Here is a 144179-nt window from a genome sequence, read left to right as displayed (position 1 = left end):
TACCGCACTGTACTGTGTCTGCTGCTAATATATAGACTGGTTGATAAAGAGATAGTATACTCGTAACTAGTATGTATGTATAAAGAAAGAAAGAAAAACCACGGTTAGGTGGTATATACAATTATGGACGGGCTGCCAAGTGCCGACACAGAGGTAGCCACAGCCGTGAACTACCGCACTGTACTGTGTCTGCTGCTAATATATAGACTGGTTGATAAAGAGATAGTATACTCGTAACTAGTATGTATGTATAAAGAAAGAAAAAAAAACCACGGTTAGGTGGTATATACAATTATGGACGGGCTGCCGAGTGCCGACACAGAGGTAGCCACAGCCGTGAACTACCGCACTGTACTGTGTCTGCTGCTAATATAGACTGGTTGATAAAGAGATAGTATACTACTAATATTATATATACTGGTGGTCAGGTCACTGGTCACTAGTCACACTGGCAGTGGCACTCCTGCAGCAAAAGTGTGCACTGTTTAATTTTAATATAATATTATGTACTCCTGGCTCCTGCTATAACCTATAACTGGCACTGCAGTAGTGCTCCCCAGTCTCCCCCACAATTATAAGCTGTGTGAGCTGAGCAGTCAGACAGATATATAATATATATAGATGATGCAGCACACTGGCCTGAGCCTGAGCAGTGCACACAGATATGGTATGTGACTGACTGAGTCACTGTGTGTATCGCTTTTTTCAGGCAGAGAACGGATATATTAAATAAACTGCACTGTGTGTCTGGTGGTCACTCACTATATAATATATTATGTACTCCTGGCTCCTGCTATAACCTATAACTGGCACTGCAGTAGTGCTCCCCAGTCTCCCCCACAATTATAAGCTGTGTGAGCTGAGCAGTCAGACAGATATATATAATATTATTTATATATAGATAATAGATGATGCAGCACACTGGCCTGAGCCTGAGCAGTGCACACAGATATGGTATGTGACTGAGTCACTGTGTGCTGTGTATCGCTTTTTTCAGGCAGAGAACGGATTATAAATAAAACTGGTGGTCACTGGTCACTATCAGCAAAACTCTGCACTGTACTGAGTACTCCTAATGCTCCCCAAAATTAGTAAATCAAGTGTCTCTCTAATCTATTCTAAACGGAGAGGACGCCAGCCACGTCCTCTCCCTATCAATCTCAATGCACGTGTGAAAATGGCGGCGACGCGCGGCTCCTTATATAGAATCCGAGTCTCGCGATAGAATCCGAGCCTCGCGAGAATCCGACAGCGTCATGATGACGTTCGGGCGCGCTCGGGTTAACCGAGCAAGGCGGGAAGATCCGAGTCGCTCGGACCCGTGAAAAAAAACATGAAGTTCTGGCGGGTTCGGATTCAGAGAAACCGAACCCGCTCATCTCTAGTATTTATATGGTTGCGCACAGACACTCCTACCATCTGAAACACAACCAATCACGAACGGGGATGAAAATCGAAACTGAAAGTGAAAATGCGGCCACGGGGAAAAAAAAACCTTGCCGCGTTTAACTTAGGAAAAAAACCCGCAAATACAACAAAAACACGTACGCAAACGACAATGACGGCCGTAAATGTGCCAAAAAAACACGACTGCCATCGACATCGGAAAACACGACAACCATAAAGTCGACTGCTTCATAACTTTGCGTATATGGATTCAAAAAGTTGCATGAAAATGCACCCGATACAAAACGAGTTTAAACACTACACAAACCGACTCAAACACGAATATTAGTAAATATTGCCCTTGGTGTGGCAAGAAGCCCCGCATGTGCATCCGAAAAAGTGGGCATGACCTCAAAGGAAAGGTTGTGACCTTGTGGGAGGCCTCATTTATATATATATATATATCTTTGGGCATGGCCGGCGGGGAGGGGGCATGGCCTCATGTGAAGACCCCCATTTTCATCACTCTAGCTGCCCCCAGAGACTGTGCCTGAACTGACATCTACTCCTCAGTGATAAGAGTTGGGCATTGCACGATAGTGTCACATTGCAGCACCCAGCACCCGACTACCTGTCACTGCAGAGGAGCCGACATTTTGGTATTACCCCTTGGAAGGGTGACACTCAGGTGCACTGTGCAACCCCCTTGTTATGCCTCTGACTCTATACATATTCATTAAACTACTCTATATTTATTATGTGAATCACAAAATATCTGAACAAATCCATACTGACTCTTCCCCTCAATACACCTGTTTATACCCTGCAGCTGTACCACATCTCATGTATATTGCCCTAGCTTATCATCCAGTTTCACACAAAAAAACAAGAAATGTTATTTATTTTTTATATTTCATATAATATGGACAATGATTTCAAGAAACCAATAATCAATTCCTGTACAACACTAAAAGTGTTAAGCCCTTTACACCATAGGTCTGCAAACTCATCTTGGTCCTCATTACCCCACACAGTGCATGTTTTGCAGGTAACCCAGCAGGTGTACAGGTGTATTAATTACTCACAGACACATTTTAAAAGGTCCGCAGGTGGAGCTAATTATTTCACTTGTGATTCTGTGAGGAGACCTGCAAAACATGCACTGTTTGCAGACCTATGCTCTACACATTTGCCGAGGTGCCTGGAGAGTGACGGGGGAGTGAAGTTTCTTCACTCCCTGATGCCCCCGTCCCCATAGCACTGCATGCTAATATGGACGATGTTGTCCATATTGGCTTGCAGGTATAAACGATCCGGCACCAACAATGAATGACCGCGGGGCCACGCATTGTTGGTGACTACACACCAAAAGATATGAAAATTTCTTGTTCATTACTGAATGAGATTGTTCATATCGACCGCACACATCGGCGAGTGTGTAGGGCCCTTTAGTGACCCATTCACAATTTAGTTTAGCCAATATACTGTAGTTTACATAACTTCAAAACCACAAGCATGGTTATACAGCCATGTTTCTACAAACATATACAGTAGTTGTATATGTCTGACATATATAAGCATCCCAACAATACATTACATGTAAAAATCTTGAAAAAGCTCCCATAGGAGCAAAACATGTTAGAGGACAAATACCGAATGTTTTGATTGTTTACAGATTATTTTTGATCACCTTGATACCTTTGCGAAGATACTCATAAATGTGGACACAGGTGTGGGAACTTCATTGCAGCTACAGGCTGTTCCCTCTCTCCAGCACAACATACAAGAGGTACACCATAGTCATGGGAAATAGCTTTAAGTGCACCCTGGTCCATTAGTGAAGCCGACAGGACACTGATGTACCGGATGGCTCCACTTCCTACATGCAACATCTGAGAGGGCAACCTATTGCCACAGGTAGCAGCTATCGGTAGGTGCTTCACGGTAACAGCAGCTTCATTCTATACATGTCTAGTGCAACCAGCACTTATGACCTTCAAAGTGAACAGTGTATTTAGCACCATTTGCAGGTGATCACCACTTATTTGATTTCTTACTGCTTATTGAGGGTTATATACAAAATTGCATCATTCAAAGTGTAATACACAGTTACAGACTTTTACAGGACTGTATGGTGTTCAGTATCAACAAGTTACTAATCTACTAATGTGAATCTTTTTGTATCAAGTTACCTAGCGAGCTTGATACATTATATTAAATAGTCTAAAGAATCCTGGTGGATTCCTTTGTAACACTGAAATTGATACATTTAACAAGGCAGCCTTGAACTTTATTATCATGCTTTCCTCCGTGAAGGTCATAATATTTTAAATTGGTATATTTTAGTCATATGTTTAATTATACCTCCCAACATGACCCTCTACAGGAGGTGCAGAATGCTTTGCTCCTGGACTTCCCTCTTAATATGCCATCACCTGTGCTGAAACACCTTTCTTATACCTTAACCTGTTCAACACAGGTGCCATCATAAATTAAGAGAAAAGTCCAGACACAGAGCATTTTGTACCTCCTGGAGAGGGTCATGTTGGGAGATATGGTTTAATATACAAATGCAATTGATTGCTTAGATAATTATTGCATATTAATAAATCATATAATTGTTCTCCTACATATGTTGATTTTGTTTCCTGGTGTACATTAAGCCATATCATTCTGCCCAGCACCTACATTTTTATATTATAAAAGGTTAGCAGGTTGCCTTTAACTGGAATTATATTTATATATATATATATATATATATATATATATATATATAGTGTGTGTGTGTGTGTGTGTGTGTGTGTGTGTGTGTGTGTGTGTGTGTGTGTGTGTGTTTGCACATTTGGCCTGTTTGAATTAGCATGTTTTCCTGAAAAAATCTTGGTCTGTTGATGTGCTATATTGCTGTCGTGATTATATGTGTCATATGTGTCTGACCTATACAACTGCATGTTTGTAGTACCATATATAAAGGTCATAAATATGACTGACATATACATAACTTTGATATCTAAGCACGCCCATATATGTAAGCTGTATATGTAATGCTGATGGAGATATTTATTACAAAACTACAAAGTTCAACTACTCTACACGACAGAAACATAACAAATGTAGCTGCATCATTTTTCTATCCACACTACTTTCATTACCGGAATGTTATCTATAGATTGTAAGCTTGCGAGCAGGGCCTTCCTACCTCTGTCTGTCTGTCTTTGCCCAATTTTGTTCTATAATTGTTGTTCTAATTGTAAAGCGCAACGGAATATGCTGCGCTATATAAGAAACTGCTAATAAATAAATACAATAATAGATGGTTGTATTGCTTGTTTCGGCATTTCTCCTTCAGAACTTTCAGCTGAAATTACTATGACATCTATATGGAAAACTATCTTAATTATCATGGATAAACATACTATTGTATATATACCTGTATACATTACCTCCCAATGGAATGGCAACATACATGTGCATTCCTTAAACTGTTACATTGTTTACTGTGCATGTGCTCTCTGTATACATTTATACAGTAATGTCAACATTTACTATGTCAACATACATAATGTTGACATCAAAATGGTGGATAAAATGTCTGAAAATGTCAACATGTACAAATTTAACACATAGTAAAAATGTCGACATTAACTTTAGCTTTAGATGTTTTGTGCAAGACCTCAGTGGTGGATGAATATGTGTTAAATACCAGCACTATCTCACTCGCTATTCCTGCAAAAAGGTTGTGTTTTAGCCCAGAAAAAAATAGGTATTAATAGGTATTAATAAATGTACTATTGTACTAAGTAGGTATTAATATATAGTGCTATTGACTGTCATGATTTACTCCCACAATAAGTATACCACAGAGATTTATCAGGACACTTCCACTCTCCATATAGTTCCACAGCAGTGCTATGCTGCATGGATACCACTTGGTCTGCTATACTTTATGTTACTCATACGCTTATACAACCAACAAAGAAATACTATTTAGTAAGGCTATATTTTAATATTTTAATATTGTCTTTTTTATTTTTATAAAACTAGTAAATACTACTAAGCTGTCATATTACTTGTTGTATATATATTGACACATGCATATTATACATTTACACTGTATGAGTATGAATCTTGTGATTTTTCACTTTTCACAATTCAAACATCATCTGAGGAAATAAAATTCCCACAAGTGTAGAGTCATACACAATGGCTATTATCATTGCATTGTACAGCAATGTGCACACCAACACACATTGGCTAGACCTCTACTGCCATTCTTTTACTCTGTTCACTATGTAGTAGGACTGTAGTTTTCTATCTTTTGGCATAAACGTAGCCAAAGGATCTCAATACAAATATGAATTTGCAAGTATAATATAACATTAACACAAACACAAACACATATATATATATATCGGGATCCGGGCGCACTAAATAGCAGGAGTCAGATTCTGACGGGACTTGGATTCTATAAAAAAGCGCTGCGGCTGGGACTCTGCACCATTTGCTGCCGGAGAATGCACGCTGCTGTGTGCTGCGCAAAACTCTGCTTGTGTTTACTTACTGTTTAGTTTGGACTGGAGTGACATACTGAGAGTGGACTTAATAGTCTCCACATTGGCTATAGTATTAGTAGCTGTTAGTAGCTACTATGTTATACATTTCTCAAGGAAACAGTCTTCTATAGAGAGGGATATATCCCACAATTATAGTGTTTATTTCTCATTTGATATTTCACCATTAGCATACCATTGTGGTTACTATTTAAATATTTGATGTCTGTGATTTCTCCATAATTAATAGGATTTTATTAAACTTGGTATTTCGCTGTTAGCAAGCTGGAGTCTGACAAGTGGCTGTGCTGAATAGCCAGTGTGTATAGGGGGCACAGTACTGTTTGCTGCGTTATACACTGTATTTACTAGCTGACTCACAAGGAGCTGTGCTCTATAGCCACAGTGTATAAGGACGTGCTGCTGTATGCTGTGCTATACTCTGCTGTAATTGTACTGTTTGGTGTTCACGTATATCTATAAGTCCTGTGATTCCCTGCAGTGATCTGCAAACTAATAATGATACAGGTTGAGTATCCCATATCCAAATATTCCGAAATACGGAATATTCCGAAATACGGACTTTTTTGAGTGAGAGTGAGATAGTGAAACCTTTGTTTTTTGATGGCTCAATGTACACAAACTTTGTTTAATACACAAAGTTATTAAAAATATTGTATTAAATAACCTTCAGGCTGTGTGTATAAGGTGTATATAAAACATAAATTCATTGTGTGAATGTAGATACACTTTGTTCAATGCACAAAGTTACAAAAAATATTGGCTAAAATTACCTTCCGGCTGTGTTTATAAGGTGTATATGTAACATAAATGCATTCTGAGCTTAGACTTGGGTCCCATTACCATGATATCTCATAATGGTATGCAATTATTCCAAAATACGGAAAAATCCGATATCCAGAATACCTCTGGTCCCAAGCATTTTGGATAAGGGATACTCAACCTGTAATAATAATAATAATAATAATAATAATAAAATATACATTTAAGTTCTATTGTTTATTTTTTTTGTACTGTTTGCAGCGCTTTATCCTATTGCAAACTGCAAGTAAAAGAAAACCAGAAAAATAAAAATATAGTGAATAAAAATATAGGGGGTAATTCTGAGTTGATCGCAGCAGGAACTTAGGAGGTCATTCCGAGTTGTTCGCTCGGTAAATTTCTTCGCATCGCAGCGATTTTCCGCTTAGTGCGCATGCGCAATGTTCGCACTGCGACTGCGCCAAGTAAATTTGCTATGCAGTTAGGAATTTTACTCACGGTTTTTTCTTCGTTCTGGTGATCGTAATGTGATTGACAGGAAGTGGGTGTTTCTGGGCAGAAACTGGCCGTTTTATGGGTGTGTGTGAAAAAACGCTACCGTTTCTGGGAAAAACGCGGGAGTGGCTGGAGAAACTGAGGAGTGTCTGGGCGAACGCTGGGTGTGTTTATGACGTCAAACCAGGAACGACAAGCACTGAACTGATCGCAGATGCCGAGTAAGGTTGAAGCTACTCAGAAACTGCTAAGAGGTGTGTAATCGCAATTTTGAGAATCTTTCGTTCGCAATTTTAAGATGCTAAGATTCACTCCCAGTAGGCGGCGGCTTAGCGTGTGTAAAGCTGCTAAAAACAGCTTGCGAGCGAACAACTCGGAATGAGGGCCTTTGTTAACAGTTGGGCAAAACCATGTGCACTGCAGGGGATGCAGATATAACATGTGCAGAGAGAGTTAGATTTGGGTGTGGTGTGTTCAATCTGTAATCTAAATTGCAGTGTAAAAATAAAGCAGCCAGTATTTACCCTGCACATAAACAAAATAACCCACCAAAGTCTAACTCTGTCTGCACATGTTATATCTGCCTCCCCTGCAGTGCACATGGTTTTGCCCAACTGCTAACAAATTTGATGCTGCGATCAACTCAGAATTAGGCCCATAGTCAAGTTCTATTGGGGGTAATTCCAAGTTGATCGCAGCAGGACATTTTTTAGCAATTGGGCAAAACCATGTGCACTGCAGGGGGGGCAGATATAACATTTACAGAGAGAGTTAGATTTGGGTGGGTTATTTTGTTTCTGTGCAGGGTAAATACTGGCTGCTTTATTTTTACACTGCAATTTAGATTGCAGATTGAACTCACCACACCCAAATCTAACTCTCTCTGCAAATGTTATATCTGCCTCCCCTGCAGTGCACATGGTTTTGCCCAATTGCTAACAAAGTTCCTACTGCGATCAACTCAGAATTACCCCCATTGTTTGTACTACTTTGTGCACTGTATTCTAGTGCAGTTTCTTCAAGTGCATCTATAAACCCTGTGATTTACGCAGTTTGAAAGGAGCTGCAAGTTATAATTTTTATATATATATATATATGTATATATATATATATATATATGTATATATATATAATACAGAGTACATCCACCAAAGTGGATGACAGATAGCACTCTCCAGACTTGCTTAATTTCTCAAAAAAAAATGTATTCAAAAATAATAATGGTTCCTTAGTCCATAATATACAGAGATGGAAAGGGCTCACCAACGTTTCGGTCCTCGGCTGGGACCTTCTTCAAGGTAATTGCACATTAGCAGATAATCCAACAAAGTCACAATATCAGCAAAGTTAATCAAGGAACCAGGAGCACTGCAATATGCCTCCCAGGTCCCCTATAAATGCCCATATGCAATGCCCATATGCAAATTAGTCAATTCCATACACCGGACGCGTCAGATTACGTCACTTCCGGTCCGCACCGGAAGTGACGTCGCGTCGGCGTCCGATCGGTAAACCGGATGTGACGTAGCGGTCTCTAACATTTGGCCACGATATCCCTATGTAACTGCCATTTGTTTTCAACATCACCGTGACCATGTTAACCACATTGCACCCACTGATTTACTATGGTTGTTTATGTTTTGTATATTCACGATCGGACGCCGACGCGACGTCACTTCCAGTGCGGACCGGAAGTGACGTAATCTGACGCGTCCGGTGTATGGAATTGACTAATTTGCATATGGGCATTTATAGGGGACCTGGGAGGCATATTGCAGTGCTCCTGGTTCCTTGATTAACTTTGCTGATATTGTGACTTTGTTGGATTATCTGCTAATGTGCAATTACCTTGAAGAAGGTCCCAGCCGAGGACCGAAACGTTGGTGAGCCCTTTCCATCTCTGTATATTATGGACTAAGGAACCATTATTATTTTTGAATAATTTTTTTTTGAGAAATTAAGCAAGTCTGGAGAGTGCTATCTGTCATCCACTTTGGTGGATGTACTCTGTATTGTACTATTAGTCTGACCCCGTATGGGCCAGGCTTTCATTGGCACCCCAGCAACTACCTGTGTTGGGTGAGAGTGCGGGACTCCCCTGCTTTTTGTATATATATATATATATATATATATATATATATCAAGTATCAAAAAAGCTGCGCATTCAAACCCACTTCACTTTAGGGTATTAGTCCAATATTTAGATATCCTTGTCCCGTTTCTTGATGTATGATGCTGCCTCCTCCGCTATAAAACCAGAACCACTGGTTTCCATGCACATGTAATAGAAGAAGAATGGAGGGCGCAAATGAGTAAAAAAATCACAATTCCATTTATTATAAAGACATGCTCACATACATCTCAGTTTTAGTAGATGAACTCGTGGCCTGTGGAGCGAGAGACAGATGGTCTTTGATGTGTCCGGTCCCAGGGAAATAACAGGAGCTTTTGCGGCCAGCAGCACGAGCCGTGTGCGGAGGACATTTCCGGAGGCTCGGTTGTTGCCATATGGAGAACCGAGTTCATCTACTAAAACTGAGATGTATGTGAGCATGTTTTTATAATAAATAGAATTGTGATTTTTTACTCATTTGCGCCCTCCATTCTTCTTCTATTACATGTATATATATATATATATATATATATATATATATATAGTAAAGTTTTATTGTTTGCACTATTTGGTGCGCTGTTCACCCTAGTGCGCTTTCTTCACGTGCAACTAACTCTGTAATTCACGCAGTTAAAATGGATAACAATCAGTTTATAGAACACCAACCTGCAACCACCAGTCATAATGATGACGATAGTTCGGCATCTGCAAAAGTCGGTGCTCAAGGGCACAGCGGATCTAAGTCAGGGCATATAAAACCAAAAACCCAATAGATTAGCTGAGGGCTGACTAAGCATGAGGCCATATAAGAGCCCCATTTCTGTGATTGGTTTGTTCATGACTAAGCAGTTGATAGGTAGTTTGCAAGGGTCCTGGTAATTTTTTAATAGGCCTGGTTGCCTGTCAGTCAAGGATTGTAGGTGTGGGCTTAGGCTAGTAGATAATCTCAGTCATGTGCCTCAGACTTCCTCTTGCCATTTTGGAATACTGGAAAGCTTTTGATATTGTTCCTCCCCCCCTTTTCTCCTGCCTTCCTGACTGTTTCACTGTCCCTTGCTCTGTTTCATTTAGTGTTTTTGCGTCCGGGTGTCCCCTGCTTTATTATCTCCTCCCTACTTTTTTTCACTGCAGCCATGCCGCATCCCCACAGGTCCACTCCCCCCTCCCAGCATCTAGCTTATGCCGCTGGCTTTCAGCATCCTCGTTACCGCATGGTGACCTCTCCTGCCCCCGCTCCTGCTGTTACCTCTGGGTCACGGCGTGGACGCTCTGCTGTGGTCTGCTCTCCTCCTCTGTCTCTCCGGTCTGGAGGAGGGTGCGATACCCCTGCTGTGGCTGCTGCGGGCACTGGACAGCTGCGTGCGCGGGTGTGTGCCCTGGTGGCCATGGCACTGCAGGCTGCGGTCTCCTCCCACCCAGCGTCTCCTGTCGCATCCCGCTCCTCCTCCCCGTTTGGTGACTGGCATCCCAGGGATGGCTGCGGGGCGGCGTGCAACGTCTAGTGGGTGCTGGGCCGGAGCATGGGTGGCAGCTGGTCCCTTCCTCCCCTATGTACACTGTGCAGGGTGCCAGGTGCTGAGCCTCCCCGTGCGGGCGGGGGGGGGGGCGTCCCTGGCATCCCTGCTCCAAGTCGACCTGCTTCCCCCTCAGGCCGTGGGTGGGGGTAGTGCACCTGCCATATCTGTATCTGGGAGCATGGGTTTACTTGTTCACCCTGGGGCCCCTGTGGTGCAAGCTGCCTTGCTGGTGGGGTTGCCTGCGCCACTGCACCCACTGGGGGCGCTCCTGAATACATCCGCTGCTCCATTGGGGCTGATGCATTCCACGGCCCCCCTTTTTAGTGTTTCATATGCGCCCCCAGCTGGCCAGTCTGGGGTGTTGCAGGTGGTATCTGCACAGTCTTCCCTGGTGCCTCTTTCCACTTTCCTGGCCCTCTTTTCCTGCTGTTGTCACCAGTTAGGTATGCCGGGAGTAATTTTCTGCTGGTTTCCCCGGGGCGCAGCCTCTTGCTGTCACTCAGTCGTTACCCATCTCATCCGTTGTGCGTCAACAAAGTATGTCCGTTGCCTCTACCCCCCAATTTTCTCCCTATTTTGTGGTTTTGTTGTCGGGGTCCAGCCCACGTGGTCCTTCAGCGGTCCTCGGGTTTCCCTCCCCTCCCCGGCCTTTTCGGGTTCATTTCTTGGGGGTTCCCCCACAACTACGGGCCCACATCCCCCATTTTGGCAGCTGCCATTTGCTCAAATGCAAGTCCCTACTGTTCCTCTGCCATTTCCCTGGGCCTCAGTTTACGTTCCCCCCTCCTCGTGGCCGCCGGCCTACAGCATTGGGGATGTCCCATTGGTCAGGGCTGCTCTTTCTGCCACGGTGTCCTCCCTCCTGTCCATGTCCCCTGCCCCACCTCTGCCCGCTGGCCCCCCTCCGGGTCCCAGTGATGAGTTGCCCCCCTGCCACCTGTGCCTCCTGTTTCTGTTTCTTGTTGTCCTTTCTGTGTCATCTGCCCAGGTGTCGGCGAGTCCAGTGGAGTCAGTGTCTTCACCACGGAGGAATCAGAGGTCGAAGAGGGAGGCGGCTGCGGTGCCGGCTGAAGATGCGCCGCCAGGTTTGGTGGTGGTTGAGATGGCTGATGGTGTTTCGGTCCTTCAGGAACGGGTGAGCATGCTGTTGTTTCTCCTTGTTCCTCTTGCACTTCTTCTAGCTCTTCTAGTAGTGTTTCCTCTGGTTCTCCGAGGCGCCCGCGTAAGTTGGCTAGGCTTATCACGTGTTGTGTGGCAAAGGAATCTAGAAAAGACTGGGTGCTGGCAGTTTCAGTTCCCTACGATCCCTTGCCTTTCACGGAGATGGTGCATTGCGCCAATAGAGCTGTTACCCGGGGCATTCAAAAAAGGATGAGGGAGAAGATTATGAAGGGCAAGTACATTGACATGTTCACCCTTACAGATGACATGCGTCAAGGTTTTGATGCAGATAAGAAAGCAGGTGGAATTGGGGAAAATGCCTTCCATAATTTCCATCAGTGGTTACGTTTTTTTTTTTTTTTTTTGCGACCTGTTATACGGAGTCCCGGCCTGCAGAGTATCCCAACATGGTGAAGTATCTTTTTAGTTCATGAGATGTATTTGAAATCCAAGGGTAACGCTTGGAGGGATTATGATTAAAAATGTTGTTGTAATCAAGATGGCAACTCTGTTTTGCCTATGGGTTTAAAAGATGTAGAACTGTGGTTAGAGGTTACCCAACAGGCCAAGCGCCCCCAGGGATGCACCGAGCAAGAAGCCTCATGCGTCCGGCGCTTCTGGTTTGCGCTCATTGGCAAAAGGCAAGTGTTTTGCATATAATGAGGGCAAGTGCACCAGGGGCCTTAACTGCCATTTTCGCCACTAGTGCAAGGTGTGCAGAGCCAGTCACCGATCCAAGGACTGCACCTCGACCGTGAGCGGAAAGCCATCCTCTCCATCCAAGGCCAGCAGAAGTAACAAAAAAGGCCCATTCCCCAATTAGGGTGCCCAATTTTTGTTAGACGGTTTCAGTCACGGCTTCCGTCTGCCCATTTCGGATTCCGTACAAGTGTTGCCCACTACCTGGATGATTTCTTTTTGTGGGCCTGAGGGGCAGTTCAGTTTGTAAGGATATATTGTCTTCCACCAGGTCATTGTTTGGGGTCCTGGGGGTTCCCGTTGCCCCTGACAAAACTGAGGACCCAACCAGTTGCCTTAGTTATTTGGGGATTGAAATAGATACGATGGCTGCTTGCTTTTGCCTCCCCGCTGACAAGGTTCAGAGACTTCTGGGGTTGATTGACAAATACTAAAGCAAGCGCAAGATATGGCTTAAACAGGTTCAGTCTTTGCTGGGCTTCTTCAATTTTGCATGCAGGATCATCCCCATGGGGAGGGTTTTTTGCCGGAAACTTGAACGGGCCACGGCGGGGACGGTCAGGCAACATCACACCATTTACCTCTCCCACGAGATCAGAGATGATTTGCGTGTTTGGTCTTCATTATTGGTTTCTTTCAACCGGGAGGTTTTGTGGCCTTGTCCATATTGTTCCAACCGCTGCATCCAGCTGTTAAGTGATGCCTTGGGCAGTTTTGGTTTTGGGGCCTTTTTTGCTGGTGAATGGTGTTCTGCTCCTTGGCCTCCCTCTTGGGTCTCCCGTGGTTTTAATAGGAACAAGCATACAAGGAACAGATGCCGCAAAAGGTGCAAGGCTTGTGGGGATGAAGAACGCTGAATGTTAATAGCGTGAACCACTCCCATGTTGTCGCAGCAGAAAGAAATTTCCAGATCCGAAAACTTGGAAGCCCACAACTCCAAAGCAACAATTATAGGAAACAATTCCAACAACAGGAGCACGTCCCCGGCATTGACAACCGGATAGCAGATGCTTTGTCTCGTTTTCATTTTGATAAGTTCCGTGAGTTGGTGCCGGTGGCGGATGCTGAGGGTTTACCGTGCCTGCATTATGTCTGGCAGATTATCGAGACGGGTTAGCTGCTTTGGCCAGGAATGCTTTAGCTCCTTCCACGCTTAGGGCGTATGATGCAGCCTGGTGTGATTGGATGGCATTTTCCAGTAGGTATGGTACAGTGGGTAAGTCCTCCATAGACTGTTTGATGGCCTTTGTGTGGGAACATTTATAGGAGGGGTAGGTTTAATGCGGCCATGTCTTCTGCCCTTGCGGGCATTTCCTTCCATTCTAGAGTGCGCAGGCAGGCAGACCCCACCAGATCTTTCGTTCTTTCCAAGGCACTTTAGGATTGGGCTAAGGAGCGCCCTGTGCCTGCAGATTATCGTAGGCCCATTACTTTGAAGTTGTTGACTGAATTGCTGAGTGTGCTACCTCGTGTAGCTGAGTCCAGTTTTGAGGTGGCTCTCTTTAGATTATCCTTTGCGCTGGCTTTCTTTGGGGTTTTTAGGATCAGTGAGCTGGTGGCGAGTAGTAAGTCGTCACGGGGCTCCGGCCTCCTTTTTTGTAATGTGCGGTTGCAGGATGACCTGTTGCTCTGCAAGATTGCACATTCTAAGATGGATCAGGCTGGCCGGGGTTGCTGGGTGTCCCTTGGGGCTCAAGTGGATGTGGATGTTTGCCTTTTGCACCTGGCGCAGTAGTATATCCAGTTGTGGCCTCCGGGGGGTGATCAGTTCCTGCTGCACGCACTCTCTGGTCCTCTAAACCAAGTTCCAGTTTGCTGCAGTGTTTAAGCGCTGTTTAGTGGCTTTGGGTTTGCGGTGTGCAGATTTTGGTACCCATTCCTTTCGGATTGGGGCTGCAACCCATGCAGCAGCCGCAGGCTCCTCCATGGCAGCTATTCAGGAGCCGGGCCTTTGGAAATCTGCTTCTTATAAGTCCTACATACGTTTGGATAAGGTTTAGTTGTGCCTGTTGCGCTAACCTAAAAACTCTGTTTACCAGTTGGATTTTGAACGAGTAGCGTTCAGGAATCGAGGGTGTGATGCAAATTGTAAAATTTTCCTCCGATGAGGCCTAATTACAATTGGCATATCTCAGGTCCACGGGAGGTTTTTTGAGTTTTCTCCTTCACTTGGGTTATTTCTGTTATTTCTGTCTTACGATGTTTTCATGTTGTTCCAGTGTGCTGATGTTAGGGTTTTTATTTTGCAGCCGTCGATGATCCTTTGGAACAAGTGTGGTTGGTTGGCCATTCTTGTATTTTTTGGGCGGCAAGGCATCCCATGGCACGCAGGTCGGATGAGGTTTTTGGAAGCAGGGTAGTCCATTGGTTGGGTGTCCGAGGTTTGAGGTGGGGCAATTTGTTGCACCTCCTTTTTAACCATGAGTGTAGGTGGGGTCGCCCTGACTGTATTGTTCTCCACTTGGGTGGCAAAGATATGGGTCGCGTTAAAGGCATCGACCTCATATTGTCTGTTAAGGTGGATTTGATGGCTTTGCGTTGTCATTGGCCTGGGGTCCATTTTGTTTGGACCGAGATTGTGCCCCGTTTTCATTGGAGAGGAGCTGTGATTTTATCTGCCATTGAGAAGTCACGCAAGAAGGTTAACTCGGCTCTTTCTTTGTTTGTCATGGCTTTAGGTGGGGTGGTGGTTAGGCATCCTTTGCTGGTTTTGCACATTAGGCAGTTCTACAAGGCTGATGGTGTCTATCTTTCCCCTGCAGGTGTTGTTGTTTTCTTGGAGTGCATTTTTGGTCCTTTCTGTTAGCTTGGTTGTTTTTCCATTTGTTTCTGTTGTTTTGGATGGTGGTGGCGGTTTAGTTTAACCTTGTTGTGGCGGGAAGTCGCTACCAGCCAGCAGTCAGCTAGGCATAAGTGGTCATTGTGGGGCACCCTCTTTTAGAAAGACGGCGAGTGTGTCCTTACCTTGCGGGTTGACAATTAGATGTTCCCCTGCCGGAACATCAGTATTTGCCAGAGAGAAGAGTGGTGAGTCCTGCACAATGTGGGTTATGCATTTAGGAGGCAGTGTTGTTGTTAAGTCCCCGCCTCAGTTTTCTGTGCTACAATTTAAGTGACTGGAGCTGGCGTCTGAAAGTGACTTTTCCTTTGCCCTCCTCCAACATAAAATCAATCATCTTAAAATTCTAGTTTAACAAACAGGTCAGCTATCAATAAATACTGTCTGACCTTAAACTACAGCTATCGGTGTCTGTGTCATTATTTTAGTATTAAGCTATCTTAAAATAAGTGTTTAAGTTTATCACAATAAAATTATGGGTGCCTTAGATTAGCTGAGGGCCGACTAAGCATGAGACCCTGTAAGAGCCCCATTTTTTGTGATTGGATTGTTCATGACTAAGCAGTTGCTAGGTAGTTTGCAAGGGTCCTGGTAATTTTCCCATAGGTCTGGTTGCCTGTCAGTCAAGGATTGTAGGTGTAGGCTTAGGCTAGTATATAATCTCAGTCATGTGCCTCAGACTTTCTCTTGCCATTTTGGAATGCCCTCCCTGATGTTTTTTATTTCTTCTTTATGGTCGCTATTTTTGTTGGCTACTGACAGCCAGATCGGCAGGAAGTTGCTACCAGTCAGCTGTCAGCTAGGCATAAGTGGTCTTTGTGGGGCACCCTCTTTTAGAAAGATGGCGAGTGTGTCCTTACCTTGCGGGTGGACAATTAGTCGTTCCCCTGCGGGAACATCAGTATTTGCCAGAGAAAAGAGTGGTGAGTCCTGCACAATGCGGGTTATGCATTTAGGAGGCAGTGTTGTTGTTTAGTCCCCTCCTCAGTATTTTGTGCTACAATTTAAGTGACTGGAGCTGGTGTCTGGTAGCGACTTTTCCTTTTCCATCCTCCAACATAAAATCATTCATCTTAAAATTCTAGTTTAACAAACAGGTCAGCTATAAATAAATATTGTCTGACCTTTAACTACAGCTATCAGTGTCTGTGTCATTATTTTAGTGTTAAGCTAGCTTAAAATAAGTGTTTAAGTTTATCACAATAAAATTATGGGCGCCTTATACAGTGGCAAAGAAAAAAACACCTCTTATAAAGGGAAGGTTTGGTGCAGAAAACATAAAATTGCCAACATGCCATTCACCAGACACAGTGGCAAGGAAAAAAGAATAGGTACTGGCGCCGGCTGTAGATCAAAATAGAATAGACATCTGGATAAATATGTAAAATGTAAATGGTTAGTTTTATTACCCATTCATAAAAAAGAGGTTTTCCTATTCCTCAAGAATAAAACAAAAGCAATTGCTGATAACACAAATAAAGTTGTAGGATGCCACGAATTAACCCTTCCAACTATAATGTCCACAGTCCCTGGCTAGGACACTAGTCCACAGTTGCTCACAAGTTCCATTTGATGTAAAATTATTACCAGACTTGTTTCCGGAAAGAGTCCCCTAGGTATCTCATGCAAATAGAAACCAAATGGCAGATGGGGATAGGTCCGGGTCTGTAGATGACTTGTGTTGGAACTTTATCCAGTGGATGCAGATTGGTCCAAATATCGCCAGGAGGTGGATAAGGGTGCTGGTACTTGTGGTCCTACAGGTGAAATCCAATGCGTTTCGCTGGTCTAATGGCTGCCAGGTTCCTCCTGGCAGCCATTAGTGTCCTAGCCAGGGACTGTGGACATTATACTTGGAAGGGTTAATTCGTGGCATCCTTCAACTTCATTTGTGTTATCAGCAATTTCTTTTGTTTTATTCTTGAGGAATAGGAAAACCTCTTTTTTATGAATGTGTAATAAAATTAACCATTTACATTTTACATATTTATCCAGATGTCTATTCTATTTTGATCTACAGCCGGCGCCAGTACCTATTCTTTTTTCCTTGCCACTGCGCACTCTATTTGTATTTTTGTGTCAGTGGCAAGGAAAGGCTCAGGTCTTGGCCTTAATGTCTGAGTGGTGGTTTTGCATCTGTCAGTGATGCATCTTCTTATGCCGCTCATGATGCCTCAGACTCAGGGTCTAGAAGAGGTGTAAGAAAACTTGAAAACCATTAAGGAAGTAGAACAAACTGTGCAATCAGAAACAGAAATGTCACAAATTCCTGAGGAGAGTTTAAGTGTGTCCCTGAGTGCTATGTGTGAGTCTGACCTTTCTGATACTGTACTCGCAGAGAATCCACCTTCTACCATTTCTGCTCCCTCTGCATATGTGGGGATGCGCAGCATAAGTATCTCTGATGATATAGAAATTGAGAATGCCACCATGGAATTGCAAGAAGTTGAGGGGGAGATTTGTGTAACTGACTCTCCCACTAATGATGATGTTGAGGATGAGGATATTGTTTATGTTAGTCAGGCACCAGTGGAATCATCTTCTGGCCATGATAAGAAGAAGGCCATTGTCATGCTTGGGCATAGGACCAACAAATCCACCTCTTTTGTGTGAAATAATTTTTACCCAAATCCTGACAACTTTTGTTAAGCCATCTGTAGCCTTTGTGGAACCACAGTAAGTAGAGGTAGGGATGTTAAGCATTTGGGAACCTCCACCCTATTACGTCATCTGCAGTGAATTCATGACATGTATTTTATAACATCCACATCTGGTGCTAAAAAAAATAACAGCAAGTAGTCCAGCATCAGCTGGCTCCCTTCTCTCTACTAGATATCAGCACCTGCAATCTCCAACACCAACACCTTCCTCCTCAACATCCTCATTAATAATAATCAGAGATAGTCATGCAACCAATTTGTCAATGCTGGGTGACTCCTCTTCTTTCCAGGATTCTTCAGAAGAATCTTTAAGCACTAAGCCTGCTGCTGGTGGTGGATCTGCTTCAAAGAAGTGGACCAAGAAGACTGCTAGTAGTTGTTTTACAAAACAATCGACTGTTAAACAATCTTTTGCAAGGGGGAGCATGTATGACAGTTCTCACCCAGTCACAGAGTGGATCACTGATGCCTAGACTGTTATGCTAGTGTTAGATTTGCCTCAAATATCATCATCCTCATTAATGCAGTGGGTTTCACACAATTAATTGAGGTCCTGTGTCACCAGTACCAAATTCCATCTCTGTTGCATTTTACCCAAAAAACCATTCCTCGGCTGTACCAGGACATTAAAAATAATCTAATTATTGCCCTATAAAATGCCACTTTACACACTGTTCACTTAACCACAGATAAATAGACAAGCAGTAGTGGGCAAACTAAAGATTATATGATTATATGATTATATGACTGTGACAAGCATTATCTAACAAATGCTAGCTCATTCAGAGGCAGGCAACTTTGTGAATCACCAGGTACACTTAGAGGCATACCACTGACAACCTCTTAGAAAAACTGAGGGATGTCATAGAAACATGGCTTATCTCACTTGGGTTCAAACCCTTAGAAGTAGCCACCTGTGAAGTAAGGGCTGACACTGCCAAGTGATTCCCCATATTAGGTTTTTTGAAAATCAGGTGGAGAAATTGAACGAGGGGATTAAACAAAGCAAATCTGCAAAGTATGTTGGACTTGTAGATCAATTCCATGATTCGTTTCACCAGGATCCAAGGGTTGCCAATATCTTGAAATTGGATCACTACATTTTGGCAACCATACTTGATCCTAAGTTTATGTCGTATGCTGTGTCTTTCCTTTCCAACAGACCAAGCTCTTAAGAGAGCTCTGGTGAGCAAGTTGACAGCTCAAGTGACACATGGCACTACAACATTACGTCTCCTTCAGTTTCTTCGGCAGCAGCAAGGAAAAACCTCACCTTTCCCAAATGACCTAATGATGATACAGAAAAGTCAACACAACATTTTGACATCTGGTCTGGTCTAAATGAATTGCCCAGCATTTGTGACATCTCTTCCATAATTCCATCAGATACAGTCACCATCCAAAGAATGGTGGAGGATTATTTTCATGACACCATAAAAATAGGAATGTCACAGAGTCTATTCGAGTACTGGAAGGGAAAAAAGGCAATTTGTAGGACCTTGTACAAACTGGCTTTTAATTACTTAAGCTTTGCACCCTCCAGTGTGTACTTGGACAGAGATTTTAGCACAGCCGGGAACATTGTCAACGATCGGCATAGGAGGCTACTTCCTTAAAATGTGGAAGAGATGATAGTTATCAAAATGAACTGGAAATTCCATGAGGAAGACATTTACTGGCAATTATGTGAAAGTATACAGACTTCTGCAGTGGTGGATTCCAGCGGGGATGAATTAATATTGTGTGAGGAGGATGTACACACTGATGAGGGTGAGGATGGCAATGTCGGTGACATCTAGCTACTGTAAAGCTGTTGCCTTAAGCCGATTGGTAGCTTGTTTTGCGGGGGCCCAAACAAACCATGCACTTCAGCCACAAAAGCTGCCGTCCCTGTCGCTGGAGGGCTTGGTTTATTAAACTGTGCATGTAAGTTTTAATATCCAAAAAAGGGTGGGTGGGAAGGACCCAAGGACAATGCCATCTTGCACCACCATAAATTTTTCCCACTGATACATGTTAGTGTTTCATAGATATGCGATAAACTCCTGTGTGTTTGTGCCGCTGCTCTGTCGCTGAGTAAACCAGCCATCTCACTGCAGACTTTGGCCTAAAGTGGATGAAAACAACATTGTGAGCTGTATGGTGGTCAAAATTGTCTCGAAATAACTGGAAAATAATGTTATTGAGGTTAATAATGCTCAGGAACAAAAAAGGCAGAAATTAAGTGATTTTAGCTTTTTTGTACATTTTTGAATAAAATCCAAATCCAAAGTCAGTCACAATGGTTTGTCAAATCCAAATCCAAAGCTGGCCGATGAATCAAAAACAAATCCAAATCCAGCAAAAATGGCTAGCTCACATCCCTAATATATATATATATATATATATACACACACACACACACACACACACACACACACACACACACACACACAGCAGGTAAAATAAGTATTGAACACATCAACATTTGTTTCTGTAAATATATTTGTAATGGGGCTGTTGTTATGATATTTTCACTAAATGTCAGCAGCTGCCCATGAAATACACACATGCAAAGAAATCAAACCAGCTGTCGTATTACTTGTATCTATATTGACACATGCATATTATGCATTTATGTTGTATGAGTATGAATCTTGTGATTTTCACTTGTCACAATTCAAACATCATCTGAGGAAATAAAATTCCCACAAGTGTAGAGTCATGCACAATGGCTATTATCATTAAATTGTATAGCAATGTGCACACCAACACACATCATCTAGACCTGTACTGCCATTATTCTTTTACTCTGTTCACTATGAAGTAGGACTGTAGTTCTCTATTGGTTGGCATAAACCTAACCAAATGATCACAATACAAATATGAATTTTCAAGTATAATATAACATTAACACACACAGACACATACACACCAATGGCCAGTGTATAATTTTTGGAACTACTGTGTTCCTATCACCACATATATAGAAAAAATGTAAGAATAAGAACAATATTCCAGTCCTTATGTGCAAATCCAACTCCAGGTGCCTAGAAAAATCCCCCGGTCTAGGACGGCCGGCTTGTTGTCAAGCACACCAACTCCTTAAACTCTGAAATAAAGATAAAGCAAGAGCACTTCCTAGTGCAAATAATGCAGTATAATCACTGAAAGCGTGAAAGAGGGTATAAGTGAACCCGTACCATGTGATCAATCAAAAAACAGCTTATCTCATGTTATTTTTCTGAGGGTCCTCATAGAATCGTTGACATCAACAGGACTTTTTCATATATTTAATTGAAATCCAGAATGCATAAAAACATAGAAACAGCATACATAGTTTAAAAAAAATTCCACAGTCTAAATACTTCAAAACTGCTAGCAAATGCCCAAACATTAGTTAGAGGAGATATTAACTACAGTAGATATTAGATATTATCTAGCCGAAATACCCAACACACTCGTGGGGCAGTGTCCTCACCTCCAGACTTCCTCAGGGTAATGTATACACACACACACACACACACATATATATATATATATATATATATATATATATATACAGTGGTCAAAGTGGGGGCGATATATGGCGGTATGGTATACCACCACTTCTTCCACTGACCCGGAAGCTTGTTTTTTAATTTTATTAAATGAAAGAGTGTGCAGCAGGAGGCGAGGGAAGTGGCTATCCTGCTGCACATGGTGCTCCCGTCCATGCTTGGTGGCTGTGTAGAGTGCGGGACTAGCTCACAGCAGCCCATCCGCTCACCGCCACCAAACGCTCACTCGCTCACAGCGCCCGCAACAAATGGCGGTCAGAGGGACCTCACCGCAACAAAGGCCTCCTTATCACCGCCGTTGCCCATGGGTGCCTCCGCCGACCACAGTCAGGTAAAGTTCCCCTGCTGTCACCCTCTCTCCTTGTCGTTACTGTCCCTGTCCCTACTGTCACTCTATCTCTCCCTGCTGTCACTATCTCTCTGCCTGCTGTCACTGTCATCACTCTCTCATTCCCTGCTGTCACTCTCTCTCTCCCTGCTGTCACTATCTCTCTCCCTGCTGTCACTGTTGTCACTCTCTCTCTCCCTGCTGTCACTCTCTCACTACCTGTCATTACTCTCTCTCCCCGTTGCTACTCTTTCTCCCTGCTGTCACTCTCTCTCCCTGTCATTACTCTCACTGTCCCTGCTGTCACTCTCTCTCTACCTGCTGTCGCACTCTCTCTCCCTGTCATTACTCACTCTCCCTGTCGTTAATCTCTCTCCCTGCTGTCACTCTCTCTCCCCGTCATTACTCTCCCTGTCCCTGCTGTCACTCTCTCCCTGCTGTCACTCTCTCTCCCTGTTGTTACTCTCTCTCCCTGTCGTTACTCTCCCTGTTGTTACTCTCTCTCCCTGATGTTACTCTCCCTGTCCCTGCTGTCACTCTCTCTCCCTGTTGTCACTCTCTCTCCCTGTCATTACTCTCCATGTCCCTGCTGTCACCCTCTCTCTCCCTGCTGTCACTCTCTCTCCGTGCTGTCACTTTCTCTCCCTGTCATTACTCACCCTGTCCCTGCTGTCACTTTCTCTCTCCCTGCTGTCACTCTCTCTCCCTGCTTTCACTCTCTCTCTCCCTGCTGTCACAATCTCTCTGTTGTTATTCTCTCTCCCTGTCGTTACTCACTCTCCCTGTCGTTACTCTCTCTCTCTCTTCTGTCACTCTCTCTCCCTTCCGTTACTCTCCCTGTCCCTGCTGTCACTCTCTATACCTGATGTCACTCTCTCACTCCCTGTTGTTACTCTCTCCCTTTCATTACTCTCTCTCCCTGTCGTTACTCTCCCTGTCCCTGCTGTCACTCTCTCTCCCTGTCGTTATGCTCTCTCCCTGTCCCTGCTGTCACTCTCTCTCTCTCTCCCTGTCCCTGCTGTCACTCTGGCTGTCCCTGCTGTCACTCTGGCTGTCCCTGCTGTCACTCTGTTTGTCCCTGTCCCTGAATTGTGGCTCATACCATTTGCTATAATGTGAATTTCGGCTCATTCTGTGTGCTATAATGTGAATTTTGGCTTATTCAGTGTGCTATAATGTGAATTTCAGCTCATTCAGTGTGCTATAATGTGAATTTCGGCTTATTCAGTGTGCTATAATGTGAATTTTGGCTTATTCAGTGTGCGATAATGTGAATTTCAGCTCATTCAGTATGTTATAATGTGAATTTCGGCTTATTCAGTGTGCTTTAATGTGAATTTTGGCTCATACCGTGTGCTATAATGTGAATTTTGGCTTGTACCATGTGCTATAATGTGAATTTTGGCTTGTACCATACAAAGGCATCTCCCAACACTTAGCCTATTCAATAAATAAATCTTGCTCCGGTGCCCTCCTCGGGTATGGCAGACCAATATTACAGAAAGGAATACAGGAGGCACTCTGGAGTCTTGCAGTGTGCTCTAGTTTATTGAGATTAAAAGTGTACATCTGTTTTGGGCCATAAGCCCATCATCAGGGATGAACTATGTACAGCAAAATGAAGAACACTTATACCCCTTAGACATCTCCCCCTGCCCCTGATCATACTCACCTGTCCACGCTGTCGGTCTGTCCCACCAGACCGAGTGTTCAGGTGAATTGCGCTAAACAGTGACGTCACTCTCCAGCACCAACTCAGGGATGTCCGGTCACTAGTAACCATGGCAACCTGTTTGATGCTAGTGGACCAACCTGTCGCATCAACATTACCCGCCCTCAAGTTCCATGTGGTGATGTCATCAACTGGCGTGCTGACAGGTCCGCATGATCAGCGGTAACCATAGTGATCTAAAACAAAAACACAATACATAAACATACAATTAATCATACAATTAAAAACATACAAAAAATGGTTAAAATATTCCTAGAAAAATGGTACCAATTATATGTATCCCTTACATAGTTACATTAATTCAACTTGCTAACTCACAGGACCGTGACTGGAGTTTACTTAAGTTATCTTCTCCCAAACCTAATATGATTACTCAATAGAGGAAACAATGCAGACCTAATGTTTCATTTAATCCCCTAGGGGACAATGTGCTAAGCTGATAGATCCAACGAGTCTCCAATTGCAACAAATGCCTACTCCTATTGCCACCCCTTCTAAAGGGAGGCACGTGGTCTATGATTTTACAATGAATACTGGCCACACTGTAACCAGCAGTGATACAGTTTCTCACAACTGGTTGGTCACTATGGCCATTGGCAATCGCTGCCCGTATGGACATGCGATGATTGGCCATACGTTCCCTAAATTGGCCCTCTATTTCTTGCCCATGTATAACAATCCACATGAACAAGACAGAGTGTATATGACAAATTTCGATGTGCATGTTAATGTGTGTTTAATGGGGAACTTGACCCCTGTGTGCAGGTGTCTAATATGATCCCCCACTAACATAGAATGACACATTGTGCACCCAATTCATCAGTAGCACCTGTTCCTTCTGGTCAAAAAATGCTCCGGTCTATGCTCAGAATTCATGCCCATCACATAAATTTTCACCAGCCTATCACTTAAGGTACGACCTCTAGTATAAGCTGGCATCAGTCGCACATCCTTAAGGGCAGGTAATTCCCTGTCAGTATTGACAATGGGCCACAGTTTTTTAATGCCCTTCTTAAGGTGCTCACTTTCTCTTGTATATCTCATTACCCAAGGGATCCTATTACTCTCTACCTGAGTTGTTTTAGGTTTAAAGGTATCCTCCCTGGGAAGTAGATCCATCTTCTCTTTGGATTGTTTCAAGTTATTTAAATTATAGCCTCGCTGTTGGAATTTTACAATCATATTATCCAAAGCCTCCTGTGTCGCTGCTGGTTCACTGGTAATGCGTTTGACTCTCAGCATTTGAGAGTAAGGAAAACCTCGATAGAACATTACGCCTTAAGGAACACTATGGAAAATTTGGTAAACAAGCTGATGTTAATAATGTCAAAGATATACCACCTCAATTGAAGAAATTGTCACAGAAATCCAATTTTGATCCCAATACTCACAGTGCCTCTATAAAGACTTTCACCCGGATGATGATATTTTCAACAAATGTCATCAACAACCCATGCAATCCACACATGCAAAGAAATCAAACCATAGATGTCCATAAATTAAGTTATGTGTAATAATGTGAAATGACACAGGAAAAAAGTATTGTACATGCTTACTGAAATGTATTTAATACTTCATACAAAAGCCTTTTTTTGGTAATGATAGCTTCAAGGCACCTCCTGTGTGGAGAAACTACAGTAGTCGCATGCATTGCTCAGGTGTGATTTTGGCCCATTCTTCCACACAAATAAATCAAATCTTGAAGCTTTTGTGGGCCTCTTCTATGAACTCTGATCTTTAGTTCTTTTCATAGATTTTCAATTGGATAAAGTCAGGTGATTGCCTGGGCCATTCTAGCTGCTTTATTTTCTTTCTCTGAAACCAATTGAGAGTGTCCTTGGCTGTGTATTTGGGATCATTGTCTTGCTGAATTGTCCACCCTTGTTTCATCTTCAGCATCCTGCTAGATTGCAGCAGATTTTTATCAAGAATGTCTCTGTACATTTTTCCATTCATTCTTCCTTCAATTATATGAAGTATGCCAGTGTCCTATGCTGAAAAACAGCCCCACACCATGATGTTCCAACCTCCAAACTTCACTGTTGGTATGATGTTTTTGGGATGATGTGCAGTGCCATTTCTCCTACAAACATAGTGTGTATTATGTCATTCAAAGAGTTCAATTTTGGTCTCATGTGACCAGACTATATTTTCCCAGTATTTCACAGGCTTGTCCAAATGTTATGCAGCAAGCTTTAAACAAGCTTCAACATACTTTTTCTTCAGCAATGGAGTCTTGCATGTTGAGCATGCATACAGGCCAAGGCTGTTGAGTGCAGTACCTACTGTTTTCTTTGAAACAATTGTACCTGCTAATTTCAGGTCTTTCTGAAGTTCTCCAAAAGTGTTCCCTGGCTCTTGGACAACTCTTCTGATAATTATTTTCACTCCTCTTTCAGAAATCTTGTGAGGAGCACCTGGTCGCGGCCAGTTTATGGTGAAATTATATTCTTTCCAATTTTGGATTGTGGCCCCAACAGTGCTGACTGTAACATTGAGACGTTTAGAAGTCCTGCTGTAACCTATGACATCAGTATGTTTTGCAACAATAAGGTTGCAAAGGTCTTGAGAGAGCTCTTTGCTTTTACCCATCATGAGATGTTTCTTGTGTGACACCTTGGTAATGAGACACCTTTCTATAGGCCATCAGTTGGGACTGAACCACCTTATATTAATTTGCACTGACAAGGGGCAGGATTGCTTGTGCTTTCAGCTGGTGTCTTGGCTTTCCATGCCTTTTTGCATCTCCCTTTCTTCATGTGTTCAATACTGTTCCCCTATGTAATTTCACATTATTACACATAACTTAATTTATGGACATCTATGGTTTGATTTCATTGCATGTGTGGATTGCATGGGTTATTGCTGACATTTGGTGAAAATTTAATTACAATAGACCCATCACAAATATATTTACTGAGAAAAATGTTGATGTGTTCAACACTTATTTTACCTGCTGCATATACAATAAGACTTTTCAAAGTATATGCTGATTAGATACTGACTAAAAGTCTCACAGTTAAATGAATTAAATCAAATGCCTTTGTTTACTAACTGTTAAAACAATTGTGCACAATATGAAACACAACATGGGAACACAACCACAGTAAAATAAACCAGTAATGAAGTGTCAGTGTGTAGTGTGTCAGATGGTCTTTTTGCCAGTTATCCAGGCAGGTAACCATTAGATTAAGGACAGTATAAGTATAAGTGTTGTAGCATGGCCACATCCACGTAATAAATAGCAAGGGCCATTTATAGATGCTTTGTGGTGGCATTGCCTTTGGAGTGGGCATCATGGTGGTGGTTTGCACTTCCTTGACAGGCAGGTCCAGATATTAGGGCAGAAAGCCCTAATCTCACTTTGCCATTCTGTTATACTGCTAAAATCCTTGTGACCAAAGTTTGTACTTCAATATTATGTATTACAGCTGCTAAAGAAGACTCTACTCCTGAATTTCCTACTAAATTTACTAATCTAGTTACTTGGCTGAACTAATTAAGTAATATAAAACAAAACACACTTACCATCAATACAGCACAAGTAACTGCACTAGCACATTATATACAACATGGATGTACCAATCATAAAGGGATGCAAGTTAACCAATGATAAAATACAGTTCAATGGGGATAAGTCTGTCCCTATGCCATATTCAATTTGCTTTAACTGAATGAGCCCTTAATACAGGCCACATTGAAATGCCTGCAGCTCCAATTTCTTTTAGTAATACCTTCTAAAGAGAAACACAAATATGCCTGAAGAATTTTTAAACTAATGATCTTATTCTTAGTATCACTGAATGTCCCAGGTTTCAAAGAAAGAAAAGAAAACATGTTGCTTATTTTGGCAGAATACACTCTGTGTTATGCACTTGTGAGTGATATCATGTGGTATCATATGACTAACAAGACACAACACATTGTAACTTTATTATATACTTGTACAAACACATTTGATTTTAATAACAAACACAGTACAACTTTAGTACACAACATCATTATTACTCTTAAGTTTGAATTTCACACATGGATTGTGCTGCAGGTCTATTGGTCCTTCAGTTTGAAAATATAAAGATGTCAGTGACAGGTGACATGAAGTTTGTTCATAACATCCAATAAACCTAGTTTAAAACCCCTTTTTCATTGACTCAAAAACCATGGGTTATTGCACATCAGCGTGCATGAATTTGGGATTTTGTACGTACGTAGCAGGGTTTTACCTGCAAAGGTCCCGGGTGATCTACAGTGGAAACGGGTTACCTGGGTCATCCAACCCCGGGACCAGTTTCCAGCATGTAGACAGATGCATTCTGGCACTAGGATATGATGGCACCCGGGGATCAGCAGCCGCAACATGCATGGGACACAGGCACACATTGCTCAGCCTGTCCATCTTTAATAAGCCTGCCATTGGCTGGTTTTACAAGAGTCTGGGGGCAGGCTTATTTGATGATCACTGTGTGCAGCAGTTCCCCAAAATCTCACCAACTATAAAAACAGTGTGGGTCAGATACAGTGCAGGTTACAGTGCAGGTCAGATACAGTGCAGGTTACAGCGCAGGTCAGATACACTGTGGGATATAGTGTGGGTTGGATACAGTGCAGGTTGGAAACTATGTGCTTTGGATACAGTGCAGGTCAGATACAGTGCAGGTCAAATACAGTGTGGGATACAGTGTTTGTCGTATACGGGGCAGGTCGGATACAGTGTGGGTTGGATTAAAGTGCAATTCGGACACAGTACAGGATATAGTGTGGGGTGTATACAGTGTGGGTTAGATACAGTACAGGTTGGATACGCTCTCACAGGAGGGTACCACTGGGCCACGCTCCTTACATCTATCTGGTGAGTCTGTGAAAAGAACACATACACTATAATATTGCACAATATACAAACAATACAAACATAAGCACACTTAGCCAATACTGTATATGGAAGGATACAATAGAATCTTTGAATTAATGTCAGCACATTCAGACTGTTGTATTGTAAAATATTAGTGATTTCAGGCATATACACACAATGTACTTAAAAATGCTATGTTGTGTACAACATTTACATATAGAAAACAATACTTACCCACATGTGTTCCATAGGTACTGAAGAAAATGACCAAGAAGCTGTGGAAGCATTATTGGGCAGACAGCCTGTAATGGGGTCATCATGATGATGATGATTTTATATCCTGCCATCCCACCAATGGAAGCCACAATGCAACCTTCCATACCCCTACTTGCCACACTCCTCCAGCCCAGCCAGACCCCAGCTAATGGCAAAAAATACCCAACTTTTAGGCCCAGCAGTTGGCCCTGCTCACCACCCAAGTGAGACAACTCTCTAGATTAAACAAAACATTACACACGTGAAAACTCCACAAGTGTGCCCAATCAAACCATCAGGATATAATTGCCAATACATTGCATCAACTACAGAACTCAAACAACCGTTTCCAAGGAACCTTGCTCCAGATGCAGGAATCAAATAATTGGTTCCATGACAATTTCCTTTGATTACTGGATTCCCAAGCATATGCCATTCTGCACTTTCAGGCTAGTATCCTTAATTTAGCTTTTGGGGTACTTATCTATGCAGTTTGAAAGCACCTCCGCAAGCAACAGCTCCTAAATACCTACACTTATGCCAAGACCATGCTGATACACAGGCCGCACCAGAGGTGGGTCTCAGCAGGTCCAGTGTTGCAGGTAGCCGCAGGCACAAACATGTTTAATGTGTTAATAAAACAGACGTTTTTTTTTTAATTAAACAAATGGTTTATTGTGTTGTTTATAATTTATCATACACCATTGTGTTCTATATTATTGAAGTGCAAAGACAGGTTTTTTAAAGTGTATCTGTTTCATATAGGTTTGACTGTTAAAAATAAAGGTTTATATTAAAATAAATGTGTTGTTTTGGAATATTTGTGTGCTTCATGACCCAAACACCCATTGACTTTTTGAAATGTCCATGGGCAAGGTATAAGTGTTTGTTTTTTATATTTGTAACCTATCAAACATACCAATATGTCACACCGTTACATTTCTCTATTCCCTAATAGAGAAAAAAAATGTCCTGTGTATGTACAGTCTGGAGAGTTATATCTTAAAATCACACATATGGTTGTTTTATTTTAACTCATTTGAGTACTTTCTAAGTATATTTGCTAGGCATGATGGATTTATTATTAATGGTTAATTTTATATTGTGAGTATACAAATGTATTGGGTAGTTATGCAAACATGTTGCTAACGAGGTGGTCTATTTGAAACATCTATTTTGGGCACCAATATTCATGTTTGCACAATTCACGTGTGTGTTTGCAAACACGAATATTGGTAAATATCCATGTACTGTTGTTTCCTAAGGAAAGTGCTTCTAAGATTAGCAAATGGTGGATTTGATCATACAGTATGTGTTATTTCCCCTATGTTTTGAAGTTCGATTACTCCTGTATTTGCCTATAGTAAATTTCCGTGTTTGGAAAAATGTCCAAATATGACAGAGAATGCAAACTCAGCCAAACAAGATTCTAAGTAAATTTACCACTGGGGGTATATTTACTAAATTGTGGGTTTATAGAAGTGGAGATTTTGCCCAAAGCAACCAATCAGATTCTACTTATTATTTATCTAACACTTTCTATAAGATAATAGTTAGCATCTGGTTGCTACGGACAACATCTCCACTTCATTAAATATACCCCCTGGTATTATAATAAATTTGTACTTAGTATGCTATTTAATATCACAGTATGTTCAGTGAACATTTAAAGAAATGTGTAACTGTTTCTGTTCTGGATGATATATTTTGTATGCATATCCTTTTTTTTTCTTACATTTTGCAGCGGTTACATCACCAGAATTTTTGCTTGATGAGAGACCATTTTCAAACTGACAATAAGCTAAGATAATACAGGAATGATTGAAACTTGGCACTACCATGTTAAAGTAAAAAGTAAGAAGCGATTTCTAGGCAGATCAATGTTTTTTTCAGGATCAATTTGAAATGTATCCTTTAATTTCCCTTTCATGTCTTTCATGTCGCAGGACATTTTTAGTGCCTCACAAATATATCTCCTTCTATTGAAAGTGGTATAAATCACTTTGCCAGGAAGCTCAGTTTTAGTGTTCATCTGTAACCATATAATTTGCTCTCCACAATCCTGTCATACCACACTGATCTCAGCAATGACAAGCTACTTGGCCCTTGCCCCAAACTAACTAGATGAATATAAATTCTTCTCATGCATATGGTGCTCATTGAGCTGTTTTCAATAAAACTGCAGGAATGATTTAGCTCAAGATAGCTGCACATTATTTCTCTAAAGAAACTGTATAACTGCATTTTATTCCATCATGAAATCTACTGTAAACTGAATATTTGCTAACAGTAATGTGGTGAAGTGACCCTGTTACATGTGACAAATTTGTGAATTAGTTTTTTTTCCCTACAGTCTAGTACTGATTAGTTTTCTTTTCACATGGGTGTATGACCTAAGTTTGTAAGCATGTGAGATGTAAAGCTATTTGCAAACCTACATAACCACCCAAAAACATCAAGTTGTAGCACCAAAACAAAACTTATATATGGTAATAATAATTTTTACCATTATGATTATATTTGCTCAAGGTCTTGAACCACAGTTCACATTATGTAGAGCATCCTTGAATCCTGACTTTTAAGTCCAACATTTGAGTCCAACATTTAAAAAAAACATGGGGAAAATGGAAACCTAGCACAGGTCATTCTCACATTTACATTACAATTATAAAAACTAGCAAACTTCATACATTACAATATGACCTAAGATTTCAGAGGTAATTTATGGACAATTGCACAAATGAGCATAGTTCTCTAAATAATAAGGAAAAGGCTTATAGCATACAATTCCAAATATTCCATTTGCAAAGTGGGTTTAACATTTCCTGATTTTACACTTTGCAGAAATTAATTTTTCAACACACACACACACACACACACACACACACACACACACACACACACACACACATTTTCTATTGCCATATTATTTATATTTTTGTAGCTTTTAATTGCTACAATTATTCATTCAAAAGTTTTAAAACAGTGTGTAAATATATATATATATATATATATATATATATACACACAGTATTCGAGATGGAAGGACTCTGTTCTCCGAGAACTGAGCCCACCTATACTTCCAGGATCTGATGGTATCTGAGTGCCAGTTAAAGTTTTCCCGCCTTGCTCAGATTCCAAAAAGAGGCAAAATGTCATTTTCCCAGTGTCAGATCTCACTTGTTTTGTATTTGGTATAAGTCTCTCCCACTGTGATTTGGGCACAATTTCACACTGGTCAAAGAGCCCATCCACTAGACTGCCACGGCATTAAGCATTATAGCAAAATTGGTGCACTGCAGACAGCCCAGAGTTCTTAAAATGCCATGTTTGAGTAACCCTTTATTGGTGTACAATCAGTCACGGCATTAACCCTTGGTGCACGCAGGTGTTCTTTTTTTGTCACTGTCCGTAGTACTGCCCGGAGCAAATACAGGGGCAGCATTCACCCTTGGTGCACACTGGTGTTATTTCATTTGTCACTGCCTGTAGTGCTTCCCAGAGCTTCTAATACAGGTGCAGCATTATCCCTTGGTGCACTCTGGTGTTCTATTTTTTGTCACTGCCCATAGTGCTGATCAGAGCTCCTATTACAGGGGCAGCATTATTTCTTAATACACTCTGGTGTCTCAAATAAAAAAATAAAAAAAACTTATTTGTATAGGGCCAATGTCATTTGTGAAAAAAAAAGAAAAAGTTGTTTTTATTTTTTTTTATTTATGTGTTCAATAAAGCTCAATAGATGTTATGATACTACGTTCATACATATAAGCATTGTGACTTCACAGTGTGAGTTGTCATTTGCAAAAAAGTTAAACTGTTCTTTTTTGTACAATTTGTGTGTCCTGTACCTCTCTTGTGTTTGTTCACATCAATATGAGCACTGTGTCTCCTCACGGTGTGAGTGCCATTTGTGAAAATAGTTAAATTTTATTTTTTTTTGTATAAATTGTGTGTACTGTGTACCCCATGGTGTTTGTTAACATAAATATAATACCCCACTGCATTCACATGATATAAGTACTGTGACTCTGCGGGCCATGCCCCACTGTGTTCATATGAATATTAGTACTGTGACCTCACTGCATTCACATAATATAAGCAATGACAGTCTGCTGTGTGAGTTTATAATTTGCAAAAAAAGTTAATATAAGAAATATATACTTGAAATAGTTGTTTTTATTGTACAACTTGTGTGTCCTCTAGGTGGTGTAACCCACTGTGTTTGCATAAATATAAGCACTGAGTTGATATGGCACACGATCAGTCAATAGAAGAGCAGAAGCAGCAACCAAGTACTAGTGCCATGGCAGCTGCCAGTTATGACAGTACTATAACATATAGTAAAGGTGGTCCAGGGGACAGAACATTATTGCAAGAGTCATTCATCTAAGTTCTATTAGCACATGCATCTGGTTTACATCAGACATACATATGCTCATGCATATACCAATGTTTTGTTTGAAAAAATACATATTCAGTATTGTTCATTTACATAACTTTAAAAACCATTCTGACAATATATATTTGGAACATTGGAGGTGTCAGAGTGGTCACTTCATCAAGAGTCTAAGGGTAAAAGAAATGCAACTATCAATAATGAAGAAGGGTGTACAGTATTCCAGAGATGTATATAAGACAAATTGGAACTTGATTGCACAACTGTTTACCACAATAAAATGCAGTCACAAATATTCAACCAATTATATAAAGAATTTATTATACAAACAAAATTATTTTAAAAAAACACATAATCAACTCAATATGAAAAACATATAAGACTAAAATACTAAAAATAGCATAAACAGGCAATTGCATGTACTATAATAAAGTATCTACCAGTGGCATACGTTCATCTTAGTTGCCCAGAGGTAAGTTGCAGTTCAGTGACACCCCCCCCCCCCAAAAAAAAAGGAAACATAAATATGGATTACAGCTATCTATACACATGCAAAAATACACTAATATACAATCCTATTTACAGGATACCCCCTATTTTCGTAGTATACCAACAACATTTACAGTATCTCCTGAATTTATCTCTGAGGGGGGCTGCAGCAGACATTGGTGATTTCTGCTGAAGCCCCCATTTTTGCTCACAAAAGTAGTCCCTATCTCTATGGGGGCTGCTTTTTTGCTGAATTTATCAAGCTACACTGACAAACAGCTGTGATGTCATCATATCTTACCTGTAATACAGCTCTGTTACATAACAGAAGTTGCTGATATCCTGTAGCGATAGCCTCTCATGGTAGTCAGGTGCCGGAAAGAAGTGCCATATGGTGGGTGACCATGGTGGTTCAATCTGGGGTCAATGTTACTGGCCATTATGGAGATTGGACAGATCTGGGTAAAGACCCCACAGGGTCCTAGGCAATATACTGCCTCAGGGTCCCAAATTAATGCATATATAAATACATATACGTACAGTTCTCATCCCTAACTCAGATCTCTCATGCAGACCTCTCCTAATATAGCTCTCCCCCCATATACACAGCTCTCCCCACACAGCTTCTCCCTCTCACTCAGCTATCTAACCTCACATAGCTGACCCTTCTTCACACAGACCCACACACACGGCTCTCCCCACTCACTCAGTTCCCTTCAAACACATACAGCACACCACTCTCACACAGATCCCACCTCTCAGATCCCCCCTCTCACTCAGATCCCCCTCACATAGTTCTGCCTTCCTCACACAGACCCCCCACAAACACAGCTCTACTCTCTCACTTATTTCCCCTCCCCTCCAACGCACATAGCGCACCACTTAGAGATGAGCGGGTTCGGTTTCTCTGAATCCGAACCCGCCAGAACTTCATGTTTTTTTTCACGGGTCCGAGCGACTCGGATCTTCCCGCCTTGCTCGGTTAACCCGAGCGCGCCCGAACGTCATCATGACGCTGTCGGATTCTCGCGAGGCTCGGATTCTATCGCGAGACTCGGATTCTATATAAGGAGCCGCGCGTCGCCGCCATTTTCACACGTGCATTGAGATTGATAGGGAGAGGATGTGGCTGGCGTCCTCTCCGTTTAGACACTTGATTTACTAATTTTGGGGAGCATTAGGAGTACTCAGTAGTGTACAGTGCAGAGTTTTGCTGATAGTGACCAGTGACCACCACTTTTATTTATAATCCGTTCTCTGCCTGAAAAAAGCGATACACAGCACACAGTGACTCAGTCACATACCATATCTGTGTGCACTGCTCAGGCTCAGGCCAGTGTGCTGCATCATCTATTATCTATATATAATATTATATATCTGTCTGACTGCTCAGCTCACACAGCTTATAATTGTGGGGGAGACTGGGGAGCACTACTGCAGTGCCAGTTATAGGTTATAGCAGGAGCCAGGAGTACATAATATATTATATAGTGAGTGACCACCAGACACACAGTGCAGTTTATTTAATATATCCGTTCTCTGCCTGAAAAAAGCGATACACACAGTGACTCAGTCAGTCACATACCATATCTGTGTGCACTGCTCAGGCTCAGGCCAGTGTGCTGCATCATCTATATATATTATATATCTGTCTGACTGCTCAGCTCACACAGCTTATAATTGTGGGGGAGACTGGGGAGCACTACTGCAGTGCCAGTTATAGGTTATAGCAGGAGCCAGGAGTACATAATATTATATTAAAATTAAACAGTGCACACTTTTGCTGCAGGAGTGCCACTGCCAGTGTGACTAGTGACCAGTGACCTGACCACCAGTATATAATATTAGTAGTATACTATCTCTTTATCAACCAGTCTATATTAGCAGCAGACACAGTACAGTGCGGTAGTTCACGGCTGTGGCTACCTCTGTGTCGGCACTCGGCAGCCCGTCCATAATTGTATATACCACCAAACCGTGGTTTTTTTTTCTTTCTTTATACATACATACTAGTTACGAGTATACTATCTCTTTATCAACCAGTCTATATATTAGCAGCAGACACAGTACAGTGCGGTAGTTCACGGCTGTGGCTACCTCTGTGTTGGCACTCGGCAGACCGTCCATAATTGTATATACCACCTAACCGTGGTTTTTTTTTCTTTCTTTATACATACATACTAGTTACGAGTATACTATCTCTTTATCAACCAGTCTATATTAGCAGCAGACACAGTACAGTGCGGTAGTTCACGGCTGTGGCTACCTCTGTGTCGGCACTCGGCAGCCCGTCCATAATTGTATATACCACCTAACCGTGGTTTTTTTTTCTTTCTTTATACATACATACTAGTTACGAGTATACTATCTCTTTATCAACCAGTCTATATATTAGCAGCAGACACAGTACAGTGCGGTAGTTCACGGCTGTGGCTACCTCTGTGTCGGCACTCGGCAGCCCGTCCATAATTGTATATACCACCTAACCGTGGTTTTTTTTTCTTTCTTTATACATACATACTAGTTACGAGTATACTATCTCTTTATCAACCAGTCTATATTAGCAGCAGACACAGTACAGTGCGGTAGTTCACGGCTGTGGCTACCTCTGTGTCGGCACTCGGCAGCCCGTCCATAATTGTATATACCACCTAACCGTGGTTTTTTTTTCTTTCTTTATACATACATACTAGTTACGAGTATACTATCTCTTTATCAACCAGTCTATATATTAGCAGCAGACACAGTACAGTGCGGTAGTTCACGGCTGTGGCTACCTCTGTGTCGGCACTCGGCAGCCCGTCCATAATTGTATATACCACCTAACCGTGGTTTTTTTTTCTTTCTTTATACATACATACTAGTTACGAGTATACTATCTCTTTATCAACCAGTCTATATATTAGCAGCAGACACAGTACAGTGCGGTAGTTCACGGCTGTGGCTACCTCTGTGTCGGCACTCGGCAGCCCGTCCATAATTGTATATACCACCTAACCGTGGTTTTTTTTTCTTTCTTTATACATACATACTAGTTACGAGTATACTATCTCTTTATCAACCAGTCTATATATTAGCAGCAGACACAGTACAGTGCGGTAGTTCACGGCTGTGGCTACCTCTGTGTCGGCACTCGGCAGCCCGTCCATAATTGTATATACCACCTAACCATGGTTTTTTTTTCTTTCTTTATACATACATACTAGTTACGAGTATACTATCTCTTTATCAACCAGTCTATATATTAGCAGCAGACACAGTACAGTGCGGTAGTTCACGGCTGTGGCTACCTCTGTGTCGGCACTCGGCAGCCCGTCCATAATTGTATATACCACCTAACCGTGGTTTTTTTTTCTTTCTTTATACATACATACTAGTTACGAGTATACTATCTCTTTATCAACCAGTCTATATATTAGCAGCAGACACAGTACAGTGCGGTAGTTCACGGCTGTGGCTACCTCTGTGTCGGCACTCGGCAGCCCGTCCATAATTGTATATACCACCTAACCGTGGTTTTTTTTTCTTTCTTTATACATACATACTAGTTACGAGTATACTATCTCTTTATCAACCAGTCTATATATTAGCAGCAGACACAGTACAGTGCGGTAGTTCGCGGCTGTGGCTACCTCTGTGTCGGCACTCGGCAGCCCGTCCATAATTGTATATACCACCTAACCGTGGTTTTTTTTTCTTTCTTTATACATACATACTAGTTACGAGTATACTATCTCTTTATCAACCAGTCTATATATTAGCAGCAGACACAGTACAGTGCGGTAGTTCACGGCTGTGGCTACCTCTGTGTCGGCACTCGGCAGCCCGTCCATAATTGTATATACCACCTAACCGTGGTTTTTTTTTCTTTCTTTATACATACATACTAGTTACGAGTATACTATCTCTTTATCAACCAGTCTATATATTAGCAGCAGACACAGTACAGTGCGGTAGTTCACGGCTGTGGCTACCTCTGTGTCGGCACTCGGCAGCCCGTCCATAATTGTATACTAGTATCCAATCCATCCATCTCCATTGTTTACCTGAGGTGCCTTTTAGTTGTGCCTATTAAAATATGGAGAACAAAAATGTTGAGGTTCCAAAATTAGGGAAAGATCAAGATCCACTTCCACCTCGTGCTGAAGCTGCTGCCACTAGTCATGGCCGAGACGATGAAATGCCAGCAACGTCGTCTGCCAAGGCCGATGCCCAATGGCATAGTACAGAGCATGTCAAAACCAAAACACCAAATATCAGTAAAAAAAGGACTCCAAAACCTAAAATAAAATTGTCGGAGGAGAAGCGTAAACTTGCCAATATGCCATTTACCACACGGAGTGGCAAGGAACGGCTGAGGCCCTGGCCTATGTTCATGGCTAGTGGTTCAGCTTCACATGAGGATGGAAGCACTCAGCCTCTCGCTAGAAAACTGAAAAGACTCAAGCTGGCAAAAGCACCGCAAAGAACTGTGCGTTCTTTGAAATCCCAAATCCACAAGGAGAGTCCAATTGTGTCGGTTGCGATGCCTTACCTTCCCAACACTGGACGTGAAGAGCATGCGCCTTCCACCATTTGCACGCCCCCTGCAAGTGCTGGAAGGAGCACCCGCAGTCCAGTTCCTGATAGTCAGATTGAAGATGTCAGTGTTGAAGTACACCAGGATGAGGAGGATATGGGTGTTGCTGGCGCTGGGGAGGAAATTGACCAGGAGGATTCTGATGGTGAGGTGGTTTGTTTAAGTCAGGCACCCGGGGAGACACCTGTTGTCCGTGGGAGGAATATGGCCGTTGACATGCCAGGTGAAAATACCAAAAAAATCAGCTCTTCGGTGTGGAGGTATTTCACCAGAAATGCGGACAACAGGTGTCAAGCCGTGTGTTCCCTTTGTCAAGCTGTAATAAGTAGGGGTAAGGACGTTAACCACCTCGGAACATCCTCCCTTATACGTCACCTGCAGCGCATTCATAATAAGTCAGTGACAAGTTCAAAAACTTTGGGTGACAGCGGAAGCAGTCCACTGACCAGTAAATCCCTTCCTCTTGTAACCAAGCTCACGCAAACCACCCCACCAACTCCCTCAGTGTCAATTTCCTCCTTCCCCAGGAATGCCAATAATCCTGCAGGCCATGTCACTGGCAAGTCTGACGAGTCCTCTCCTGCCTGGGATTCCTCCGATGCATCCTTGCGTGTAACGCCTACTGCTGCTGGCGCTGCTGTTGTTGCCGCTGGGAGTCGATGGTCATCCCAGAGGGGAAGTCGTAAGCCCACTTGTACTACTTCCAGTAAGCAATTGACTGTTCAACAGTCCTTTGCGAGGAAGATGAAATATCACAGCAGTCATCCTACTGCAAAGCGGATAACTGAGTCCTTGACAACTATGTTGGTGTTAGACGTGCGTCCGGTATCCGCCGTTAGTTCACAGGGAACTAGACAATTTATTGAGGCAGTGTGCCCCCGTTACCAAATACCATCTAGGTTCCACTTCTCTAGGCAGGCGATACCGAGAATGTACACGGACGTCAGAAAAAGACTCACCAGTCTCCTAAAAAATGCAGTTGTACCCAATGTCCACTTAACCACGGACATGTGGACAAGTGGAGCAGGGCAGGGTCAGGACTATATGACTGTGACAGCCCACTGGGTAGATGTATGGACTCCCGCCGCAAGAACAGCAGCGGCGGCACCAGTAGCAGCATCTCGCAAACGCCAACTCTTTCCTAGGCAGGCTACGCTTTGTATCACCGCTTTCCAGAATACGCACACAGCTGAAAACCTCTTACGGCAACTGAGGAAGATCATCGCGGAATGGCTTACCCCAATTGGACTCTCCTGTGGATTTGTGGCATCGGACAACGCCAGCAATATTGTGTGTGCATTAAATATGGGCAAATTCCAGCACGTCCCATGTTTTGCACATACCTTGAATTTGGTGGTGCAGAATTTTTTAAAAAACGACAGGGGCGTGCAAGAGATGCTGTCGGTGGCCAGAAAAATTGCGGGACACTTTCGGCGTACAGGCACCACGTACAGAAGACTGGAGCACCACCAAAAACTACTGAACCTGCCCTGCCATCATCTGAAGCAAGAAGTGGTAACGAGGTGGAATTCAACCCTCTATATGCTTCAGAGGTTGGAGGAGCAGCAAAAGGCCATTCAAGCCTATACAATTGAGCACGATATAGGAGATGGAATGCACCTGTCTCAAGTGCAGTGGAGAATGATTTCAACGTTGTGCAAGGTTCTGATGCCCTTTGAACTTGCCACACGTGAAGTCAGTTCAGACACTGCCAGCCTGAGTCAGGTCATTCCCCTCATCAGGCTTTTGCAGAAGAAGCTGGAGGCATTGAAGAAGGAGCTAAAAGGGAGCGATTCCGCTAGGCATGTGGGACTTGTGGATGCAGCCCTTAATTCGCTTAACAAGGATTCACGGGTGGTCAATCTGTTGAAATCAGAGCACTACATTTTGGCCACCGTGCTCGATCCTAGATTTAAAGCCTACCTTGGATCTCTCTTTCCGGCAGACACAGGTCTGCTGGGGTTGAAAGACCTGCTGGTGACAAAATTGTCAAGTCAAGCGGAACGCGACCTGTCAACATCTCCTCCTTCACATTCTCCCGCAACTGGGGGTGCGAGGAAAAGGCTCAGAATTCCGAGCCCACCCGCTGGCGGTGATGCAGGGCAGTCTGGAGCGACTGCTGATGCTGACATCTGGTCCGGACTGAAGGACCTGACAACGATTACGGACATGTCGTCTACTGTCACTGCATATGATTCTCTCAACATTGATAGAATGGTGGAGGATTATATGAGTGACCGCATCCAAGTAGGCACGTCGCACAGTCCGTACTTATACTGGCAGGAAAAAGAGGCAATTTGGAGGCCCTTGCACAAACTGGCTTTATTCTACCTAAGTTGCCCTCCCACAAGTGTGTACTCCGAAAGAGTGTTTAGTGCCGCCGCTCACCTTGTCAGCAATCGGCGTACGAGGTTACATCCAGAAAATGTGGAGAAGATGATGTTCATTAAAATGAATTATAATCAATTCCTCCGCGGAGACATTGACCAGCAGCAATTGCCTCCACAAAGTACACAGGGAGCTGAGATGGTGGATTCCAGTGGGGACGAATTGATAATCTGTGAGGAGGGGGATGTACACGGTGATATATCGGAGGGTGAAGATGAGGTGGACATCTTGCCTCTGTAGAGCCAGTTTGTGCAAGGAGAGATTAATTGCTTCTTTTTTGGGGGGGGTCCAAACCAACCCGTCATATCAGTCACAGTCGTGTGGCAGACCCTGTCACTGAAATGATGGGTTGGTTAAAGTGTGCATGTCCTGTTTTGTTTATACAACATAAGGGTGGGTGGGAGGGCCCAAGGACAATTCCATCTTGCACCTCTTTTTTCTTTTCTTTTTCTTTGCATCATGTGCTGATTGGGGAGGGTTTTTTTGAAAGGGACATCCTGCGTGACACTGCAGTGCCACTCCTAGATGGGCCCGGTGTTTGTGTCGGCCACTAGGGTCGCTAATCTTACTCACACAGTCAGCTACCTCATTGCGCCTCTTTTTTTCTTTGCATCATGTGCTGTTTGGGGAGGGTTTTTTGGAAGGGACATCCTACGTGACACTGCAGTGCCACTCCTAGATGGGCCCGGTGTTTGTGTCGGCCACTAGGGTCGCTAATCTTACTCACACAGCTACCTCATTGCGCCTCTTTTTTTCTTTGCGTCATGTGCTGTTTGGGGAGGGTTTTTTGGAAGGGACATCCTGCGTGACACTGCAGTGCCACTCCTAGATGGGCCCGGTGTTTGTGTCGGCCACTAGGGTCGCTAATCTTACTCACACAGCTACCTCATTGCGCCTCTTTTTTTCTTTGCGTCATGTGCTGTTTGGGGAGGGTTTTTTGGAAGGGACATCCTGCGTGACACTGCAGTGCCACTCCTAGATGGGCCCGGTGTATGTGTCGGCCACTAGGGTCGCTAATCTTACTCACACAGCTACCTCATTGCGCCTCTTTTTTTCTTTGCGTCATGTGCTGTTTGGGGAGGGTTTTTTGGAAGGGCCATCCTGCGTGACACTGCAGTGCCACTCCTAGATGGGCCCGGTGTTTGTGTCGGCCACTAGGGTCGCTAATCTTACTCACACAGCTACCTCATTGCGCCTCTTTTTTTCTTTGCGTCATGTGCTGTTTGGGGAGGGTTTTTTGGAAGGGCCATCCTGCGTGACACTGCAATGCCACTCCTAGATGGGCCCGGTGTTTGTGTCGGCCACTAGGGTCGCTAATCTTACTCACACAGCTACCTCATTGCGCCTCTTTTTTTCTTTGCGTCATGTGCTGTTTGGGGAGGGTTTTTTGGAAGGGACATCCTGCGTGACACTGCAGTGCCACTCCTAGATGGGCCCGGTGTTTGTGTCGGCCACTAGGGTCGCTAATCTTACTCACACAGCTACCTCATTGCGCCTCTTTTTTTCTTTGCGTCATGTGCTGTTTGGGGAGGGTTTTTTGGAAGGGACATCCTGCGTGACACTGCAGTGCCACTCCTAGATGGGCCCGGTGTTTGTGTCGGCCACTAGGGTCGCTTATCTTACTCACACAGCGACCTCGGTGCAAATTTTAGGACTAAAAATAATATTGTGAGGTGTGAGGTATTCAGAATAGACTGAAAATGAGTGTAAATTATGGTTTTTGAGGTTAATAATACTTTGGGATCAAAATGACCCCCAAATTCTATGATTTAAGCTATTTTTTAGTGTTTTTTGAAAAAAACACCCGAATCCAAAACACACCCGAATCCGACAAAAAAAATTCGGTGAGGTTTTGCCAAAACGCGTTTGAACCCAAAACACGGCCGCGGAACCGAACCCAAAACCAAAACACAAAACCCGAAAAATTTCAGGCGCTCATCTCTAGCACCACTTTCATACAGATCCCCACCACAAACACAGCTCTCCCTCCTCTCCCATACAGATATCCCCCAAAAAACACACACACGACTCTCCCCCTCACTCAGCATTCCTCCCTCACACAGATCTCCCCATACAGTTCCCCTCCCTCACATAGATGTCCCTTCCTCACACAGACCCCAATCCCCCCCGGTGAAATTTGGTTGTTTGGTGGTTCTCCACGCAGGCAAAGTTCTTTTAGTACAGAGCTGAATATAAGTGTAAATAAATCTGTTTGGAGGCATATCTTTTAAACTTATTATAGGGTAAATGCAATTCAGCGCTTATTGTGATGATTCAGAGAAATCCAGGTGCACAAATAGAGTGAGGTGGTCACATCACAAGATACATACAACTCTGCTTATGGGTGAATATACACATTTATATCTGTGTACACTATTTTTGAGATACTTTGCATTAGCTCAATGCAGTAACAATGTATTAAAGTATATTCCACTTTTCAGATGAAAACAAAACCAAAGTATAAAAATTACATTTTGGGAAAGAATTTATGTGCAAGTTTCAGCTGCCTCATACATTTGAAGCCTTGCAGTAACACACATACTGTAATATGGGAAATGAGGATAACCCTAGATAAATGGGCATTTTATTACAAACAAAAATGATGTGGTAAGAAGCAGTCTGGAGATTTTAAACCAGTGCATTGATGATTTATATCTACAAACAAAAAGACACAGATGAAGCACTTTTTAGTTGGTGTGAAATATCTTAGAAGCTATTAAAACTCGTACCAAACAAAATTGTTTTACTTGCAGGTTAAATGCTGATAAGGTGTACTAGGTCACCTAAGTGTAGAAAGGTTCACAGATGTCTGAAGTATCCATTTGTTCTTATATGTTGTATTCTAGAACACTGCTGCTCTGTGCTGTGATAAAAATCTAAATCTTATGAGGTAAAGAGTCAATCTAAAACCTTAAAGGCATTACCCATAAATCTGATAAATTACAGCCCAGGTGCAGTAACAATTTGTCAAGATTGTAAATACGAAGCCTTTAACCAACCTGTCACAAAGAAGAAAGTGAGAGTATAAGAGACTCTACCTGCAAATCACACCTGGACTATATTGCCTTTTGCAAGCATGGGCTAAATTTACAATCTTTTAAAAGTGATTATAGTTGTGTAACAACTGTAGTCATTAGCAAGCCTGTACAAGAAGAGGTTTATTTTCCAACAACATAAATATAGATTGTCATATATCATTTCATATTAATTTATATGGGAAGTCAGAACGCAGAACAAAAGCACAATAAATTACTTTTATAAGGTTCTTGCAAGCAGAAAATATAACGATTGAAAAGCAAGAGTGTTTTACATAGATATCTAATCAGTTATTCAGAACATCATTCTAGCTGTATAAAAACAGTAAAAAAATATAAACAGGTCTTACCATCATCTATAGATGACTCAACAATTATGCAACGTATAAGACAAGCGAGCATATGTAATAGGGTTCGAATTTGCTGGAGGTACGGGATGTCGGCGGAGAATGGATGTATTTTTAAAGTGGCAATCATTTATAAGCCAACACCAACCTGGTTGTAAATGATTGCTGCTTTAAAAATATGTCCATTCTCGACTGACATACCGCACAACCAGCAAACTCAGGCCCTATTATATATACCCCAAAGTTTGCAAAACTGCAGTATGTCTGTGGAAACCATAAACTGACTTGCTGAGCTCTGAACAGTAGCACATGCTACTTTATCCAGAACAGACTTTAGTTTATACCCTTAAATGTAATTCCTGTGTCTCCTATTGGCTCCCATTCCACAATATGCAGGGCCGGATTAACAATGGGGCGGATGGAGCTGCAGCTCCAGGCCCCCGAATGAAAATAGGCCCACAGGCTTCCCTGCAAAGCAGCCAGTGTTGACAGGAAAGAAACACTGTCTGCATTGCTTTGTCCCCACAGTGGCCTGCAGTGCACTCACCTCTTCAGTGGGTTGCTGCCGCGATCGGAGTTTAGCTCCGACCAGGCAGCGTTTGGTAACAGCACCCAGCACAGCCTGTACCACTGATGCTGCAGCCCGTGCTGGTTCTCCGTTCTCTCAGTGGCTGGGCTATGCAGCATTTCCACCTCGTACTGCAAACCCCGCCCACTGCATGACATCGAGAAAGGGGCGGGGCCAGCACTGCTGCTGTCTTGTCACATGCAAAACTGAGGCAGGAAAAGGTGGGAGAAAGAAGTAGCAAGGGAGGGAGAGTAAAGAAGGAATGTAGGTAAGACATGAGTACAGGTAAAGAAGAGTAATGCAGAGACTGACAGTAAAGTATGTGATTAAGGTATGTTAGAAAAGAAGTAAGTAAATAAAGATAAATACTCTGTAAGAGATTAGAAAGGAAGGCAAGCATGTGATGTGAGAGATTCAGTAATCACAAAATATGCACTACAGGCATTTTGTGACCCTGTTTTTAAAAATGTGCGGGTGCTGCAGGATATGCTGTGCAGCCAGTAACATTTCTCGGTGTCTGTCACCACTAGCAGCGATCTCATCCAATCGCTGCCTGAGACCTAAGGCCTTCCCTCTCTGCTCACCATCGCACACTGCGCCGCTTTACAATTTGTATTAGGTGTGACTATGTGCACGTTCGTGGAGATATTGTCGGTGTGACCCGGGCTGCGGTGTCAGCAGAGCTGTGCTGGTGCTGACAAGGTTCATGAAGCTGAACCGGCAGATCACGGTGCTTGGCAGCGCTTTCTGCGTGGTGATTTTCTTCCTCTATCTGATGCTGGAATGGGCCAGTTAGGCTGCTGGGAGGAGAGGTTAGGGTTAGGCTGCAGGGAAGGAGGCTAGGGTTCAGCACTTGGGGAGGTTAGGGTTAGGCTGCAGGGAGGGGAGGTTAGGGTTAGGCTGCAGGGAGGGGAGGTTAGGGTTAGGCTGCAGGGAGGGGAGGTTAGGGTTAGGCTGCAGGGAGGTTAGGGTTAGGTTGCAGGGAGGGGAGGTTAGGGTTAGGCTGCAGGGAGGGGAAGTTAGGGTTAGGCTGCGGGGAGGGGAAGTTAGGGTTAGGCTGCGGGGAAGGGAGGTTAGGGTTAGGCTGCGGTGAGGGAAGAGTTAGGCTGGCGGTACCTATAATTATGGGACACACAGTCACACAGTGACTGGGGAGGTCTATGGACACACTGCACAGGGCAGCACAAAGTTGCTGGGTGCAATCCGCACTCCACAGTTTTAACACACACACACACACACACACACACACACAGTTAGGAGCCAGTGTCAGGCGTACCAGCGGTGACAGCAAACTGGGGATCTCTAAAACCTGGGCCTCTGTCAGGACAGAGAGAGGTAGAAGCCGGACACAGGGAAAGCCTCTTAGTGGAACATCCAGCCTCCTCATCTCTCCCTCCTCCTCCCTCCGCTTCTGCTCTCTGCTCTCCCGTCTCCCCGCTCACTCACCTTGGTCTGTTTCCTGGTGCCGGCGTCAGGGCTTGTAAGAGCAGGTAGAGGTGCTCTTGTTCGGGCAACATGTCCGCAGCGCCTCTACTACAAGCACCGTGCAGGGAGAGAGCAGCGTGCAGATCCACAGGATAATCAGCCCACATCGCCACCGCCAGTCAGGACGTGCTGGGGATAGGCCAGCCAGTGTTGGGGGTAGCCCCTTCTGCCCTGAGTGAAGGTGCCGCCCCCGTTCATGGGGTCCAGGGGGAGGAGGGAACAGCTCCTGCAGGTGACTAGAGAGCAGGTGCCTCACTTCTTTTGCTGACGCCAATAGGCAGCTGCCTAATGGAAGCGCCGGCTCTGCTTACTGCACTGTATCCAACCCGCTCTTTAACCTGCACTGTATCCGTCCTGCACTGTACCTGACCGACACTGTGTGTCCCACACTGTAACTGACTCAATATTTAACTGTGTGTCCCAATATATTCCACACTGTACCCAACACAGTATCCAGCAGGTACAGAGCACTGTTTTTTATTGTTGGGGAAATTTTGGGAGCTGCTCAACAAAAAGGCTGATTGATCGGTCTTTTACATGGGCACAGAGTGACATCAGTGGCCCGGGGCCCCCAGGAGGCTGGTATAGATTGGGAACTGAGAATAGGCATGTGAACATGCCTAAAGGCCCATACACACTAGAAAATATTGTGGACTATATCGCTCATTGTGAGCTTTATGAGCGATATCGTTCACAATATAGTCCAGTGTGTATCCAATGAACGATGCGCGCCCCGCCCTTCATCAGCTAGGGCTTCTGTCTTCTGAACTTGCAGCTCAATTTTGCCTATATCTTTCATGTAAAAGTGTATATCATTCAGTGTGTACGCGGTGAACGATGAGTGATGGATGATATGAACAATATTCATCATAATAGCCACTCTGTAATGCCAGACCATTATTTAAATTAGCCACCATTAGTGGCCCAGACACTAGCAATATCGTTCATATCGTTTGAAAAATCATTCAGTGTGTATGCACACTATCTTTTATCAAGTATGCCTGGAAGCTGAAGGGAAATCGATCAACAATATCGTTCATCGGTCATATCGTTTAGTGTGTATGGGGCTTAAAAGTCAGCAACCCATTGGCTGATGCACTGTGGTGAGTAAGCAGACATCCAAAGTAGTCCCTCCCATCTCCATCCTCAGGGGCCCACCCCTTCTTACCCCTTATGCTACCTGGACTGCGTCACTGTAAACTTCTCCTCCAGAGCTGCTCTGCACGCAAAGACCAGAGCAAAGATAAAAATAAAAATGTTGTGGGGAGGTAGTGGAGTGTTGTGTATAGTGATGTATTGTGGTGAAATAGTGATATTATACAGTGTGAGGGAGAGAGTGTAGTGTGGAGAGTTAGTGCTGAGATATAGAGGTCTATTTACTAAGCCTTGGATGGAGATAAAGTACCAGCCAATCAGCTACTAACTGTCATTTTTCAAACCCAGCCTGTGAAATGGCAGTTAGGAGCTGATTGGCTGGGACGTTATCTCCGTCTACTTTATCTCCATCCCAGGCTTAGTAAATAGACCCTATAGTGCTGAGATGTAGTGTGGGAAGTTAGCATAGTGATGTAGTGTGGGGAGGTAGAGTAGTATAGTGTTCAGGTGTAGTGTGGGGTGGTAACATAGTGATGTAGTGTGGGGTGGTAGTGTAGTGATATAGTGCGGAGGTGTAGTATGGGTAAGTAATGCAGTGATTTACTGTAGTGTGGAGATGTAGTGTGAGGAGGTAGCATAGCAATGTAGTGTGGGTTGGTAGTGCATTGATATGGTGCAGAGATGAGGTGTGGGTCGGTAGCGTAGAGATGTAGTGTGAGGAGGTAGCGTAGTGGTATAGTGATGAGATGTAGTATGGGGAGGTGGTTCTGGGATATAGAATAGGGGTGTAGTGTTGGTAGATAGTTTGGGTATGTATAGTGCTGATATGTAGGGTGCAGGGGTAGCGAAGTGATATACTGCAGGCATGTTTTGCAGAGATGTAGGAGTGATATAGTGCAGAGATGTAGTATAGTGCAGAGATGTAGTATAGTGAAGATATGTAATGTGGGGAGGTACTGTAGTGCAGTAATGTAGTATGCTACCACACCACCCTGGACACACAGGGAGAACTTCGCCCGGTGGCGGCACTTAATAGGCCCTTCATAAATTTCAGCTCCAGGCCTATGTGGACCTTAATCTGGCACTGACAATATGTATTATGTTTCCCCCTGTGAAAACTAAAAAAAAGTAAGGTAAAATGAATGGCTATTATTTTATTTGGCTTCTCTTCTTATTAATGGAGGAAGCTATTTTGTGAATTGAACTAAAATGATTTAAGATGCAGCTTATAAATTCCCTGGAAACTTGGTCCTAATGAATATTTACCATTTAATAGCTTCAGTGAGGTCAATTTACATAGTGAATTAATTCTGATATCTTAGTCCCCTCATCACCTCATTATATATAGCACAGTGGGCCTAATTTAGCTTGGATCGCTATTGAGACAGAAACTGCAATTGTCTCAAACCTGCATGCGAAGAGCCGCTCTGAATGGTGAAAGACGTCCAACGATGCGATTGCAAATCTACGTATTCATCAGCAGAATTGCATTGTAAAGGCAAAAACTGAGTATCATCAACAGTTGCAAATGACACAGGACTTCTCAGAATAATGAGAATGCAGTCGCAGCGGAGCCATGTTTCCAATCGCAAGTGATTGCAACTGATGTCAGATACACGACCAGAAAACATCCATGACCCACTTTTTTTTTTACCAACTCCCCAGTGGTTGATGAAAAAAAGTGCAGTCTGCTGATAATCGCCCGATTCACTATTTTGCAATTTTGCAACTGAATGACCTTTTCCAGACAACTACAGTAAACAAGTAAACATCAGGCCGATCAGAGCAAGAGATATCCAATGCAGAAGAAGATCGGAGATGATCAGTGGGAAGGAATTGGAGATGATCATGGAGAAGAGGCTGTTTTCATTTTTAAGAGTCATATATATTATATATATATATATATATATATATATATATATATATATATATACATACATGTGGAGCTTGTCATTTTTTATACCATGATATATTTGCACCAAACTGTTTATTTATCTATGCTGATTTCAAATCAGTCCTTTTCCACAAAGTAAAATCCTAGGGTAGCCTTGGAAAGTAGGAGATATCTTCAGGCTTAGTATACCACCAACATTTGTAGCTCATGAAAAAATATTTTGGGATTAAAATTCTCTCAATCTCAATGTAATAATTATGATTATGGTAAGCACTGATCTGTTTTGAGATACCCATCATCAAAGCCAACATTAGGCAGTTTTGTAAACTGGGTGTAAATTCCAGAAAAACTATTCAATTGATGACATTGATATATTTCTGCGCTCAGTTGGCTGTTATTCTTTTTTTCTCATTTGGAATGTATAACTACTAATAAATGTAATATAACTGGAAAAGATCATCACATTGGACAAGCAACTTCTTTTTTAAAATGAAAGCCTGTTTTTTTATGAAAACTGTTACTGTAGACCAGTGGTTCCCAAACTTTCTTGAATCACTCTGCCTTAAAGTATCAGTATTTTTTACAGCACCCCTAAGATAAAAGTATTCTATTTATAAAATTGGAAAAAAATATTAAATTAAGTAAATTGTCCTAACTTATTATCCTTAGGTTCAGTTATTTGGTGGTGTACAGTGGTACTTCTGATATTTGGGAACCACTGCCGTAGTCGAGTCATTCTCAAACCCGGTCCTCAGGACCCCAAACAGCTTATGTTTTGCAGGCCACCCAGCAGATGCACAGGTATGTAGATTACCACTGACACATTTTAAAATATCCACAGGTGGAGTTAATTATTTAATTATTTCACTTGCAATTTTGTGAGGATACCTGGAAAACATAAACTGTGTGAAGTCCTGAGGACCAAGTGTGAGAACCTATGCAGTAGACTATAAAGATTACAACATAAATGCTTTTATGTTGCCAGTGTTAGCACCTAGTGTTAGGAACTCCAACACTTTTGTGAGAGAGACCCCTATAGCCGGTGAGAGGGTCTTCTACCAATAACAGCCCCCCCACTGATCCCTTTGTACATGACACACACACACACACCTGTAATAAGATTGCCACCTGGACTTAAACATCTAACAGTAGAGGCTCACACAATAGACTAGAGACCACAGGATAATAAGATGGAGAAATTACTGAGGGAGAATATCAACACCACAAGCACACAGAGGGCTAAGGCCAGGACTGGACCAGGATCTCAGATGTAGATAAGGCACTGTGAAATGGTATAAAAGCACTGTGCAGGTCGTACATCTAGCAGGCTGAGAACAATGAAACACTGAGGAGGCAGACACTGAGGAGCCAGAACACACTGGTAAAGGACGTAGGTGTGGACAAGGCAAGGACATGATTTAAGACAGACAGGGAATCTGACAGGTATCCACAGGACAAGTACTAGAATACAGACCAGTTTATACCTAAGCACAAACTATAACCAGCAAGGTATGGCTGGTATGATCGCCTTATAAAAGCAGGCTGCAACAATGAGGAGCCAGCCTGGGAGTGACATAGTAATTACAGATTCAGTGCAGCTGCAGTGCTGCATGCAGCAACAATGCACTGACTTGCTAGGGAATGGTGGACCTGGAATTCCTCACAGTTGCCCAGCAACCTGGTTTCCTAGCAAGTTCCAGGGCTCATGGGGCATAAGTACTAAGGAGTCCCAGTCACCTAGCAAAAACTGTGACCCAGGAAGACAAGCTGCTGCGGCTCGTAACAGTATCCACCCCCTGAGGAGGGGTTAAGGAACCCCTAGACCCAGGTTTGTCCATGAATTCTCTGAAGAAAGACTTTTTAAGCCTGGGGGAATGAAGGAATCTCTCAGAAACCTAGGCACTCTCTTCAGGCGCATAGCCTTTTCAATGAACCAGGAAATGAATTAGTTCCCGGACAAATTTGAAATCAAAGTTTCTTTCCACAACATATTCAAGATGACCTTGAATCACCATTGGAAATGACTTCTTGGAATGGCCACTACTGAATTTAGATTGATAGAAGACCGGTTTTAAATAAAACAGTGAAAGGTGTTATTATTCTGCAGAGCCCTGCGTAATTTAAAACAAAAGGCCACACCTTATCCCCCTTTTAAAGTAGAGATGAGTGGGTTCTTTTCCCTGAGAACCAAACCCCCCTTGAACTTCATGCTCCGAGCCTGGATCCGAGTCTGACTCGGGATTTCCCACCAGACTCGGAAACCAGAACGAGGCAAAATGTCATCATCACACTGTCAGAATCTTGCGGGTTTTGGATTCCATATAAACAGCCGCACATCACCACCATTTTCACTCTGTACTTGGAGAGGGAGGGAGACAGACCTCTGTCTCTCTCGGTGGGTGGTGGCGTTGGGTGGGGTTAGTGTGTGCTCTGCAGGGGTGCTGATGCAGTCACAGTGGTGTACCTCTGCTGTATTAGGGCAGCTGTCCTTGCTGTCCTGGCTTTCACTGGCTGTCACTGGTGTTTCATTTGCTGCAGCTGTACATGGTTGTTGCTGTCCTGGCTGTCACTGTGTTGTACAGGGGTGCAGTTGTTAAAAATTAAAAGCACACTGCTATATGCTGTAAAATATAGGGGTGCTGCTGGCCCTGTATGTTGTCAAAATTCAGAGGTGCAGTTGTTAAAAATGAAAAGCACAATGCTCTTGTATGCTGTAAAATATAGGGGTGTTGCTGGTCAAATAACATTACACTGGCCCTGTATGTTGTAAAAATTCAGGGGAACAGTGAAAATCAATGTGCACTGGCACTGTATTTTATGCTGTAATAATTCTAGGGTGCAGTGAAAATAAATGTACACTGGCCCTGTCTTGTATGATGTAATTATTCTAGGGTGCAGTGAAAATCAATGTACACTGGCCCTGTCTTGTATGCTGTAAAATTACAGGGTTGTTGTGAAAATACAGGGGTGCTGGCACTGTCTGTGGTTGCGATGCCAAGGCCTGATCTTCACAACACTGTATGGGAAGAGAAGGCTCCTACCACCATTTGCATGCCCCATGCAAGTGCTGTTAGGAGCACCACCAGTCCAGTTGCTGATATTGAGATTGATGATGTCACTGTAGAAGAACACCAGGATGAGGAGGATATGGGTGTAGCTAGCGCTGCTGAGGCAGTTGACGATGAGGATTCTGATGTGATGTAGTTTGTTTGAAGAAGGCATAAGTGGAGATATTTGTTGGCCATGGGATGAAAAAGACCATTGTTATGTCTGGGCAAAATACCAAAAAAGCCACCTCTTCAGACAACAGGTGTCAAGCCATGTGTTGCCTTTGACAATTCATAATAAGTAGGGGTAAGAACGTTATCCACCTAGGAACATCCTCCCTTAAACGTCACCTGCAGCACATTCATCATAAGTCGTCAAGTTCAGAAACTTTGGGTAATAGCGTAAGCAGTCCACTGACCCATAAATTATGTGGTTTTGTTTTAATATATAGAGCCAGTTTGTGCAAGGAGAGATTAATTGCTTCTTTTTTGGTGGGGGCCCAAAAAAAACAATCATTTCAGCCACAGATTGGTTTGTTAAAGTGTGCATGTCCTGTTTATACAACAGCAGGGTGGGTAGGAAGGCCCAAGGACAATTCCATATTGCACCTCTTTTTTTTCTTTGCATTATGTGCTCTTTAGGGCCTAGTTTTTTAAAAATGCCATCCTGTCTGCCACTGCAGTGCCACTCCTAGAATGGCTAGGTGTTTGTGCTGAACATTTGTGTCGCTTAGCTTAGTCATCCAGCTACCTCAGTGCACCGCTTTTTTTCTTTGCATTATGTGCTCTTTGGGGCCTAGTTTTTAAAACTGCCATTCTGTTTGACACTGCTGTGCCACTCCTAAATGGGCCAGGTGTTTGTGCCGCCCACGTGTGTCGCTTAGCTTAGTCATCCAGCTACCTTGGTGCAACCTGTTGGCCTAAAAACAATATTGTGAGGTGTGAGGTGTTCAGAATAGACTGGAAATTAGTGAAAATTAATTTTATTGAGGTTAATAATACTGTAAGATCAAAAATACCCCCAAATTCTGTGATTTTAGCTGTTTTTATATTTTTTTAAAAAATCATCCAGATCCAAAACCAAAACCTGAAAGGGTGGTTATGGCAAAACCAATCCAGATACAAAACATGAGCAGGAATCCATGTCCAAAATCAAAACCCAAAACCCAAAAAGTGTCTGTCACACTTCTCTACTTTAAAGAGACAAGGTCTCTGTGATAACGGTCATCCAATCTCTATGCACAGAATGAGGCCTTACTAAGGGCATGATGCAACTTCCTCCAAATGACTTTGAGTCAAGATACAGAATCAGAACACACATCTCCCTGCAAGGGATTGAAAGAATTAGCTTTGGTATGACATTCCAACACACAGATATTCCCAAAGGACATTGCAGTGGACTTCATATGGAGGACCTCCATATAGGATATTCAAATAACCTGGTGATGCCCCACCTTCTTGCTTATATTATACGATTGCTGGATCTTTTGCTTGGTTGTGCTGGGCTGTGACATCACATACTATGTAGACATAAGTGATTGGACACTGATAGCAAATAGATCAACACAATTTTATTGACATGAGTACTTTGTAGGTCCACCTCATGCAGTGATTAATACAGATACCCTTCTTGGTGAACTGTCCACAAGTTCCTGGACAACAGCATGTGGTATGTTTTGCCATTTTGCCTTGGGTACATTGACCAGCTGTGTCAATGAAGGAGGTCGAGTTGGTCTAGAACACACCCATCACTCCAATTCATCACTGAGGTTCTCAATGGGGTTAAGAACTGGACTATGAGCTGAGCAGTCTACCCGGGTTATAGAGTTTTATGTATACCAGTCTATCATTGCCCTGGAAACATGACACCGCGCAGCCTATAATGATCCCCTTTTCAAACGTGGTTAGCTAATTCTGGCAAGCCATTTTGTTAGCAAAATTTTCTAATCAGTGCCCCTCTACCTGTTTTATACCTTCACGAACATGTGCCTGCTGCAGAATCACACCATTTCACTTGTGCAGGGATGGGTGGGTATCCAATCACTTTTGTCTACATAGTGAGCAACCATATCATCATAGTGATCACTAACATAGAAGAGCAGAAGCTACTGTACTACATTCAAAGGCTTGACACTGTAGACAACATTCAAGGTTCACCTAGCTTTAATACAGGGCCTCCTTGGTGACTTTAATGTCTTCATATTTGCACTACATTATTGCCTTGTCTTTGATTTGTGATATCAGAGAGTGACAATGCTAAGAATATGTTTCATATGTACTTATATATTGATTACTAAATGCACACTACTAATCTTCTATAAATGTTATAGTGGATGTAAGTGAGGAGCAAAATGTTTTAAGATGGTCTAAAGGCCCATACACACTAAATGACCCCCACTGACAATGATATTGGCAGTGGTGGGGACCCGGCAGGGTGCCAGCATTGGCAAGTGCAGCATACACACTTGCTGATGCCAGTGGGGAGGGGAGTGATGGCAGGTGGGCCGGCGGGGGGAGCGACGCTTATACTGCATCTGCAGCTTGGCTTTTGTTAATGAGGACCGACCTCATCTGTACATGTTCAGATGAGGGAGGGGGTCGTTAATGATGCATGGGAGCTCACATCATTAATGACATTGAGTTTACACACTAGACGAGATTGTAAAAGATCTCGTTCAGATTGGTCCATCTGAGCGATATCTTTTACTTTCTCATCTAGTGTGTTTGGGCCTTTAAAGCTTAAACTAAACAAAATGGCTCCTAGGCTTAATCCAAACAACCTTCAAAGCAGAATGAATGGAACATAATCACCCTAACTGTCTCTATAGGTGATAGATGCAAATGTCCAAATACAGTGCAGAATGAAATTCTGGCTAATAGTGAATCAAAGGTTTTCTGTTGTGGTATGCAATATGCATGATATTTAGGCACAATGTTCGTATCTCTAGTATACATGTATGTAACACCAGTGCTGAAAGTAGGGTGGTATGGGGTGGTACGGAGTACCATTAAGAAATATGGTGGTGGTACTCAGTACCACCAGCCCACCACTGGGGATAATTTTAAAGGGGCATTTTTGTGTGTGGTACATAAAATTGTGCCAGTGGTATAACTGTGTGTGGCATAATATGTAATAGGCATTATGGTGTGTGGTAAAATATGTAAGGCATTACGGTGTGTGTCATAATGTGTAATGGGCATTACGGTGTGTGGTGTAATATGTAATAGGCATCACGGTGTTTGGTATAAGGTGTAAGGGGCATTACAGTGTGTGGCATAATATGTAGTGCCCATGTTGTCATGTAGCCACTCCCCTAGTTTTGTATGACCAAGCCGCCTCATGACACATGACCATGGCCATTTTGACTATCAGTACCACTAAGAAAAAATTTCTACTGGCACCACTGTGTAATAGTAAAATTAATTTGATCTAATTCTGTGATCGCTCTCAGTTAAGCACTAGATAACATTTATAGTAACAAGTAACAGTTACAATATATATTGCATTTAAGATGTAAGCGTTACATTAATGTGAGCCAGATTCCCTGAAACGTATCCACATTGTCAGCCAGCTAGCCTCCTTAGTTACATAATACCCCTTTTCTAAATGAGAAATCTGCATTACACTACAATATGTGTAAACCAAATATTTACTTTTGAATATATTCGATAAATGAACTATACAGGAACTTAATTTGGTTGAATGAAATGCTCTGGGAACATTGATAATGCAGTGATACAGTATGAAGTTGGCCCATATGGAGATGGATTGTGCACCAGAAAATGATACCATTTTTGTTCATATATTTGCACACCCAAACAATAATTGTGAACTACAAAGATATATGATCCAATGTCTGCATCTATACCTGTTTGGAACTTGTACCAGTTGATAATCTCCCGTGACTAAAACAAGTACTCTAAATAAGGAATCATTAATGCATTAATATTTACCCCTCTGGTTTTAGGTACAGCAGCTTTATATATTTATGTACCGCTTTTTTTTCATGTACTTTTTAGTCACTGACATCATACAGTACTTTCTTTTCAAGATTGGAGATCTCTAAAGCAGAATAGGGGCATACTGATGCACAAAGAGGGTGTAGCCAAGCCCAAGGTAGGTATGGCTATAATAATGGTGTGTGTTGTTTCTGAAATTTTTTCATGGCACCTACTATGGAAAATACCTGCTTCCACAGCGTGCAAAAGTATAACACCACCTAACTCCCAGCAAGTCGGGATGACCATGGTGATCATGGGATAGCAGGACAGTTCACTTAAATCTGTAAGGCTACTTGACAATTAAAAAAAAATATTTACATTGTTATTAGAGTTAATAAAAACATGTATTTCACATACATTGAAGTCATATCATGCTGTCTATAAACGTGATAAAATAAAGCTAATTATTTAAGCAGACAATGCATTTTGAATTGCAGTAGATTAATCCACATTTGTCTAATACATTTTCAATTGCAAGTTTTACAGTGAGCATGAGCAGAAATTCATTCTGACTGATTTGGTGCTCTTGTGCTGCCTAAGGCAGAAAGCCCCAATAACAATCACATTCTCTGTAACTTTAGACCACATACTTGATATAATAACAGGGTAGAGAAAGATAGACAACGGTAACATATTGGTAAGGTGAACTTTGACAAGCCATAAACTTTTGCTAAAGAAACAAAATAGGTCATAAACTAAATATGTGCAGGAAGTTAAATACTCAAAAAAAAATTGAAAGCCCAAAGGTAAAACAATTTTCTTCTATATTTCTAACTGTTCATATGAGGCTCTAAGGGTGATGTATCTAAGCTTGGAGAGAAATAAATTGGAGAGATAAAGTACCAACTAATCAGCTCCCAACTGTCAATTTTCAAACACATGTTACAGGAATCTCTCCAGCAAAGAACCAGGAAAATATTGGAACTCCTTCTATGGGCATTCTTCTTGACAATAGTTAAAACATAACTTTTAATGAATACCTACACAAAATGAGCAAAGACTTATACATAAACAGTGATGTGGTCAAAGGAGAAGAGACCACGCATTACCAATTTAAAGGAACATTAAATATGGTAATGTCTGTAAGGTATATCAATCCTTATATCTGAGATGGTGAAGTATGAGTATGATACAGATAATGTTTATGTTTTTGTATCATTAAAAAGTGGGTCAATGCCCATTTCTGCTAGTTATTCTGATATCATATTTGTGGCATAACACAAAACACATCTCATAAATTAGAGAATTTGGGTTAATTTTTTCCATGTTCCTAGGAGGAAAAATAAGGCAATACTGAAAGAGAGGGGAAATATGTTCATAAATATTTTTTGATCAATAGTCTTGTTTAGTAAGTATATACTAACACAGAAAGTCTTACCTCTAAAATAATATATCAGAAAGTCATATAGTGACATGTGACAGAAAATGTTGTCCTCGCCAAAACTTTATCTGATATTTAGTTGTCAACAAGTTCTAATATAACATACACGATTGCTGTCTTTCCATATCCATAATATTCCAATGTATTCATAAATATAAAGTACATAACCTGAGAAAACAGCCTTGAATATCACAGTCTAGTGAATTTACCCAGTAGATGATTAGTATCACAATCCTAATCCTTGTCTTTATGTTCCCTAAAAAATTCAGTGAATGTGGGGGTAAAAGAGATTCTGATCCTGTAGACAATAATTTCTTACTGTAGGCACTGTTAATGCCAAATCCAACCCCAGAAAGTATCATGTACCTGTGGCACCTTGGAAAGAGTTGTGTATACCCCTTTTAAACATAAATGACAGTGTGCAACCTGATAAGTCATTTGTCTGTTACAGCGGGGGTTAAGGGACAGACCAGAGTGAGGTCACATGTCCCATTTGTGAGGTGGCAGGATCCGATTGGACAGAAAGTGAGAGCAAGTGGAGCCTTGTGGTAAGAAGAGGGCATTGACATAGGTTGTTGGAGGGAAGCCATTGAAGGAGATAGGTGTGTTTGGTGAGTAGCAGAGCAGGAGAGCTGATTTGGCATGAACTGGGTTGTCACGTGAGATGGTGGAAAGCAGTGGTGCAAAGTTAAACCAGTGGGGCACTCCATAAGTGTGAAGAACTGGGAGAGCGGGTGTGAGATGTTGCAGCCAGGGACCAGACACCACCAGGCCTATGCAGCAGCACAAACTCCATGGCCATTTTGAGAGAGCTGAAACTGCTGAGACAGATTCCAGGAGACAGTGAAACAACCTGGGTGGTTCGAGTAAGTAACAGAGACTGTTTGTTGTTGCAGACTGCAGGAGGTTGAGTGCTAAGCCCTATTGTCCATTGTCACACACACACTACTGACAACCACATGGAGTAAAGGGGTGCTACCAGACCCTTGACTGAAACTAATGCAGAGTGAACCCTGTTTCAAAACAGTATTAACCAGCAAAGACATTATTTGTGAGAAGAACTCCATAGAGACATTGAGCTGTTTAGGGAGTAAAAGACTGAGCTATTCATTCAGAGATAATTACTACAGAAACAGTTGCTTGCTAGAGATTCTGGGACACCTTTGTTATCCATATCGTTATATAACATTGTATAGTGACATTTACTAACTGAGACCAAGGATCAATCTGTCTTCTAAAAATGCGGTTATACCACAGTCCCCACACTGCAACACTGTGGCACTGTAGTATCTCCATCCCTTGTGCAATAAGTCCAATTATACCACAGTCCCACCATTGCAATACTGTGGCACTGTAGGATCCATGAGCTCCAATGTAAATTGCTTGTGAAAGTTAGGACATTCTTTTTTTGAGTATTAGGGACATTTAGAAGAGTAGCAAGTTGTTTTAAAAACTGTGTACTTAATCACCTTCTTTACTGGTTTTTCTTGTCATCTAATTTTTCTCTGAATATTCATATATCTAGGATTAGATTGATTGAAACCATTTAATTATTGAATGTCCAAGTGTATTGTGAGCTGCAGCTAAATTAATTTTCTTATAATTCTTCATCTTTGTAATTGTTTTCTCCCCTTTTCATTATTGTGATTATCCAATGCTTACCATATGCCAAATTACCATCTTTAGTCCAGAAGTCCTTGCAGCTAAATACAAGAACTTCCTGTTGGAGATTGCTGTCATTGAATCACTGTTGCATATCAATCTATCCTACCTCTCTGAACCCAATGCAATAAACAACGTATGGGGAACATCTTAGTGAAAGGGTCTATCACCTAGCCACTGAACATCTGTGATACCTCTTCCAACCACTTAGACACCTTTTAACCCTGGGGTGTTACATACCCACTACTAATAAGATTAGTGGACAATGGTAGGTCACTGAGAGTGTTTTTGCACATAGGGTCGAAAGCAGAATATTTACTACACCAGATTCCATGGTATATTTTGTGGCCTCTGCATGTGTGTATATACAGTATACATTACTTTTAAGTTAGCTTTATTGAGCATACAAGGGGTGTGCAATAAGTTTCTGGATGCACAAATGTATTATATTTACAAACAATACATTACATTTTGTCAAATTTACCAGAGGAGTCTATGCAAAGTTGCATGTGGCCAAACCACTTGGTGAAGCAGCTGAACCAGTCCCAAGCAGGTATGTCTTCTGCATGCTGGATGTAGGTCTCTACTGTAGCTTCTGGTGATTCAAAATGGATTCCACATATCTTGCACTTGATTTGTGGGAACACAAAGAAGTCACAGGTGGTCAGGTCTAGAATGTACGGCAGGTGACCAAGCTCCTTGATGTGTTCATGGGCCAGAAAATCTACCACTTTCCTGGACTCATGGGCAGGTGCATTATTGTGATGGAGAAGGGCACCATGAGCGTGAGTTTTTGGACAGTACCTGGAAATGGCTTACAGCACTTGTGGCAGGCATTGGTTGGCGTACCAGTTCCCAGTGAAGATGCGTGACTAGTAAGGTAGCTATATGACCAGTCTTGGCCATGATATAGCCACTATTTGCTTGCCCATGCTGTGCTCACATAAGAACTCCTGTGGCAATACACCTCCAACTAGGATCCAATGGCTGGGCTTTTGTTTGATCTCATAGTAAAAACTGTAAATCCAGGATTTATCACCACTGATGATCTCCCAAACAGAGTTTGCATGACTGCCATCAAACCAGCATATTGTGGCAGTCACCCCAGCCTCCTTCTGCTATCAAGACAACTGATGGGGCACCAGCTTGCAGATACCATGCTCAGGCCAAACTTTTCATGGCGTATAAAATGGATAGATCCCAATGAGATGCCTATCTCCTTCTCTAACTGGGCCATGGTCACCCTGTAGACCACCTCAACTATGGCCTGCATGGCAGCAATGTCCCCAGAAATGGTGAACAAAGGTCAGCTAAAGTGCTTCTTGTCTTCCAGGTACCATCTCCTTTGCAGAAATTCTGCGAACTACTTAAATACAGTGGTTTGGAATGTTGTTTCTTCCCCAAAAGCAGCTCACATTCAGTAGAAACCAGTGGTGCAAGTATGCTCAGGCATGGAGTACCCTTAAGAATTTGGCAGCAGGTAAGCAGTACCACCCACTGCACACTTTGCACCCATGACTGTCATTACTGCAGTAATAATGCACTTCCAAGCAACAAGACCATGGTGTTTCGACAGCATAATGGTGCTTCCCACTTTGTAAAGGCTACAGGGAGTGCGATAGTGATGCCATGAGATCACATCATGCTTCATCTCCTGGTGGCTGGCACGAAGAGAGGAGCATGGGGACTGGGCTGGGTGCCTTTTCCCGCAATATCCAACTGTTTCCCTTCACTCGACTCGAGTGACGCATCAGCGTTTGTGGCTTTTGTTCTTCACAGGCTGTGCTGCAGGGCATGTTTCTGGCTTCATTGTGTGGGGTAATTAATTTTTTTTATATAATGAGGACACTAATATATATGTCTCTTATTATGGGGCATTACAATATAATTATATTGTAATGTAGACACTATTATTTATTTATTTACTTATTAACAGTTTCTTATATAGCGCAGAAAATTCCGTTGCACTGTACAATTGGAACACTACTATATATTTCTATTATTTTGGGGAGAATTCTTATTTATTTATTTATTTTGTAATGTGGGACACTGCAGTATATGTCTATTATGATGGTGCATTACTATTTATTTATATTGTAATGTGGGAAACTACTATATATTTCTATTATACTAGGGGCACTACTACAGTATATATTCCTGTTATAATGGGGGCATTACTATGTATTTTTATTAAATTGTGGGCATTACAATATATTTCTATTTTACTGGGGGCATTACAATATCTTTCAATTATATTGGGGTTGTTACTACATATTTCTATTATACTGGCGGTATGACTATATATTTCTAGCTTTGCCTCCAGAGTGCAAAGATAAGGGACTATGCTCTGTGGCCACACCCCTAGTGTAATGAAGCCACTCCAACTAGTGACATGTAGTCATGCCACCTCATGACACGTGACTACACCCATTTTTTGGCACACTCAGTACAACTAAGAAAATATTTCTATTTGCACCACTGGTCGAAACTCTCCTGCTTTCCAGTTGCCTCTGTTGAGCTCCATAATGATTTTGTGAAGGAAGTGAACATGCTGACTTCTTTGGTGTGCAGTGCTGCTTATTTATGGATCTGTGCCTTGACATTTCACAAGAACTTTAGTCAGAGATTACAGTTCACAACCAGACAGATTGTGTCCACTCTATCTATGCATTGCACATCCAGAAATGTATTTCACACCTCTCGTAAATTGCACTTAATTTGTAACCCTAAGGAACATGGGTCTATAAAGATAGTTCTCATGGGCAGACATAATAAGTACAGATTATGGATCCAGGGGAATAAAAGAATCCTAATTCAAATAGAAGCTAGGCTCCATTCTCATAATGTTACACTGTGATTTACTTGCACAGAGCCATGAGTTCCATTATATACTGTTGGAAAGCACATGCTGATTAGAGTGTTGATGCTTCACTCTGCTAAATTTAGTTCTGGGGATGTCACTAGCAGACTCATTCTGAAGTGGGCAACAGTATATTTTGGCAGGATCTTTCTCCTTATCTGGGATTTTGGCAAGAGTTTGACTTCACAATCGGGTAGAAATAAAGATGTTGGCATGTTATGTGAATAGAAACACTTTTGCTATTGGCACTAACAATAATATACTGCAAATCTGTGTGTATGTATCATATAAAACATGGTATATTGTTTGTATTTTGATTAAAACATTTAAGCTTTCAGCACATTTTCAAAGGACTACAATTCTCTGCAATCCATACACTAGCATATATGCCCAGCACTTCATTACAATGCAGTTACATGTGATTGGGCATGAAATCCCGACAGTCAAAAGATCTACAGCGGAACCCCAACTGACAGAATCCTGATGGATTCCAGTAATTATTCTAACCCTATCTCTGAATCACCCCTCCAGCAGCCTAACCCCAACCTCCCCCTCCTGCAACCCTATTATTTGATATCTTTATCTGAAAAACATTTGGACACAAAAAAATCAGTCCATTTTCATGCCATTTGTATTATTGGCCCCACTTATTGCCTTAAAATAATTGTGTACCATGTCAATAATTTTAAATATTATAGCTTTGAAATAGTTTTAAAATACTTATATTTATTACATTTTGTGGTCTTTTGCCGAGACCATTTTTTTCAACTTTTTTATTTATCACAGGAACTTAATTTTTCAAATTTGAATACACCTTCACATATTTGGGCGAAGAGCCGTGCATTATCATCACAATAAAAAGAGCTCATTTTCTAAATTAATAAAATATATTCCCCTTTGTGAGACAGGTGAACTAGCACTTTCAGTAAAAAAGTAAAAGGGCCCAAGTTTATGGAGTTCTCCTGATTTTAAGATACAGAATAACTACTGCAGAAATTGACTTTCCAGGTTAGAATGTTAGTAAATATCTGAGTCTACTGTTTGGAGAAATACTTGTGTAGTGTGTGGGGTAATGCGGACTGTATGTATGAATACTGTATGGCAACCTTATAAAACAATATACCATATAAGCCAAAATATAGCCTTTTTTGCAGTATACAGGTAACAATTACTTATTATTCATAAGGATCCTATTATCATTTTGTTTTTGTTTTTAAATAAAAATGGTATTACATATTTTTATGTTATGGAGGCTTATCATATTTTTTGCATATGAAGGCTTATTAAATTTTTTGCAAAATATATGCAACCTAAATTTTCTATTACGATAAAGTGTCCAGGTCTTGTTACTAATAGCCATTGGGGTGCCTGGGAAAAAACCCCTTTGTTTTTTTCTTTTGTCTAGAACAACCCTTTCCCCCAGCACCTGAGAAATGTTACTAGTTTGATTTTAGCAGTTTGCCATTATATATTACAATTTTAAATACAATACATTTATAACTATTTGAAATACAAAAAAACTTATATTAGCCTTTAATTATATAGTTTTTATCTCTAAAAAGGTGAATATTTTAGATGTAATAGCCTCTAGACATCTCGAACACAACTTTTCATTATTAAATATTTAATGTTCATCCAATTGCCCATGCAGCTTTTCTCAGTAACTTTGACACCTTATTTGTCTGTAATTTAAACAATGCATTCAGTAAATGTTTTGTACCCTTGTTCTGTCAAAATGTACGTCCATTGGAGCAAGCAGCAGCACAGGTGGAGATACTTCTGTGACACTTGATATACTGTTTGTGATATATTGTATGTCATAAGTATTTACAGTTCTTGACCTCTATGACCAGAGTCTTTAATTGTTGTGCACCTACACTCTTATTCAAATACACTTAAACCTGAGGCAAACATACAAAGACATGGCAATAAATCTGTCACACAAAATGCAGCTTTATCTAGTAGCTTAATTTGTCCTGCAATAAATTAACAATTGGGTAATGTGGTAAAAGTACCAGTTGGAATGCTAATGATAATATCTTTTTACAACAACTACAGTATTGCTGTTTGTTCTGTTTTACGCGTACATTGTCAGTGTCACTGAGTATTTACTTTCTCAGTTATCTTCACAGGGAGAGGGAAAAATTTACAAAATTCAAATGGATCTAATGGGTCTCTTTTAGGGCTGGGTGTAGAACACAATGCAAAAATAGTAGTTTTTTACTTGGCATGTGACAGTTATACATTAATCATTCAAATGACTTCATGTTAACTCCCACTGGCTGATCTCTGCTAGCAGCCTATGGGGGTGTGATCAGAAATCAGCCACCATAATATGGGCCAAGTATTCAGTGTGAAATAGCTTTATAATGCAGGGCTATAGAGAAAACTATTACTGTGCATCTTTTGTATGTTACATACATTTTAACTCTAAATATGTGTCTTTTATTGTTGTGTCTATAGTGGATGTAAAAATAAATGTTAAAAATGTCATTGCAATAGGAGGATATTTTTTAAAAATACTATTTTATTAACGTTTACAAAAGGAAATCGCAAACAGGCAAATAAGTTAAAGGTATCTAAGAACAATTACAATGTCTTGGAGATAAACAAGACTAGATGGGCCAAGTGGTTCATATCTGCCGTCAAATTCTATGTTTCTATGTTTCTATGTAACAAAGTAACATGAATGCATAGCCGACAACAAATGTGAGCTATAGGTGGTCGATAGCGAGAAAGAAGAAATGGAAGCTACCAGAGGCAGCTTGTGAAGTGTAAGGAGAGGGAATGGAAGCAGGAAGATGATTATTTGAATTTATTAGGGGTTAGTAAGAGATAAATGAATACCTACTTTAATACACACACAAGTCAATAAGAGGTATAGAGATTAATTTTAATTTATACAGATTAAAAGTTATATTTTAACTTTCTAAATATATATTCTTTAAAAAATCTATTTTTTCAAGATAGATTTTTCCAAAGAGACGTCTTTCTTTTCTTTTTTGTTGATACATACTGTACCCTGACTCTGTGGTGCATCGTCAAAGCAACATAACATAGGGATTTTACAGGTATTTTACCTGTAGGTTTATTGTCAAATCTTTTTTTCTTTTGTCTTTTATCTTTATCTTTATACTTGAGCTGGTGCAGAACCCTACCTGTTTATTGTTACCACATAATATACATTTTGCAAGCACTCCCCAATGCCACTTTAAGCAATGGAGGCTCCATTACCCCAAATACCAATATCCAGAATGCTCTGAAATTTGATGCATTAACACTTGGAGAGAGATAAAGTTGAGAGGCATAAGTACCAACCAATCAACTTCTGTAATTTTTCAAGCACAGCCTGTAAAGTGACAGTAGGTGATTGGTTGGTACCTTAGATCTCTCCAAGCATTGAGTCATATTCCTTACTGTGTCTATTTCTCAACAATGAATGCTTGTGGACATACAAATGGTTTCATTTCACCAATGTACTGTACTGAGCCAGGATGCTACTTCCCAGCTCTCACTTCAACAGAACTCTCAGCATGGAACCACAAATCTCAACCAGTCTGCTAGTTGCAGTCTCTTCCACTCAGCTGCTTACCCCTCTATCTGTATCACACTGCTCAATGGCATATCACAGCTCTCCTCTATCAACAGCTCCAACTGTTACCTCTCCAACTACTCTTTTGCTCTTTTTTTTTAAATCAACTATGTTTGAAATGGCACTGGCCTCTATGCCCTTTCTAAAAATGGTATAATTTGAGAAGAATCTCACTGGCTACAAAATAGCTTTGATCAGAATCACCTGTAAAGTTATAGTTTCTAAAAGCAGCATATTATATGTGGCTGCAGAATATCTTTAAGTGATACCTCACAACTTCAGGGTGTCACATGAAGATTGTTATTTTAGAATGTAAGCTCTCACGAGCAGGGCCCTCTTCCCTCATGTGCTTATCCTTTCTTACTTTAATAATCTTCAACTGCACCAAATCCATCAGTCTTCTGCCACCTGATACTTATTCCAGTGTCATCTGCTGATGTAACTATGTTTTTCTCTGACGTCCTAGTGGATGCTGGGAACTCCGTAAGGACCATGGGGAATAGACGGGCTCCGCAGGAGATTGGGCACTCTAAAAGAAAGATTAGGTACTATCTGGTGTGCACTGGCTCCTCCCACTATGACCCTCCTCCAGACCTCAGTTGGATTTCTGTGCCCGGCCGAGCTGGATGCACACTAGGGGCTCTCCTGAGCTCCTAGAAAGAAAGTTTATTTTAGGTTTTTTATTTTACAGTGAGACCTGCTGGCAACAGGCTCACTGCATCGAGGGACTAAGGGGAGAAGAAGCGAACCTACCTGCTTGCAGCTAGCTTGGGCTTCTTAGGCTACTGGACACCATTAGCTCCAGAGGGATCGACCGCATGGAACTGGCCTTGGTGTTCGTTCTCGGAGCCGCGCAGCCGTCCCCCTTACAAGAAGCAAGAAGAGGTCCGGAAAATCGGCGGCAAAAGACTTCGGTCTTCACCAAGGTAGCGCACAGCACTGCAGCTGTGCGCCATTGCTCCTCATGCACACTTCACACTCCGGTCACTGAGGGTGCAGGGCGCTGGGGGGGGCGCCCTGAGGGCAATATATGACACCTTGGCTGGCAAATCTACATCATATATAGTCCTAGAGGCTATATAGATGTAAAATTACCCCTGCCAGTATTCCAGAAAAAGCGGGAGAAAGTCAGTTGAAAAAAGGGCGGGGCTTCTCCCTCAGCACACTGGCGCCATTTTCTCTTCACAGTGCAGCTGGAAGACAGCTCCCCAGGCTCTCCCTTGTAGTTTTCAGGCTCAAAGGGTTAAAAAGATAGGGGGGACACAAAATTTAGGCGCAATATTGTATATACAAGCAGCTATTGGGAAAAATTCACTCAATATAGTGTTAATCCCAAAATTATATAGCGCTCTGGTGTGTGCTGGCATACTCTCTCTCTGTCTCCCCAAAGGGCTGTGTGGGGTCCTGTCCTCAGTCAGAGCATTCCCTGTGTGTGTGTGCGGTGTGTCGGTACGGCTGTGTCGACACGTTTGATGAGGAGGCTTATGTGATGGCAGAGCAGATGCCGATAAATGTGATGTCGCCGACACCAGAGTGGATGGATAGGTGGATGGTATAAACCGACAGTGTCAACTCCTTACATAAAAGGCTGGATGACGTAACAGCTATGGGACAGCCGGCTTCTCAGCCCGCGCCTGCCCAGGCGTCTCAAAGGCCATCAGGGGCTCAAAAACGCCCGCTCCCTCAGATGGCAGACACAGATGTCGACATGGAGTCTGACTCCAGTGTCGACGAGGTTGAGACATATACACAATCCACTAGGAACATCCGTTACATGATCCCGGCAATAAAAAATGTGTTACACATTTCTGACATTAACCCAAGTACCACTAAAAAAGGGTTTTATGTTTGGGGAGAAAAAGCAGGCAGTGTTTTGTTCCCCCATCAAATGAGTGAATGAAGTGTGAAAAAGCGTGGGTTCCCCCGATAAGAAACTGGTAATTTCTAAAAAGTTACTGATGGCATACCCTTTCCCGCCAGAGGATAAGTTACGCTGGGAGATATCCCCTAGGGTGGATAAGGCGCTCACACGTTTGTCAAAAAAGGTGGCACTGCCGTCTTAGGATACGGCCACTTTGAAGGTACCTGCTGATAAAAAGCAGGAGGCTATCCTGAAGTCTGTATTTACACACTCAGGTACTAGACTGAGACCTGCAGATAGTGCTGCTGCAGCGTGGTCTGTAACCCTGTCAAACAGGGATACTATTTTGCGAACATAAGACGTCGTCTTATATATGAGGGATGCACAGAGGGATATTTTGCCGGCTGGCATCCAGAATTAATGCAATGTCCATTCTGTCAGGAGGGTATTAGAGACCCGACACTGGACAGGTGATGCTGACTTTAAAAGGCACATAGAGCCTTATAAGGGTGAGGAATTGTTTGGGGATGGTCTCTGGGACCTCGTATCCACAGCAACAGCTGGGAAGAAAATTTTTTACCTCAGGTTTCCTCACAGCCTAAGAAAGCACTGTATTATCAGGTACAGTCCTTTCGGCTTCAGAAAAGCAAGCGGGTCAAAGGCGCTTCCTTTCTGCACAGAGACGAGGGAAGAGGGAAAAAGCTGCACCAGTCAGCCAGTTCCCAGAATCAAAATTCTTCCCCCGCTTCCTCTGAGTCCACCTCATGAAGCGGGGGCTCCACAGGCGATCAGAGGGCTCGCTCACAGGTGGATCCCTGGATCCTTCAAGTAGTATCTCAGGGGTACAAGCTGGAATTCGAGGCGTCTCCCCCCCGCCGTTTCCTCAAATCTGCCTTGCCGACAACTCCCTCAGGCAGGGAGGCTGTGCTAGAGGCAATTCACAAGCTGTATTCCCAGCAGGTGATAGTCAAGGTGCCCCTACTTTAACAAGGACGGGGTTACTATTCCACACTGTTTGTGGTGCCGAAACCGGACGGTTCGGTGAGACCCATTTTAAATTTTAAATCCTTGAACACATACATAAAAAAATTCAAGTTCAAGATGGAATCGCTCAGGGCGGTTATTGCAAGCCTGGAGGAGGGGGATTACATGGTATCCCTGGACAACAAGGATGCTTACCTACATGTCCCCATTTACCATCCTCACCAGGAGTACCTCAGATTTGTGGTACAGGATTGCCATTACCAATTCCAAACACTGCCGTTTGGACTGTCCACGGCACCGAGGGTCTTTACCAAGGTAATGGCAGAAATGATGATACTCCTTCGAAAAAAGGGAGTTTTAATTATCCCGTACTTGGACGATCTCCTTATAAAGGCGAGGTCCAAGGAGCAGTTGTTGGTCGGAGTAGCACTATCTCGGGAAGTGCTACAACAGCACGGATGGATTCTATACATTCCAAAGTCACAGCTGTTTCCTACCACACGCCTACTGTTCCTGGGGATGGTTCTGGACACAGAACAGAAAAAAGTGTTTCTCCCGCAGGAGAAAGCCAAGGAGCTGTCATCTCTAGTCAGAGACCTCCTGAAACCAAAACAGGTATCGGTGCATCACTGCACACGAGTCCTGGGGAAAATGGTAGCTTCTTACGAAGCAAAATTCCATTCGGCAGGTTCCATGCAAGAACCTTTCAGTGGGACCTCTTGGACAAGTGGTCGGGATCGCATCTTCAGATGCATCGGCTGATAACCCTGTCTCCAAGGACCAGGGTATCTCTACTGTGGTGGCTGCAGAGTGCTCATCTTCAAGAGGGCCGCAGATTTGGCATACAGGACTGGGTCCTGGTAACCACGGATGCCAGCCTTCGAGGCTGGGGGGCATTCACACAGAGAAGAAATTTCCAAGGACTTTGGTCAAGTCAGGAGTCGTCCCTACACATAAATATTCTGGAACTGAGGGCCATTTACAATGCCCTAAGTCTGGCAAGGCCTCTGCTTCAAAACCAGCCGGTACTGATCCAATCAGACAACATCACGGCAGTCGCCCATGTAAACCGACAGGGCGGCACAAGAAGCAGGATGGCGATGGCAGAAGCCACAAGGATTCTCCGATGGGCGGAAAATCATGTCTTAGCACTGTCAGCAGTGTTCATTCTGGGAGTGGACAACTGGGAAGCAGACTTCCTCAGCAGACACGACCTACACCCGGGAGAGTGGGGACTTCATCCAGAAGTCTTCCAACTGTTGGTAAACCGTTGGGAAAGGCCACAGGTGGACATGATGGTGTCCCGCCTAAACAAAAAACTAGATATTGCGCCAGGTCAAGGGACCCTCAGGCAATAGCTGTGGACGCTCTAGTGACACCGTGGGTGTACCAGTCGGTTTATGTATTCCCTCCTCTGCCTCTCATACCAAAGGTACTGAGAATAATAAGAAAACGAGGAGTAAGAACGATACTCGTGGTTCCGGATGGGCCAAGAAGAGCTTGGTACCCAGAACTTCAAGAAATGATATCAGAGGACCCATGGCCTCTACCGCTCAGACAGGATCTGCTACAGCAGGGGCTCTGTCTGTTCTAAGACTTACCGTGGCTGCGTTTGACGGCATGGCGGTTGAATTCCGGATCCTAAAGGAAAAGGGCATTCCGGAAGAAGTCATTCCTACGCTGATAAAAGCCAGGAAAGAAGTAACCGCAAACCATTATCACCGTATTTGGCGAAAATATGTTGCGTGGTGTGAGGCCAGGAAGGCCCCAACAGAGGAATTTCAGCTGGGTCATTTTTTGCACTTCCTACAGTCAGGGGTGACTATGGGCCTAAAATTGGGTTCCATTAAGGTCCAGATTTCGGCTCTGTCGATTTTCTTCAAGAAAGAACTGGCTTCACTGCCTGGAGTTCAGACATTTGTAAAGGGAGTGCTACATATTCAGCCCCCTTTTGTGCCTCCTGTGGCACCTTGGGATCTCAACGTGGTGTTGAGTTTCTTAAAATCACATTGGTTTGAGCCACTTAAAACTGTGGATTTGAAATATCTCACGTGGAAAGTGGTCATGTTATTGGCCTTGGCTTCGGCCAGGCGTGTGTCAGAATTGGCGGCTTTTGTCATGTAAAAGCCCTTATCTGATTTTCCATATGGATAGGGCAGAATTGAGGACTCGTCTCCAGTTTCTCCCTAAGGTGGTATCAGCTTTTCACTTGAACCAACCTATTGTAGTGCCTGCGGCTTCTAGGGACTTGGAAGATTCCAAGTTACTGGACGTAGTCGGGGCCTTAAAAATTTATATTTCCAGGACGGCTGGAGTCAGGAAAACTGACTCGCTTTTTATCCTGTAGGCACCCAACAAAATAGGTGCTCCTGCTTCTAAGCAGACTATTGCTCGCTGAATTTGTAGCACAATTCAGCTGGAGCATTCTGCGGCTGGATTGCCGCATCCTAAATCAGTAAAAGCCCATTCCACGAGGAAAGTGGGCTCATCTTGGGCGGCTGCCCGAGGGGACTCGGCTTTACAATTTTGCCGAGCTGCAACTTGGTCAGGGGCAAACACGTTTGCTAAATTCTACAAAATTGATACCCTGGCTGAGGAGGACCTTGTGTTCTCTCATTCGGTGCTGCAGAGTCATCCGCACTCTCCCGCCCGTTTGGGAGCTTTGGTATAATCCCCAAGGTCCTTACGGAGTTCCCAGCATCCACTAGGACGTCAGAGAAAATAAGATTTTACTCACCGGTAAATCTATTTCTCGTAGTCCGTAGTGGATGCTGGGCGCCCATCCCAAGTGCGGATTGTCTGCAATACTTGTATGTAGTTATTGCCTAACTAAGGGTTATTGTTGAGCCATCTGTTGAGAGGCTCAGTTATATTTCATACTGTTAACTGGGTGTAGTATCACGAGTTATACGGTGTGATTGGTGTGGCTGGTATGAGTCTTACCCGGGATTCAAAATCCTTCCTTATTGTGTCAGCTCTTCTGGGCACAGTATCCTAACTGAGGTCTGGAGGAGGGTCATAGTGGGAGGAGCCAGTGCACACCAGATAGTACCTAATCTTTCTTTTAGAGTGTCCAGTCTCCTGCGGAGCCCGTCTATTCCCCATGGTCCTTACGGAGTTCCCAGCATCCACTACGGACTACGAGAAATAGATTTACCGGTGAGTAAAATCTTATTATTTACCCTGTACTTGTCCTATACTGTCATCAACTGTAAGTTGCTGTTTTCCTGTTTGATAATTTGTTTATGTACTCTGTAATTGGGTGCTGCGGAACCCTTGTGGCGCCATATAAATAAAGGATAATAATAATAATAATAATAATACTGCCGGTAACAGAATGCATTCACTCCATAGTTATGTTACAGCTGGAAGCACACATCAATTAAAGGATGCTTATCATTTTTTTTTACTTTCTGCTGTTAAGGCATTAATGATTATGGGGGTCTATATACTAAGCCTTGGATATAGATATAGTGGAGAGATAAAGTACCAGCCAAACAGCTCCAAACTGCCATGTTATTAAGTATGTATGGTTGAATGGTGTTAAGTCTGTACATCCACCGTGCTTCCAATATTAACAACTTACTGTCCCTGTCTTTTCCTCTGAGGGTGGACAGTATGTGATCAATTATCATATACTTAAGTGACATAAGGCTGTGGCCTTTGTCCTGGAAATGTTTAGCCACTGGCTGATCTGAGGATTTACCCTCTAATGCGGCTTTAATGACAGAGAGGTGAAGTGCCATGCACTCCCTCATAGTTCTGATGGTTTTACCCATGTAGTGGAGTCCACATGGTCAAGTAGATAATAAAGGAAGAGGTTCAGGTAAGTACACATTTAATATGGAAAATGTGATCCATGTGGAGGATTTTGAAGGTGGTACCAGTTGTCATATATTTACAGGTTGTGCATCCCAGGCATTTATAGCACCCAGGCAACCTAGATAGGAAACCCGGACATTTCGTGGAAGCAAAGGCTATTATATATGGGCGCACAATAAAGTCTTTTAAGTTCCTTGCAGAGGTAAAACACGCCATTGGTCTTTTACCCTTAATACATGGTAAGTTGTCATCTGTGGCCACTATTGGCCACAGAGCCCTGGTGGCCCTTTGTATTTCCGGACTAGACGTGCTTAACTTACTTATCCAAGGGATAACATCTTTGTTTTCTCTTCTTCGCGGTCCCAAAAGGAGTTGTCTGTCCATTTCCTCCATTTGCCATTGTTGTTCCTTCAAGAGTGATAATTTGTATCCGCGAGATGCAAATGTACCCACTATTGAATCCAATTCCTTTTTCAATGTTGAATTGTCACTGTTGATACTCACCACCCTGATCATCTGTGACTTATGAAGTCCTTTGATCAGGGATTTAGTGTGATGACTTTCCCACTCTTAACAAGATATTTTTATCCGTCGGCTTGGAATACAGCTTGGTGTAAGGCTTATTGTTGAGAAGAGAAATCGTGACATCCAAGTAATTGATCTAAGTAGTGAAATGTTAGAACGTGAATTTAATTGGAGACTGTTTTTGGTTAATATTCTCCATGATGTGCTTAAACTCCTCTATGCCTCCTGTTCATAACATAAACAGATCGTCTATGTATCTGGCATATAGTAGGATATGTTGCAAAATATTGCTGTCCGAAAAAAACAGGGATTTCTCCTCTTTGAACATAGACATTAGAGTAAGACGGCACTATGTTGCTGCCCATTGTGCAGCCTGATCGCTGTTGGTAAAAGAAAATAGAAAAAAATGACGTTGTAAAGTCAGTTTGAGTAATTCTACGAATAGATCATGGTCCATGGATTTAACTTGTTCCTGCTCTATGAATTCTCTCAATGCTTCTAGTCCCTGCTGATGCGGGATGCGGGTGTATAAATTGCATACATCCATCACACATAATAATGTGCCATCTGGTACTACTTCCACTGATGACAGTAGGTTCAAAAAGCTGTTAGTGTCCTTTATGAATGTGAGTTGTTTCAAAACTAATGGTTGCAGTGTTGTGTCCAGCAATTGGGATACTGGTTGATAGAGGGAGCTCCTGACCAATATTATAGGCCTGCTGGGGAGCTGTACAGGATTCTTGTGGATCTTAGGCACAGTGAACAGAATGGGGGCCACCGGACAACTTATGCATGACTAAGGGTGCAAAAGTGTTAGTGTCACTGTGGTGACCAGACCCATATAGTTAAATAAATGCCTCCAAGCAGTCTGCACTTTTGTCATCCTTGCCATAGCAGCCTCTTTATATGAGATCTATATATTTAATATTTAATTGAATAATTGCCATTTGAGGTATTACATTATATCCATTCTTCCTGACTTCATATGATTACGAATTTTTTGGTTGTTTAATATCTCTCGTAATTGCACACACTTACAGTAACACTGACACTTACATATGACCTCTTTCATGCAATACTAGTTTGTTTAAACAATATTCACCTTCATACATGGTAACAATCTGTATTAATTTTATGCACTTCTCACTACAGCACAGACCCTGCGTGCTCCCGCACGGTGCGGGTTGTTGCTATGGCAACCAGACAGCCAAGTGGACGGGATGTCATCTGCAGGGGATGCCGGAGACACGGCCGGAAGTCCCATGGAGCTGACAACGTGGGCAAAGTGCCTTCTTCACTGACCGGCTACTCACCTTTAAAGGTAAGCTCTTTTGCACTTGTTTATTTATCACGCCTTGACAAAGGGGCACTAAGCCTGGAAATGTTGGATTTGATGTGACTTGAAAATACACATTTTTCTCACAAGACCCGGGAGTGCCGCCAGTTTGTTTAGTTTTGCTATACCATTCTCCATGGAGGGCACAGGGGCACGGGTATAAAATGTTTAAAGGAGTGCTGGATCTTACTGTACTGTATGCACTGATAATATTGATATTTAGTGAATAATCTTGGAGTGGGGGGTAATTCAATTAGCTGCTGTATTTTACCATGGGCTAAGTGATCCCTGTGGGCTATTCAATTGTCCCCAAAGTCAGCCCACAGGTTGCACTTAACAGGGATTTTTTTTTTCAAAAGCAAGCCAGGCTCGAAAAAAAAATCCTGTTTTATATAACATGTATTCGCAAGCCATGGCAGTGTTAACACATAGGTCCTGGAACTTATCCTGGAATCTACATGCAAACGTCCAAAAACAGATCAATTAAAGAGGTGAGAAAAATGGACTGTAAGTCAATAGTCTGAAGCGAAAAAGCTTGAGGCTACCCCCCTTTTTCGACCCATTAAATTATTGAGGATAACTGATTTCCCCCTTGGTCTGTTTGCCAATCATTACAAGCAATGTAATATGTCAGCTTGCACTGAGTGCACTGTTAAAGAATATTCTGCAGCATTTTTTGAAGGAAGTGAGTCTCTTGTGTATATGTGCGAATTTGCAACATGAAAAAAAAGAATGATTTTCCCCTAACGATAAATTTACCATAGTGATAAGAATCTAATGATCCCAGATGAATCTAAAAGATCCATCCAGATCATCCATCTCTGTTGTGAACATTTTGAGTTGTTCTTTTGTTTACAGGCATTTTAATTTAGGTTTTGGAGTCATGTAAGAATAAAAGTGACCAATATTTATTTTTAATTAATTTCTCAAACGCAGTCCTCAAGTTACCACAACAGTCCAGGTATTATGGATATCCCTGCTTGCACACAGATGGTATAATGAAACTGACTGAGGTACTGATTAAGTTAACCGTAGCTAAGCATGGATATCCTTAAAACCTGGATTGTTGAGGTGCCTTGAGAACTGTATTAGCTGGTTTGATACACTTACCATGATCTAATTATAGTAGTTTATATGTAAATACAAAAATGATCAGTTTATTCATATACAGTAAATACAGAAAAGTAAGTAACTATATTGAATAAATGGGACGTAAACAACATATAACTGACACAGACTCACATATGATGCATACATATTCCTTAGAGTGAGCATAGAGTCTTGACAAATTGTATTTTCTAAATTGTGAAACTTGTTCATGCATATTTCTTTTCTTACAAACATTATATAATTTTGTCTTTGTTGAAAAGATAAGGTATGGAATTATGCAAATGTCTTTTTATGCTTAAGAAATAAGAATAGCAATATAATGTGTTGTACAAAGGTGCAATTAAAATATTATGCTGAAATTGTATTTAAATTACTTTATGAAATAGTTTAAGATGTGAAACAGATACAGCATTTTTATGTATACTTTCTCTTAACTATTTGTAATATACTGTAACAAGGGAACCATATTCTAAATTGAAAATGTTTATATAAGTGAATGGAAATATTTGTATACAAGGAAGGGCGAAACATTGTAAATTAATTTTCCTTTAATAGATAGAATTTTAAACATAATTATTTAGATCATGGAATTAATTAGTAATTGCTGAACATATATTAGAACATTTCATATAGTATGAAGCACTGGGAATTTGGAATTTGCCATGTTAGTGTGATACACTTTAAGTACATGTCAAAGGGGAATAAATAGTTAGATCCACTCGCTTCCATCTTGGTGTCATCAGTTGTCCCTGTCCATCATGCAAAACTGATCTTTAAAAATAATAAATCGCAAATCGAGTGACGTGTGCACAGGTTGTTCACAAATAACATAAAAAAATAAACGTACAGAACTATTCAGAAGTATCTCATTGCCAAAATGTTAACAAATAAAAGCATGAAGCTCCTATATATGTCCACTATAGGAATATGTTTATAAAATCAAACATGTAGTCAATTAAATTCACAAGCATAATTGTTATATATATTTTGATTTGCCTTTAACCTGAAACATCACAATCAGATTTGGGCGGTAGGGAAGGAGGAACTCCAAAGCATCATAATAAATGTTCCTATTTTTCATGCTGAAACTTTGCACAAGTGCACACAGGGCACTATGCGTTTGGGCACCTGGGGTATAAGTAAATAAATATAGTGCATTAAGCCAGGATGTGCATTGCATAATGGGAGCCATGTTCTATCTCACATTTAATGTTAGTTAATATTTACTGATGCACAACTTTATATTACTGTACTGGTTGTGATTGGAAATGAGCAGCTGGATGAAATGTGGGCAGAGGGAGACACAATAGTCACTTTCACTGAACTTGTAAACTTTCAATTAAATTTCACTAACCAACACCATGGTCTCAATCTGCAACTATTACCATCATCTGGCTAATAGCAGGCTCACCCAGAATGTTTCTCTATTACATATAGGGGGTTATTCAGGGGCAGTTGCACCTGAGAACATGGACACAACCTACCAATTTTTGATACTTTGCTCATGCGCAGGACCCTATTTGCATGTGTATGTGTTTGAATGGGTCCTGCGGCATTGGATGCAGGCCATCATCAGACTGCCATTGCTTGAAAGTCTGATGCTGTTTGGGGGATGGGGAGAGGGTGGGGTGAGGGTGGTGATGTGCTCTGTTTGGAAACACAGAGGCGTGTCACTGCCATATAGGGGGTGGGAAGAGGGCTGGGATCTCCATCATAGGATGAACGGAGATTTCCTAGCCTCTGTGATGGGCAGATTGCGTGGCACCATTAGTGCCATAAGCCACCTGATGGTGGTTGCATTGATCCGATGTTGCATCCTAGGATGCAGCTCAGATCACTAGTACAGCAGGAGGTGTCTACTTGTAATAGACACCTAGTGCTGCATTGACTTACAGTGCTATCACTGATGCTGCCAAGGAAGCAGCCGTAATAGCACCTCCAACCACACATGAAGGACCCCCATACTGCTTTGCTACCTTTATGACTTTATGTGAACAGGTGCTGATGAACCAATGTCTTTATTTATTGTGTAAAAGTTAAGAAGTAAGAGAACACAGGTTAACACTAACACAATTTATAAATTAAACAGTTATTACTTAGCTGCCACACACAACTTATTATATTAAAAGCTTAAAGCTGAGTTGAACTTGGGCAAGTTTGCAGAGAGGACATTGGGGGTCATTCCGAGTTGATCGCTAGCTGCCGTTGTTTGCTGCGTAGCGATCAGTGAAAAAAATGGCTAATCTGTGCATGCGTATGCACCGCAATGTGCACACGCGACATATGGGATCAAAGTCCTTTGTTGTTTTGCACAGGTTCTAGCAAAGCTTTCAGTCGCACGGCAGAACGCAGGAAGATTGACATGAAGTGGGCGTTTCTGGGTGTCAACCGACCGTTTTTAGGGAGTGCTTTGAAAAATGCAGGCGTGTCGGGGAAAAAACAGGCGTGGCTGGGCAAATGCTGGGCGGGTGTTTGACGTCAAAAGCCGTCCCTCCGTCATTAGAATCAACACACACGAAGAGTAACTACAGGGCTGGTCTTGTTTTGCAGAAAATGTTTTTGCAGGCGCTCTGCTGCACAAGCGTTTCCACTTCTGCAAATCGAATATACATTCCCTGGTTGGAGGCAACAATGCATTTGCATGGCTGCTAAAAGTAGCCAGTGAGCGATCAACTCGGAATGACCCCCATTGTTCAAATTCACTTTGTGCAAGCCCACAAGAGAACTCATTCATATTCAGGCTTGCATTTAGCTATCACATGCACCTTTTGAGAACCTGACAAGGGTATAAGGGTGAGGAAGACCATGAAAATGCAGGATAAGTAGAGCAATGGCATACCCCTGCAAACTCAGCTCAGGCAGACCTACAGAAAAATGCATATGTGAGTGAAAAAGGCTGTATCTTTTGCACCTGTTACGTGTTGATGTTCATGAATTGTCTATTTGCTTTTTTGAGTGATTAACATAAATTTTACAACCAACTCTGCATTAGTCCTTAAATTTCATATTTTCTATGTATCAATTCACAAATCTATTATCACTTATTCAAACAAAAATTAATTAGAAAGATGTTTTATTGCTATAAATTTAATTTTTTTATTTATGTTTTAAATAAAAATTAAAAGCTTGGTATGTAAAATCCTCATATGGGAGATAACTCAGATGAGGGTACTGCATTGCTGTAACCTGAGAGAGAGCATATCCCTTGAGATCATAAGTGACACTGAGTGCATATAATGGTGCCCATACACTTATGAGATAATCGGTGCTATCCTTCGATTTCGACCACATCTGTGAGAGAAATTGAAGGATTGTATGCACATTTTAGGTACCTTTAGACGCGATGCGTGGGCACGCCGGTCGAATATCGCTTCTCAAGTTATTATGTGCTGCACATAATATTTCTCGCATCGCAGTGCGATCGAATGTGGTTTTAAACCCACATGAGATATATCGCACTGCGATGTGCGCTGGGCACCCGCCAGGAGCGGCCAGAGGCCACTCCCACTCGGCGGTGACGTGCCCATCATGTGATTACCATGCGATCTATCGCATGATCGCATGGTAACCACCTTAGCAGTTCAGGTGCGATTTGATCGCACCTGAACAGCCGGTGCGATGCCCCATGATGTTGCGTCGCGGGTCATCGCACAAGTGTATGGCCAGCATAAGAAGCTTCATAGCCCTTTGGAGAAGTTTTGCCACTGGATGCTGACTGCTTTTCATGTTGAGCTACAAAGCAAGTGTTGCCCTAAGCAGTAGGACTAATCCCTTTGAATAAAAACATAATAAACTTATCCTGGAACATGATGACTAGCACAAACAGTTTGCCTTCCTGCATGTCTCCAATACCTCAATGGAGGTCCATTTGGAAGTTTAGACAACAAAGCTGTCTATGTTCTCGATATTTTATATTCATGGAAAGGTAAAGGGCCTAATTCAGACCTGATTGTAGCAGCAAATTTGTTAGCAGATGGGAAAAACCATTTGAGCTGCAGGGTGGGGGGGAGGGGGGGCAGATGTAACATGTGTAAAGAGAGTTACATTTAGGTGGATTATATGTAAGTACTGGCTGCTTTATTTTTACACTGAAATGTAGATTTCAGTTTTAACATACCCCACCCAAATCTAACTCTGTCTGCACATATTATATCTGCCCCCACCCCCTGCAGTGCACATGGTTTTGCCCATCTGCTAACAAATTTGCTTCTATGATCAGATCTGAATTAGGCACAAAGTGTGTTGCAATATTAATTAGTAATTCAATCATTATTCTTAATGAATCAGCAACTTGCAAACAGCTGGCATAATAGTTAGCATTACTGCCTCACAGCACCAACCATGATATCTTGGTTTTAATTACCACCAATGATGTAACTGTGTGGGGTTTGTATGTTCTCACAGTTATTGCATTGGTTTCCTCTGGGTACTCTGGTTTCCTTCCACAATTCATAGATTGAAAGCTCCACTGGGGCAGGGCTTGATATGAATAGCCAATGATTCTCTGTAAAAGTGCTGTGGAATTTGTGTGCACAAAATAAATATGCGTTAAGAAATAATGTTAAAAAATAAACAGTAATTTATATTAACTATTTTTTGATTGTAACCTTTTTATGTTACCAAATGTTTCATTTTCCACTTTAGGTCAAGTACATCTGACCTCTTATTACCTGAAGATTATAAATGATCCTTAATGAATTAATTTCTCTTTCATATTTCCTCTCCAACAATGTGCCTCCACCGAAACGTCTATATTTTCCACCGTTACCCTCTGGAGAGTATTAAGATCAAGAAATACCGCTTTTACACCAACCCCCCAAAAAAAATCCCAGGTCCAACCTGTGTAGTTGAAAAGGAAAAGGGGTAAAATTGACATACACAAAATGAGGATGTGAACAAAGGAAAGATAATTGAATTATACCTGAACACTCAATAATCACCATAACATAACATCAAGTACAATGAACTTTGCATGAATGCATACCAATAATACATATAATGCATTAGTGTTGGTACAGTAGGTATGCTTTATAGGAGTAGCAGAGAGTATAATCAGACAGGAACTCTTTAAATCTGTATAAACAGAATCAGACATGTGCTGCTTTCTAAACATGGAGAAGATGAAATTAGGAGCACCTTCTGATATATCTGTCTGGATATACAGTACACAGACCTTACTTATATTCTTTTTTATGTCACTTTATCAGCAACACTGGAGACATTTGCATGTATAATAACATAGTTGAGAACAGTTGTTACAATATCAAAATAACACATCTATCAATTACTTATAATATAACAATTGTAAGTATATTTTGCTTATCTTCCATCACTATTTGTCCCTTCTCCTTAAACTATTCCTGTTGTACTCTACTGTTACTCTATAACTTTTTATATGGTCACTATGGAGCCTTGGAAGGAGATAAAGTGGGCGGCGATAACGTGCCAGCCAATCAGCTTCTATCTGCCTAGTTACAGGCTGTGTTTGAAAAATGACAGTTAGGAGCTGGTTGGTTGGGACTTTATCTCTGTCCACTTTATCTCCATTCAAGGCTTGGTAAATAGACCTCTATAACTCTTCCTATCCTTCTCCACAGATCCTAAGTCAACAATTACTCAACTGGTATTTAGTATAGTTTCATACCTGTAATCTCCAAAGCATATCCTATAAATAAAACTATTGGAGAGCTTCCTCTCTCTCTCTCTCTCTCTCTCTCTCTCTCTCTCTCTCTCTCCTTTATACTCATCCTGTTCCCAATATGTCTGATTCCCTTTTATCAATACTTTACACATGTTACATTAAATATTGAATTAGTAATATAGTTATTTCTAAAATATAACTTAGCATATCTACTCTATACAGTAGTCCTTTACAATTATACAGTGTGGTACAATTTTGTTATATAGGGATTCCAGTTACTGAAAAATATCTGGGGAAGGCAGCCATAACTTAATTAGTTAGTAATAATAATAATAATTGTATGTATATAGCACTTTTCATTCCTGGGGACTCCCATAGACAGTTGCTTTCCAGACAACAAAAAGATGCTACATTATACAGAGGAATTAGAATGACAACAAGTCCAAAACTGCACAGAACTAATCAGAAATAAAACAAAAACCTAGAGAGCACAATAAGCAGGGTTAGGTACAGACATTTTGAGTAATAACTTCAATGGGTTGTCTATTTAACCCCCAAAGGTTCCAGTTGAGGCAGCCGTCTTTAGTGCACTATGTAGGATTACCCTAGGTGGGTAATTATTATTATCAAAAAAGTGTTTAATATTTCTGTAGAAGACATAAAAGCACGTGCACTTGAAGAACATTGTATTTCATAATCAGATGAGCACAACATTATGGCCTTGTTGTATAAGTGAATTCACTCTACTTAACTTAGTCAGATCAAATCATCTCATAGTTAGGGAGGGAATAAATTACTGTTACATAGAATATCTCTCTGTATAAACTGGATTTTTCAAAATAGCTGCATCCTGTCTGAATATATTTTTATTTGTTCAGTATGTTGTTCAGTAGAATACTTTCTTGTATAAATGTATTTTAGTTTAATATAGAGACAGACTATGCTGTAGTACTATCCTTAAGTATGTAACTAATAGAACTTTGTAAGTTAGTCTTGTGAGGGCAGGGCATTTTGTTTTTTGATTGCCGCAGTAGTGTCAACATTAACTCTCCCAAACGCCTGCAGTCCAGTATCTGGACTTCCTGGACAGTTCCCCTGGATTCTCCTACATGGATGCTATCTGGCACCAGTCAGTTTTCATTAGCCATCTCCTTTGTAGATCACCACAATGGGTGTGGTGTATTGTGTTGACTTTTATCATGTCAACATGGTGATAATGCTGACATGCAGCCAGTAGACATGCTCGCAGTGTCAACATTGACCAGGTCAACATTCAGTATGTTGACACTAATTAAATGTTGACATATTTATAATGATGTAAAAATTCCTCTGGTGGTCTAATGGTGACTTACCTGGCACTGTGTTTTTGGGTTCTCCAGTGATGTGAGGGGTGGTCATCTGATGATAACTTCCAGCATAAGCAGTGGCACTTTCAGTGGTGAGTATATCTAATTCCTAAGCCTAACACCTAACCCTAACACTTCCCCTTGCAGCCTAACCCAAGCCCTCTACTGATGGTCTGTTCAGAATGTCGGCATTTGACATGTAGACTGGGGACATATCAATATTCTGCATCATGTTTAATGTCAACATTTTAATAACATTTACATAACATCTACATCATAACTTTTTATTAAATTCCACCATAAGGGGAGCAGAGGTCTCCCTTCTGTTCCGCTTCATCAGCCTGGACTGATCTTCCACACAGCCTTCGGACCCATTTCTATCTCATTCTCGGAATTGTGGTCTTTGCCCCAGTGATGTAACTGCATTTCAGTGTTTACACTCTTATCTATCATGCATCTTCATTTCCCTCAGCAGGCAAGGACTACTCGTTAATCAGGTGCCTCAGGAACTGATTACAGTTCCTGACTTCTTCGTATTGAGTCATTCTAATGCAAAAACTATCCCTTTTGTATGCAGTCACCTACTTCTCATAGAGCTGCAGCAATTCTGGCACCTGCCTCTCCTTTTGGTACCACTCCTTCCCAGACTCTGGCACCATGTTCCACAGCTCTAGCAAAGCAGTACACCATACATATACCATTTTTTATATATATATATATATATATATATATATATAAAATAAGTCCCTTAGCATCTTAGCAGAAAAACAATATAATAACCCAAGGGGGATTACTTTACCCTCTGGAGTGATCACAAACTCATCCGCAACTGCATATACATTTACAGTCTTTATGATAGAACAAAGAACATCGACTACAGCTTACGCAGACTGGCCGCACAGTAGCGACATTGGTGACATGTTTCTCTACATATATGATCACAGCTGAAGGCAAGTACATGCCCCAAAAATGGCCATGACAAGCCTATGTTTTTGCCACCACTCCATGTTAACTCCCACAAGATGCTTGCGGTTGAAGCTGCATAAATATGGATTTGGGAGCATAAGGGGCATGAAGTTAAAGGCGAAGTTGGAGAAACAAGCTGTGAATCAGAAGTTGGTAAAGGCAAGGTCATGACAGCCTCAAATACAGGGAGTTATGTGAGATGTTCAATGTGAGATACCAAAAGAGGAAGTAAGTGAAATTAAGTTTTGTGGTAGAAGGGATAGTGGCAATGTCAATAGAAATGTTCAGCCAGTATGTAAGCACTATAGGTAGGTTAAAAGATAGAAATAAGATAGTCAAACAACAGAGGTTTCAGAGAACTGGAAAATGTATACTTCAATGAAAGAGAATAGAGGATTTCAGTGTTTGTAAACTCAAAGGTGACACAACTGAGCAATTATCGGTAGATAGCGCATGCATCGTGAATGCAGTGTGCACGTGCCAAGGCACCTTTGCAATGCCACTGACAGTTAGGAATCAGTCACAGAGTAATTGACAGGAAGATGCCGTTTGGGTGAGGTAAATGGGTGTGTCTGCAAAAACGCAGACATGTGGACTGTTTTCGGAGCATGTCTTGGGGTGTGACTGCGATCTTGTATGCATAAAAAACATTGCACCAGCCTTGCAGTTCCCACAGATATTCTGTGCGGCAATGGAGGGACTCAGGGACTCAACGTAACTTTAATTTGCAACAGAGCATGCAGTTGCTGAGATTGTTGCGATTGCTTCATGGGGCAGCTGCAACACTTGTGATGCCTCACAGTTCCATCACTGAAAAGAATTGTTACTACATCAGCATTGTGACTACATCATAATCAGGCCCATGATGCAGTAGGTGCAGCATGTTAAAAGTAGAAATCATACTTTTTCTCCTTGTATGTCTCCACATGTGATATTTTGACTGAGGAAGAGTCAACCTTAGGAGAAAGGAGATGTGGTATCTGAGAAGGTTAGAATCAAGGGGAATTAAGGATTTTAAAATGAATATATCAAGGATGAATATTTTATTCAAACAAATGTCACATTCTAGAGTGAACAGTGAAGAGTAAGGGAGGGTATTTTTAAAGAAGTATAAAAAAGAATACACTGGACAGCTTACTGCTCCAAGAGACCCCTAGGTATAAAGCCATATCCATGCTTTACTCCTTTTTAAACACCCCACTAAAATATGACATCATAACAAATGGACTTGCACAATGGAGAGATCAATTCCCATACCTAACTATGCAGATCTTGTTACGAACACCAGTTAACTTCAACTTAAATTATTCCTGAAGTGTTATATGTTAAACTCTTTCTTAATATATTCCATAGAACATACCTTTGCCCCCACCATAGATATCTGATTGGACTGGCAGAGGATCACTCTTGTCCTAGATGCGGGTCTTTGAGGGCAGTCCTATTACTTTGTCTATAGATGTGCCTGGTGATGCGCTGGTTTGGGACTCAGATATGGAGATATGCCACTTGCCATATGATATCTTATATACCTTTGATGCACGAATGGGACATATTTGGCATATTACCTAGGGACACCTATGTGGCAGAGGGAGCACATAAAATATTTGGGTAAATGTATGAAGCAGTGAAAAGAGTGGAGAAGTGAGCCAGTGGAGAAGTTGCCCATGGCAACCAATCAGCTGCTCTGTATAATTTGATAGTATGCAAATTATAAATGTTACTTCAATGCTGATTGGTTGCCATGGGAAATTTCTCCACTGGCTCACTTCTCTACTGTTATCACTACTTCATATATTTAGCCCATTATTAGTAGTATCAACAGAGGCCAAGAACTGTATTTTACAAATGTGGATTCAACTAACCATTCCACTATTTTAAAGAAAAAATATTTCTTTTTTTATATTTGTAATAATAAGACAATGAAAAGGTAATGGTTTATGTATTTCTTACAGCTATCCTCAGCTCTTTCACCCAAGTACATGGACCAAAGATGACCATCCCTACAATCTATGTGAGTAAAAAGTAGGAAAATGAGGGATATGTGGGGCTGATTTTATTTAATAAATTGCTTTGAAATTTGGTGTATGTATCCAGTCATTTTTTAATACATATACTTTTTACAGGTGCATTGCGGGTACAAGTGGGCCCTGGATGGCAATAAAATTTGGAATGATGTAGTCTTTGGGAACAAAACTTTTAAACTATTATTTCTACCACATCATTCACAGCCCAGGAGTCTTGGAATGAGCACTAGTAACATTTTCATGGGACTGGATTTTCTTAGGGAAAGGAACTTATTTTTTTTTCTTTGAACCCAATGACCTTAGGAAATACAGTCCTATGCTTACTGGACTAAAGCTTATTAGCACTTTGCCAGACAGGACCTCATATTGTGAGTCCCCACAGCTATAGTGCCACCAGACCTGGTTGGTAAACTCTAGTGCTTGCAAGTGAAATATTTGTTGCACTCTACATGGTGTTCAGTTTTTTAAAGTCAAAATTACTTTTATTAAATACCATACTGTGGTTTTGGCCATGAATCCATGGCAGATCCCATCACTTTCCAAACCCCTTAGAAACTCTTGAGTCTAGATATGGATGCAGTTTGGTATGCATGTGCAGTATCAAAATGCATGTCATTTTGTCACAAAAACATTTTTGTGGACAACTCTAAATAAGACCTAGGGCCGGATGTAATGGTTTGTAAAAAAAATTTCAAACCAGCAAATGTTTACAAGGCAACACCAACCAGGTTTTGTCTTGTAAACATTTGCTTCTTTAAAAAAACATTTGAATTTGGTTGTAGTCTCGGAGCTCTGGCCATCTCACAAGCCATTACATCCGACCCCTAATTTGAGCATAGTGCCAGGTGTGGATATAGAGAATGCATATGACATCAACAAATAATAATAATAATAATAATAATAATAGTAGTAATAATTTAAATTAAATAGTGCTCTTCTCCAACCACTCAAGATGCATTACAGGCATAAAAAACAAAGCACATAGTACAAAATTAATACAGTAATTCAGAAGTAAAATGAAGACCTCAATTAAACGGTAAGCTTAGAACAAGGTTGGCGCAGACATTTTGGGTAATAACTTACATTGGTTATATATTCCAGCCACAAAAGATTCCAGGTGAGACAGCCATGTTTGGAGCACTATGTAGGGTTTCCCTGGATGGAATAGTTTATGTCTAGAAGAGATGACACAAAATGGGTGATTGTAGTGACCTAATGCTAGAAGTAGGGTCCCAACATAATCATCAGGTCCATGTATTTTTCATCCAAATCATGAGCGTACCAGGTGAGGCACCATGTTGAGCACACTAAGAAGGTTACACTGTGGAAGATAAGCTATACAAGGACCCAAGGCAAAAATTGCAACAGCTAAAATGTGTAGAAGTATGATATACACTGTATGGATAAATCTTTGTGAGGGACATCCTGCACCATGTGGACATATAGCATACGAACATAGTATATGGTGGGGCAAAAGTACATGGTACATGATGGGGCCCATGAAGCATTAGGTAAGTGGCAGTATTAGATTTAAAAGCGAGGGTTATGCAACAGTTCTTAGAAATCAAAAGTGTGTGTCCGCCTGTAAATGCCACTAGCCACTCAAGCAGCCTTCCTCCAGCAGTGCCAGTGTCTGGGGTCTTTGTGCACAGGCGATGGCAGAGCCCTTGAAGCCAAAGCTGCCTTGGGTCAGTGAAGGGATGCATCCTGACAGTGGAGTGCCAAGATGCTGATCTGCCTACTATCAATGCCAATGCGGCTGCAACCACAAAATATTTAAAAGTGATCCTGGATAGGTTTAGTTTTATGTATAATGTTTTCCAGGCCATCTCAATACAACTAATTCTCAAACCTTAATTTTTCACAATTTTTCTAATTATTGTTATTATCCTTTGCTTAGATGGCGCCACAAAATTTATGAAGCACCTTACAAATTATGGAAGCAGATGCAGTGCAAATAACACAAGAAAGAAAACAATGCAAAAAGCACTTACAGTGCAAAACATTGCAGCACATGAAATGCCAGCTATATAAACATTTGGTTCACTACGATAAGCCGGCGGTCGGGCTCCCGGCAACCAGCATACCGGCGCCGGGAGCCCAACCGCTGGTTTACCGACAGTGTGGCGAGCGCAAATGAGCCCCTTGCGGGCTCGCTGCGCTCGCCACGCTACGCGCGCCACACTATTTTATTCTCCCTCCAGGGGGGTCGTGGACCCCCACGAGGGAGAATAAGTGTCGGTATGCCGGCTGTCGGGATCCCAGCGCCGGTATACTGTGCGCCGGGATCCCGTCAGTTGGCATACAGAAGACCACCCATAAACATTGTGTCTTATGCAATCACTATACCAACAGAAGTAACACCTGCTTTAGAACTCAAGGGCAATGTGCCATTCTAGGCAGTGGGGAAATATTATGGGGAGATGATGGTGTAAGTGAGGGAAGATGGCCCTGCGCATTAGAACTTACAGTCTACAGATAGGGGTGGGGGTGCTCGGCAGGAGTAATCAATTTCCACAATTTTAATACAGTCTACCATTTTTGCTCGTAATTTTTTTTAAATAATTCAAATCAGTGTTTATTAAAGTTTATATAACTGTTTAAAATTAAAGTGAAAACTACTCCTACAGTGACTACTGGCAAATGGAGTAATGTATTTTGTGGACAACCTGAGCCACTAAAATAATGTGTCATTAAGTTAATAATATAAATATTATGCAAATATTGATAAAACATAGAAGTTAAAATTAAGTTCTTGCACAAATTATGGCTCTTATGTACTAGTGTGCCATTTTTACAGGAAATTCTTAAAATTTAATAAGTATATTTGATAATGCATGCATAATATTACAAAAATTTGTATTGGTATTTATATTCATCTGTTGCCGTCAATGCAATGTTTTTCCTTATTATTGTGTGATTTGCTATATTAATATACATATTAAATACTGTAATCTATTGTTAAAGTATAGTGTTGTCATTTCATTCAGTCTCTTTTCACAGATTAGTATTGTGATTAATATCAGTGATACTTAACCTGTGTTTGAAAACTGTATAGTGTAAACACAGGAATGCCTTATCTTTATAAGAAGATTATATATAAAGCTTTGTAGAAAGTAGAATTTAAAGAGTTCAGGCAGATATATCGGCAGGAGAAATGGAAATCTAAGGCGGGAAAAGTGAAAATCTGTACTTGTTGCTGATTTGTACATTTCATTCCCTCTACTGAACTTGGATACAACAAGGATTTAAAACACATAGCTACAGTATATTGATTGCTATTTTCCCACTTATAGAGCATATTCATTAGTGGCATTACTGGAAAAAAAATGGAAATTGCATTAACTGCAGCCTGATGACACAATCTCTTGTTGTCACATTTTATTCTTCTCCGTTTATCTTGTATTAAGAGGCATTGTTGGAAAGTGCTGACTGAGTGAATAATCTACACAGACAGTAAAGCTGCACATTAATGTGTCGCAGTCTTTAGCACTACGTTTAATGCCACATTGATCATTCTTCATTCTCTTCTGCCGAAGTTATTTTTGAAGTTACGAGAATATCACATTGACACTAAGACTTCTTCAAAGTAAGCTTATAAGAAAATGAATTGGCAGCAGTGGTTTTTCTTACATAGTGGAGAGATTTTCTTGGCTTGCTGTGACTGCCTGTGGGTGAACATAGCTTGCTGTTCTACATGAACAAAAAAGGAAAAGTTTACTTCTCTATTGAATATAATTTTCTTGACATTTTTGGCAGGTCCTCAAAAAAAATCTTGAAACATTTTATATATGAAACAATCCATCCTCTTCCAAAAGTTTATTAAAAAAATTACCTTTAAGGTGTAAGTTTTCAACAATATTTCATTTTAAAATATGTTTTCCATTAACATTAAATGAAAGGTAGTAAAAAGTAGTTTGTAGACATAGCTATTAATAAAAGAAAATGTAAGAATGACAAAAACTGTTATCTGCAAAATGAAAACTATACTTTCAGTTCATTTACTATGGGCATTTCAGGAAAGAAATAGAAATGTATTGCTACTTGTGTGCAGGTTCATGACTATTTAGCCTGAACAGATACTTGTGAGAAAAAATGAGAATTGGCTGCCAAAAATGCCGTAATTGTCACTTCCGCCTACATCATTGCAATCCTGCTTTGTCCATACAGTGACAAAATGCATTTGGAAGCGGGGGAAGGGATTGCTGTGATGTAGGCAGAAGAGATATTTACAGCAGTGCAAATGAGGCTTGGACCACATTCGCTTCCTGGATTTCCTCTAAGCCCTGGGATCACAGTGAGAGTCATGCAGAAGTGGATTTTTATACTTTAATATGTTATACAAATTTGACTTATTTAGATCTTTAGTAAAAGTTTAAAAAACATAATTCACCACAGTCCACTCCTTGTTCTTCATACTAAGTATATGTTTTGCGCATAAGGACTATTTGTGCTATATATATATATATATATATATACTATATATGTATATACATATATATATATATATATAAAACTATCATAGAAAAGTATTTCACATAAAAAATATATACATATTTGACCTTCTTTTGAATGTTACAATCCACATTTGCAAACAGTGAGTACTTTTAATCTACCTATGTTTCTGTTTATGAGTATTCCACATTGCAGGGATGATGGACAGAAGTATATGTATTAAATGGAAATTACAATGATGTGATAAAAGTATATAACACAGGACTTTGCACTTCAAGTTAAGATAAAAAGTTCCAAAATCCACAATTAAGAGAATGGTGTAACATTTGGAGGCAAGCAGCTTTGGTATTGTACTTAGTGCAAATTGTTTAAATGTGTCTTATAAGATGTTTCTGTCATATTACCTCAGATGGTCTGGACAGTGGAGCTACACTCTTAACAAACTCATGTATATGAGAGTGGAATAAATTCATATTATGTAATAATGCAAATGATAATGTATTCCATAATCAAACAGATAACACAATCACATATATAAAAATAAAAAATTGAAGGATTAAAACTGAACCAGAGAAAGGCTAAGTTAAGCATTGAATAAACTAGGTAGAGAAGACTCCAGATTTCTCTTTCCTAGTAGGCCTAAATAGTCATAAACTGGTTATTAAATAATTTATAAACATAGAATATGTAGAATAGTGATTGATTGCACAACTTCACATTCCATTTCACTTGCTTTACTGCAACAAATCAGTGGTACTAAAAATATAAATGTTCAGTCATTCCAGACAGTCCCAAAGTGCCATATTGTGAATACCTCTCTTTCCTTGTATAACAATAGTCTGAATGCTACTCCTCTAGGGAAAACTGGCAGTACATCTCAATTTTGTATTGTCTGGTTGAGGCTAAAATGTGTATAATTTTAGGCAGTTTACCAGTGATACACATAGGGGGGGATTCAATTGTTTAAAAAGTCAGTTGGGTGTCTGTTTTTTCCCATCTATTAGATAGGAAAAAACAGACACCCAACTGACTTTTCAAACAATTGAATACCCCCATAGTGTGTCAATAACACACAAACTAAAATAAAAACAAAGTCTAGTTAATTAGGTTTAGTGAAATATGTAAAAAGTATATCCAGTAAAGCAAAAACAGATTGACAGTGTTTAAAGTGATTTGGACATCTGAATTATAATCCATTCATCGGCAGAGGAGTATCTTAAAATTAGTAATTTTGTTTTTCTAAAAATGTTTGTGATTTTTGAATTAAACTTTCAGTCCACATACTGTATGTACATAGTAAGGATGCAAAAAAGCTATTTACTCCGCTGGATCAGTCTCTACCACTGCTGAATAATCATTACAGCTCCTGATAAAAAAAAATCAATAATTTTTTTAATCTATTCAATGATTCTACCATTAGATCCTTTAGCAACAAATTCCACAATCTAACAACCCTTAAGCAGGGTACACACAGAGAGATGTGTCCCATAGATGTGTGCTCACCGATCTATCAAAGAATGCTCAGCACACAGCGCAATGTGTGCTGATGGAGGGGGAGGGATACTGCTCACTTCACTAAGCGGTGAAGTGAGCGATCTGACTAGTTTTTGGCATGAAGTCATGCCAATCTAGAATCAGCAATACCGAAGCAGGGGCACGTGCATCGCTATCGCTATGGCGTATATACACGGAGTGATCCATGCTTAATTTCTAAGCAATCTAGTCAGATTGCTTAGAAATTAAGCAGACATCTCAAACATCTCTCCATGTGTACCCACTTTACACTGAGATACACCTTAATATCTGACAGTGACAACACCATCTTCCCAAAAGCAGTGGATTACCAGACATGGCTGTCTAAGTAACTAGCAGCTTTTCCATTGAAAGCCTTTCTTAAACAGCACCACAATTTTTACCACTCAGCATACAAATTGCACCATTTGCACTTGGAAATGTCTCTGCTGCTTTACACACATTGAAAGGGTCAGTCTTATTTTTGTCAAATGAAATATGAGAATTGGGGGTTTTGTGAATTTGAGCATTTTCATAAAAATAATCTTAGACCTGGCAGATACTGTAGCTGCTAGTTACAATCTTATAACAATTGTATTTAACTTTCCATGAATGCATTTAACTATGGTCAATTTTCATTAATATCCATGTGACATAGAACTACAGTGCACACAATTATTAAAAATGAAAATAAAAACAGAGCTCAGACTTCTAACATGGTATAATGTTATGTGTAACTTTTTCTGTGTACCGTACTGTGCATTATTTCTTTTGTAATTTGACTATGCATCAAAATCCTATACAGTAATAAAAGTAAACATTTTCTCACCTGTTAGTAAATACAGAAAATTTTAACCTATAAGTCAAAAACTGACCATGACCAAAGAAAAATAATTAATTTACAGTTATCACAAAAAGTAAAGTAGAATCAGGAGAATAGTAGGTAAAGAAAATTATCTCAGGTATAACTTTCCAGAGGCCAAAATTAATATCACTATTCGCTATTCCTTTCTCAATATGAGGTTTGCACTATACAGTACATTAATGAAAAGCTACAGTACGTACAACTATCTAGACTCATAAAGTAATTGTAGGCAAGTACGAGTACATCCCTTAAAATGGAATTACTTGATTTCCTTTAAGGGGGGTACTCACAGAGCTATATTCTAATCAATCTGACTAGATTGCTTAGAATTTAAGCATTATTGCTCTGTGTGTACCCCCTACAGTGATAACGATGCGCAGCCCCGCGCATTGCTATCACTGGTGCTAGATTGGCCTGCATGCAGGCCAATCTAGCGGGTCACTCACTTCACCCGCTGGGTGAAATGAGCACCCCCCCCCATCTCCCCCTGCACGCTCAGCACTCATCGGACTGTGCTGAGCGGGGGGAGAGATGTATGCTGAGCTGTTTTTGCTCAGCATACATCTCTCCCACATCGGCCCGTCTATATGGGCCTTTAGAGTGGAAAGTAGAACATTTGTGAACAGGAAGTCTGCACAATCTAGGCCAGTAGATTAAATAAAACAGTATGATAAATATTCAGTAATGTCAAACAGATTTGTTTGGATTGTTTTCAACTCTCAATTGGCAGGCATAAAATACAAAGAAATGTTTGAATATTTTCATTCAAGAAAGCAGAAATGAATCTAAGCAAATTGCATTGTAAGCATTTTTACCAGTCAGAACAGTTTTACCACCTATTGTATGTTGCCTGCATTTTGGTGTATTTTTTTACACATTATCCTTTTGGCAGAAACAAGTTAAAAAATGTATGTCTTAACATTTAAAAAAAATTCTAAATGTTTATTTTAAAAGAACAAACATGGCACAACTATATATTGCTATAGTCAGATGAGCAAATCCAAGTATTCAGATTAGATGATCGAAGGCAACTTTGTGCCTAATGATCCTCTGAAAAAATATGTTAAAACATTTACAACACTCCTTAGTTCTTCTCCATCCACTATTGTGCCAATAATACATGTCTAGTGAAATCTGCTGTAAATACTTATTTCTGGAAATAAAACTCACCTGAAAAATATGATTTTCCTGATGAAACCATATTGGGTCAAAAGCAAATGGCAATAATTCTCTGACTTCACAGAGGACATCTGTATTCTGAAGTCTTAAATAAATATTACACTTCACATGTGAAAAGCAGAAAAATAGTATGACCAACATTATGTTATAAAAAACACTACTCACATTCATGTCTTATTAACCCATTTCAGACCAGGTGGGTAGTTTCAATATTTTATCATTATATCGAGAAAAAAAAATTCCACCAGATTTTTCTTAATTGGGTCAATATTAGCCATCCTGCAAAAAAATCTCGAAAAATGGGAAGAAAACTACCCACCTGGGTCAAAATGGGTTAAAAGTTAATACCTTGAAAATTTGTATTTTGATGTGATCAGTTATATAAGAAGACAGATGACTTTCAAATAAGATGACAACTAATTACACAACATAAATATTTACTTTTCAGTTAAAGCTACTGGTGAGAACATTTGTCAATTGTAAAATTGATATGTAAATGTGCATTGCACTTCCTGGATTCCTACAGTTAATCCATATGCAAATTTTGTCTATAATTCAGTTCCTCAGCATTGCAAATTTACTGCAGAGTCTGCAGCTGTGCATCTTTTTATTTATATTTTAATTTAGCAATCATGAAAAAAATATTGTGGTACAAAGATGGTTTCTGTGATCATCGCATTAACTTCTCAAAGCCCATGACCAGTGTTAACAGCCAAAATTACTGCTTGACAGGCTTTCAGGGAATTTAAAGAATACTCTTACCACCTGTTCTACACTAAAATGAAACTACGCAAACACCTATCTCCTTGTCACCATTTAAATATCTGTACAGAGTGCAGTGTGTTTGATATCTATGGTTCTTACAGTAAAATCGAAAATCAATGCATGTAAAATATTTAATATTTACTTTAATAAACATTTGCATTACAAGATGAATGTGGCACATAACAGTTTTATTCATTTTAAGACTTTAAATATTAGTAACATTGGGACAGATGCAGACTGAGTACTACAGCAGGTGGCCATAGTGTCGATTTGCTCTGCTCATGCACAAAATTGCACCATTAATTCAAACTTGTGCTGAGGGCTTCTTATAGAGGGCTAGGAGAAATGCTTTGTCAGCATTGAAAAAGAAATTAATAATGGGAGCCCAGTATATGAATGAGATCAATGGCTCATCTAGTGTTGTTTAATGCCTGATGTCCCAGAATAAAGCCTAATTGGGCATGGTGGATCAAGAAGTTGAGAAGATAATTCAATATATTGACAAATATATTAGATATATTTTAATGTCAGCGTTGACAAGGAAGAAAGTACTATACATGAGGAATTAAGGCAGGTCTTTCCCCTCTTTGAATCAACATTATGCAACCATGAAGAATTTTTTGTACAGGGAATGCAGATTTGGAAACAGCAAGTCTGAGAACTTTTTATAATTTGTGGTCTTAAATTGTTTGTGCCAAAATATTTGACATTCGTCTGATCCTTTATAGGTTTACACTGCTTCCGCAGTGGAGATCTCTCAACCAAAGAACTCTGCACTCTGAACTCTAGAAAATATAGCAAACTTTGCTTCAACAAGAAAGCTTCTGGTTAGTTCAGGAGAGAGTTGGCTAAAAGCAGGGGGCAGTGAGAGCAGATATATTGTGTATGTTATTATAAAAATCTTTACATTTAGATCAAATTCACGAAGGGTCATGGATTAAATGATTATGAAGGTTTCTAATGGTGATTATGTTCCTATGGGTTCTAATAAAATGACCCTGCAGAACTGCTTTTTTCACCATGGAGAAGGTGGATGAGAATGCACCAAGGAATTCATTGAGTTCAAAATAGTGCATACATATGGTCTCAAGGATACTGTGTCAGCATTATGTAGGAGGGAGTTGTTAGTCACTATGTCATAATGTGGGGGTGAACAGGTAGATTGGATAGGTAAAGAGAGATAAAGTAGCATGGTCTGACCAAATAAGTGGATGCATCTAATAAGCACCTAAGCTAGGGACCACATCATGGCTGAACAGAATAATGTCTATATTGGAGTGAATTTTGTGAACAGGGAAGATAATGCAAGTGGTTCTTTAAAAGAGTAATTTGGAAACTTGGATCTAACATATGAGTCAGCCATGGAAAAAATTTTCTCCAGGATGTTGTTCATAACAACATTAATGTCCCCACAAGAATAATTTTCTAAAGTGGGAGACTTATTTATTATTTATTTATTACCAGTTATTTATACAGCGCACACATATTCCGCAGCGCTTTACAGAGAATATTTGCCCATTCACATCAGTCCCTGCTACAGTGGAGTTTATAATCTATATTCCCTACCACATGTGCACACAGACACATTCACGCTAGGATTAATTTTTGCTGGGAGCCAATTAACCTAACACCATATGTTTTGATTGTGGGAGGATACCGGAGTACCCGGAGGAGACCCACACAAGTATGGGGAGAATATACAAACTCTGCACAGTTAGAGCCATGGTGGGAATCGAACCCATGACCTCAGTGCTGTGAGGCAGTAATGCTAGCCATTACACCATCCATACTGCCCAGATGAGCACATCTAGTTTGTAAAAGAAAACAAAATCTAGTTTGGAGAATACACATTAAGTGTGGTACAAAGTATATTATCTAGTCTTGTCCATGAGAATACATTAACATGCTTCACTATCCATAAGGAAATCCAGAAGTTCAAATGTTAGATGGCATGCCAATAATATTGTTACTCCTTTATTTTTGTGTGTGGGTTCACATGCATAATAGGTACTGGGGATACCTTTGAATATAGTTCATAGTGCAGGCCATGGAAGGAAGTGGGCCTCCTCAAGGAAGTGGGCATCCTGAAGAAAGACTAACTCTCCTTGTGGAGGCTGAGGGTAACAAAGAGTTTACCTATTTTTTTTTGAGGGCTGTTAAGCTATTTTACATTAAAGGAAAGAACTGTATGCACCATATGCAGCATGTACATGAAGGCTCAGGACAAACATAAATTCAATGATAACACAAGGACCCATGGAGATGCGGTAGAAGACTTTGAGCTTTAATTGGGTACTCTACCAAGGGTAGAAAGCATGGAAGGATAGCAGGGTAGATAAGGATGGCCTCCTGGCTGGGTTGGCTGTGGTCTTTGATGTTGGTAGTGGGGAGGAAAAATATATGCTAAGGAATAACATAGGTCAGTTAATGGTGGGATGCCCAATTAGTAAGCATGCATAACTCTCATCTCAAGCTTGTGAATTAAACTGTACAAACTAAATAGCAAGATCTGACAAAAAGAATAAAGGAAACCAACTGTAGTTGGGAATATCCAGGGGCTTTGCCATTCATGTGTAGACAACATATCATTATATAATTATTTAAGATCATATTGAAAATGCCGCTTTCCCAATTGTCCTCCTGACTATATCAATCATACAATATGGATGTAAATAGTCCACTTAAGAGTCTCATAATGGCAGAGTGTAAAATTACAGTTGTGGATGTCAGATTACAGTAGTTTAAATGTAATAAAATATGGAACAGAAAGTCCAAATTACAGGATGTTTGGTGAAATGAAGATAACCTCTGGTAATTAGCAATATCCTAATTGTAGCTGCTACACATACATGGAAAGAATTGGTATTTAGTACTAAGTTGCTTGACATAAGAAAAAGGGTTTGGTTTATAATACCGGCAGACGGGTTGCCAGCTGTCCATATTCCAACAGCGTCATCCCACCCACCAGAATACCAGCAACAGGGCGAGTCCTCTTGTGGGATCTATGTGCTCACCATGCTGTGGGAACGGTGGCTCACTGCACTCACCACAGGATCTATTCCCACTCTATGGGTGTCGTGGGCACCCAGGAGTGGGAATAGCTCTGGTGTGCTGGGATTCCGGCTGCGACATTGTCGGCTGTTGGGATTTCAGTTTTGGTATCCTGACAGCCGGGATCCTGACCACCAGCAAAATGGCTACATCCCAAGAAAAATGTCCCAAAATTTCAATGATTTACTGTGTTATTTGTATCTCTGTGGTGCTGAATAAGTAGTCTGCAATTGCTGCAATCGTTGAAGTATTTCAGCAATAAAAGCAGGAACCACTTGACGCTGATGCATTTCATGAAATAGACTTTCTCAGAGTATGATAACTACTAATGCAATCATACTGTAGTTTATATACGGGATTTCTCTTCTTATCACACACTTTTTATTGATCAACAAAAGTCTGTGATGATTCCTGAAATGTAAAACCTCAGTGGGATACTAGTAACAGTAGTTACAAATATAATGTTACTGTACTGTACATCCATATGCCTCTGACTGGTTAAAAATTAAGATACGTAATTAATAATCATTAACTATATGAAATAATAAACAGAATAATAATAATATTAATAATAAACATCATTGTAATAAAATATAATCATAAACAATTATTACACATTTAAAATGTAAAACAAACCTTTTAAGTGAGATAATGCTTACAGTATACAAAGTACAAACCATCAGCTCAAGTGCTTTAAATTGATAATTTAAGTTTATTTAAAAGGAATATTCTAACCATTAGCAATCACAGATTTTGAAGAAAGCAATTACAAAAATAAGAACATAACCAACACCACAAAAACATAACAACACCACACAATCATTTAAATGTTATAGAGACATTTAGACAATTTAAAATGGTTACAGTAATCCTCCAGATCCAAAAAATATTTAATAAAGAGTTCCTATTCTAATTGAAAAAGAAAAGAGAAAATGAACATGGTAACTCTAGCACTTAAATATGGATGACAGACAAAAACAACTGCTAAACAAACATATAATTGTACAATAATAGAATAAATGCTATTATATTTCATTTGGTTGTTGACACCATCTGGAAGACGTGATTGAAGTTTCAGCATACATAATCTTTCTTAAGCACAAAGTTTATTAAAACAGTCTCCATGTTTAAGTATTTTGTAAGTGATTTCAACACAGTTGTGATAAGGCCAATAGGATTTCTTCCATGCACCACCACAAAATATTTGGAAGCATTATGAGTTCCACAGAGTTTTAAGATAATCAATCTGTGTTCTGAAAATCTAGTTTTAATATTTCTAGTCATTCTACCCTTTTGCAAGAATATTACAGCATGTAGATAGCATATAAAGATTTGCAATTAACAAAATCCTCACTAAATATATTCCCATTCACAGAAGTCATTATTTTATTGGATTTTGTTTTGTTTTTGGCCACATGCTAAACAGGTAGACTTATTGCACATAAAACACCCTGGGTTTCTGAAGGTAAACAGATGCTGAAGCTATTAGATTTAGAGATAAGTTTCAAGAGACAAGGAGCCAAATAACTTTTAAGATCCCAATTATTATTAGTTTTTAAACTGCTGTGGCTTTTTCCGGTATCACCATTTTCATGAAACTATCAGTTTTCAATTATCATGCTTTGCAAACACAATCCTTTTAATTATCTCTGACTTTTACAATTGACTCAAAAAGGTTATTTTAAACCAATCGTGATCTTCACATTGCTGTATATGTTTAGGCTTCAAAAGTTGAGATCTCTCCTAATATCTTGAATGATCTAAGACCTTGTCAGTGCTGGAGCAGGCTCTGTTCTACCCTGTGCTGACCCCATGCCTGAACACGTCAAGTCTTGATGTCACACTAAGGAGGTGGGTCCGGCAGCACCAGGAAGTAGAACATTGCTCCGGGCAGTAGAGTAGAGTGTGTGCCTGAAGCATCCAAAGAAAACTCTGGTCAGCTCTTAGCAATGTTACTGAGTGCAAAGTGCAGTTCCATGTGCCATGATTACCAAATGCAGGACCCATTGGCCTTGCTCCATGGGTGATTTAACCACTCACACACCCCTTTTATAGCACTATCGTAAAGATGTTCAGGAAATCTAATATCTCTGAGACCTGACTTTCAAATTCACTATTCAAAATGCAATTTCTCCTTTCCCTGCTTAGTCAAAATTTACAGATATTGTCAATGTATGGTTTATAGTGATTGTTTTCTGTAAAGAGATTTTTTTGTGTCAACCAGTTTACAAAAATTAGAACACAATATTATATTATATTATATTATATTATATTGTCAAGTATGGGTGTCACACTTGTGAACTGTATAGATATCAGTAATAGCTCTCATTTATAAATTATATCTTATGGTGTGCTTGGGTTAATACAGGAAAGCCCACTATCCAGCATACTGTTTAAAATAATGTATTTAAGAGGTTAGTTTTCTCTTTATCACCAACATTCTCTGACTAATTGTAGTTCCCCAATAGTAACAGTTTATTTATTTATTTGCCTTTTAAGCATTTGAAATTCTTTTAGAGATTTTAGAGATTAGGCATACTTGTATTATAATTTTTATTTTACAGATTATGATACTTCATTTGTATTTATTATATGTGTCTGTAGTCCTCCCCTCTAGTTCTATCACTTTGCAAGGGAATGTGTCATGTATAAATATCAGCTTGATAGGCAAAATATATAAATAACAAATAATGTATCTTTCTAAGGAATACATAATTTATAATGGTGTTTCCTATGGGTGTAGTATGGTTTGCCGGCGGTCGGGGTCCTGGCGACCAGCATACCGGTGCCGGAATCCCAACCATTGGCATACCTACATCTGGGCAAGCGCAAATGAGCCCCTTGCAGGCCACGCTATCTATTCTACCTCCAGGGGGGTTGTGGACCCCAAGAGGGAGAAAAGATGTCGGTATGCTGGCAGTCAGGATTCCGGCGCCGGTATGGTGGTCGCCCGGAGTCTGGCCGCCGGCAACCTGAAGATCACCCGTTTCCTATACATATGTGCACAATTTCAAACTCTTTGTATTGGTCATAATGTCCATAACTATTATGTACAAAGAAGAGGGAGAAAAGATGTCGGTATGCTGGCAGTCAGGATTCCGGCGCCGGTATGGTGGTCGCCGGGAGTCTGGCCGCCGGCAACCTGAAGACCACCCATTTCCCATACATATGTGCACAATTTCAAACTCTTTGTATTGGTCATAATGTCCATAACTATTATGTACAAAAAAAGCTATCCTGATTGTAGAATTGCACAGTGGTCTTTTAACAAAATATACTTGGTAAGTTGTAAAATTGATTAGTATGTCATAATGTTCTTTCAGTGAGCTCACAGTTAAGGAGGGGTGCAGGGAGGGCAAGAGTAAAAAGCTTTAAATTGCTAACATCATGTTACAAGACTGTCAGTGGGAGGCGAGAGGTAGTTTACTATTGAGAAACTGTCCATTGTCTAACGTTCTCTCATGCAACATATCATTTAAAAACATGTAGGTTTTCTTTCTGTTTTTATTCTTGTTTATTTTAAGACACTGACAGTTGTTTTTGTCTACGTAATTGTCTTGTGTTTGTTTTACCCACACATTATGAATGCTCAAATGAGACTTGTTGTGATGTTCACATTTGCCTAGATAATTTGAAATTTCATATTTACCACATTTTTTACATCTACAATTGCAACTATATATTTTGTGGAAATATAGGGTTAAAGATTTTCAACTTTTGTTTGATAAAAATTCAATTAACATTTTACATTTTCATATATCTTTGAATTAAGGGTTTCCCTGGATATTCATTTCTAACATATTTATTTGGTAGCCCAGGCTTTCATTCTGATGTTAATCTACAAGACAACTTTCATGCACAGTAGAAATAAAATATGCAGAGTGCATTAAAAGCAAGACATTTAACTTTCTTAATTATGTACAAAATAAGATCTTGTAACTATGATTAAAACCCTGCAGCTATAGCTGACTGTATGGATGAAAGTCATTTATCATTTCCAAATCATGTTCAGCAAAATAGCAGTTTGTGATATTTATCAACTTAACAAGTAAAGTTTGAATTAGGCATTTTAATAGTACCATATTATCACCTAATGGCATAATATCAATATTTGCTTTTGCTAGAAAAAAAATTGACATTAATTCTAGTTGACAGTATTTTGTGATAGATACCTTAGAAACTTGTACAAATGGCAAACACTATAATTACCCCACAATGGGACAGATTCATCAATATGCCTCTAAAGTGCTCAGATAATTTGCAGCAAATTGCAGAATTTATTATTTAATACAATTGTTATGTTTGGATAAGCATGGTCACACCTATTATTTAATGCTATTTAGAAAGATGATAGATAGATAGATAGATAGATAGATAGATAGATAGATAGATAGATAGATAGATAGATAGATGCAAAGAGATAGATAGATAGATAGATAGATAGATAGATAGATAGATAGATAGATAGATAGATTGATAGATAGATAGATAGATAGATAGATAGATAGATAGATAGATAGATAGATAGATGGATGGATGGATGGATGGATGGATGGATAGATAGATAGATATATAGATAGATAGATAGATAGATAGATAGATAGATAGATAGATAGATAGATGGATAGATAGATACATAACTTATTAATTTTCATTAGGTTCCTTTCCAATGTTTTGGGTGTTTGTTTGGTTTGTACCCTAAGTCTGCCTTAAGAAGATTTTAGCTTTGTAAATTATTGTTCCCATAACTTTTTTTTTAATGAATTCTGTATTCAAACCACGTCTGGTACAAAACATTAAATAATAGATTTTGATTAGAATATAAATATATTTATACTTATGGACCACATCACACCCCATCTGCCATAAATATAACATGCCCAATATACTAAATAGAGGGTCATCTTACAGTTCAAAGCTTTAGGGTCAGAATTTGTACACTGCTATGGATCAAGCAATGTCAGCCACTTCAAGCAGTATGAGCTGTACTTTGGTGTGAAAAGCCCTTAAAGTATTGCAGCTGCTCAATATCAGCTGATACCAAGATCCATAACAGATCATCCTGAGCCCTGTACATGGTGGCTTCACACCCAGTTTGCCCTTGGGGAGCTTGATCTCTATAGAAGTTCTGCAAGGCATTAGGGTCCATAAAACATTAACCTCACTGGAGGTTTCCATCAGAAAGGGTCAAATCATTGTGCATGACAAAGATGAGTTAAGGTCACAAGGCAATTTCCAGAATGAAGGAGACCAACTATTGAGCATAATAATAGACAGACATTGACAGAGATCCTTTAGTGTAGCAACGTGGAATCCTACAAAAGCCTGCAAAACAATACATAAAATTCCATAACATTGAGATTATCAACACCTTCAGCACTATCAGAGTTGAGAAGGTAAGCATGAGAAAAGTTCATTTCAGCATATGCACATCACATCCAGGTGGTATTACTGGAGCTTGGGAATGAAGCACTGGATCACTGCTGCTGCAGAGTGCAGATGCTTGCACAGAATGGTGCTCAGAGTTTGAAAGTCTATCTCAAATAAAATAGGCCATCTATAAGTATATATTTGTCATTTTTTTAACAGGCAAAGACCGATGCCAAATGTTCCTTCTCAATTTGGGTACACCATGACACAGTTTTAGTGAGGGCCTTGGAAGCAAAAGCAATATGTTTATTGTGCTGCATGCAGACAGCACCAAGACCATGCTGCAAAGAATGTGCAGATATGAGAACTGGGAACATCAATATGAATGGAATGTGCAGTATGAGAACATCAGAGTGCTGCAGAACATGGCTACTGGTCAGCATGAACTTTAGATGGAAAACAGCTGTTGTGTCACAATCCATCCAACACTACTCATTGTCTTTATGCAGGAACTTGCAAAGCAGAACACTTCACTGCCAAGTGCATACTTCATAGGGCAGTCTGAGGGAAGGAAATGTACTCACAGCTGTCAGGGATGTTGTGAGCATGTTTGAGACCTTATCAAAGGTGATCTGTCAGTTTACCCATTTGACATCTATAGTTTCAAGTATTTTCTCATTGGTCACATCAGTAATTACTTGCTCCATAGTTTTGATATTGTGATATGTTCTCATGAAGGTCTTGATCAGGTGCACCGGGACCATAGCCAATACCCATTGATGGCTTCTACTACTGGTACAAAGACCCTTAGTATCTTCATGCAGTTGAGTTCCACTATTATCTTGTCCTTCATGGCTAGAGGTAAACTTCTGGGAGCACACATGGTGGATAGAACAGATACATATAAATAAATGTGATAGTGTGATAGGTTACTAGTCATTTCCCAATATTATTACAGTCACATAATTAGCAACGTCTCTCAATTCTGGAATGTCTAGTTGAACAACATGCACTTCCCAGCTTTATACTGTTTGGGGATGCCAGAAGTCGTTTGACATCACTGTTCACTATGTGAAACTGCAATAGGAAGTTTGTGGAGTTGAGTATTGCCCACGGTCTTATACCTGACCACCATAAGCAAATTCGCTGTGTGAGATTGTGTGGTCAATGGGTGTGTTGGAGTTGGTGTGGTAGAGGAGTTCTTGTGTCTTGATGTCACACTTGGCGTCATTGGTCTGTCTGTTATGGTGGTAAATATTTATCATTTTTTATTCCTAAGAAGTAACATGAGGCTGCCTATTCTTAGGCTTGGATCTGCACCAATGTGCCAAAAGATTTATCCTGTCACAAGCAGCCTTTATTAAATGCAGGACATTTGTGATGCTAATAGGAATGGTGACCACCACAATTCACACAGCACACCAATTGCTGGGTTTGATACTAGAGGTCACATACAGCATGCTCTCTTTTAAACTCCTGGGCCTTTTTCTTAAACTTGAACTATGCAGACATGTATGGCAGTCTCTACTCTCAACCCCTCTTCATGTAGTAAGTGTATACCTGTTGCACAAACAATCCTTGGTAAGCTCATTTGTAACTTAACCATAATCACATTTCTTGGCTAAGAACTTCAGTCTGGCAGCATATGACTGAACACTTTGAGAGGGCCTTTGTACAACAGTATGAAAATATGCCTGCCCATGATGATCTTTTTACAGGTAAGTATCTATCATCACATTTCTTGATTCTTATTTCAGGATCCTCTGAATACTCTCTTTGTCTACCTTGTTAACTGCCTCTGCACCAGCAAATCCTAAAAAGAGTGTAAGCCATAGCATTGCAGACACATGTCTTTACTAGCAGGAGACTTAACCAACATGACTGTGAGGATACCTGTGATGCTACTTCCATTAACCACATACAGCATCATTTGATGTTCAAATGTAGCTGTGTATGCCTGAAATAGAGTAGTGACTGCACATATCTCCAATGTATAAATGATCCCTGTTCTGTTATAGTTATATAAGTTATAGAGCAATTTATTATCTGTTCAAAAGAAGAACAATTATTCCAGTTTTCCCATAAAATGTCTTGGGAAGAATAAAATTTAGATATGGCACTCAGACATAATCACATATGTAAGTATGTGCCCAGAATGTAAATGAATTGCTGCAATCCATGTACACTATATATATGCATTTTATAGATATTTGCTTATAGATTTGCCTTATTATTCTATATTCAAAAGCTATTTCTTGCAATTGTATTGGTGGTTTGAACATGAATGTATGTGCTCATTGATCCACGGTGCATTCCTGCTTCATATTGCTTCAATATCTCAGATCCTCTACCACCTCCACATAACTGCCATATGCATGTAACAGCTGCTTATTAGAATATTTAAACAATAAAAACTGATTGCATTTTCTGGCAGCACAACTCCATGTGCCCCTAATGTTTTCAAGAACTATCTGAATAGTTAGCTGACGGCAAAACAAGTGCTCTATCTGCGATCCTACAGACAACAAAGCAAAACAGCAGGATTACAGTCAGGTGATGTCACCCAGGTAAAACTGTACTGACAAGCTTTTAATTAAAGTTTTCCCACACATCTTTCTGCTGTTCCCCAGGAGCTATTATTCATTATGCGTCGACTGTCAGCCAATTGAAAGTCAGGAGGGAAGGGTTTTATTTTGAAAGCTCTTGCTGACAGCGAAAGAACACTTTGTTATACAATCTGCTTATTCTTTTTACATCGACATACACATGGACACACACATACAGCTACTCTGTTGCAATGGAAGGGGAGGGAGCACACAGGATTGCATTTCAGCATTTTAGTGAGAGAAAAGTTGGTTTGTTATAAAAGACATTATAATTTTAAAGTTTGTCAGGGATCTCACAGAGAAGAGACATCCTTCTAAAAGTAGTATGTGATTACTAATAATAGCATTACGTCAATCTGTGTTTCATTTATGGGATATTGTTGATGGTAGCTTTTTTTTTATAAATGAAACTAGCATAAAACTAACATTTACAATTTTTATGGACTAGTAAATGCTTAGTACAATGCATTAGTAGTACAGGCGAGTATCCCATATCCAAATATTCCAAATTACGGAATATTCCGAAATACGGAATTTTTTGAGTAAGAGTGAGATCGCGAAACCTTTGTTTTCTGATGGCTCAATGTACACAAACTTTGTTTAATACACAGTAATTAAAAATATTGCATTAAATGACCTTTAGGCTGTGTGTATAAGGGCCCTCATTCCGAGTTGTTCGCTCGCAAGGCGATTTTAGCAGAGTTACACACGCTAAGCCGCCGCCTACTGGGAGTGAATCTTAGCTTCTTAAAATTGCGAACGATGTATTCGCAATATTGCGATTACAAACTTCTTAGCAGTTTCAGAGTAGCTTCACACTTACTCGGCATCTGCGATCAGTTCACTGCTTGTCGTTCCTGGTTTGACGTCATAAACACACCCAGCGTTCGCCCAGGCACTCCTCCGTTTCTCCAGCCACTCCCGCGTTTTTTCCGGAAACGGTAGCGTTTTTATCCACACGCCCATAAAACACCGTGTTTCCGCCCAGTAACACCCATTTCCTGTCAATAACACTACGATCGCCGGAGCAAAGAAAAAGCCGTGAGTAAAAAATCTATCTTCATAGCAAAATTACTTGGCGCAGTCGCAGTGCGAACATTGCGCATGCGCACTAAGCAGAAAAACGCTGCGATGCGAAGGAAATTACCGAGCGAACGACTCGGAATGACCCCCAAGGTGTATATGAAACATAAATGATTTGTGTGAATGTACACAAACTTTGTTTAATACAAAGTTATTAAAAATATTGCATTAAATGACCTTCAGGCTGTGTGTATAAGGTGTATATGAAACATAAATAAATTGTGTGAGTGTACACACACTTTGTTTAATGCGCAAAGTTATTAAAGATATTGGCCAAAATTACCTTTAGGCTGTGTATATGAAACATCAAGAAAAAACAAGGTTTGTTGGCGCTGGGCAGATCTGTGATGGTATACACCTTAGGATTAGCAGCCACCTGGAGAGGGGGTAGCCAGCCTCCTCAAACAGAGAGACAAATGTGAAAAATACCAGGTAGGCGCTCTATCCAAATGATGCAACCAAGAAATAATGAAAAACACTGTTTATTACACAAAAAAAATAAAAACAATATAAACAGTCATATAGACCAAAACATAAACTAATAGATGTTAACCTAAAGTATAAGATATCTCTGGTATATATAATATACACAATAAAATGAACAAAGGTATCACTGATAAAATCAGTTAAAAAGGAAAACGCTGATCTTTCTACATAGGAGACTCTCAAAAGATTTTGTCAGTCCCTAGTACTAAATTAGCAGCCCACAGTGTGAGTAAGGATCAATCCTCCAGCTGATATGGTTCATACAAGTATGTGTCCTGAACCAGAATGAACTTTATATGGTAATTGTCCATCCGCTTAGTTCCGTTGTAACAACAAAGTGAGTTTACATATGTATTAATTTGATGGTAGTTAGTACTCACTGCACCAGTATTGGTAGTCACAAAGTTGATAATGCAGACCCGCTCCGTATCCCCCTTTGCACGGGTGAAGAGGCTGTGAGCGGCGCGGTCTGCTATGAGCTGTTCCCCGTCGTGCGGTGCAATGTGGATGCGCAAAGCTGCTGTCTCGTACTCCCAGCACGGGTAAGGTTTGTAACAGCAGCACAGTGTCTGGACTTAGCCGGAATGGGGAGGAACAGATAGTGCTAATTTAGTACTAGGGACTGACAAAATCTTTTGAGAGTCTCCTATGTAGAAAGATCAGCATTTTCCATTTTAACTGATTTTATCAGTGATACTTTTGTTCATTTTATTGTGTATATTATATATTCCAGAGATATCTTATACCTTAGGTTAACATCCATTAGTATATGTTTTGGTCTATATAACTGTTTATATTGTTTCTATTTTTATGTGTGTAATAAACAGTGTTTTTAATTATTTCTTGGTTGCATCATTTGGATAGAGTGCTTACCTGGTATTTTTCACATTTGTATATGAAACATAAATGTATTCCGTGCTTAGACTTGTGTCCCATCACCATGATATCTCATAATGGTATGCAGTTATTCCAAAATATGGAAAAATCCAATATACAAAATACTTCTGGTCCCAAGCATTTTGGATATGGAATACTCAACCTGTACTGTACATTGTGGTTCCAACATAGTTATTGCACTCAGAGATCAGCTGGTTCTGCACTCTTTGCTGTCCTGTACAGATTTTTTTAGACTTCTGTGTTCACCTCTTACAGTGCCATTGACATAGGATTTTTGCCAATGCCTGTCACATTCTGATGCCTTTGCATAAATCCTACGGTATGCTGCATAGGTTTTACGGGCTAATAAAAAGTTGGTTTAATTATGCAAAAACAAATTAAGGAAATTGTATATATGTGTTCACTAAGACAGGAGATGTAGACAGAGAAGACCAGAAGGCCAAGAACAATCCTCAGAGGGGTATATTTACAAAGAATTGTGTTTGGTCGAGTTTTCACTGAAATTGCTTGATAAAGGCAAACACAAGCACAGAAACAGGATCCAGTAGAGAAATAGATAGCAAAACATACAAATAGAAGTAAAAAGACTATCAAAACAACCCGCAAGTACTTTCCATGGACAGGAATACAACTCATGGATTTACTAAGATTTGTGTTCAAAAACACGATAAAACACAGAGCAGATAGAAGAATCACAAAGATGACCTAATTATTGGTGTGTTTGTGCTGTTTTCCCATTTGTCAGTACTTAATGATGATGCCAATAAAAGGGGTCACAATAGCCTGCAGCTATCTGGCTGATCCAAATATGGCAGAATTTACTTCTGTTGCTGTGAGCAACAGTTACAGTAAATGGGATATCCTGGACTGATTGAAAGGACCCAGGATTGAAAGGACACACCTGATTGAAAGGACCCAGGATCAAGAAATAGAGCAGGCTGAGAAGCTTATTCAGGTAATGCACAAGCTTCGCAGGTGTAGGTTTTTTTGTAGCCATTTAAATCTAAAGCAGTGTTTAATGATGAGGTCATACAGATGTTATTTCTCAACCGTAACCACTTAATGCACCTGTCTGAGCTGGTCAGGAGTCACCTTCATGCAGAACGTGCAGTCTCTGGTCTACACAAACTGATTGGTTGGTTTAGCTTTTTTGTTCCTGGCTTGATTCAGTGAGTCACTGCTGAGTCCGTGGGTATCTCTCAGTCCACATTCTCAAGGGATTCTTGTGGCACCATATAAATAAATAAATAATAATAATTTTAAAAATATCTCACCCAGGTCCTGGCAGCCCTCGTGCCTCTGAGAAAGATCTGTATCTGCTTCCCTTGCCAGGAGTCACAGTGGCATGAAGTCAGGGTTACTTTTTATGGTATCTCGGGTATGCCTACTGCACACACATTGAGCTGAGATCACCTTGGCCAATATATATTTAAATAAGCATCTTGCCCAATCTACCAATGTTCATGTGGTGATTGATGCAAAACTGTGAAGCATGCGTTTTGTAGTTGGCTGTCCTGGACCTTTAACCTCAGTCAGTCATCCATCCATAAATAATTTTAGGTGGGACAAATGCCAGGGGATGGCTACTGCTGGGTAAGTAAACATTACATTGGCTCTTAAATGGCAAGCCACATTCATGTATGATTGTTGTAATTCCCATTCACATGCTATTGTTTCTTGGCCTTACACGTGATTCTGGCTATTTCTGTTACTAATGGCTTTTGACTCTGTTGTTGCTCCTGGATTCTCCTGCTTTATAATGCTGTATAATTATAATGATGTGCACAAAGCCACTAGACACGTGACACAGCCACTAGATAAGTGACAAAATTCATTTTTTGCCTATTAAAATCTAGGTTCTGGTGCCTGGACAAATCTGGTGGTATTTTGCTGTACTTGCCATCTAAAGTGTCAGACATTGTCCTCAGCTACTGTGTATTGCATAATCTTGCATTATGGCAACCTGCACCACCAGGTTATGCAATAGACAGTGAGCTGGCAGGGGGATTTTCACCATCAGGCAACTCTCTGAGCACAGAAAATGGGATGCAGGTCAGACAGGCATTAATCAGTGGGTTTTGCTTTACCTAAATGTAATGTATCTTTAACAGCATCATAACTGTGACCTTGATACTACTCTGATGCGTTGGATGCTGACTACTGGCCACTGCCGACACTGACACCAACAAAGACAATTGTGACAAAAATGGGGCTTTCCTTGACATGTTTTAATTGTTTTTATTGTGAAGTAATGTATTTCACTGTGCACAGTTAAGATTTTAATTACTTGCAAGGGCTGTTTTGGGTAAAGTGATACAATACATTACACATGCACACACTTAAATTCTGTAGCAATACTGAAAGCTTATCAGATTTTTTATTTACCTTTATTGAATTGATAGTTATTAAAAAGAAAGCTCTTTGGTTGTACTAAGGTCCTAATTCAGAGATGTACACATAGGCAGTGCAAAAATATGCAAATGCTTCAGTGTCTGGAATTTGCATTGAGACACCATCTGAATTGCCACATGCATATACTGTACATACACAATCATTGGAAGCACATCCATCAAACACCTACCTTCGGTGTAAACACATGGTCGCAACACACCTAAGTTTGAGTCGCACACCCTGGAATCTCTCAAAAACAGCCCCTTACTGTCAATCACAGCAAATAAAGTCCTTATTGCGAACACTGTTGAAAGAACATCATGTCATATGCACAGTTTGACTTAGATGCATGTGCAGTGACAAAAAAAAATTGCTTCACTGCATGCCAAATCAACATTGCGTATATATCTCTGAATCAGGCACATTAGTACGTAAGTTTTTCATCACTTCCTAAAGTAAATTGATCACACAGGGATTTTCCTTATTTGGAGTTTTGGGTCAAATACATGAGTGGCTTGATCAATATGCAGAGACTGTGCAAATATTAGATGCAATGCCACAAATATTTGGGAACCCCTGGTATAAATGTTTAAATACAAAGAAGATGTTCTCTAATCACAAAATCTGTTTCATGTGTCCCCTGCATATATATTATAAAGTTATATTTAAACTACATCTTGAAAATGATTATCTTCAATTATGCCAACATCATGATTGGTATAAGAAATATATCACCTGTTACATTGCTATCATAATGTTCATCTAAATAAAATAGAATATTTTTTTTATTACATTGATAATAAATGTCAAGCTTAGACCATAGGGCTATCTTTTCCTTTTTAGCAAGCAAGTTTAAACACGAGAAAACAATTTCAAAGCTTTGATGACAGACATTTTTTCAACAAGAGGATGTTCTGCTATGACTTGCAGCACAGCATATTTATAAGGTAATCAGCTGATACAGTGACTGTATTATAAATGTGCTTTAGCAGTAATATGTATACACCTGTCCCAAGAACAGCAACACATTTTCTTTGAATATCAGCATTTAATAGACAGGTATAGTTTATATTGTTAGAATGGGAAATATCCTTAGCTGAGCTTGGTAATAAGAATATCTGTCAAGATGTACATTATACGATGGTTGTTCTTTTTTCTTTGTAGAAGATGTGGAATATAGATGTTGTGATGACTGCGCAGAGTACACTGTAGAATTAGCAGCACATACACTTAGCGAAAAAATCACAGAATTTTCAACAGATTACAATGTAGGGTAAAAAAAGTGTATAATTGCGCTTACACTGTACAAGGATGTGACAATCTGGGTATGAAGCTCTCATGGATTTCAAATGAAGAAAAAACAATGAACCAGAGGGGAAACCCTTCAATAATAAAAGAAAAGAACACAATAGTGCAAGTATGCCAATATAAAGTGCAGTTCCCTTTAATGGTCTGTATATCAAACTCACAAACGTAGGTTTTTTGAAAGCATGTCAGAATGTGATGATTCACAGTTGTGGACAATAGATGAAAGTCGTACTTCTTCCTTGTGATAGGATGGGAAATACTAGAAGATAATAAAAAGTGCAATAGTGCAAAAACCTTTTGTGCAAATAAGCAATTTTAATTAGCACCAAAATGCACTCACAAACATAGAAATAAAAAGGGCTTGTAATAAAATGCTGGTAGATGGAGTCTATACTTATCAAGAGATAAGTCTCATGGAGGTCCCACAGAGTTCCGGATGCTCAAGGGGGTTCTCAGAGAAGCTCCAGGTCCAGTATGTCCAGATATAGCCACGGCTGCTTAATGCATTTCGAACCAACGGGTTCTTCCTCAGAAGCGTTTTGGTTTCCCCTCTGGTTCATTGTTTTTTCTTTGTAGAAGATGTCAGGTCAAGAAGAGCTTAGTTCAGTAGCCATATAACTACAGAAAAAAAAACGGAAAAAAACACACACCAAGGCTACAAAAAATTTAAATGTTAAGCCATAATGTATATGATAACCACATTGTATCTTTGTGAAAGATGTCAGACATAATAAAGGAATATTTAGTTAAGAACCTTGAGGCTAATATATCAAGTACTCTATTATGTTCCTCCCAATAATTTCACAGTCATAACCTTTGTTCTTCTATTCCAATACTTTTTTTTTCTATTCAGACACAACCTCAGAAGTGTAGGTTAGTACAATTGCTGAACATTTCTATTTAATATTAAGGTGATTTTTGAAGTTATATGAAAATTATTATGAATTATATTGTTTATTAATATAATAAATAATTCAAATGATGCTATTAGAATTGCTTAACATTTATGTATGTGTATAACTATACCTGTTGAACAACTTAATGTAGTTGATAAAGATATGGCAGAATTATTTGCCCAACTAATATTTATTAATCCGTAGGTTCACATAGCAAGTTAAAGGCAAAAACATTCAGAACTTGTCATATTGGCCAGTGGTGGAATTTTCTTTTGCTGGAAATTGCTCATTGGATTAAGTTAATTGTTAATACGTATGGCTTTAAACAAGTTTTAAAATAAGTAGATTAAATATATAATGAAAACGAAAACATTGAAAAAATGACACTGTGAAAAAATTGTTATAGACTGAAAACATATTTAGAAAGGACTTCCTTTTAGTTAAAGCAGGAATAAAAGTTTGCCAAATTGATTCAAAGTGAACCAATGGATATTTGATTCTTTCATCCCTATCTAACATGAATATAAAATGTGCATTGTTTTCCTAAGAAATAAAGTGGTACAGTATACTATATATACTAAAAGGGAATAAGCCCTGATTTCTTCTCCCCAACTAGTTATAGATATTGTCAGACATAACCTTTTGAAATAACTTCCCTAGGAAATGTGTGTAGCACCCTTATCATGGAAGACTATTTAAAGTAACGGTTTCTTCCTAAAGTTAAAGTATTTAAAATAATATTTTGTCTAATTTGTACTATTATCTATATGTGTTGATTATTATTCTTTTTTTTTGTATGAAAGTGAAACTGGAAGCCCAAGTCCAGAGTTCTGATTCTGCTACATAGAAGGCCCCAAGAAAGGCAGAACATCCTCTTACTGCTGCCAGCTGGCATCATTGGGAAGCGTACCACATTGCTGCCATGGCAAAATGTTAGTGGTATATTATGGAGAGAAGGTTTAATTCTCCTCACAGTCCAGCAGCAATAATTAGGTCCTATGGGATAAATGACCTACACAATACCGCATACTTGACAGCACTAACTAATAGGAGGTGATTGTGTAAAGTGGCCAACCCTAAAATTTGTTTACATCCCATTATAAATTGGTTCCTATAAGCCAGTATTTGTCCTTAACAGGCTGATCTTGTGTAATAGCAATAAATGGAGGGTTTAGAAATAATAAACTATCTTAAATTAGCTATTTATTCTATTATCGTTCTGTATTGTTGATGGACAGTACTGGACGACTGTATTTTTATTTCTAAATTTAACATTATTTTTTTCTTTCTGACAAATTTAAAACAACATAAATGGGGGGATTACATTTTAGGTGAATGGGGTGAATTGCCATTGCCACAGCATTTAAATGCCAGTAATTGCAGCCCAACTGGCACCCTTCACTTGGCCATATGCACCCCTAGTCACTCAAAAGTGCACAATAACCTATGGGCCATAAAGAGTGGTGGGTGTCATTCTAATACAACCTGACAAACCCATTTGGCCACAGTTTAATTCCCCCCAAAATATAATGTTCCATGTCTTCAAAAAATAATATTTATTTATTTATTAACAGTTTCATATATAGCGCAGCATATTCCATTGTGCTTTACAATTAAAACAACAGTAATAGAACAAAACTGGGAAAAACAGACAGACATAGATGTAGGAAGCCACTGCTTGCAAGCTTACAATCTATAGGGAAATAGAATTGATACACAAGGATAGATGCTACCTATTGCATAATGGTACACCAGATTGTTAGGTTCTTAATGGGATGTATGATATGATCACCCCGCAATGTTGGCCAAGTGTCAGGAGGGTGTAAGAGTAAAGAAATACAAGATATGTGATGTTATGTATACTGTACAGAGAGGATGTAATTAGATAGGGAAGCACTGAAGGTTATGTGGGTGGGTCTGGAATTTGATAGGCTTGTCTGAGGAGGTGAGTTTTCAGGGAGCGTTTAAAGGTTTGAAGACTATAGGCAAGCCTTATTGTGTGTGGGAGGGCATTCTACAGAGTGGGTGAAGCCCGGATAAAGTCCTGTAATTTTGAGTGTTGAGAGACGTAGATCTTGTGCTGAGCGGAGAGGTATGGTAGGGAGATATTTTGAGATGAGTGAAGAGATGTTGTGCAGTTTGGTTAATAGCCTTGTATGTCAGTAAAAGTATTTTATATTTAATACGGTAGAATACTGGTAACCAATCTAGGGAATGACAGAGCGGATCTGCAGACGATGAATGTCTAGCAAGGAAGATTAGCCTTGCAGCTGCATTCAAAATGGATTGTAGTGGTGAGAGCCTGTGTTTGGGAAGACCGGTCAGGAGATTATTACAGCAATCAATACAGGAGATAATGAGAGCATGGATTAGCGGTTTTGCTATGTCTTGTGTAAGATATGGTCGTATTTTGGATACGGTTTTTAGATGTATGTAACATGATCTTAAGATAGATTGAATGTGGGGAACAAAGGACAGTTCAGAGTCAAGAATAAAACCTAGGCAGTGAGCTTGTGGGGTAGGGATGAATGCAGAGTTCTCAACTGTGATAGAGATATCAGGTTGGAAACTGCTACTGGCCAGTGGAAATATAATTAATTCTGTTTTGGAAATATTAAGTGTGAGGTGGCGAGATGTCATCCAAGATGAAATGGCAGAAAGGCATTCAGTGACACTGCCCAATACAGATGGTGACAAATCTGGGGAGGATAGGCAGATTTGAGTATCATCTGCATACAGATGATACTGAAATCCGAAAGAGTTGATTAGTTTGCCAAGAGATGTGGTATAGATAGAGAAAAGCAGAGGACCTAAGACTGAGCCTTGCGGTACTCCAACTGAGAAAGGTAGCGAAGAGGAGGTGGAATCAGAGAAACGAACACTGAAGGAGTGATTAGATAGTTAGGATGAGAACCAAGAAATGACTGTGTCCTGAATACCTAGGGATTGTAGTGTTTGTATGAGAAGAAAGTGGTCAACAGTGTCAAAAGCAGCAGAGAAATCAAGGAGAATAAGTAGTGAGTAATGGCCTTTAGATTTAGCAGTGACCAAATCATTCACTACCTTAGTCAGTGCTGTCTCTGTGGAGTGTTGGGCACGAAATCCTGACTGAAGTGGGTCCAGTAAGCTGTGTGAGATAAGAAAGTGTGTGAGGCGAGTGTAGGCAAGTCTCTCAAGTAGCTTGGAGGGGCATGGGAGCTGAGAGATGGGATGGTAGTTTGAGAGTTAGGGTCAGAGTTTTGTTTTTTCAGAATGGGAGTAATTACTGCATAATTGTACAGAGAAGGAAAGATACCAGTAGACAAAGAGAGATTACAGATTTAAGTTAAGGTTGGGATGAGCACAGCAGACAGAGCTTTACTAATTTGTGTGGGTACAGAGTCAAGGGTAGAGTAGGCAGATGTAAAGAGTGCAGATACTTCATCTTCATTTGTAGGATCAAATGAAGAGAAGGTGTTAGAGCAGGGGTGGGCAATTATTTCAGCTGGGGGGGCCACATAACACATTCTAGCGAATATTCGAGGGCCACACACAAAACATCCCCTCCCTCTGTGGGTACAGTTTTTAGCTCCCCCCTCTCCCTGACCACACACAGGTACAACGCATCACAAACATACACATGCACACACACACACAGGTGGGTACAGGGTTTCACACAAAGCGTCAGGGGGTGTACACTGTCAAAAAACGTCAGGAAGGTAGGGGTACAGGGTGCCATATACACAGAGGTAGGGGGTACTGGGTATCAAACACAGGGGGGAGTACAAGGTGTGTAACAGACACACAGGGGTAGGAGGGTACTGGGACACACACCAGGGGTGAGGGGGTAGTGGGGGTCACACACAGAGGTATGAGGTACAGTGATTCACACATGAGGGGGGAGGAGTAGGTGGGTACAGGGCTCCCAGGGTGCTCACCTCTCTCTGCACCAATCCACTGAGCTGCAGGGCATGACATGCGGGACCCAGATACAGGCCAGGGGGATCCAGGCTGGTCACTCAACAAGTGCTGTGCAGCCCATGGAGCCGCGCCACCAGTCATTTTGGGTGTGAGGCCGGAACTGTGACCGGGAGGCCATGGTCTGCTTCCTCCTCCCTGAAGGAGTGAGGGTGCGGGAGATGCTGCCGCTGTTCCTCCATGGAGCTCCACCTGCAGCAGGAGGTGGAGCTGGCTGAGGTGGTTAGCCAGGAAGCAGGAGACAGCCGGCGTCCAGCTGCCCAGATGATCCGCTGGCCCCATCCGCTGCTGCCCCTGCTTTGGCTCCGCCCCCCGCACCGCCCAGCGCCTGATGACATGACCGGGATTTCCTCAGCGGCGTCGCATCTTGGAGATGCTGTAGTGCTATGACAAGCGGCTCTGCCAGTCGGGCCGCTTGTCATTGAGCACTGGTGGGGACAGTGGGCCAGGCAGGATCGGTTCGCGGGCTGCATTCGGCCCGCGGGCCGCATGTTGCCCACCCCTATATTAGAGGGTTCAGGCAGGGAATTGAGCAGGTCACTTGCTGTGGAAGAGCATACCATTTCCTATAATCTAATATTAACATTTGTTGCTTTTTGCACATGGTGCATGCATTCTAAATCAATAACAATATACAGTAATTATTCATAGCAATCTAATTATTAAGAGCAAATAAATAGTTAATAGTACATATCAGAAACAAAACAAAGTAAAATGTGAGCATTACATGTAATACAAAGAAATAAATACAAAATGTCTGGATGGTTACATGTTATAATGAAGTTCAATTTAAAAGTGTCTCTGTTTAAAGCACATTGCTATATCCAACATATCCAATTTAATGTGATCTGTTTTTTTTTTTTTTTTGTAAGGAATCAACATTGGGATAAGTAACTTTAGTTTGGAGAACACTTCACATAGTTTGAAAGTTTTAAATTCCAGTAGTTTGTAGCCCACTTCACTTATGTCTAAGATCTTTACTGAAAATAGTTTGAATCATGGGTCAAAGTGTACTATAGTCTGCAAGTAGATTATGTTGTAGATTAATAGTAAAAAAAATGTGTTTTTCAATGTTTCTGTTACAAAAATATACATTCAATGGCATGTAATTATGCATGTACATAATTAACACAGATACACTCTGCTGATTTGAATGCTTGCATTTAAAAGATAAATATTGTTTTCAAAATATCTTATGAGTGGAATTGTATAACCTAAATGAAACTATAAAGTTTTGTTCCCCAGTGCTTAATGGATTTAGGAGTTGATGTATCAAGCAGTGAAAGGAGTGGATAAGTGGACCAGTGGATAAGCTGCCTATAGTATCCAAACAGCTTCAAGAAAACATGTTTAATGTACATTCTAAAATACGACAGGTAGAAGCTATCTCCATTGGTCTATTTGCACTGCTTTATACAGCAACACTTTAGTATGATTCATTAGGTCTCCTGATGGCTCTTGTTCATGGGGCTGCCATAACGGGAATACAGAAGGTTCTAGAGAGTGTATCTGGATTACTGATGGGGTCCGGACTAGACAGCAGGTCCACTGTTAGCCATTGAGAGGCTGCAACAGGAAAAATATAATATCCATTTCTGCAGTGAGACATGACCATGCCCCCACACACTTGGTCAAATCCCCCAAGTCTAATGACTCATTAGATTTTCCAGTAGCTCTGTTTATTCCAGTGTTCTGTTTTTCCTTTTCATAGTCTCTCTCCCATGCACCTATAAGTAAGACTTTTTCTATTTGTACTGATTACCAAATTCCCTCTAGTTAGCATTTAATATACAGTAATGTATAACATCTTCATTTTTGAAATTCATAGTGCATTACATCACTTACCGTGGGAGATTCAAATGTTTGAAAAGTCATTTGGGAGTCTGTTTTTTCCTATCTAATAGACAGGAAAAAACAGACACCCAACCGACTTTTCAAACATTTGAATCTCCCCCACTGAGTGTTATGCCACTTACACATGACAAACTTGAGGATGTTTCAAAGTATCATTGAAAAGTGTATTACAATGTTTCACATATCCCATAATATGTTTTTTTTAGTGTGAAATGCTTATTTTAATTTGCATGCAGAAAAATATATTGTGTGGCCTAGAACCTAGCACTGTATAGTGTTGTTGCTAATTCATTTGAGCAGAGGTGGCTCACTAACAATTATGCCATAGACAGGGTATCAGTTTTGTGGCAAATTTTGATTGTCACGGGACCCTAAACATTCTAAACAATCAGTGCTTGCATGACGGTACCAGCATGGTCGTATGTATCAGTTGTGTTCATTTTTTTTTTTGCTTTTCACAGTTTCTTGTTTATATTAAACACATTGTCTCTCAAGCATTACACTAGCACTGTGAGCCCGATACTCACATCAACACAGCACTCAGAATGTTGATATTGCCATAGCCAAAGCTCCACTATAATGAAATACTCATCACTTCTGAGTATGTGGCTGTGTATCAGGCCAACAAAGTATGGATAGTGGCTGTCTATACCTCAGTGGTGCAGACTGATGCTTCTAACTTCCAAGTGAGAGCGAGATATACATTGATATATCACAATGTGGGCAATAGTGCAACTTATCTTGATATTATTTACTCTATTATCATAAAAGTCTCCAGAATGGCTGGTCCACTAGCTAAACCAAGCAGCTTTTAAAACTGGATCTAAAAAACATTCTTGGCATTGATGAATCATAAATTATCAAGAAGGTGTCCAGGTTCAAGAAATATTACACTTGCTAAGTCTCACATCTACCAGAGTCTGCATGGTTTCTGCTTGGGAGAGTTCCTTGAATTAAGAAAAATGTCCATTTAAATTCTCTAGTTACCTTAACCTTGCTTTATCTTTTATTGTTGAACTTGCTCAGATCCTCACCTCTGTACATTTTTTCCCAGCACAATACCTACATTCATTGCTTTGATTACTCAAAATGAATTATATTCTAAATGGTAGACATAGCTTGAAGAATAAATGAAATATCATAGATAGAAAATGTTTTTTCTAATGACACTGCTAGTCTACCCTTTTGTCCATGTACAGGATTTAGGTGCTATATTGCTAGACTCTAAAACCCACTGTGGTGAACAATCACTACATACAGTACTTGCGTTGTGCATTTATTTGTGTCCAGATATAATAATAATAATAATAATAATAATAATCATAATAATCAGAATAATCAGAATAATCAGAATAATCAAAAAAACAAAGTACGTCATGTACATAGACTGTTGATATAGTGTATGGTAGTGTTGATAATTGTAATTAATATTATTATTCAAAATAACCCTACATAATGAATGTTCATGTTCAAAGTATTGAGAGTCTTTGTTAACCAATTTTACGTTGCTGCTGGGTTCTAATGTGAAATAAGTTACAGTTAGAGTAAATAGGATGGTATCTACAACTTTAATATAGTTGCCAATCCCTCAAGTGCTCTTAGCATTTTTAGGGGATATTCAGTTAGGAACATTTTTTCACCTAGGTTAAAAGCTGCACTTTTCACTATTTTTTAGGGAGAATGGGGATTCTCCCTATTCAATAGCATGGGCATTATTTTTGCTAAGGTGAAAAGTTCAGCAGGAGCAAAAAACCTGCGCTGGCAAAAATTTGGGTCATTTTCACAGATTTTAAGGCATTTTTCACCAATGCCTTTTCGCTAAAAAAAAAAGAAGTGAAAAGGCATTGGCAAAAATGCCTTAATAACAGGCGAAAACAGCCTGCTATTGAATACAGAGGGGGGTGAATGTCATAGCTCCAAAATTGTCAGAGCTAATTGAATACCCCCTTAGTGAATGGTATCAATGACTTCCTTGGAATAGTCCTACAATATCTTGGAGTCATTTCAAAAATAGTTGACAATTTAACTTAAGAGAATCTATTTGATTTAACTGGTCTTTGTGTTTCTCTATCATAATCGTACAATGAGTCAACTTTTTTCTCAGCTTTATGACTAGTGAGTTTGAGGTTTTTCAATTCTGCACAGCATACTGACTAAGACAGCATCTGTTACAAATGCAAATAATCACGCAGTGAGCGATTATTGGCACACTGCGCAAACAGAAGACAGTGTGCATACACCAAGTCTGGTTTCCTTGTTTCTAACTAGGTATCTACAAAACAGTAGAGATCACATTTAGCAATGAAAAAAAGGAGTGGTGGAGGCATGTCAGTTGGATGGGTCCTCAATTTCTGTGATGCGGGGTGAACAGTGCAGAAGTTGCAAATGCTTCAATCGCTCCAGCTGAGTAGCTTGAGAGCTGCGCAGACTGTGGAAGTATTGGTGGCAGCAGCAAAAGTTCAGATGGTCAAGCTAACAATTGCAAAATCACTGGCAGCTGATGGTGTTTACAGTGATGCTGGAATGCTGTTTAGTGTGCCACATGCCTAATTAAACAAATTAACTTTTCATAAATCCACAAAATAACCCTTTTCTTTAAGTATGTTTGTTGTTATGTGTATGCTTATTTTAGCAGTGTTGTGCATAACTTATTACTATTGTAAGCGTTACTTTAACACATTACATTTATGTACATGTATGTGTTGTGTTTATACCATGACCGTTAATGCCTGCATAACATTATTCTAACAAAATAGAACAAGAAACAAAGCATTCCAGTTTTGTGCTGTCATCGATGTATAAGAGCTGCGTTTATTGTCATCATTTTCAGTGAATGTACGCAATTTTGCATTTGCAGTTACAATGGACTAGAATTGTGATGGGGTTGTAGAATAGCAGATGAGATTGTGGGTTTGGCTAGAGGTCTTTGCAGATTTGCAATCAGTATGCGTTCAGTCGTCTCTGCAAACCGTGCTGAATGAGGGTGTAAAATCATTCTTCGGACATGCCACTCAGAACTTCTATCAGGTACATTTTTTTTTATATAACCAAGAATTAGAGATGTGTGTTGACTCCTGTGATTTGGATTTGGATCTGGATTCATCTTTGTGTATTGGTTTTGGTTTTTCAAAATAACTCTAATATGTTTTGGTATTGGTTTTGGATCAGTAATTTTAAAAATGATAAAAATAGATAAAATCATGTAATTTTGGCCTGTTTTTGTTCGTACAGTGGGGGTAATTCCAAGTTGATCGCAGCAGGAAATTTTTTAGCAGTTGGGCAAAACCATGTGCACTGCAGGGGAGGCAGATATAACATGTGCAGAGAGAGTTATATTTGGGTGGGTTATTTTGTTTCTGTGCAGGGTAAATACTGGCTGCTTTATTTTTACACTGCAATTTAGATTGCAGATTAAACACACCCCACCCAAATCTAACTCTCTCTGCACATGTTATATCTGCCTCCTCTGCAGTGCACATGGTTTTGCCCAACTGCTAACCAAATTCCTGCTGCGATCAACTTGGAATTACCCCCAGTATTATTAACCTCAATGTCGTTAATTTCCAGTCAGTTTTGCACATCTCTCAGCTCACAATATTGTTCAACAATATTTGCCAAAGGCTGGCTAAACTAAGCAAAAGAGCAGTAGCACAAACACATGGCAGTTATGTAAGAATATAGCACATCTATGAAACATTGTGTCAGACGAAACCGCAGTTTTATAAAATATACAACCCCAAAGAATGAATGTTTCAAAAGAAGTATGGATGGTGTAATGGTTAGTATTACTGTCTCACAGCACTGAGATCATGGATTCGATTCCCAGCATAGCCCTAACTGTGTGCAGTTTGTATATCGTCCCTGTACTTGCCTCGGTTTCCTCCAGGTTGTCCAGTTTCCTCCCACATTGCAAAAATATACTGGTAGGTTAATTCGCTCCCAAGAACCTTAACTCTAGTGTGTAAGTGTTTGTGTGTACAGTGTTGGTAGACTAGATAGACCTAATGGTTCTTATCTGTCATCAAATTCTATGTTTCTATGTAAGAGGCCACAGGGCAGAACTGAGAAATGTAGGTGGAGTAAGTATGTCGTGGAGGGAATGTAAAGGTAGGAAAGAGTGATTAGTTAGCTCATTTAATTTTATTGTTTGATTGATTAAGAAAAATTTTGATGGAAGATAGAGGGTAATATGGCCAGTAGGTCAACCTCCAATGTTCTTTGACCCTTGTTGTGAATCCTTGGCTATTAACATTGCTCTTCAACCCTTGCCGGGATTCCTTGACTATTAACACCGCTCTTAAACCCTTGTTAGGAATCCTTGACTATTAACATTGCTCTTTAACCCTTCTCGGGTTTCCTTAGCTATTGACATTGCTCTTTAACCCTTGTTGGGATTTGTGAACACACAGTTTGTTCTTCAGCCTTAATGTTTTTCTTTTTTTTGGCACTGATTTGTCTGTTTTAAAGGTGACACCACTACCTCTTTTCTTTACAATGGTGAAATATTAGATTTCACGTGCCCTTTCTTAAACACAAAAAAAAAATCAGAACATGAAAACTATTTTGAATGGAAACACAGTATTCTCTTAACAACGCAAATGTAAAGGTATAACCTATTCTGGTGAAAAGGACTATACCAAAGAACTGAATACTACTGAAGATAACTGATATGCATATAAAGATATTCATCAAACCACCTTAGAAACTGAGGTTACTTCTAATGTTTTGTAGTAAAGTAGATTCATACACCAAATAAATTATCAATTAAACTAAAATTAAATAAAGTTAATCTAGATTACGAACACCAACAAGTGCACAGTTGGATTATTGGGGAACCTAGAAGAATAAAATGCATAGATACCAGAAGTATTAACTAATTTCAGTCTAACACTGGTGATCTTTTATCTCGATGTATGTGAGCTTGTTACTTTTTAGTAAACTCTTGTGATACTTTGACTCACTGAGTGCGCCTCCATTTTCTTTCAGCATTAATGGACTAATAGTGTTGGTTACACTGTTTATTGGAAGTGCCTGCGCTCACATCCTGATTATTACGGACTTGATGCATTTTAAGGAAAAACAAACATTGATTGCACAACCACCTGTCTAACTTATATATATATATATATATACATATATATATATATATACTTGTACTGTAGCCCGGCACTCAACCCTTGTTCTCACTGGTTACTTGCTCTGGTGCGATCCACGATGTAGTCACCTATGCAGAACAGCTTGTAAGGCGGCACTCAGGAGACTTAATAGGATGCAAAAAAGTTTCTTTAATGCGTCTCAGTCCGACGCATGTTTCGGGACACAGTGCCGTCTTACAAGCTGTTCTATATATATATATATATATATATATATAGCACTATATTGGACACTCTAAGGGTGAATATATATATATATATATATATATATATTATAAGGGCACGGTCGTTCCCTTATATTAAGGCTGAATCGAACAAACGGAATTCTCCCATAAGGAACTTCTGAGATGGGGGCATGGTGTTTGAGGAACTACACATCAAAAGTGACTTGACGTACTGAGCTGAAATTTGGCATGGGCGCGTAGAATCGTCACCCAGTGCTGCATGCCAAATTTCAGGGCAAAATAATAAAAAGTGAGGAATTGGGAGTAACCTAAAGTTTCAACTGTCAGTTTTTTTCTGTGACTTCCTGGTTGGCTTTTTGACACCGTTTTCCCATATAGTGAATGAGAATTTTTTTGGGAAGGCATAACTCAGGATAGAGGACGAATTAAGACTTGGGGTTTGTTTTATTAGATAGATCTTGTCCCAGTGTAGTGCCTTTTGGGGTTGTGGTTTTTCAGAAAGTTATAGTTTTTTTTAAATTAAGTAAAATATGCCCCATTATAAAAATAGGGATTTTCAATTTGTTGTGGCTGCGCAGTGGCCGCCAGAAGGGGGTGTACAGAGAGTAGCTTCACTAAGTTGGGTGTAGGAAGATGGATGACGCTGTACATCTGTCTCTGTCATTGGTGGCATAATGGTGTAAGGCTCTAGTAGCCTCACGCGCTATACAATGGCAGTTGGGCACGACGAGAGAGCGGGAAGCAGTCTCGTGCATGACGAGGAGAGCTGCAGGCGGTGGGAGGACGAGAAGGAGCCTGAAGTGGGAGCGTCTACGAGCTGCGACAACGGAGGAAGCTTACTGGATCGTCAGCGGGAGGAGATCGCCGGTGCCGAGTGACGGAGGAAGCCGGGTCCCCTTACTGGAGCGCAGCGGGAGGAGATCGCCGGAGCCGTTCCACCGAGGAAGCTGGGTCCCCTTACCGGAGAGTCGGCAAGAGGAGATAAAGGTTCCAGCATCCCGATTTTCCTCCTCTGAGTGGCCCTTCACCCCTGCTACACCCCCAGTCTCACTCTCCTGGACTCCGGTGTGCTGGGATTGCCGGTCCACGCTGCAGCGGCAGTCCAGACAGGCAGTCCGGACAGCCGCTGCAGCATGGAGACTGGAGCCCTATCACCACGGCTGCTGCTATCTCCGCCGCAGCTCATGCTCCCGCTGACCGCCACACCTGTGCTCCTACTGCTGCGGACAACCGCAGGCAGACACCCAGACTCACCTCCTGAAACCCGGAGTGTCACTGAGCTTGGCAGTGAAAGTCCGGGCATGGCAGGGTGCTCACAAAGTATACCTGGCTGACTTTGGTTACCTCCTCCTGCTGTGTCCGGCCACCCCCCCTCCTCCTCCTCCTCCTCCTCCTCCCTGCTGTTTGTCCGGCCACCCCCCCTCCTCCTCCCTGCTGTGAGTCCGGCCACCCTCCCCTCCCTGCTGTGTGTCCGGCCACCCCCCTCCTCCCTGCTGTGTGTACGGCCACCCCCTCTCCTCCCTGCTGTGTGTCCGGCCACCCCCCCTCCTCCCTGCTGTGTGTCCGGCCAACCCCCCCCCTCCCTGCTGTGTGTCCAGCCACCCTCCCCTCACCTGCTGTGTGTCCGGCCAACCCCCTCCTCCCTGGTGTGTGTCTGGCCACCCCCCCTCCTCCCTGCTGTGTGTCCGGCCACCCCCCTCATCCCTGCTGTGTGTCCGGCCACCCCCCCCTCCCTGCTGTGTGTCTGGCCACCCCCCCTCCCTGCTGTGTGTCCGGCCACCCCCCTCCTCCCGCTGTGTCCATCCACCCCCCCCTCCCTGCTGTGTGTCCAGCCACCCTTCCCTCCTCTACCATTGTGTGTCCGGCCACACACCCCTGCCGCTGTGTGTCCTGCCACCCCCCCCATCCCTCCTCCCTCATCTCGCTCCTGACGGGGTGCGGCTGGGAGTAGGAGGCGTCTCGGACAGCCGCTGACCGCCGGGCTCCGTTCCTCTCCTCACGGCCCGACTGGGAGCTCCCGCAGTACCGGCTATGTCTCCTGCTGTGGACGCCGCCCGCCATCTTGGCCCCCCTGCTCTGTGTCCGGCCACTCCTCCCGCTGTGTGTTCGGGCATGCCTCCTCCTCCTCCCGCTGTGTCCGGCCACCCCCCTCCTCCCGCTGTGTCCGGCCACCCCCCTCCCCTCCCTGCCGTGTGTCCGGCCACCCCCCCCTGCTGTGTGTCCGCCTCCCCTCCTCTCCCATTGTGTGTCCGGCCACCCTCCCCCCCTCCCCTCCGTCCGGCCACCCCCCCCCCACACCACTGTGTGTTTGGCCACTCCTCCCTCCTCCCGCTGTGTGTCCGGCCACCCCCCCTCCTCCCGTGGTGTCCTTCCCACGCTGTGTGTGCAGGGCGCTCTGCCAGGCACAGAGTCCCCGCCGCCTGGCACTGCAGTGTGACAGGACTCTACACCCTGCATGTTGCCCTCACTGTGCAGTCCCCTGCACACAGCATGTCGCTTACACCCGGTACTGTCCCCTGCACTAGCGTGTCACCACCCTGTACAGTCCCCAGCGTCCTGCACCTTGTGTGTCATCCCTCCCTAACAGTCCCCTGCACCCTGTGTGTCGCCCCCTATACAGTCTTCTGCGCCCTGTGTGCTGCCCCCCTGTATAGTCCCATGCGCCCTGTGCATTTCCCCACTGTATAGTCCCCTGTGCCCTGAGTGTCGATCCCCCGTACAGTCCTGTGCCGCCCCCGAACAGTCCCCTGCCCCTTGCTTGTTTCCCCCTTCAGTACAGTCCCCTGTGCCCTGAGTGTTGCTTTCCACTAACTATATATATATATATATATATATATATAAAATTATATAGGGGTGTGAGGAGAACCACTGATGTGCAGTCATACAAGCAGTGCATGCTGACAGGAGTCGTCGAAGAACGCTTACAGCAGAGTCGGTGACAGGGCGCGCCTGGGATCACTCTAAAGAGGGAATGACCATCGGTGTACTCCTCTATGCCTGTTTCTGCTCCTTCTCACCAGGTGAGTGCTGCCCAGATTGTTACAAGTCGCCCCCCTATACAGTCCCCTGCACCATGTGTATCGCCCTCTCCCCCATGTGTATGGCACCCCCAAACAGTCTCCTGCATGTCGCTCACCCTGGTAGTCTCCTGCGCGTCTCCCCCACCCATAAAGTGCCCTGTGTGTCGCCTCCCCATACAGTCCCCTATGCCCTGCGTGTTGTCTCGTACAATCCCCTGCGTGTCACTCCCCCCAGTACAGTCCCCTGCAACCTGCGTGTCACCCCCCCGCACAGTCCCCTGCGCCCTCCTGTACGGTCCCCTGTGCTCTGTGTTTCGCCCCCTTCAGTACAGTCCCCTGTGTCCTACATGTCGCCCTCTTCGCCCTGCGTGTCCCTTTCCCCCGGTACTGACCTCTGCGCCCTGCATGTCGCTTTCCTCCAGTACTGTCCTCTGCGCCCTGCATGCCCCCATTAAGTCCCCTGCTCCCTGTGTGTCGCCCTCTGTACAATCCCCTGCTCCTAGCGTGTCGCTACCCACATAAAGTCCCCTGCGCCCTGCGTTATGCTCCTTCATACAGTCCCTGTGTGTTGCCCCGCCATACAGCCCTCTGCGTGTTGGCTACCCCTGCGTCCTGTGTTTCCCCCCATACAGTTCCTTGCACCCTAGGTGTCGCTCCCCATACAGTCCCCTGCTCCATGTGTGTCGTCTCCCCCTACACAGTTCCCTGCAGCCAGCGTGGCCCCCTTTTCAGTACAGTCCTCTGCACCCTGCGTGCTGCTTTCTCCATGTCCTGTGCCCTGCGCGTTGTTTTCCCCGGCACTGTTCCCTGTGTGCCACCCCCCCCCCCCCCTTACATGTACAGTCCTCTGTGTCATGAATGTCACTCTACCCTCGTACACTACCCTGCGTTTTGTCCCCCCACCCATACAGTACTCTGTACCCAGCCTATCGCGCCCGTACAGTCCCCTGCATGTCGCTTTCACCCAGTCCTGTGCCCTGCGTGTCCCTTTCCCCTGGTACAGTCCCCTGCGCCCTATGTGTGTCACCCCCACCGTACAGTCCCCTGCGCCCTTCATGTTGCCCACCCCTGTACAGTCAGCACCCTGCGTGTCAACCCCTTCCATACAGTCCCTTGCGCTCTGTGTCGCCCCCTTCAGTACAGTCCAAAGCACACTGCATGTTCCTTTCCTCCTGTACTGTCCCCTGCACCTGCATGTCACCCCCCCTGTACAGTCCCCTGCGCCCTGCATGCCGCTCCCCCATACAGTCCCCTTTTCAGTGCAGTTCCCTGTGCTCTGCGTGTCACCTCCCCCGTATAGTCCCCTGCACCCTGCGTGTACAATCCCCTGCGCCCTGCATGTCGCTCCCCCTTCAGTACAGTCCCCTGCGTGTTGCTTTACCTGGAACTGTCCCCTGCGCCCTTCAAGTCACACACACCCCTGTACAGTCCCCTGCATCCTGCATGTCGCTCTACCCCTGTACATTCCCGTGTATGTTGCCCCCCCCCCACCCGTACAGTCCCCTGCACCCTGTCTGTTGCCGCTCCCCCCCTGTACAGTCCCCTGGCCCTGCATGTTGCCCCACTTACAGTACCCTACGTTCGGCATGTTGCCTCACTTACAGTACCCTACATCCTGCATGTTGCCCCACTTACATTAACCTACGTCCTGCATGTTACCCCACTTACAGTACCCTACGTCCTGCATGTTGCCCCACTTACAGTACCCTATGTCCTGCATGTTGCCCTCACTGTGCAGTCCCCTGCACCCAGCGTGTCGCTTACACCCGGTACTGTCCCCTGCACCTGCGTGTCACCACCCCGTACAGTCCCCAGCGTCCTACACCTTGCAAGTCACCCCTCCCTAACAGTCCCCTGCACCCTGTGTGTCGCCCCCTATACAGTCTTCTGTGCCCTGTGTGTTGCCCCCCTGTATAGTCAAATGCTCCATGTTGATTTCCACACTGCATAGTCCCCAGCGCCCTATGTGTCGTCCCCCTGTATAGTCCCCTGTGCCCTGAGTGTCGATCCCCCGTACAGTCCTGTGCCTGCGTGCCGCCCCCGTCCAGTCCCCTGCGCCTTGCTTGTTGCTCCCTTCAGTACAGTCCCATGTGCCCTGAGTGTTGCTTTCCACTATATATATATATATATATATATATACATTTTTATATAGGGGTGTGAGTAGAACCACTGATCTGCAGTCATACAAGCAGTGCATGCTGACAGGAGTCGTCGAAGAACGCTTACAGCAGAGCCGGTGACAGGCAGGGGAAAGACAACCTGCCAGCATCTGTGGAAGACAGCACTCCTCAGGAGTGAGAGCAGATCTAGAGAGCTCGGTATGTGTGTGTTGGGGGGGGGGAGCGGCATTTAACACACGCAGCACCTGACACTCATATACACGTGCAACACCTGACACACAAAGGCAGCACTTGGCTCACATATACACACATGCATAACATCAGACACACTAATATACACATGCAGCACCTGACACACACGTGTACGTACACGTGCGACACCCGACACACACGTGTACATGTGACACCTGACACACACGTGTACGTGCACGCGCGACACCTGACACACACATGTATGTGTGCACGCGACACCTGACACACACGTGTATGTGCACATGCAACACCTGACACACACGTGTACGTGCACGTGTGACACCTGACACACATGTGTACGTGCAACACCTGACACACACGTGTACGTGCACGCGTGACACCTGACACACACGTGTACGTGCGACACCTGACACACATGTGTACGTGCACGAGCGACACCTGACACACACGTGTACGTGCGACACCTGACACACACGTGTACGTGCACGCACGACACCTGACACACATACGCGACACCAGACACACACGTGTACGTACGCGCGTGACACCTGGCACACACATGTGTACGTACACGCGCGACATCTGACACACACACACAAGTGCACGCGCGACACCTGACACACACGTGTACGTACATACGTGACACCAGACACACACGTGTACGTACGCACGCGACACCTAACACACGTGTACATACACGCGCGACATCTGACACATACACACAAGTGTACGTACACGCGCGTCACCTGACACACACACACGTGTACGTACACGCGCGACACCTGACACACACACGTGTACGTACACGCGCAACACCTGACACACACACGTGTGCATACATGCGCGACACCTGACACAAACACACGTGTACGTACACGCGCGACACCTGACACACACACACGTGTACGTACACGCGCGACACCTGACACACACACACCTGTACTTACACGCAGGACACCTGACACACACACACACGTGTACGTACTTGCGTGACACCTGACACACACACGTGTATGTACCCGCGCGATACCTGACACACACACACGTACGTACACGTGCGACACCTGACACACACACGTGTACATACCCACGCGACACCTGACACACACACGTGTACGTACCCGCGCGACACCTGACACACACAAGTGTACGTACACGCGCGACACCTGACACACACACGTGTACTTACACGCGCTACACCTGACACACATGTGTACGCACACGCGCGACACCTGACACACACACGTGTACTTACACGCAGTACACCTGACACACACGTGTACGTGCGACACCTAACACACACGTGTACGTGCACGCGCGACAACTGACACACACGTGTACGTGTGCACGCGACACCTGACACACACGTGTACGTGCACGTGCAACACCTGACACACACGTGTACGTGCACGTGTGACACCTGACACACACGTGTACGTACGACACCTGACACACACGGGTACGTGCACGCGTGACACCTGACACACGTGTACGTGCGACACCTGACACACACGTGTACGTGCACGTGCAAAACCTGACACACACGTGTACGTGCGACACCTGACACACATGTGTACGTGCACGCGCGACACCTGACACACGTGTACGTACATAAGTGACACCAGACACACACGTGTACGTACGCACGCGACACCTAACACACGTGTACGTACACGCGTGACATCTGACACATACACACAAGTGTACGTACACGCGCGTCACCTGACACACACACACGTGTACGTACACGCGCGACACCTGACACGTGTACGTACACGCGCAACACCTGACACACACACACGTGTGCATACATGCGCGACACCTGACACAAACACACGTGTACGTACACGCGCGACACCTGACACACACACACGTGTACGTACACGCGCGACACCTGACACACACACACACCTGTACTTACACGCAGGACACCTGACACACACACACACGTGTACGTACTTGCGTGACACCTGACACACACACGTGTATGTACCCGCGCGATACCTGACACACACACACGTACGTACACGTGCGACACCTGACACACACACGTGTACATACCCACGCGACACCTGACACACACACACGTGTACGTACCCGCGCGACACCTGACACACACAAGTGTACGTACACGCGCGACACCTGACACACATGTGTACGTACACGCGCGACACCTGACACACACACACGTGTACTTACACGCATGACACCTGACACACAAACACACGTGTACGTACATGCGTGACACCTGACACACACACGTGTATGTACCCGCGCGACACCTTACACACACACACGTACGTACCCGCGCGACACCTGACACACACACGTATACATACCCGTGCGACACCTGACACACACACATGTACGTACCCGCGCGACACCTGACACACACACGTGTACGTACCTGCGCGACACCTGACACACACACGTGTACGTACCCGCGCGACACCTGACACACACACGTGTACATACCCGCGCGACACCTGACACACACACACACACACACACACACACACACACGTGTACGTACCCGCGCGACAACTGACACACACACATGTACGTACACGCGCGACACCTGACACACACACGTGTGCGTACCCGCGCGACACCTGACACACACACATGTACGTACCTGCGCGACACCTGACACACACACGTGTACGTACCCGCGTGACGCCTTACACACACACATATATATACACGCAGCACCTAACACACACACACATATATATACACGCAGCACCTGACACACACACACACATATATACACGCAGCACCTGACACACACACACACACACATATATATACACGCAGCACCTGACACACACACACACACACACACATATACACACAGCACCTGACACACACACAAATATACAAGCAGCACCTGACACACACACATATTTACACGCAGCACCTGACACACACATATATACACGCAACACCAGACACACACACATGTACATACCCGCACGACACCTGACACACACACGTGTACATACCCGCGCGACACCTGACACACACACGTGTACGTACCCGCACGACATCTGACACACACACGTGTACGTATCCGCGCGACACCTGACACACACACGTGTACGTACCCGCATGACACCTGACACACACACATATATATACACGCAGCACCTGACACACACACACACATATATATATACGCAGCACCTGACACACACACACACATATATACACGCAGCACCTGACACACACATACACACATATACACGCAGCACCTGACACACACACACATATATACACGCAGCACTTGACACACACACACACACACACATATACACGCAGCACCTGACACACACACATATACACGCAGCACTTGACACACACACACACACACACATATATACACGCAGCACCTGACACACACACATATATACACGCAGCACCTGACACACACACATATATACACGCAGCACCTGACACACACACACATTTATATACACGCAGCACCTGACACACACACACACATATATACACGCAGCACCTGACACACACACACACATATATACATGCAGCACCTGACACACACACACACATATATACACGCAGCACCTGACACACACACACACACATATATACATGCAGCACCTGACACACACACACACACACACACACATATACACGCAGCACCTGACACACACACACACACACATACACATATATATACACGCAGCACCTGACACACACACACACACATATATACACACAGCACCTGACACACACACACACACACACATATATACATGCAGCACCTGACACACACACACACACACACACATATATACACGCAGCACCTGACACATACACACATATATACACACAGCACCTGACACACACACACACACACACACATATACATGCAGCACCTGACACACACACACACACACATATATACATGCAGCACCTGACACACACACACACACACACACACACACATATATACATGCAGCACCTGACACACACACACACACACACACACACACACATATATATATATATATATATATACATATACACGCAGCACCTGACACACACACACACATATACACGCAGCACCTGACACACACACACACACATATATATATACATGCAGCACCTGACACACACACACACACACACACATATATATACACGCAGCACCTGACACACACACACAATTATATACACGCAGCACCTGACACACACATATATATACATGCAGCACCTGACACACACATATATATATATATATATATATATATATATACATAGTAACATAGGGGTATATTTACTAACATTCGTAATTCTCCCGATTTGGTGGGAGAATAATCACGAATGACATCGAAAGTGTAAAACTGCAACTTTTTGATTTTGTTACGACGGATTTACTAAGCTGTCGTATTCGGGTTTGTCTTTTGTTCCGATGTCGATGTCATTCGTGTTTTTTTTTTTTTTTTTACGGCAGTGATTAGCAAAACACTGCCGACTTTTTAAAAATGAATCTCGGCCGGATCTGTGTGATCCGTGCTGGGGTTCATTTTTTTTTTTTTTTTTTAATTAAACAGTGTAAAATAAAAAAAAAAATTGCGTGGGGTCACCCCTCCTAAGCATAACCAGCCTCGGGCTCTTTGAGCCGTTCCTGGTTGCAGAAATATGGGGAAAAAATTGACAGGGGTTCCCCCATATTTAAGCAACCAGCATCGGGCTCTGCGCCTGGTCCTGGTTCCAAAAATACGGGGGACAAAAAGAGTAGGGGTCCCCCGTATTTTTAAAACCAGCACCGGGCTCCACTAGCTGGACAGATAATGCCACAGCCGGGGGTCACTTTTATATAGTGCCCTGCGGCCGTGGCATCAAAAATCCAACTAGTCACCCCTGGCCGGGGTACCCTGGGGGAGTGGGGACCCCTTCAATCAAGGGGTCCCCCACCCAGCCACCCAAGGGCATGGGGTGAAGCCCGAGGCTGTCCCCCCCATCCAATGGGCTGCGGATGGGGGGGCTGATAGCCTTTTGTGATAATGAAAAGATATTGGCCCTCATTCCGAGTTGATCGGTCGCAAGGCGAATTTAGCAGAGTTACACACGCTAAGCCGCCGCCTACTGGGAGTGAATCTTAGCTTCTTAAAATTGCGACCGATGTATTCGCAATATTGCGATTACTAACTACTTAGCAGTTTCAGAGTAGCTCCAGACTTACTCTGCCTGTGCGATCATTTCAGTGCTTGTCGTTCCTGGTTGACGTCACAAACACACCCAGCGTTCGCCCAGGCACTCCCACCGTTTCTCCGGCCACTCCTGTGTTTTTTCCGGAAACGGTAGCGTTTTCTGCCACACGCCCCTGAAACGCCGTGTTTCCGCCCAGTAACACCCATTTCCTGTCAATCACATTACGTTCGCCAGAGCGATGAAAAAGCCGTGAGTAAAAATACTTTCTACATAGCAAAGTTACTTGGCGCAGTCGCAGTGCGAACATTGCGCATGCGTACTAAGCGGATTTTCATTGCGATGCGATGAAATATACCGAGCGAACAACTCGGAATGAGGGCCATTGTTTTTAGTAGCAGTACTACAAGGCCCAGCAAGCCTCCCCCGCATGCTGGTACTTGGAGAACCACAAGTACCAGCATGCGGCGGAAAAACGGGCCCGCTGGTACCTGTAGTACTATTGCTAAAAAAATACCCAAAAAAAGACAAGACACACACACCGTGAAAGTAAAGATTTATTACATACATGCACACAAACATACATACATACTTACCTTATGTTCACACGCAGGTCGGTCCTCTTCTCCAGTAGAATCCAAGGGGTACCTGTTGAATAAATTCTACTCACCAGATCCAGGGTCCCAGGGTCCTCGGGGCAACCATTTGCAATCCACGTACTTGAATAAAATAACAAAACGGATACCCGAGCCACGAACTGAAAGGGGCCCCATGTTTTCACATGGGACTCCTTTCCCCGAATGCCAGAAACCCACTCTGACTTCTGTCTAAGTGGGTTTCTTCAGCCAATCAGGGAGCGCCACGTTGTAGCACTCTCCTGATCGGCTGTGTGCTCCTGTACTGAGTGACAGGCGGCACACGGCAGTGTTACAATGTAGCGCCTATGCGCTCCATTGTAACCAATGGTGGGAATTTTCTGCTCAGCGGTGACGTCACTTTAGGTCAACCGCAGGGCAGAAAGTTCCCACCATTGGTTACAATGGAGCGCATTGGCGCTACATTGTAACACTGCCGTGTGCCGCCTGTCACTCAGTACAGGAGCACACAGCCGATCAGGAGAGTGCTACAACGTGGCGCTCCCTGATTGGCTGAAGAAACCCACTTAGACAGAAGTCAGAGTGGGTTTCTGGCATTCGGGGAAAGGAGTCCCATGTGAAAACATGGGGCCCCTTTCAGTTCGTGGCTCGGGTATCCGTTTTGTTATTTTATTCAAGTACGTGGATTGCAAATGGTTGCCCCGAGGACCCTGGGACCCTGGATCTGGTGAGTAGAATTTATTCAACAGGTACCCCTTGGATTCTACTGGAGAAGAGGACCGACCTGCGTGTGAACATAAGGTAAGTATGTATGTATGTTTGTGTGCATGTATGTAATAAATCTTTACTTTCACGGTGTGTGTGTGTCTTGTCTTTTTTTGGGTATTTTTTTAGTAATAGTACTACAGGTACCAGCGGGCCCGTTTTTCCGCGGCATGCTGGTACTTGTGGTTCTCCAAGTACCAGCATGCGGGGGAGGCTTGCTGGGCCTTGTAGTACTGCTACTAAAAACAATATCTTTTCATTATCACAAAAGGCTATCAGCCCCCCCATCCGCAGCCCATTGGATGGGGGGGACAGCCTCGGGCTTCACCCCTGGCCCTTGGGTGGCTGGGGGGGGCCTTGATTGAAGGGGTCCCCACTCCCCCAGGGTACCCCGGCCAGGGGTGACTAGTTGGATTTTTGATGCCACGGCCGCAGGGCACTATATAAAAGTGACCCCCGGCTGTGGCATTATCTGTCCAGCTAGTGGAGCCCGGTGCTGGTTTTAAAAATACGGGGGACCCCTACTCTTTTTGTCCCCCGTATTTTTGGAACCAGGACCAGGCGCAGAGCCCGATGCTGGTTGCTTAAATATGGGGGAACCCCTGTCATTTTTTTCCCCATATTTTTGCAACCAGGATCGGCTCAAAGAGCCCGAGGCTGGTTATGCTTAGGAGAGGGGACCCCACGCAATTTTTTTAAAGAAAATAACCACTTTCCCACCCCTTCCCACTGATATACATGCACGGATCTCATGGATCCCTGCATGCCTATACAATCACGGATAAAAAAGCAGGTCTGTTTTTTTTTAGCACTTTTTTACGAGTTGTAATTTTTCACGGCAGTGTTTTTTTTTTTTTGCTTTGCACTTCTTAGTAAATTACCGAGATTCATAGTTAAACAGCCGAGTTTTGACCGATGGTGTATTCATTCGTAATTTTTTTGTTGGACTTCCAAAAAATTACGAATGCCCTCATCACTGCCGTGATTATTGCTTAGTAAATTACCGAGATGACACTTTGATGAAAAAACGGCATATCGGTCAAAATCGGGAGCTTAGTAAATATACCCCAGAGTATCTGAGGTTGAAAAAAGACAATTGTCCATCGAGTTCAACCTATTTGTGGTCTCCTATGCATGATGATTTGGCTAAAATTTCTGACTGATGCTGCTGTCAGCCGTTGCATTTTATCCCTATATCCCTAAAAACACAATACGGCGTAAAGGCTTTTTCACGGTAAGGACAATATATATATATATATATATAAGCACGGCACCTGACACACACACGTACACACACGGCACCTCACGCATACACGCAATGCATTTCACACATGCCTCCAGCCTCAGTCACAGGCTGCTGCCGCCTACCCCCTCCCTGCATCATCCACAAAGGCAGCAAAGTATTTTGACCAAAGTTAAAAGTATATCAATTCTGTTTGGTAAATAAAATTATTTTTGCATTTTGCACACAACAGTGATGTTATACGAACATTTTCATTAAACATTTAAAAAATCAAATGTTTATTCTTACAGTGAAATTTTAAAATTTTTACACACACACCTGACACACACGTGTACGTGTACGTGTACGTACACGTGTGTGTGTGTGTGTGTGTGTGTGTGTGTGTCAGGTGTCGCGCGTGTACGTACACGTGTGTGTGTGTGTGTGTGTGTGTGTCAGGTGTTGCGCGTGTACGTACCTGCGTGACACCTGACTCTTCTTTATTAAGAAAAATTGCAACTTACATATAAAAACTACATAAATATAATAAAATTGCATAAAATAGGACATATACATTGAATTATTGCCCAATTTTCAAAAAGCAACAAGGCTTATATAACTATACGTAATATCAGTATTGCTTAACATAAACAGTTAAGCATAAACAACCTTCTATATACAAAAACATACTATACTACACACAACACCTACCATAACCTTAAGCAATGAAAAGATGAATGAAGTCTTTTAGCCACATGTAAACCGTTTAATGAAAAAAATCAGAAAGAAAGAAAATCTACGGGAAGTTGAAGGATAGGAAGCCATAAGATGGACAAGAAAAAGGACTTCTGCCACCCACTCAAGGGGGTTTCAGGTGGCGCCAGAGCCTAGACCACCTGACAGCATCCATCCTCTTCCTGTCCATATCCATCATCCTCTTAACCTCGTGCAGGATATTTCCCACCAGCTCCTCACAGGGGAGGACCTTTGCTCTGAGGGAAACCTGACACCGTGCATTCCATGTGTGAAACCTAACTACTAAACTAACTATAAAAATTGTGGTTAAATCAAACATTCTATACCCTTTGAACGCCCCATAAGCCCACTCAGGGTAACTAAGCCCCGAAAGGCACGGGATGCATAAGGCCCTTGATAACGCTCTGTAAACCTTTATATTGAAGGGACACTCAAGGAGGAAGTGGTCCATTGTCTCCTCCTCCCCTAGACATTCCTCACGTGGGCAGCCACGATCATCGGCACTTCGACACTTGAGGTTACCCCGCACATAAAGCCTCCCTTGGAAGGAAAGCCAGGCAATATCTCTGAACTTCAGTGGGATCCTTTGAGAATTAATCAAAGCTAACCCATCTGAGCAGACACTGCCTGGGCAGTCCCTTAACGACAGCGGAACATAAAAGTGAGTCTGCAAAATTCTTCTCTCCAACTCCCTTCTAGAGAAGTTTTTGACTTCACCCACCTCCAGCCCCCAAAGCCTCATCATCTTCAAGCACAATATAACATAGATCGGGAGGTAGCCATGCCGGACTCGAAGGGTTTTTACTTGGCCACCATCCATCCATAACCTGAGGAAGGGAAACACCCAGGCCCTAAAACTCTCTACCCATCGAGGGGGAGTTTTTAGAAACAAACTCCCTAGGTTCATTTTTAAAAAAGTTGTAGCAAAAAACACCACAGGGTTGACCATACTCAGCCCACCCTGTTCCCTTGATCTGTAGGTGATCCCTCTCTTGACCAGATTCATTCTATTCCCCCATAACAACAGGAAGAATAAAGAATTCATCTTGGTCCACAAAGACTGTGGCAAGAAGCACACGTAACTGACATACTGAAAAAGTGGAATCAGATAGGTTTTGCATAAGTCAACCCTCTCCCTGAGAGAAAATTGCCATTTTCTCCAGGACTGCACCTTCCTGGTAGCATCTTCCAGCCTCCTATCCCAATTTTGAGTGGCATAATCACCACGGCCAAATTTGATACCTAGAATTTTTATCTCTGGGCTGGCCCGAGGGAGGCTATCCGGAAGGGCAAACTCATCACCTTCCTCCCCCATCCAGAAAGCTTCACACTTATCCTGATTGACTCTGGAGCATGAAGCCTCAGAATACTCACAGATAAGATGTTCCATGCCACGTGCCTCTGCCACAGATGACAGGACCACAGTAACATCGTCTGCGTAGGCCACCACCCTCAGCAGCAACCCGGGGCCCAGCTGCACCCCTGCCACAGCACCGCTCTCAATCCTCCGCACAAAAGGATCAATTGCAAATACATATAGAAGGGGGCTCAGGGGACACCCCTGACGGACACCCGAGTCGACCGCAAAAGCAGGGCCTACCCAGCCATTGACAAGTGGGAAGCTCTCGGCCTGATTATAAATGACACGTAGCCAATCTACCACCCTCACTGGAAGACCATACCTCTCCAGCACAGCCCACAGGTACTGATGATTAACTCTGTCAAAAGCCTTGGACTGATCCAATGCCAGCAAATACTTACCCCACTTTTCAGCATGACATCGCTCCACAGCCTCCCGGATGCCAAAGACAGCACTAAAGGTGCTTCGGCCTTTCACGGTGCAATGCTGAGATGGAGAAAGTAACAGCCCGGAAACTTCCATCAGCCGATTAAAGAGTACCTTTGCCAGAATCTTTCTGTCTGTATTGAGAAGAGCGATGGGGTGCCAGTTCTCAATACGGACCGGGTCCTTACCTTTAGACAATAATATGAGAGCAGAGGATCTCATAGAGGGAGGGAGTGATCCCTTACCCAGGCTTTCATTAAATACCTCCATGAGATGAGGAGCCAAGATGTCTGAGAAGGCTTTGAAGAACTCAGATGTTAACCCATCTGGGCCTGGAGACTTTTTTATAGACAAACCGTCTATGGCTTTCTTGACTTCCTCCACTGTCACATCACTCCCCAAAGAGTCAAAAGAAGGATCAAGTTCCTCAAGCCCAGGTGTTTCCCTCAAAAACCGATCCATCCTCTCTCTGATGAGTGGCTGCTCAGACAAAAGGTTGGAGTAATAGGACCTGATGACTCCCAAAATACCCTCCTTATCTTCATGAAGAGTACCCTGGTCATCAAACAGGCCCCGCACCTCCCTCAAATCAACTGATTTTCTGCAACTCTGGTAGGGATCAGGCGAGTGGTACTTCCCATAATCCCTCTCCAGAATCAAAGAAGTCAGACGATCATACTGATATTCCTTCATCTGAGCCTTCACCCGGGAGATTTCCCCACTTTCTCCACGCTCAGAGATCAAGAAATCCAGTTTCTTTCTCAAGCTCTGATAGATACATCTTTTTGTCAAGTTTTTCCTGGCTACCAGCCATTGAAAAAACCTTCGAGTCCTCTTTTTACACTCCTCCCACCACTCAGATCTACTCCAGCCAGCCTCCAGAAGTGTCTCTTGCAGTTGAAGAAAGTCTCTAAAGGACTGTCTGACTCCCTCCTCCTTCAGGAGCTCGGAATTCAAACGCCAAAGGCCCCGCCCTTTCTGAGGGGTTTCTGAGACGTTCAAAGTAACACACAGAACAACGTGATCGGAGAACTCTACTGGCTTTGCCTCAGGAGGCAAAGTTTTCGAGGACTCCTTAACAAAAAACCTATCTATCCTAGACCTACGACTACCACAATGATAGGTGAAACCCGTGAGGTCTGGGAAATGGCGAACGTGCACATCCACCAGACCAGCCTCTCTAACCATGCGAACTAGAAAATTGGAATCATAGCCCAGGGTTGCCCGTGTGCCTCCTCTGTCTTTTGGCCTAATGACGGTGTTAAAATCACCTCCAAAGACAATCTGCCGGGCCGTAAAAAGAACGGTTTTATCTCCCCGAAAAGACATTTCCTGTCCCAGGCTGATTGGGGCCCATAAATGTTTATTAGTCTCAGGTCATGTCCTCTCAGGGTGACATCTAAAACCATGCACCTACCTACCTGTAATTCTATAATCCTGTGCACGTTTACCATATCAGTAAAAAGCACTGCCAACCCACTGTACGTCTCGGCCGCAAGAGACCAGAAAGATGGCCCCTGCTTCCACTGAGACTTGGCCCGATGGAGTGTGGCCAAGTCACCTACTCAGGTCTCCTGCAAAAATAAAAAGTCAACATCAACCGTGTTGAAAAAATCGAAGGCCAAGAAACGAGCACGTTCAGAAAACACGGAAGCCACATTAATGGTGGCACATCGTATAGGTTGGGGATCCATGTTTCTTGGATTATAGAGGTAGGACCCCATTCACTTTTTCTTTGCTTGCCTTTCAGAGTCCTCATCTGAGGACCCTACACTTTTACATGTGATCCCAAAGGGGAGAGCATCCTCATTAGACAAAACAATTTCCTCCACCTCCCCTTCCTCCACCCCACACACACCACTAACATCTGAGACTGTAGCCTCGCCAAGCAGACCCTTAGGCCTCTCTTCAACAACACCCTCCCTAACATCACACCCTTCCCCATTTGTCACCATGTCCGGGGGAGGATCCGGATCAGGGGTTTTTGGGGCAACAACACACGAACCACCCCCAGGATCATCGCCACCAGGTGACTCTAGAGGAGAATAGGAAGGAGAGGTAGGGTCTCTCAACTCAAGGTCAGGAGTCTCCTCCACCACCATCTCATCTCGTGGAGATTGAGGGGCCTTCCCCTCAGAATTCTGCACTACCTCAACCTCATTTAATAGAGATCCTAAGGCCTGACTCAATTCTATCCCTGCAGGATCCCACTCTAGGTCCCCCTGGGAACCATCCAGGTGTCTGGTTTTGGCTTGGGCTTTACCACGCCTCTCCCTTTTCTCTTTAGTAACTGCCACCTTACTAACAGACAGTTTAGAAGGCTGTTCTGACTTTTTACACTTGGGAGTATTTGGGACAAACACCAGTTCTTTTCCCCCAATCATAACTACCACCCCCTCATCCTCATCATCAGAGGAGGACAAAATGTCAAATTTGTAGCACATACAATGTCTACCCCCTTCTTTTTCAACCTCTTTCTCCTGCCCTTATTAACTGTCTGAAAGGATGCCTCCCCCTCCTCCACCTGGACTTTCCCTCTTCTAGCTGTCTCAACATCTCCTGATGCTGTAAAACTTCCACCATGCTATTGTCACGGCTGGGACTGATTTCCAATGCCTCCCCAACCACAGCCATGTCATGATTATGTGATGCCTTAGGGCACCGACTATAGGGATGGCCATCCGCTCCGCAAAGATTGCACTTGACCTTATTGCATTCACGGGACCCGTGGCCTGTCTGGCCACACAGAGCACATTTTACAACTGTGCAATCATTACTAAAATGGCGAAAATCACCACACTTGTGACATGTTCTGGGCTGCCCAGGGTAGAAGCATTGAAGCCGATCACGGCCAATATAAGCAGCAGATGGAATGTGCTTTGTCTCAGCCCCTACCTGGTGCAACCTCACAAAAGCTGAATAGGCTCCACCCCAGACACCCTTAGTATAATCAAACTTCTCAAGCGGGGACAATACTGTGCAGGACCTGGATAACCAATACACAATATCCGAGGGAGGCAGCGACTCATTGCGCACCAGAACTGTAACCTTTACCCTATCCTGCCTTGTGATAGTGTTGGTCTTAAAATGGCAGTAAGGCTCTTTGGTCTTATTTTTCTCCCATTGGGAGCCAAATGCTTGTAAGCCATTCAGAGAGAGAAAGCTAAGATCAAAGTCAGGAGTTCTCACTGGATGAATGCACGCAAAAAGGTCTGCGGCCTTAAAACCCAGCGAGAACACCATATCCAGGAACTCTGACTTTGAAGGAGCCTCTCTCCCCCCCACCCATCTAAACTGGACCACATTACGCCTTTTGATAGGTTGACCACCACTTACCCCAGGCTGAGGACCAGTATTAGCCCGACCAGCAGAAGTCAAAGCTCCGGCATATGAGCCTGATCCCGGTCTAACTATCACAGGAGGAATTTCAGGGAGATACTTGGGTGCCTGAACATTTATATTTTTACTGACCCCTGCACCAGCATCACCAGCCAACCTAGCTTGGTTTGCCTGAATCAAATTTACAGCCGCTATAGCCCTCACAGGCATATCCATATCCCCATAAACTGTTTTCACCAGTACAGTCTCTTCAGGGGTTAAACTGTGTTTATTAACTGCTGGCAGTCCTTGGGCTAATCTCTGTCCAGTCTTTACTATGGTTTCAGACCTCGGGATTCCCACTGATGCCATCAGTGATGTCACTTGTGATGCTTCTTTGGCCCCGCCTCCTTCAGCCACCACAGCGACTAAGCCGGAGCCAACCACCACAGGCTTACAGGGAAAGCAAGCCTCAGCATCTACCATTACCACGGCCCGCGCCGCCCCTATATCCGCAGCTTTGGAGACAGGTGCCGAGGGGGCAAGTCCACCGGATGCAGCAGCAGTTACCAGAGCTCCAGCACCCGCCGTCACCCCGGCAACCACCACGCCCCCCGCACTGCCACCACCCAGCACCCTCTCTGGGAGAGACGCCTCCCCCTCATGGAACACACAGGATGTTGCCATCTTAAGGTTCTTCTCTGTATTCACTGCAATCTTAGAAGCTTCACCTCCATCTCGGCTCAAAACGGCTGCCACTCCTGCTGTCTGGCCGCATACTTCCATCTCTTCCATGTGATCCTTGGGCCCAGATGTCACTGCAGAACCCGCTGGGACCAGGCTACCATCATTTGCACAGCTGCCATTTTGTCCAGGACCAGATTTTAAAAGTACCTCTTTTTCCTGCAAGGCCTGAGCCTGCAACATCATAACTCTCTTTTTCACTGCAGCCAAATTGTCAGCAAGCTCCAACAGCTCATCTTGCAGGGCAGCTTTTTCCCAAGTTTTGCAAAAGTTACGTTTTTTCCTTTTAAAAGTAATGCGGGCATATATACGATTTTGTTCCATTCTCAACTGCTCTAGATCCATGTTCTTATACTCATCAGTGGAAGATGAAGAATCCTCTAGGCTGCTGTAAGAAACTTGGGCATTTTCAGCATTAACCCCCGCCTCACAACAGGTAAGCTTATTTGCCTTTTCACCTCCCTGAGTTACTTCACCCAGAGAGTCGGCAACCTGTGGTTTTGGGGTCTCCAGTTGGGGATCCTGTTCCATCACAGGGTCCACAGTCACTGGAACAGCTGCACTGTCCAAATCTTTCTGAACCGAGGCTTCCACTGCACTCAGCAGGCCAGAATTTCCAGGGCCTCCACCAGGCCTTGCAGCCTGGGACTCTCCTTCATCCTCTTCCCCAGGAGGATCCATCCTCCCCTGGGAAGCTCCCAGGGAAACACTGCAGGCTTTTCAAAAGAACCAGGGCCTAGGAGCTTTTCTGTGCACATCCACACACTGAGATGCAGCACCTGACACACACACACACACACACACATATATGCACGCAGCACCTGACACACACGTACACATATATATACACACAGCACCTGACACACACACACACACACACATATATACACGCAGCACCTGAAACACACACACACATATATACACGCAGCACCTGACACACACACACACACACACACACACACATATACACGCAGCACCTGACACAAACACATATATACACGCAGCACCTGACACACACACATATATACATGCAGCACCTGACACACACACACATATATATACACGCAGCACCTGACACACCCACACATATATACACGCAGCACC

This window comes from Pseudophryne corroboree, chromosome 5 (assembly GCF_028390025.1).
Source record: "Pseudophryne corroboree isolate aPseCor3 chromosome 5, aPseCor3.hap2, whole genome shotgun sequence".
NCBI lineage: Eukaryota > Metazoa > Chordata > Amphibia > Anura > Myobatrachidae > Pseudophryne > Pseudophryne corroboree.
Note: the sequence above shows the minus strand (reverse complement) of the source record.